The 138,762-nt window shown below is 57.4% G+C and overlaps 2 protein-coding genes and 1 long non-coding RNA gene across 4 annotated transcripts; 2 read left to right on the top strand and 1 right to left on the bottom strand.

The window, feature by feature from the left end:
* The first annotated feature begins 50,356 nt into the window (after positions 1–50,356).
* Positions 50,357–80,801, top strand: ELN (elastin). The gene is made up of 37 exons (XM_004761675.3): positions 50,357–50,631; positions 56,405–56,455; positions 57,555–57,584; positions 58,067–58,099; positions 60,185–60,214; positions 61,393–61,428; positions 61,788–61,880; positions 62,126–62,221; positions 62,306–62,374; positions 63,078–63,125; positions 63,983–64,054; positions 64,370–64,399; positions 64,913–64,984; positions 65,553–65,594; positions 65,973–66,032; positions 66,321–66,368; positions 67,707–67,796; positions 67,881–67,934; positions 68,461–68,637; positions 69,557–69,610; positions 70,161–70,277; positions 70,523–70,573; positions 70,956–71,042; positions 71,888–71,944; positions 72,815–72,910; positions 73,004–73,063; positions 73,499–73,603; positions 74,279–74,317; positions 75,719–75,772; positions 75,871–75,930; positions 76,165–76,242; positions 76,839–76,877; positions 77,069–77,122; positions 77,514–77,558; positions 77,970–77,999; positions 78,563–78,613; positions 79,784–80,801. Exons 1-37 carry the CDS (start codon positions 50,550–50,552, stop codon positions 79,825–79,827), a joined length of 2,334 nt encoding a protein of 777 aa, XP_004761732.2. The 5' UTR covers positions 50,357–50,549; the 3' UTR covers positions 79,828–80,801.
* Positions 80,802–84,208: 3,407 nt separating this feature from the next.
* LOC101686021 lies at positions 84,209–88,936 on the bottom strand. The gene is made up of 3 exons (XR_200117.3): positions 88,627–88,936; positions 87,663–87,845; positions 84,209–84,868 (listed from the first exon to the last, which is right to left on the bottom strand). It is a non-coding gene; the product is annotated as an uncharacterized LOC101686021 (long non-coding RNA).
* A 249-nt stretch (positions 88,937–89,185) lies between these two features.
* On the top strand, positions 89,186–113,925 carry LIMK1 (LIM domain kinase 1). Of its 2 annotated transcripts, XM_045074953.1 has the most exons (16): positions 89,186–89,339; positions 91,089–91,185; positions 97,239–97,377; positions 97,601–97,710; positions 98,756–98,962; positions 103,260–103,365; positions 103,456–103,622; positions 104,601–104,784; positions 105,519–105,605; positions 105,902–106,033; positions 107,405–107,464; positions 107,714–107,779; positions 110,511–110,667; positions 112,071–112,126; positions 112,362–112,519; positions 112,624–113,925. In XM_045074953.1, the coding sequence occupies exons 1-16, from the start codon at positions 89,285–89,287 to the stop codon at positions 112,784–112,786; spliced, it is 1,944 nt and encodes a 647-aa protein (XP_044930888.1). In that variant the 5' UTR covers positions 89,186–89,284; the 3' UTR covers positions 112,787–113,925. The 2 variants fall into 2 exon arrangements, with proteins under 2 accessions (XP_044930888.1, XP_044930889.1); XM_045074954.1 differs by lacking the exons at positions 89,186–89,339; positions 91,089–91,185 and adding an exon at positions 94,051–94,160.
* Positions 113,926–138,762: the final 24,837 nt, after the last annotated feature.

Raw genomic sequence — 138,762 nt, 5'->3', positions numbered from 1 at the left:
CCGCTCCCCACACCAGTAGGCCCGCGTGCCCCTCCAAAGCAGGCCCAGCCCCAGGGCCTGAGTAGGTGGGCTGGGTTCGGCCCATGGACACACAGACACGTTGAACCAGAGGCATGAGGCCTGTGAGCCTGCCTCTGGCCAAGGCCCGGCTCAGGCCCGTCATCTCAGCTCAGCTCCTGGCTGCCTTGAGGGGAGGGGGTGAGAGCCCCCTGCTGTGCACCACTACCCCCTCCCCTGGAGATAAGCTATCTGAGGTGGGAGAGGGGGCCTGGAGCACGGGCAGCGATGGCATTTTGGGAGGGAATTTCCAGATACAAGGAGAAAAGCCGAGACCCGTGCACCCAGCCACCTCCGCTGGGAAGGCCTCCAGTCACTCCCTCCCAGCACGCTCGCTCCTCTGGGTGTCTTCTCTCAGGGAGTAAAGCTGCCAGCCCCTCGCTCCCCACCAGGGTCCCAGCAGCCCAGTAATGACTGGCCACGCAGACGCCTCCCTCCCTCGCTGGAACCATTCACCTGCCCCTGCTGGAGCCCCCACAGCCCTCTGCCCCCAGGCCCGCCCTGCAAGCCCAACCCCAGCGCCCATCACTGTGGGCATGCACAAGTGGCAAAGTAAGCATGTCACCCTGAGCCTCTCGTCTCCCCTGGCTCCCTGGTGACCCCAGAGAAAGTTCTAGCTCTTCAGCCAGATGTCAAGGTCCCTGGCTTCCACGATCCCTGGGGCTCAGTCTCGCTATGTGAGACCCATGTGGCTATGTGAGACCTGGAAAGACTGGGCTCTTCAGCAGTACCCCCTCTGCCCGGGACCTGGAAAATCCTTCTGGAAAGATCTGACCAGCCATCCCACACCCATGAAGCTAGCAGCTGATCCTCCTCCTCTGGCTTGGGGGGGTTGGGCTGCTCCCTCCTGCTGCCCCACTTACAGCTGTGACCCCATTTGGCATATGGACGGTCACCCTCAGGGGCACTGATTTGGGTCTTAGCCTGTCTTCCCTGCTCATATCAAGACTCAACCCTGTTTCCTTCTCTCTGTGGTCCCGGTGACCTGCCTGGGGTCTGGCCAGGAGAAGGGACACAGGGAATGCTCATTTATGCATCCGCCCATCCAACACTACGGGGGTGATCTTTGAAGACTGGACAGCATCTTCGAGCAGGACGGCTGTGGACAGCCACGCTCAAAACCATGGGGTTGGGGCCAGCTGATGGGACCCAGGATGGGCAGAGATTGTTGGTGTCTGATGGGGGAGACCCGGCCTCTGCCTCCAGGGAGCCCTGTTCTGAGGCAGCCTGGTACATGGGAGAGCTTGGGTTTGAACTTAAGCCCTCCCTCTTCCTAGCTGTGCATTTGGGGTAAGTCACTTAACCTCTCTGAGCCTACAATGGCATATGCACCTTTGTAGGCCGTTGAGGCAGTGCTGGTAAAGCACATGGTGGATGCTTGGGGGATGGTTACTCTCCACCCCTACATTCTTTAAGGACCTTCTGGTTCAATATGGGCCCCTTGGGACCTATCTTCGCAGAATTAGGGAGCTGTGGCCCTTCTTCTGGTAGACATCAGCCTGTGTGGCCCTCTGGGAGTCATGGCCCTGCACCAGGTCTAGCTTTTCTGGTGGGCTCTGCCCTGGGAGGCGCCTGCCTGCCCCTCCACCCAGCGCCCCTGCCCTCTGCACCCCTTGGCAGGCTCTGAGGGCCAAGATGGGATGTGCCCAGCATTGCCCCTACAGCCACTGGCAGGACCAAACCTGTCATCGGGCCTGGCCCTGCGTCTGGCATCTCTCTGGCGCCACCTGGGTCCTGGCTTCCTGCAGGCGGATGTGGGCTCTTCCCCTGCACTGACAGGCCCTCCCCAGAGCTGAAGGTGCCTTGGGGCCAGGCCCACGCCCAGGGGACCTTCCCAGGATGAATACACACTTGTCGGAGAAAGGCCACATCAGCCCTCCAGTCATGGCTCCTAGGGCAGGGTGACGCCTCCCCCCTCTGACTAGGGCTTCTCAGAGAAGGGCCCTCTGTGCCCAGCTCTGATGAGACTCTGTGAGCCAAAGCTGTGTCTTCCCCCTTGGACCCGCTGGTGAGTATGGCTGGGTCCCCCGCTTCAGACTCACTCACTTCCCAGGGCAGGTCCAGGTCTCCTCCCTCATACCAGCTTCCTGGGGCAGGGCCATGACTTCTGCTCACACTGGGACAGGGGCTAGGTTGCCAGAACATTCCAGAAGCACCTGGTGGTGGGTGGAGCATGGCGAAACTCAAGGCCCTACGGACGGTCGCTTGGGTGGGGATCACATGGACAGAGAGAACAGAGGATGAGTGACGGGCCAGGTGGGCCCTCTGGCACCTCAGAATGGACTTTTGTCCTGAGGAAAGTGGGGCGCTTGTGAGGGGAGCAGAGTTGTTCTCACAGATCCTTCTGGAGGGCCACAGGGAGTGGAAACCAGGGCTGCCTGCTGGTGGGGGGGCAAGTGGGGGGGGGGGGAACAGGTCGAGGGAGGAGGAGTTGACAGGCCAGGCGGAGGCGAGAGATGGGGAGGGCAGGCCCAGCACGCTGGCTTCTGGCAGGGGCAGCCGAGGTGGGGTCCACAGCAGGCGACCCACGACGCGGGCCCTTTGGGGCCTGTATCCGCACGGAGGCCAAGGGTCAGGCAAGCGGAAGGATCCAGAATGCAGCCCCAGGAGAAGGTCTACAGTGAAGGCAGAGTCTGCCCCTGGGACAGCACGTGGAGTCGTGTGCATGAGGCTCCGTGGGGCGAGGGGGAGATTCTGGGATGCAGTCTGGGGGTGCGGGGGCTCCGAGAAGGGCCGGGAAGCGGTCTGGAAGAGAAAGACCTCTGCCTCCATTTCCTGTTCCAGAGCAGGGGCCGCCCTTGCTGCGGGGCCCTCACCCCTGACGGGGGTCGGGGGAGAGCGAAACAGGTGATACCCCACAGGCTCCGAGCGCCCCCCGCCCCCCCGGGCCCGCACTCCAGGCCTTCCCCTGGACGCCAAGCCCTTGTCCTCCTGCGGAATTTTCCAGGTGGAGATTCACCTCGAAGGCCCTCTCTGGCTCCACATACTACATCCTGTCTCCGGTCCCGGCACCCCCGACCCCCAGCAGCTCTGTGGGATCCAGGACTGAGTCCTCCCGCCGCTCCCCACCTCCCCGGAGCGCCGGGCCCTCCTCCTCCCGGGGGGCGGCCGCCGAGGAAGGAGAGAGGCCCTCCGGTGACCCCCGCGCACCTCTCCCCGGTTCCAGACACATTGGCGATTTATCTTTCTCTGTTGTTTATTGTGCGGAGGCCAGACCTCCCCGCCAAATCGGAGCTGGAGCGGCCAGCCGCGGCCCGAGACGGCCGTCCCGGCCAAGCCCGGAGCAGCCCCCCGCCCACTGTCCCCTCAGCCGCCCCCGAGCCCAGCAGGCCCCGAGCTCTGGCGGGCCGGACACTCTTTATGGAGCCCCAGGGCCCGTCTCCCCCATCGTCTGGTCTGCCCGTGTTTACAGCCTCGCTCGTGTTTGCCTCATGATTTTATTCCGGGTGACGCCCCAGTCTGGACGGGCCCCGCATGCCGTCCTGCTGAGGCCTCGCTCAGCGCCTGGGCCCTGGGCCCCCCCTCCGGGTTCCTCATCCATCACCTCCCCGGGGCCTCGCCCGCCTGCGGGGGTGCCGGGCGGGCTGGGAGCGGCGGAAGGGGGGGGCACAGCTGGCGAGCCGGGTGGGAACCTGCCTCGGAGCTGTGCCTCCGGGTGTGTCCCCAGATGTGCGAGCACACGCGAGTGTGTGTGCTGGGGTTTGCGTTCATGGGTATGCGTGCATGTGTGCACACGCGTCGGGGGTTTGGGGGGGGCTGATGTGCAAGCAGGTGTACACACACACACACACACACGCAGAGCCCATCCAGAGCCCAACTCAGGCCCGTGGAAGACCATGGACCCCTAGACCGGGCTTCCAGGCCAGCTGTTTCCTTCACAGGTGTGTGACCTTGGCCTCATTGGCCCCGAACTTTTCTCTGGGGGCCCAAAGCTGTGTTGATACCAGCCTCACGGCATGCCTCTGGGCATCTAGAAGGACTGTGCCCAGCTCTCCCTACAGCCCCACGGCCTGTCTGTCCCTCTGTCCCTCCGTCCCTCAGCTACATCATAAATCTCTGGGTCCCTCCCAGAGAAATGCACCCGTACCCATACAGGTAAAACTTGGCAAGCCCCCTGAAGTCCCTCTGTGGAATCTTCTTCTTTTTTTTTTTTTAAGATTTTATTTATTTATTTGACAGAGATCACAAGTAGGCAGAGAGGCAGGCAGAGAAAGAGGGGAAAGCAGGCTCCCTGCTGAGCAGAGAGCCGGATGTGGGGCTCGATCCCAGGACCCTGAGATCATGACCTGAGCTGAAGGCAGAGGCTTTAACCCACTGAGCCAACCAGGGGCCCCTCCGTGGTATCTTTTGATTAAAAACCTCTGTGGGGGGAGGGCTGCCTGAGCGGCTCGGTCGGGGCTCAGGTCATGCATGATCTCAGGGTCCTGGGATCGAGCCCCGCCTTGGGCTCCCTGCTCAGCGGGGAGTCTGCTTCTCCCTCTCCCTCTGCTTGTGCTCTCTCTCTTTCAAATAATTAACCAAAATCTTTCAAAGAAATAAAAAAATAAGTAAAAACCTTTGTGGGGCTGGATAGAAAAATCCTCAGGGGCCTAGAGTTTTCCATAGTAAATATGAGAGCGGTGGCAGTCACCATGATGTCCCTAGAGGACTCAAAGCTGCCAGTCAGGCCTGTCTCTTCTGTCTGCCCAGAACCAAATCCCGGGGCTGTTCTCAGACACCTTGGTACGGCGGGTAACCTGAGGTCACACCTTGACTCTGGATTGTTTGGTGACCCAAGCTGGTGTCCCAACTCTAGACATCGGGGGGCCGGAGGGCTCATGCCGCAGAGTGGCCCTGGGCTGAGGTCCTCCACCGGGCCCCCCAGCAGGCTGAGGTGGCTGGGGAAGACCACAGCTGGAGGGGATCGCAAATCCCCGGGCCAGGGAGAGCGAGTGTGGAGGAGGAGGTGGGCCTTTGGTGGAGGCGGGTGATGCGCAAGATGGCGGGGGCTTTCTTGATCTGGCTCCTTCTTTATGGTGTGCTGACAGCCGGGCTGTGCCGTATGACACTTCCCAAACAGTCTCATCCATCGGGGCTAGACCTCCAGAGGCCCACAGGGGAACTCCGATGACCACCGTCTGAGTCTTCAAACAACGGACCTAGATAGTCCTTGAAGACATCTGTGTCCCGGCCACCTGCCTAGGCCTCCTGTCCCCAGCATTTCGGCCTCTGATTCCCCTGGGGCTTCTCTTGGCACCAGGCCCAGGGTTCTGGAGACTGGGAACCACCCGGGGACCTCTGGGGCTGGCCGAAGAGCTGATGGGTGGGGTGGTTGTGACGGAGGAACGGGTGGCTCAGGGATGCCCGGGGGAGGGAAAGATTCATTCCACAGAGATGGAACCCCAAGGAAGCTGTCCTCTCCTGGGCCTTTTGACCCTGGTAACCCGTCTCCTCTAACCTGGGTGGGTTACCCCCACCCCCAGGACCCTCAGGCTGCCTTGGCTTTCTCCTGTCGCATGCCAGCCAACGGCATCTAAGCAACTGAGCCAGCGTCTTCCCCAGACTATTCTGGGAGATCCAGGGAGGCTCGGAGGCTCCTGAGACTATCAGGAAACCATCCCCCTCTTCAAAGCAGCTGATCCCCAAGAGGCAGGCTGGGGGGCTGAGGTGGGGGGGTTGGTTCCAGACAGCCAAGCTCCTCGCTCCTCCGTGCGGCAAAGTCTGGGCTTCAGGGAATCTCCATCCAGCGTGCACACACGTGTGTGCCCGCGTACTTACAGCCTCACGGACCGTCCGGAGTCTACAGCGGGAGCGAGACGCGCTCCATGACCTCAAAGCAGGTCAGGCAACTACATTTGGGAGTCCACGGTCTCTGCCAAGGACGGGCCTGCAGCCCACCATCCGCACACAGAGGCCAATATTCCTCTGTGATTGTGTGTCTTTCGGAGAACAGAGCACTGGGTGGGGATCTGGAGGCCTTGGGAGAGCCCACAGAAGTGCCCAGAGATGCATTTATGTTCCTCCAAATGACGCTGTAACAAAGCACCCTGAAGAACGAGGCAGAGTTTCACGGGTATTAAATCACGGTCCTGGGAACTGTGCAATGAATCCTCATTTATCATCTTTCCCGTGCACTAGAAACTTCCGTGTCTCAGACCGGCACCCACCCCAACCCCCACCGCTCGGGCTCAACCAGACACTCATAAATCTGTTTTGCTGTTCCCCACGAGCTGCCTGGGAAAAGGCCCCATTTTATTCGTCTGCTCCTCTGTCCAAACTTTCAACGCCTTCGACATTTTATGGTTTCACGTTATTGACTTGGCCTCCTGGGTCCCCTGTGGTAGGCGGCTGTCAGAGAGAGCATCGAGAGGCTCGGGGTGACCTCAGGTTCACCCCCTCGCCTGGCCGGAGCAGGGAGGACCGCATGAAAGCCTTGCAGTTGCCTACGGCCCGAGCTCCTGGGGGAACACAGACCCTCGCCAGGCCTTCCCCTCTGTGCCCTGACTCGGGTCCCGAACCCTGCCTCGAACTGAGGTCCTGGACCCAGCTTCCTCCAGAAGCTGCCTTGCCCAAACCTGAGCTTCTGCTTCCTTCTCCTCCTCCCCTCTCCAACCCCATCTCTACCTTTACCCAAGGGCCTCCTTCCCATCCCCAAGGGAACAGACACGAGGTCACTGTGCCAAGAAGCAAAATGTCTGGGTGGAGGGGAGGGTGTGTAGATGTAATGCCTGTGGCCATTCCTTCCCCAGGCTCCGTTGGTGCCACTGAGGACACAGAGAAAGGCCAGGCTGATTTTCAGCTGGTACGTTCTGGGGAGGTGGTACAGGTTGTTAAATATTTTGACTGATGTCTTGAATGAATGTCTTTAACCTCAAGGAACCCAACCAGGAGGAAACAGGTAACTAGATAATTGTGATTCCAGTGGCCAGCAGTATTCAGCATGATGTGGGGGCTCAGAAGCATCATCTGCCCCTGTCTAAGGCTCCTGGGGGATGGGGCAATGTCAAAGTTAGTCCCTGAAAGTCCCACAAGAAACACCAGGAGTTTATGGTGACAGAGGGTCTGGGGTGAGGGGGTAGGGGACTGGTGTGCTTCCAGGCAGAAGGAACAGCGTGTGCAAGACCCCCAGGAGCAAGAGAGAAACATTTGATGTTGGAGAAATGGCTTTTGGTGCTCGTGGAATAAGGAGATAGGGGCTGGAAGGGTCGGCTAGGGTCAGCTGTGAGCCAAGGCACCTACAAAGCTGGGATAGAAAAGTTGGTTTGCCTTCCAGGAGACAGTTCAGGCAAGGGAGTGACATGGTAAGGTTTAAATATTGGCCAAACCATCCTACGATGAGGAGAGTAGATTGGAGGACTAAGACCCCTACCTCACACCATACACAAAATGAACTCAAAATCACAGACCTACCTGTAATTGCTAAAACCACAAAACTTCTGGAAGAAAACATAGGGGGAAAAATCCTAATTACTTTAGGTTGGCAACTATTTCTGAAATACAGTATAAAAAGCACAAATAATAAAAGAAAAAATCAATAAACTAGACTTTGCTTAAAAACTGTAGCTTTTCTACTTTTCTAGCTTTTCTACACTACTAGGAAAATGATAAAGGCAAGGCACAGACTGGAATGCTTATATAACCTATCCAACAAAGGACTTGAATCCAGAATGTCTGAAGACATTTTACAATTCAGTATTAAGAAGACAAACAACCCAACTTAAAAATGGGCAAAAACTGGGGCCCACAATCATGACTGGTGGAACGTAAGATGAAACAACTTTGGGAATCAATGTGGCAGTTCCATAAAATGCTAGACGTAACACGCATCACATGACCCAACCATCCCGCCACTAGGTATTTCCCAAGAGAAATGAAAGCATCTATCCACATATATAAAAATGATACATGAATATTCAGTGTCCCAAATGTCCATCAATAGGTGAATGTATAAATGAATAGAGGTATAATCCTGTGGTAGGATATGGCCTGGCAATAAAAGGAATTGATTATTGACACATGCTACAATAGGGATACATCTCAAAATAATCATTCTGAATGAAAGTAGTCAGATCAAAAAAAGAGTATATGAAATTCTAGAAAATGCAAACGAATCTATAGTGAGTTGTTTGGAGATGTGGTGGAGGCTGGAGGGCAGGAGGAAGCTTTTGGGTGGATGTGTTCATTATCTTAAATATGATGCTGATTCCATTCATGTATATATAAATCAAAACATCAAATTATGCAGATTTGTATACATGCTGTTAATGTCTGTCAATTGAACCTTAATAAGGCCGTAAAAAATAAACATGAAAATTACAGCAAGTGACCAAGGAGACATGGGCAATGTTCAAACCATGTCAAGGAGATTAAATACAAGATTACTGATTCAGTCACTCACTCCCATTCCCACTCACCCTTTGCTAAATTGTAAGTCCTATAAAGGCAGAAATGAAGGTTGCCCTGCTCACCCCCATGATCAGCTCATTGTAGGTACAGGCCAGAAAAAGGTAGATTGTCTCAGGAGGAATGCAGACAGTACTTGGCCAGCCCTGAGGATGTCAGAAGTGAGGGAAGTTGAGGGACCAAAAGTAATGCCTGTGTTTCTAGCTCAAGTAAATGCTGCTGGTGTGTGAGTTTGGAGAGGAGAGAAAGGTGACCTCAGACTTGTGAATGCTGAGTTTGTGGTGCCCAATCGTGTAAAGACAGACACACTGGGGTGAAGGATTTGGATATTACCAGTGGATCTCAATGTTTCTTTCTTTCTTTTTTTTTTTTTAAGAATTTATTTATTTTCCAGAGAGAGAAAGAGCACAAGCAGGGAGAGAAGAAGGCAGAGGGAGAGGGAGAAGCAGACTCCCCGCTGAGCAGGGATCCCAAAATGGGAATCAATCCCTGGACCCTGGGATCATGACCCAAGCTGAAGGCAGACACTCAACCAACTGAGCCAACCAGGCATCCTGATGTCAATGTTTCTTAATGGTTTAGAATGAAAACTGGAAAGTTTCAAAAGATACTCAATCCTGGGTCCCACTTGTAGACCAATAAACTCTCAGGATTCTGCCCGGCACTGGAATTTTCCTAAAGTTCTGAGGGGATTCTACTCTGCAGTCTGAGTGGATAACTCTGACCATATGGTGGTTAAAGTCATGGGAGGAGACAAGCTCCCCAGATGAGGATGTGGGAGAATGAGACAGAAGAGGACCTGGGGCTGAACCTCAAGGATCCCTGACTTCAAGGGATAGAAGAGGGCGAGTAGCAAGAGATGGGAGTAGCTGGAGAAGGAGCAACTGGAGAAGGAACTGCTGGAAAGATAAGAAAATCAAGAGTGCAAGTCACAGAACAGGGAAAAGGGGTTCATGGAATGGGAGATTGAAACTTGTATCAGATGTTGTGGCAACATGGAGCAAAAGGCAGGAAGAAAAGGTCTATTATTTATCAACAAAAAGGTCATTGGTGAACCGGGAAAGAGCTATGTTGGTGGAAGGTGTGTGACAGAGCCAAACTGGAGAAGGGGATTACGGAAGACAGCAGGTGGAAAGAGTGAACTCTAAAATAGATTTACTTTGAGGTAGAGAGCTGGAAGGAGAATATGGAGTTAAGGGAAGGTCAGAGCGGAACAGGCGGGGGGGACACTTGAGTATATTCAATTGCTGGTAAAAAGGTATCAAATGGAATGGAATCGAATCTAGAAATACACCTTGCCTATATACTCACTAGATTTATGACAGAAGCACAGAGGCAATTCAATGATAAAAGGAAGATCTCGCCAATAAATTCTGCTGGAACACCCAGATATAGGTATGGGGGTAGAGAGAAGAACCTTGAGCCCTACCTCACACCACACACACAGATTAGTTAAAGATGGATTATAGACTTAAATATGAAAGTAAAAACAGTAAAGAAGTTGTAGGAGAATATCTTTATGATTCTGGGGCAGGCAAAAATGTATTAAACATGATGTAAAAAGTGCTGGTCATAAAAGAAAAAATTATATGTTGGCCTTCTTAAAATTTTAAAACTTCTATTCATCAAAAATCACCAGTAAAGGCAAAATCAATCCATGATGATGCAAAATAGATCAGGGGTTGCTGACTTACTGGGAAAGGGCATGAGGGAACTTTCTGGAATAATGGAAATATTCTGTATCCTGATGGAGTGGAGGTTATATGAGGGGGTTACATTTTTCCTTTTTTTATTTTAGATTATTTCTTTTCTATTGAAATATATTTGATATAACATTGTGTAAATTTAAGATACACAGCATGCTGATTTGATACACTTATATAGTGTAATACGATTGCCTTTATATTGATAGTTAACGCTTCTATCATACCACATAATTAGCATTTCTTTTGTGGCTGGAATAATTAAATCTAGTCTGTTAGGAAGTTTGATGATTATAATACAAAATTGCTGCCTATATTCACTATACAGCACATTAAACTTCCAGGACTTGTCTACTAGCTGCAAGTTCGTAATGCATGCATTTTTCAAAACAAAGATTAAATTGTATACTTAAGTTCTATACATTTAATTGTCCTTAAGTTATATCTTAATATAAGAAGATAGAAAAGAAGGAAAGTGAAAAGGCACGCTATAGACCAAGAGAAGATATTTATTATATATATATATGATTAAGAACTTGTATCCAAATATATAAAGTATTCTCACAAATCAAAAAGGAGAAAAAGACCCTATTTCTAAAATGGGCAAAAAACTTGAACAGGCACTTCACAAAAATATCTCAGTGATTCATAAATACATGGGGAGGTGCTCAACATCATTACTTAGCCCAGAAATGCAAAGTAAAACCACAAGAAGACACTGTGCCCCCCCCACACACACCCAGAATGGCTAAAATGTGAAAGACTGACCATTCCAAGTGTTGGCAGGATATGGAGAAATTTTGTACTTTCAGACACTACTGGGGGGTGGTCAGAGTTGACAAGGAGTCACTGAGTATGTCACTGCTGCTCTTCTAGGCCTGGGTATCCTCAGTTTCCCACAAGACATAACTGGGGAATGGCTGCCTGAAACCACACAAATGTAAGCCTCATTTGGCTTACATCCCTCCTGCCCACCCCCCTCTCTTTCCATTTCCACCCCATGGGCCCCTGGCACCTGAGACCACAGCACACCGCCCTGGGCCATCTTTATCAAAACCCTGGCTCGCAGGGCAGAGAGCAGAGGCTCACCCCTCCTCTGACAGCGGGGGTGGCTTTCTCTCCTGCAGCCTGGGCCTCCTCTCCACTAGCCTATCTCCTCTCTGCTGCTTGGTGCCGGCAAACTCCTCACCGCCTTCTGGCCCACCTCCACCCCCTCTGCTGGTCACCTGCGGTTTCGCCAGTCACCGCTGGTACCCTTCAGTAGCCCACTGCCTACAGGCTAAAACTTGAGCTGGGCTCGGCATTCAAGACCTCTGTGGCCCACTCCATTTTACAGCCCGTTAGACCAGATGTGAACATAGGGGACCTTTCAGGCAGGCCAGAGTAAGGCTACGGAAGGCCCACAGCCCTGTCCAGGGGGAAGAGAGATCGGGCAAGGCTTGGACACAGTAGGGAGGGGAGGGGAGGTAGCTGCAGAGATGCCCCATCTGGCCCAAACGGTGACCCACGTGACCAGCAGCAGGTGGGGAGGGGGCAGGCCTGGCCAACCGCCGGTAGGCACATCTGACTTCCCTGAGGAAGGCGGAGCCGACACGGGTGGTTCCTGGGCCAGGAAGTGGGAGTTCAGCATGGACTTTTGTCCTGGTAGGGAAGGTGAGTCAGAAGCTTGGACCTGCAGACCAGGGTGTGCAGCGGGTGAAGGGAGAGGCAAAGCCTGGGCCCCTGAGAGACATCATCCGACTTGGTGTGGGAGGGGGACATCTCAGGGCTAAAGGGCCAAGTTCCCAGCTCTGAGGGCAGGGTGAGGGAGGTGTTGGGGGCAAACCTCATTCGTTAAGCAACTGCCGGGCACCAGGGACCTGCACGGCGCTGCTTATTAGGAGGGGCTTGGAAGGGGTTGGGACTGCACCCGAAGGGGTTAAAGGGGTGCAGAAAGGGGTGGGGATGGGGGCAAGGAACCAAGGAGGGGTGCTGAGGCCCAGCATGGCAGATGTGGGGAGCCGTGATCCGCCCGCCCCAGGCCTGGAGGGGCCCCAGAAGGGGAGGTGTTACTGGAGTGCAGAGAGGGCTGGGACCAGGCAGTGGGACCTTCACTCCAGGACCCAAGAGCCGAGAGACACGACTGCTAGCAGAGCTGCCACCAGGCCTGAAGAGAGCCTGGGGATAGCACCCCAACTTCCCTTCCCCGCCCCCCGAGTACCTCATATGCATTGCTGGTCTCATCAACCTTCACGTGGTGATTTTTTTTTTTTTTTGTCTATTTTATGGAGGAGGAAAGTGGAGGTCAACAGCGGGGGGCCTGCCCCCCAGCCACTGCACAGTTAGTACGTGGCCAGGGCAGAGGCCTGGCACCTTGACCTTAGCGCTCGGGGCAGGCTGCCTCTGTCCTGAGACAGAGGACAGAGAAGGCAGCCCGGGGTGGTGGGAACCTGGGGCTCACCACCAAGCAAGGTGGCTCCCGTAGGATGGTGACTTTAGCACCCTCCTGCCTCTGAGCCGGGGCCCTCGGCCACGTCCGGCCCCCTTCTGGTGGCTCCCCTCGAGGCCGGGCCCAGACGCTGGCCCTTCCCGTGGCCCGCGCGGACGGACCAGGTGTCTCCCGTGAGCCCACAGCTGTAGCTAAGTGGCTTCCTGGCACGGACTTAGGGCAGCCCCCTCGAGCAGCACTGACCTCTTCAAGGTGCCTGCCATATCCGTCTGCCGAGATCAGGTGTGTTTAGCATCAAATCTGAGACGCGGCCCCTGCTCGGTGACTTTTGGGGTAGCCCCAGGGCTCCTCGGGGCAGACACAGTGCCAGCCGGGGGTGGGAGGGGGGTGCTCTGGGCCCTGGTGGAGGGAGCTGATGGGTCTCACCCCGTGTGTTCCTGACGTGCCACACATGCAGGGCCTCTCAGTGTCCCGGGCACCTGTGCTCCAGCCTCTCTGGCTGGCTGGTGGCATCGGGTCCCCCCCCACCTCTGGCTCCTGGACTCAGCTCCGGACAAGTCCCAGATCTCAGAATGTTTCTGCTTCTCCTTGCAGTGTGTTCCACCGATGCCTGTGTCTCAACCACCATCCAAGGCTCCGAACCTGGTTACCGTGGCCACCAGCGCGGGGAACGATCGCACGGGTCCGACCAGTATGGTTCCAGGATCAGCGCCACCTCCCAAGCTGAGTGATTCTGGGCAAGTCACTCTACCCTGCCCGGGGTTCAGTCTTCTTTGAGGAGAGCTAAGTACACGCTAGGGCCTCCTGCGGGACCCCCTAAGATGTATGGGCCGTTGCGAGCCTGGTCTGCTCTTCCCCAGCTGTCCTTGGCTGGCCCCATGTTTCCTGCAGTTTTGTCAGAACAAAAGGCAAATACAGACAAGGTGGAGATCAGGAAAGTCTCCTTGGAGCGACATTGGAGCTGGCAGTGAGGCCCGATGGGGGCGTCGCGCGTCGAAGGAGGTTGAGGAACGAGCGTTCCAGACGGAGGCACCCGCGTGCGGAAGAGGGGAGGTGTGTTAGCAAACAGACATCGTGGCTCTTAGTGGTCAGAGCAGAAGAGGCATGGAGGAGGGTGACCGGAAGTCGGCTAGGAAAGTAGGGACCTGAGGACCAGGGAGTCAGAGGCTGGGTGAGACTCGGCGGGCCGGGCAGATCACTCTGGAAGCCGGGAGCGGGCAGCTAGGCACAGAAGGGACCGGAAGAAGGGTCTCTCTGCATGTGGCCAGGGACCACCTGCCTCGGGTGGCCTGGGTCCCGGCCTATACCTGGGCAACTCCAGCTGCGTGGCTGGTAGAGAAGTCTGAGGAAAGAGAGGGATGGGCCTGTCTCAGCCTGGTCAGGGCCTGGGGCTGCTCAGGGGCCATCTGCAGAGGTTCTCTGAAGCCCAGGGTGAGCCTGGGGGGCGGGCCCTTGTGGGGGATCACCCCGTGCCCCGTCCGCGTCAGTCTCCAAGCTCAGGGTGGCAGCGGGCCCTCGGCCCGTTTCCCTCCACATCCCCTCTCCGAGGCAAGGAGAGGCCGGGGCTGAGTCTTGGGGGTCGCTGGTCAGGGCGGCAAAGCTCAGGATCTGTGCAGCAGGAAGCTGGGCCCCAGAGCCAGTGGGCGGGAGCCCCGTCCAGCGGACACTGGCTCTTTGTCTCCATCTCGGCAGGGGAAGGTGCCCGAGTTGGTGTCCAGCTTGGTTGGAGACCACGCTGAGTCAGCAAGCGCCAGGCTCCCATCTGGTCCTGGAGATGCCCCCAGAGTTCCAGCAAGAGGGGGCAGGATGGCTGCAGGGACAGGGGCCCGGCCCCGGGGCGTGGGGGAAGCCTGAGGAATAAACAGTTTCTCCACCACGCGGGGGCAGAGGCCCAGCGACATGGGGAGGGGGGGTCTCGGGCCAAAGCTTAGACGTGGCCGAGCCAAGGTGGCCAGCCCCCTGCTGCTCCAGACAGCTCGAGGGCCTTGGTCTGTTTGCACATGGGAGGGAGGCGTTCCCCAGCTCGCTGAGCCTCCAGATTTGAAATAATCCCAGCTCAGTGAGGGCTGGGGGCTGAGGAGGCCCGGGAGGAGGGTGGGGCCCAGGGACAGGGCCCGCGGAGGGTCCAGGAGCTCTGAGAGGGGCTTGTGTCCTGAGCCTGGGGATCCGCCGAGGCTTGGCCCAGCCTCAGCTCCCTTGGTGCCTGGCACCGGCCGAGGCCGGGGGTGCCTGGCTTCCTCCAAAGCCCTCCTTGTCGGGCAGCAGGCAGGGCGGGCCGGGGGCTGGGTGCGGCCGCTCATATCTGCTCCGTTACTTCATTCATTTTGCTCCCACTGATCCCTTGTTTATCTCACTGGGAATGCAGCCGCGGTGGAAATTGGGGCCAAGGGAAAGGCCAGAGCCCGGGGCCGCCTGCAGAGGAGCCCCAGCCTCGCTGGCCTGCCTGCCTCCCTCACCTGGGCCCCCGGGCTGAACCGTACAGGAAGGGGCCATCTCCGAGAAGCCAACCCAGAGGCCGGTGCCACCGACGGGCTGTGTGACCCGGCCGACAACGGCCGGTCTCTGGGCCTTCCTTTCTTTGTCTGAGCAGAAGGTTACTCTAAATGACCTTTGAGAACGCCGGGTGTCATGAGTAAACCGGCCCAGTGTGCCCAGCCTGTCCCTGCTCTCACCCGGGGCTCGCGCATTCCCAGGGATCACCGTGAACCCACTTTAGAGAGGAGGTGGGGGACAGGGGCTCGTCTCAGGTGGAGACAGGGACGGAGACCAGGCTAGGAGAAGACACCCCCCCCCCCAGGGCAGGGCTGCGGGGTACCAGTATCAGAAGTCGGGGCTGCCATGGGCAGGGACGTGTGCTCCCCTGGGGGCTTGGGCTAAGTAGGTCTTAATCCCCACCCCCAAGCAAACCTGTCTGTGCTGGGAAATCACCCCCTTGGGTAGGGGGCAGGCTCTATGGCTTTAAGCAGATGGGTCTGAGTCTTTGTCCTTAGTCAGGGATGTCCAAGGACACCCCAACCCTGCCAGGATGAGGCTCCCAGGCGGAAACCGAGGCCCAGAGAAGCTGATGGCGTGGCCCAGGGCACACAGCGGGGCGTGGCGCAGCTGGGATCCGACCCCAGCCTGTCTGACCTAGAAGCTTGCCCACTCTCTGTCCAGCCCGTGGCTGCTCGGGGCCCCCAGCGGGGCTCCGAACCCGAGAGAGCAGGCATTCGGGCCTGATACGAGGCCCAGAGCCTCTGCGGCCTCTTGCCTTCTCCCCAGTGACTCGGTGTTCCCGTCTGTAAAGTGGGATGGGTCGGTCCGACTCTGGGCTGCTGTCTGCCCTCATCCTGGAGCCTTCAGGAGGAATGAGGTCATATTTGTCTGGGGGCTGGAGCGTCTTGGAAGCAGAAAGCTCGGCAAAGACAAGGGCCCATTGTCCCCCCTCCCGCGGCCCCTGCCAGCTCCCGCCCTAGTCACCAGACAAGGCCAGCCCTGCCTGCAGGCCCCAGAGACCACCACGTGCCAACAGGGGCTGACTCAGTGCCCCCTCCTTTCCCATTAACTGGCATTGCCTGGAATCCCACCATCAAAACCGTGCCGGGGTGCCCCAGAAGGGAGGGCAGGAGACGAAGGGACCGCCCTGGGGTCCCCGCTTGGGGAGGTCACAGTCGGGGCTTCACGAGTGGGCTTAGGTGAGGGGTCCCGTGGTAATTACTAATAAAAAGAGCAAAACGTATGTGTTTGCTTTTCAGCAGCCATGGTTTGAGGCTCTCGCAAGCTTCAGTGAAGGTTGTGAGCGTCCCTGAGGGGAGGCACTGATGTCACTGCCCCCTTGCACAGAGGTGGACCACTGGCCCTCGGCCACCCAGCTCACGACTGGTACACGTAGATGGAAGAGGTGGAATTCGGATTCAAGTCTGAGTGGTTCTCGAGAATTCCACAGAGACGCTCCGGGACGCGCAGGTGAGGGCCAGACCGGGGGGGGGGGGGTGGCAGAGAAGGGGCAAGTCCGGATCCTGGAGTTCACAGTAGACGGGGCGTCCCGACAGAGGTGTGGGTGCCTCGCCCCTGAGCCCACAGACCAGGCCTCGGTCCTTCAGGGCTGCGGAATGGAGAGTCCTTTGCTGCTAGGGACCCCCAGCCTCTGTCACTGCCAAGGGCGGGGGGGGGGTGGTGAGAGATGCTCCAGCAATTATAGCGTTTTGAGACACCTAATGGGGCCACACATAGGCAGGGCTGTTTCTGGGCAGAAGACATCCCTCTTCCTGGCCTTCCTGCTGCTCCGAGGCCCACGGAGCCCGGTCAGCAAGGAGCCAGGCAAAGACAGATCACAGCTCAAGTTGGACGCGTCTGAAAGGAAACTCTCGATTTCCTCCCCAACCTGCTCCGCCTCGTGTCTTCCCCGTCTCGGGAAATGGCACCATCGTCCGCCTCGTTGCCGGGGCCAGAAGACTGGGCGGCATCTTTGCATTTTCTGGCTTCTCACCACCCACATGGCCCCATTGCCAAGACCTGTCCATTCTACCTCCAAAATAAATCCCAAATCCACTTCCCTCTGGTCCCACCACCACCAGTGTGCCCAAGGCACTGCCTGCTCTCCCCGGACAACTCTGCCAGCCTCCTGTCTGTCCCCTCCAGCCCGCCGCCCCCTAGGAACCAGGGGAAGGGTTCCTTCCTATTGTGTTTGGATCCAAACTGACCCCTCCCATGACTGCGCGGTCCCTTGAGACCTGGCATGACCTTGTCATCTCTCCTCTGTCTTTCTCTGCCAACCCCCTAAGGTCTCCCCAAGTCCGTTCCCTCACAGCCCCTTTGTAGGAATTTTCCCTGACTTCTAAGTTTGTGGTTACGCTCTGTCTATCCAACCAGCTAGGACTCGTGAGAGCAGTGCCCTGCCCGCCTTGCCCACCGCCATCCCCACCCCACCGCGTACAGCGCTCGGATCTCGGGTGGGTGAGTTAGAAACTGGAATAGTAGCAGGGCCGCCCTGTTCGAGAACAGTCCTCTCTCGTAACGAATGCAATCGCATCCCCATCCAAAGACGACTCAACGCTCAAGGCTCCCCATTTTTCAGCTGCAGAAACGGGGGCTCAGAAGCTAGAATCAGTCCCCCGGCATGTCACAACCAGAGTAGGGCAGGGCCGGGTTCGGAGCCCAGGTCGGTCAGATCTGAGGTCTGACCTAAGCAGTCTGCTGTCTCTCCGTCCCGCGCTGTGATCTATGTCGTTCCTGTAGTCCCCTCCAGTCTGAGAAGTCCTCCGTGGAAAGATCCGCCACTGTTTGATGGCCCCTTAAGACAGGTCAAAACTGGGACGCCTGGGTGGCTCAGTTGGTTAAGCAGCTGCCTTCGGCTCAGGTCATGATCCCAGCGTCCTGGGATCAAGTCCCACATCGGGCTCCTTGCTCAGCGGGGAGCCTGCTTCTCCCTCTGACTCTGCCTCTGCCTGCCATTCTGTCTGCCTGTGCTCACTCCCCCCCCCCGATAAATAAATAAAATCTTAAAAAATAAAAAAAGGCTTTAAAAAAAAAAAAGACAGGTCAAAACTGACAATTAAACCATCCCAGTTTCAAAGATGCAAAACCAAGACCACAAGGGGCTTTGCGGGGGATAAATCTGAAAATACGGTGTTTTAGGGAACAAAACCCGTTCTGCCCTAAGCACCCAAGGGAAAATTAATAGACGGATTTCTCAGCGGTGCTGAGGATTGTTCTCTGCCCACCGGGGAGCACAAAGGAGCCCTGCCTTGGGCCCCCGGAGACTTCAAGGTCAAGCAAGGACAATTCACCAACAAATGTGCTGGACGGTGTGGCAGGGGGCAGGGGGAGGCCCCGGTGGGACAGCCGGCCCCCACCGAATGGAGGAGGGGGCATCTAAGGCAGACACCGGAGGAGGGGCAGAGGGTCAGCGAGGCGAGAGGGGGTGGGCCGCGGCGTCCCCCACGAAGGGCTGGAGGACACCTTCCCTTGTGGGAGGCGGCACGTGGCTTTGCGTGGCTGGAGTCGCCCCCGGGGTGAATGGTGGGAGATGGTCCTCCCTGGGGCTGCTGGAAATGAGGCTTCAAATCCTGCAGGACAGGGAGCCCGTGAAGTCAGCCGACCGCGGGTGGACAACGGCAACGTTGGGGTGAGACGATGGGGAGCTTGAAGGCAGCGGGGAGGTCTGGGAACGGCCGGGGACACGCTGTCCGCTCGCGCTCGGGTGCGACGGTGCCAAGGGCCCGACTCACACGTTCGCTCTGGGGCCCCCCTTGGCGTGGCCAGGCTCGCTGGTGAGCGGCACGGAGAGAACTGGAGGGAGTGGGGGGCATGGGGGGGGCTGCCCTCCCGGCGGGCCTGGGAATGTCGGGGCCGGCTGAGAGCCCGTCGGGGGCCGGTGAAAGACCTATTTACCATGACAGATGGGGGCCCGTCAGCCACGCCAATGAGGCCGGATGGAGAGCCAGGGAACGCACTATAAATGTCTTGGCCGCTGACCAGCCCAAGAATGTAAATGGTGGCGTCGAACAAGCGGGAGAAAATGTTCGGTTCAGACAGGATGGGGTTTCTGTGTGTTTTAAAAACACGCTCTCCCCTCCCCGAAGACCTCAGGTCGGGCAGCCATCGGGCCGGGTGCCCGAGAACCGGCTACTTGTCCAGTGGGGGGCTGGAGGGAGCGAGGGCTCGCGAAATCCCAGTCTCGGGGCAACTCCCTGGAGAAGTCAGTGTGTGTGAAGCCCAGAAAAAAACCTGAACCTCTCTTGCAGCTTTGTCCCTGGTCAGAGGGGTCCCTGGGGGAGGGAGTGTGCTAACCCAGCGAGGGGACACACAGCCCAGACACGGGGCGGGGGTGCCATGGGCGATCAGAGCCATCTCGCCAACACCGGGCTGCTCCCAGAGTCCTCTGTCCTCTTGCGGGCATGCTGGACAGGTTGTCATGTGCTGGGGGACCCTCAGAGGTGCCCAGGGAGCCTTGGGTCCTCCCTACCTGAACACCATTTGTTAATCTCGAGCCACGTTGACACTTCCCTCCGTTCCCTTTTCCATGGGGCAGCACGAGTTTGCAGGACGGCAAGCCCTTGGAGCAGCCCAGAAACCCTCCAGCCAGTCCCGGGGGTGATGTGCACACATTGAGGGTCCGGATGGGAGACCGGGGCTGGCAGGTGGGATCGAGTGACTACAGGGGAGCCAGGCCTGCAGGAAACCTCAGACAGCAGGAAGGGGACCTTTCTGAGGCCCTGCTCTGTGCGCCTGGGAGGTGTACTGAATTGGGAAGGAGGCACTGTCCCCGGGGAAGGGAGAGGCAAACCACATACACACGGAGTAGGGGGAGAAGGGGGGCCCAGACAGAGTCGAGTCAAGCATGTTCTCGGCTCCGGCCCAAAGCAGCCCATCTGAAGGGGCCAGGCTAAGGGGATAGGTCAGGGAGCACGCTGGGCTATTCAAGGGAGTTGGGAGGGATTGACTCATTTGGGAAATATTTGTTGAGGGCCTACTAGGTGCCAGGCACTGCCAGGTGCTGTCCTCAGTTCTATCTGGAGTCGCCAGGCACCGAGGCATGGGGGTCTGTCTGGCCTGCCGGAGAAGGGGGTCATACGGGCATGGAGACGGGACCGCAGTCTAGAACTCAAGAGCCCTAGCTCTAGAACTCAAGTTCTAGGGGTCCAGTTCTGGGGCAGGGAGGCAAGCCCAGGCAGATGTTTGGAGTTGGGGCTGGACCAACTGGAGGGGAGGGAGGGGCAGTGCAGGGCTTGGTGGGTAAGCAGACCCCGGAAGTGCAAAGTGGAGGCATGATAGGACCCTGGGCCCTTGCCTGGAACCTGTCACTCATTCTTCGGGGCTCCTGGATGGGGCTCAGAGCAGGTACAGATGCCCTATACTGCTTGGGCTGGAGAGGAGTCCAGGCTTGGGGAATGGGAGTGGGGAAGAAGAAGCTGGAGCAGAGTCGTGGGGTAAGCAGTCTCCCACTCTGGGCCAGTGGACTGGTCAGTGGGGTCTGGCAGGGCCCACAGCTGCCAACTATGGAGTGAGGTGACCACCCAGAGGGTCCCCGACAGATGGAGCCCTGGCTTGCGCCCCGGGATGGGCTCCATCTTCCCATTGGGTCTCCAAGGGCCTATGTGTATGAAGACATCTCAAAGCAGTTCCCCAAGGGTGCACTTTTGTGGGAGATCAATGGGGTGGCAAAGCCAAGAGAAGATACGTCTACGGAAGGAAGTCCAAGGGTATATGATTGCAAACCGGGGCTCTGGTATAGAACCAAGGGTGCAAGCGTGCCTTGACATTGGGACCTCTGTGGGCATTCAAGGGCTTCCCGGGGATTCCAGACCCCTTCAACTTGGCAGTAGCGTGTTGGTGTATATTTCTAGGTCTTCAAAGATGATTTATACCGCTAGTCCCTGCAGCTCTGTGCCCTGTGATCACGCCGGGGGGACGGCCCCTTCCCTCCACACCGCCCATCCCTGAGCCAAGAAGATTCCTCTTTTTCCTCGTGATTTCTTCTATTGCTTGGAAACGTATAAACCACTTGGGAAGTTTAAGAAAAGTGAAGGAAGTTAAGAAAAATTTATAAATGCTTTTCCAGAAGGTAAGAAAGACTGCAATGTTTCCTACCAGCTACTGTAGAATTTTATTACTTACTTATGTAAGTTTTAACTCTGTCATCTGCCTGGAGATCATTTTAGTGTTGAATATATAACGTGTTAGCTAATTTCCTCGGACCCCAAATTGCTGTCCCTCCAATTCATTTTATAATTCAGTTTATAAATGCTTTACCAAGTCTTGCATTTTTATATATAATTGGTTCTTATATAAAATTGCTGCTTTGTATTTTGTTCCAATGGTGCATATTTCTGACCTTACTCCAGTACCACACTGTTAAATTATTGTTCTTTTAGAACATGTTTTATGGAAGGCTTTATAGCATAGTAGCTAAGACCATAGTCTTTGAAGTTGAACTCACTGGGATATATATACAGGAGCTTTGCTACTTAATGAATGTGTGACCTTGGGCAAACTACCTCACGCTTCCTCATCTGTAAAATGGGGTATTAGGAGTTCTATAAAGAACGTCTCCCTCTCACATTCAGAGCAAACCAAGAGATAGCTACAGGAATCCATCGGACAGAGATTAAACATTAACCTAATTACTGAGGACAGCTGTCCACTGCCACCACTTAACTCCCCTCTGTATTAGAGAGCCTAGCCATTGCAACAAGGCAAGAAAAAGATATAAAAAGAATAATGATTAGAAAATCAAGCCAAGGGCACCTGGGTGGCTCAGTTGGTTGAGTATCTGACTCTTGATTGCAGCTTGGGTCTTGATCTTGGGGTTGTGAGTTCCAGCCCTGTGTTGGGCTCCATGCTGGGTAGGGAGCCTACTTTTAAAAAGGGGGGGGGGGATCAGGCCCCAAAGCAAAGTCTCAGTGGACATCCTTACCCTTTATCCCTGACTTAGATACACTTGGACCCCACTCATTGGTAGCACTGGACCCCCCCAAGTCCTCCCTCTACCCGCCAGACAGAACTTTCCCCTATAAAGTTACTACAGAGCACAGGAGAAAGGACCAGGCCTGGAGGAGGAGAAACAAGGGAGAAGAGAGAGGACAGAAACTCTTCTGGCTGCGGTCCCTTCACGTAGGAATTTGAGGTGGGGATGGTAGTGGAGAGAGGCCCCCAGGGGCTGTGGTCACATGCCTGGGAGGCACTCAGCACAGTGTCCGACACACAGTGGACGGTAAGAGCTGTTCTTATTCCCAACATGCATAGCATCCTGTTCTGTTTCATTTCTCTTCCTGTCTTAGACTTCTTAAAATTAAAAAAAAAAAAATTCACTTATATTTTTCCAGATGAAAATAGGATCCTTTGGTGGTGGTGTAAGATCAAAGGCTTCTTCTTAACGTTAGCCTGGCCCACCCCCACCATTTCAATACGTGCTACATCCATGTGTAAGTGATCCTGGGTGGGGGGATTGGTTCAGGTACAGCACTGAGGTGGGCAGTAGGAAGAGGAAGGGGTGGGGAGGTTAGTGGGTTTGGGGAATGTGAGTCCAATGGAAGAATCCGGTCGAGAGAGTCCAAAGTGGGGGTTGTGAGCACGTGGTGGAGGAGGCTCTGAAGAGCCAGGTGGGCTCCCAGGTGTGGAGGGCCAGGTGGGCTCCCAGGTGCGGAGGGCCAGGTGGGCTCCCAGGGGTAAAGATGGGAGCCCAGGAAGTGAAGGTCAAAGCCAAGGGACTTGTAACCTTCTGGGAGCTGAGAACATATCCCAAGTTCAGAGTCCTGGTCCAGGATTCAGCTCTGCCACTGACCACTGTAGGTCTCAGATCCCCTTTATCAAACAAAGTCCGTCTCCATGTCATGGTGCTGCAAATGTCTCCCCTGATTAAGGGGCATCCCCACAGCCCCCCAACCTATTCTTTCTCTCCCCAGACATCCAGCCCTGCTTCCCCATTTCCCATTACCCTACTTGAGCCTTGCTGTCTTCTTGGTCTCTGAGGGTCCTCTGTCCCTCTCTTTAACTCATTTATTCTAAAAATGGTTTGGAGGGACCACCACATGCCTGGGCTCAGGAAAACCAGTTGGGGGGGCGTCACCCAGACATGGTCTCTGCTCCTGGTGGGGTGGGGGGGGACTTCCAAATTTGAAGTCAGAGAGCCAGGAAATGATAACTAACATGACCTGTGCTCCTCTGGTCCCCATGGCAGCCCAGCAGGGGACCCCAGACCAGCCCTGGGAAGGAGGGGAAGGCTTCCTGGTGGAGGTGAGGTCTGCACTGAGCTGACGGTTGAGCAGACATGAACCAGTCATGCTGCCGGCTGCAGGGGGACGAGGCAGAGAGGACTCCAGGGAGAGGAACACAAGGTACTCGCATGTGGGTCCGGGATGGCTGGCACTGAGTTGGAACAAGAGAGCCCAAGGAGATCGCTGCAGGGGAGCGGAAAGTTAGTGGTGGGTGTAGGCAAGTGACATGATAAGACTGGCATTTTTAACAGGTCGGGCTGGATTAGAAGAGGCAGGCGTGGATGAGGGTAGCGTCAGAAAGCTGTCCTTGGAGATCGGACGGAAATCAGACGGCAGCTCGGGGGGGGGAGAGTGCAGGGGTAATGGGCAAGGGATGCAATGCAAGTGGGGAGGGGTGGGTGAGGTGCGGGCATGGGTGGAGTTAGCTGGGGTGCCAATGGAGTAGAAATCCAGATGTGGCGAGAGGTCCTGCGGGTGCGGGGGGGCCAGGCCTGGGACGGTGAGGAAGAGGGACGTGTGGAAATGACTCGGGTTTGACCAACAGGGGTCGCTGAGCCAGAGCACTGCAGAGGGAGTAGTTTGGGGGGAAGAAGAGGCATCTGGGTTTGGACAGTGGAGACCAAGGGGTTAGAGGTGGACATCCAGGCAGAGACGACCCCGTCCTTCTGGACCAAGGAGGGAAGAGTTGGGGTCCTAGAAGCCTGGTAGGACAAGGTGTTGCCAGTGCCGCTGGGCTCCGTGGGGTCTCCACTGACCTGGGTGGGGACCACTTGGGCTCCTGGTGGGAATGGGAAGCCGATGAGTGAGGGAGGTGAGGAGCGGAGACAATTGTGCAGACAGCTTTCTGGAGAGTGGCCGGGGCAGGGAGGCGAGAGATGAGACGGCCAGAGGCGTGAGCGGGGCTCTGGGAGGGTGCCCTTCTTTTGACGGCGAGACTTTTAAATGCCAATGATAGTTGGTGGTCGGAGGAGGACAGGGGATGGCTGGCCAGACGCTTGGAGAGGTGAGGCTGATGACAGTCCCATAGAGTTAGTCCCAGGCTGGTTCTGAGGACGAAGGCTCTGAGTCTGGGGCCGGACAGGGAGGCATGAACGGTTTCTGCGGGAGAGCTCAGCGACAGAAGAAAGGCCAGTCAGCCCGGGGCTCCCGTCAGAGGTCACTGGGCCAGGTCTAAGTCTGGAGTTAGGATCAAGATTCAGTCTGGGGACAGAGAGGGCTCTGTCCAGAGTGGAGAGCTGATGGTTAAAACAAGGTCAGAACCTCGCACCCGGAGCTCAGAGTTCAGGCTGAGAACAGCTGAGGTCAAAGGGGAGCTCTCCTAGGTGCTCAGATCCAGGTGTCTGACCTGGCCCGGCTCCCACCCAAGAGCCCTCCACCCTTAAGGACAAGCCCAGCTCAGACCCCGCACTTCCTCTGGGCCAGACGGGCCCCCCAGCCCAACCCACCCTCCCCACAGCTGGGCACGAGCCGAGTCGTGCCCCGCCCAGTCCAGGGTGAGAATTCCGGCCACACGTCTCTGTGATGTGGTCACGTTGGAAAAATGTTAATCAAATATTCTCCTCCGTGTTTCCTTTCTTTCCCAGGCTGGATTCCTAGAAGACGGGGATTTATGGTGTGAGAGCTCCAGCCCCCGCAAACCCACAGCCAAGGTCAACAGCACGAGGCGGGCAGCCCTGCCAAGCGAGGAGGGGAGCAAGGACTTTGAGAGCTGGTTGCACAGAAAACCAAAGTACATGCATTGAAAAAAAAAAAAAAAAAATCCCTTCTCTCCCTCATGTTCCCAAACCAGGGGCTTAAACAAAAGTCCCCCAGACTGGCCCGGACAAGGCCCCTTGTCTGGAAAGAGCGAACCTTCTTGGAGACAAACTTCTGAAGCTACCCGGGGGTGGGGGGGGGAGTGCTCCCCAAGGGTCCGTGGAGAGCCTGAAAGGGGTCCTGTTGCTAGACCCAGCCACAGCAGCCCCCTTGTGGCTTCGGGAGGGTGGTGAGCAGGCTACCCATGGTGCCCCATCCTTCTAGCTAACCAAGGACAGCTGAAATGGACAGAGGAGCCCTGGGCCCTTCGCAAAACACCCCCCCCCAACATGGGAGCCTGATTTGCGCAGTGTCCCGTCCGCCTTCTGGAGGCGGGGGTCTTGATGACCAAGGCACAGTGAATGCCCAGCAGCCCAGGGGCCAGGGCTTCCTGTCACAAGCCTAGAGCATTGAGTCTCTGGCAGGGGAGAATAAGCTTATCCCAGCCTCCCCGGGAGGAGAGCAGGGGCCTGGAGACCACCTTGAGTCAAACCCCAGTGACCTGGTGCTGGGATGACAGCCTCCACCTTGATCGTGAACCCGGGCAGGTGCAACAGAACGTCCGCCGGTTATCCGCGCTTCTGACGTTTCTAGCCCCACGGAGTGTCGGGCACCTGGGAAAGTAAAACAAGGCAGCCTCCTGCCCTGAGAAGCACCTCCGAGTGGGGAGCACCGACATGGAGACAGATGATGACCATCACTTGAGGGGCTGTGGGTCCCCCCAAGAGGGACGGAGCGCCCCAGGATACAGGGAAGGACATGGGTCAGAGAAAGTTCCTGAAGGAGGTGCCCCCAGGGGTGGCTGGAGTTCATCAGACAGACACCCAGTAGGAGGGGGGCCTGGAGGGAACATTCCAGCTAAGTCCACAGCATGTGCAAAGGCCCAGAATGTTTATACCTTGGTAAGACTTTTCATATAAATAAATTCTCAAATCCAGAAAAACAAAAAGGCTTCTGGCAAACCTTGTGTCTCGGTTTCTTGCTCAGAAAACGAAGCCCTGCTCTGCCCAGTCCAGGGACCAGCAGAGAGTGTCCACTAACACAGCCCGCAGGTCCCCACCCTGTGCTTCCCGCAAGGGGTCAATCTTTCAGTCCCCACCTGACCCTGCCTGCTTCCTCCCCACCGTCCCCTTCAGGCCCAATTAATTACCACTTCACCCTGTGTGCCCGCCGTGTGCCATGAGTCAAGACGGGATGGGAGATGCTCCTTGGGGGCCCAGGGTCTTGCCAGAGCCTCTGATCCCTGGGTGACTGGAGCAGAGGGAGTCCAAAGCTCCAGTGTCTGTGCTATTTTTAAATCTTTTTTTGGCCTTCAAGCACAGAGGATGGATGGATTGATCGATGGATTGATTTTTTTCAATTGAAGAATAATAGGAAAAAAGGATATTGCATTAGTTCAGGTGTACAATGCCATCATTGGTGCATGCGTTACGGAACGGTCACCGTGATAAGTCAGCACTCAACATCGTCACCCTTCTAGTAACCATCTTCCCTGTGCCCCAGGGGCTTCACGGACCTGTTCCTTTCAGCCCTGCTTATTTATGGGAGTGGAATTGGGCTAGGGGCTACCTGTTTCTTTCTTATTTTTTTCCAGCCATGCTCTGGTTTTAGGTTCCGACAACCTAGTCTTATCCTCCACCGAGCTTGTGGCTTCGCATGTGACCATCACGTGGCACCCCAGGGTGGGTGTGGCCACGCTTTGCACCCACGCCCCAGCGATGGACACCTACCTGGAGAGGTGTTCCTGCCCACATCCTGCCTGCACTGGCCAGTTCCTACCTCGGCACAGCCAGGCGGCCTGATAGGGGATCAGCAGTATCTTATTATCGTTTTTTAATTTGCATTTCTCTGATTTTAAGTGAGTTTGAGTCACTCCTTCTGTACTCTGGTTGTTTCCATTTCCTCTTCTGCAAATCGCCAGTTCATACCCTTAGCCCATTTTTCTATAGGGGGTGCCGTCTTTCTCTCCTCGCTCTGTGGGCATCCATGTATATACTAGGACCGCAGTCCCTTGTTGCTTAAGAGGCACAGATCTGGGCGCCTGGGTGGCTCAGTGGGTTATGCCGCTGCCTTCGGCTCAGGTCATGATCTCAGGGTCCTGAGATCGAGTCCTGAGTCGGGCTCTCTGCTTGGCGGGGAGCCTGCTTCCCTCTCTCTCTCTCTCTCTGCCTGCCTCTCTGCCTACTGTGATCTCTGTCAAATAAATAAATAAAATCTTTAAAAAAAAAAAAAAAGGCACAGATCTCCTCCTGCTCTCATCTGTCCTTCGCTGAACCAAGGTCCTGAATTCCAGCTGGATATTTTTGAGGCACTTGATGAGCTTACTCTACAATATATGGAAAAATATAGCCGACTTCGAAAAATAGAACCAAGAGGGGACGCCTTGCCCGGCCTGCTGGGAACACAGACCACGAAGCCGTGGGAAGGCAGGAAAGCAATGGGGTCTGGGCTCAAGAACATCCAGATGGGCGGCAGAGCAGATCAGCAAGTTCAAAGAGAGTCAAACGCCGCACCACGGGTCCACGGAGAAAGGTTGGAGCGGTTAGCGGGACTGAAGGAATGGGCTCGCTCCATGGAGAAAAAATACCACTGGATCCCTGCCTACTGTCTCCCAAAAAGATGTCTCCAAAGGGAGTCAAGCCAGACCAAAATATGAAAAGCAAGACTCTGATTTGCTAGAATAAACTGTTGGAGAATATCTTGGTCGCGCAGGAGTGGAAGGACTTCTTGAAACCAAACCCCACATGCATACACCGTCAGGCAAATCTGGAGGGCCTGCGGCCTTATCCAGAGGAAGTGGCATTTCCTCCCGGATGCCAGCCTCGGCCCTGCCCACCTGGTGAGTCATGGGCGCTCTCGAGGCTGGCAGCCCGGCCCGCCCTTCCCGTCGGTCCCCAGGAGGGAGCAGCGTGCGACACCCGCCTTATCTCGCCCCCGCCCGCAGCCCTGCAGACGTGAGGTCAGGGCTGAGATGCAAAGAGGGTGGGAAGCCAGAGACAGTGGAGGGGTCGTGGAGGGGTCAGGGAGAGGTCAGGGGTCGCTGGCAAAGCCGCCGCCACCCAGGCGATGCAGACCCCTTGAAGGACGCCGGCCAGCCACCAGGCCTGGGGGACGTGAAAGGCTCAGGTCGCCAGGAGGGGGCAGGGGCTAGGGGACGGGGACACGTGTGACATCCTAATGGTCCTCACTTGAGATCTCCAGTGTGGGAATCTATCTGTACCCACCACCCCGCTGCTCCTCCCAGAATCCTCTGGTTTTTTCCAAAGGTCCTTTGCAGCCAGACCTTCCAGCCAAGACACAGCCAGCCTGAGACGCCATTGAGAGAACCGGCTGGGATGGGTCTGCTCTCCCCGGGCCACTGGTCTCCCTGGGGTGCGCTGGGTATCTGTGCCTCACCCCTTTGACCCAAGGGTTGATCCTTTGACCAACCATGGGCCACCCAACACTGGCACCAGCCCTTGTCCCTAAGCCGCCCGAGTCTAGAGTGGGACGAGTGTCCCTCAATGGCAGGACAAGTGTGTGTCTGGATGCCTGGGGCCAAGCTGTGCACGTGTGCCCACGTGTATCTGTGATCGTGCATGTGCAAATGTCCAACCACCTGTCCCCCTTGCCTTGTCCCTGAGTCTATACCAGCTGAGCCAAATGCTCTTTCCCAGAAGGTCCCCAATAACTGGGACAACCGTCCTCAGCCCGCCTTTGGGCATCCCAACCAGCGCTGGGCAACGTTCTGCCAGTCAGTCCGCTAGTTGATAAATAATTATCTGTCTGGGGGTGCACAGGGGGGCCCTGAAGGGCTTACAGCCTGGTCTGTCTCCTTTTACCCGCTGGCCGCGATGGGAGGGGACGCCCATCTGGGGGTCTCTGTCCAGGCTGAGCAGGGCAAGGGGCACCGGCGGTGTCGTCCAGACGCTCTCCACCCCACCCGCAGCACTGAACCCGACAGCACGGGAGAGAAAACATTCGTCAGATTGTCCCAAACACACTGCTGCTCCCGTCAGAACAATCTGTAGACACACACATACACATTCGTACTTAAACACACGTGTATTGTAAAACACTACGACTCCTTTCGAACAAATGTGTTCCATTTGTGAAAATTCACGTTTGTCGGGGGGCGCCCCGGCAGCCTACGGAACTTGGCCAGGCTCCTCCCGCGCCCCTCAAAAGCTGCGGCTACCCTCTTCCCAGTTTCTGCTTTCCCAGCCCAGAGATGCCCTCTCTGACTTCTCCCACCAGAGACGACTCTGGCTGTTTCTGAACTGGATGGAAATAGAATCTTCTAGAACGCCCGCTTTGATGTCTGAGATCCGGCAAAGCTGCCGCACGGAGCGGTCCACACACGGGTCTTTGACGTCCTCGTCTGAGGCGGTCACCAGCCTGCCCCAACCTCCTTCCGCCCTCACCCCAGCCGCGTCCTCCGGAGCCCACCGCTGGGAAGAACAACCTAGAAGATCATTTCAGAAAACAAATGCCTCAGGTCCACTACAGCTGTGGTCCTCCCAGAGACCATGGCGGCCTCAGGAGCATCTGCCAGGCTCCCAGACGGACGCCTTTGATGCTGGGTCACTGGGAAACAGAGACCAGAGAGATGGGCCCCAAGCTGTGCTTGGCCCTTTCTAGAAACGGCCGGTAGGAAAGCAACGTAGGTGCAGGTGCAGGGGACAAGCCGTCCCGTTCGGACCCGGTCAAGAGGAGCCTTCTGAGCCACGGTCCTGTCGGAGGCGGCCCTTCAGGCCTTGGGCCAGCCGAGCTGGTGTGTGTGGGGACCGCCGGGCATGGCAGGAGACCCAAACCATCCCGCTTTCCAAGAAGGGACACCTCTTCCTCTGCCCACTCCCTTCTCAAGCCCTGAGCCCGTGTGGCGACACAGAGGTGGGCCAGATACCCCGTGCAGATGTCCTGCTTCTCCTTCAAGGCCCAGATCAACTGACATCTCCTTGGTGAAACCATCTGGACCCTCTTTCCAGACCCCTCCTGGACCCTCCAGCCCCCTTCTCAGTATCGCTGGTGTGACGTTCTGCACATAGCGGGCAACGATCCGAGGGTCAATTCGGGATGCAAATCTGATCGTGCCGCAGCCCCCTCCCCTGCTATGACCCTTCCATGGCTCCCCACTGACCTCGGTGGAGACGGTCGAACTCCTCCATCTGGCAGTCCATGCCTGGCAGGACCCGGTCCCCCCTGCTCTCAAGGTCACCACCCCAAACCGAGCCTAGCCTGCTATGTCTTGCTTCTCTGCTTTCTGAACTGTGGTGATCCCGATGGCAATGCCCCCTCTCTCCCTTTGAACTAGCAAACTTCTCTTTGTCCTTGAAATCAGGGCTAGAAGGTCCTCTCCCCCAGGAAGCCTTCTCGGACTGCCCAGGCAGGGTCAGTGCCTCCTCGGGGCTCCCACAGCCCCCTGCTCACCCTGGAGGATCCCCATTCCTCCATGACAAGAGTCTGCTTGCTGGACTCGGACTCAGGCTCTGCTTGGTTCATCTCCATACCTGGGGCCCGGCACACAGTCGGCGTTTGTTGAATTCATGCGCGAATGTACCCAGTTTACGGAAGGGACGTGAGGCCTCGAAGAGCGGTAAACCTGGCTCTACTTCACGTGGAGTCTAGACACAGTCCTGTGAGTTTCTAAGAGGGCTGGGTTCCAGCCTCCTGAAAGGGGCAAGTAGGACCCCACCCTAGGTCAGGCCCCCTGCAGGAAGCGACAGGCTTGACCACCGCACCCTCTGGAAGCCGGGAAACAGGGCGGCCATGGGACCAGTCTTTGGTGATCTCTGGGGATGCTTCCTGAAAACCAGGTCACCCAGGACACCCTCCCTGCAAAGCCAGAGCTCCTGCGTAGGGCCGCTCGCCTCCGGGCCCCTCTCTGTTTCCCCGGCTGGGTGGAACTCAGGGCGGGGCAGGTAGCACCAGGAGGGTGTGGTGGGAGCAGGGAGGCGTCGGAGAGACAGGCCTGATTTACGAGGCAGGCAGAGATGGGGCCACTTGGCAAGGTGGGCCTGCACGACAGACCCTTGTAGATAAGAGCCCAGAAGTATGTGAGCGATGTAAACCGTAGTGGGGGGGCTCCCCGGTTGCCCCGTACCAGCCAGAGATGCCGAGACCGGGGCAGGACGGGGCAGCCATCTTGGACGGAAGGAAGCATCAGGACCTTCCCCACCCGACGGCCTGAACCCCTCTTTCTTCCCCACGGCCACCTCCACGCCACTGCTCAGACCTTCCCCATCCCTCACACTCAGACTCTGTATCATCACCGAACCCTGCCCACCTCTGCATCCTCTCTCAAGGCAAACCTGCTCCAGAACTTTCCCTGACTTCAGGCTCTTCTTCCTCACTGCTCCCAGACCAGGTTAGTCTCTGGTCTCCCCTCCCTCGTGGCCCTGCATAGCCCTTCTCAAGCTCTGCCTTCCCGACCTTCCACACTTCTCGGGGGGTGCCCACACTTCCTGATGCCTTGGGGGCCTTGGCACCCATGATGACTTAGCTCTACAATCTTGCTCCATGCTCAGCTGCTGGCATACTCCTATTCAACCTTCAAAACCCATCTTGTAAGGTCCTTTCTTACAGAGTCATCACCGCCGCTCAAAAGTAGAGGAATGGTGGTCTTCGGCTCCCACAGACCCCCAGCATCATCCCAGCACTCTTACCAGAGTGCATCTCCACTGACAAGTCTTCTCTAGGGTAGGTGCCTCCCGTGTGCCCTCTCTGGCTCCCCAACTCCTACCTTGGGCTGTCCAGGGCTCAGAATCTCCAAGGTCAAGGCCAGAGGCCCCCTCCTTTTGTGAAGAGGCCCTGCCCTGGGACCTGCCATGGGCCCTCCACCACAAGCCCCTCCCCTGCCCACTCTCCATCAGCCCCCCCAACCCAGCCCTGGCCCATCGGCCTCCACCCTGCACACAGTGGTCATGTGAAGGGAACCCCAGGGACCGCTGAGACAGGGGGAGCCTGAGGCTAGAGGCGGGGGCGGGGGTGCATAATATCCAAGCCCAACTCCAACAGTGGTCGAGCCCAAGCTGGTTGACTCCCTTAAATGGCTCTGTGTCCAGAACAGATTGGAGGACACATGCCCGGCCCTCATATAGGGCACGGGACCTACCACTGGGGGCCTGGGCAGGACACAGGAACAAGGGAAAGTCACTGTGGGCAAGGTCAAGGGCCGCACCTGTCACCTGCTCAGAGCTGAAGGTACACACAGGCAGGGGTATACCAGGTGTCCACAAGGGGCAGGGAGGGGTACCAGCTGTGCGCCCTTGGAGGGGGGGGAGAGAAGCAGCCCGTCAGCCGTACGCACGAGACCGGTGTCTGCCGACGGCACGCACAGCCGCTGCACGCGTGTGCCAATGGCACGGCCGCCCGCCAGCACATCCAACCCAGATTTCCTTGGCCGTGGGCACAACCAGGGGACCCATGTCTGCAGACAGGACTGCACTGTGCCGAGGCAGCCCCCACCCCCGCCGCTGCCCCTGCAGACAGCCACGACCCCTCCTCACTGCCCTCCCACAGGAATGCATGATTTTGGACGGAGACTGTGTCATCCAAGAAACATTCCTTGTTTTCCTTGGTGTGTGCTCTGGGAACGTGGCGGGAATGCTGTCCACACTGCCGTCCACATACTTGGGCGGCTGCCGGAACGCTGGGCCGCCTGGGCCAGCCGTGTCCTCAGTCCAAAGGGGCCCCAGGCCCTGGAAGGTCACCCTTCTCCATCACCTGCCCGGAGGCCTGGTGGGAATATCTCTGGGGTTGGGATCAGGCTCCAGGAGGGGGCATTTTGCACCTTCCCACACCTAGGAGCGGCTTGGCCAAGCACTGCCTTTGAGTCTGGGAGACCAGTTTCCCTACTAGGCACGCACATTGACTCTGGGCAAGCCGTGCACTTCTGAGAGCCTCAGTTTTACCCTCCACACAATGGGCTCCCTGGGGGCCTTCCAACACCAAAGCGTCTAGAGTTAGAAACGTTGGGTCTTGACCTGGACAGCTCATACCAACAGCATAGGAAGGGCCCCCCGGTATCCCCACGCCCACACCGCATGGCGGGGTCACAGCCTGTGTTCCTGCCGACTCCTTGCTTGCAAGAGCTTCCTCCTTCCTCCTGCTTTGAGCCCGGAAGCTAGCTACGGGGCCTGGGACGCCCCCTCTGTCCGCTCCCCAGCTGCTGCTTCCCCTTCAACCCTCTCTCCTCTCACCTTGGTCCCTGGCCGGGGGCTGCAGGTGACCGATAGAGGTGGGGGCTGGGGGGAGTGCTGTCTGCATTCTTCCTCTCTCCTGTGGGGAACCCAGGTCTGGCCCTCCAGTGGTTCTGGAACATTCTGGGGGGGGGGGGCAGTGTGCTTCCCTGGTCCCCCAGAGCAGCTGGGGAGTCAGTGACCCAGCAGAAGGGCAGCAGCCGACCCTCCCTCTGCAAGGCCTCCCGCCAAGGCAGCAGGGTTTTTTGTCCCTGGGCCCAGGCACGAGGTTGGCCTACCCTGAGCCCCCCGTCTTGAACGTGCGGGCCACGGAGTCCCCAGAGGGGGCAGCCCTGAGGGCCACCTGGGGACCCACGACCGCACCGCCAGGCTGGTCACCTGCTTCGCGGGAGTTAACAACAGAGCTTCAACTTCTGCTTTCAATTTGGACGTGGTGGACAGAGCTTGAGGATTTTCATGTTTGCGTAGACGTTTCTGGGCTAGGGCCCGCGGCCGGGGCTGAGGACCCATCGATGACTTCAGGGAAAGAGGCACCAGCCGCCCTGTCTGGAAGGCCACATCAGAACAGCAGACCTGGGGTTGTCCTGGCCCACGGCTTAGCCGGGTGTCAGCATCCAAAATGTAGTGAAACCAAACCCCTCTTTCCACCAGCAGAACAGCTGAGGCCCGCTGGGGGAAGGTGCTCGCCCGGGGCCCGCAGGACACCTGCCTCTCGGCTCTCGGCTTTCGTCCAGGCGGCTTCTGAGATGACAACTCTCAAGTGAAGCAGCGGGGAGGGGCCCCGTCGGACACCCGGGTTGCGATGGGCCCCCCGCCCCTGTGCCCCACGGGGGCACAGGCGTATGTCTGTGTGAGGGTCATCGAGGCTATGCCTTCGGAGGCCTCGCCCCTCTGACTGGCATCCCAGTTTGGGGGATTTCGAGACCATGAATCTGCGAGACGAGGACCTCTGAAGACCTAGCGCACCTGTCCCCCAGCCCAGGGCCTCGGCTGGGACCCCCAGAGCTAAGAACAAAGCTGGAGGTGAGCAGGGCCTCCGTGAGCCTTTGGAGCCCTTGAGCTGCCAGGCCCGGCCTTCCTGCCTGCCCCCGGCCCCGCCAGCATTTGCCTTGGCCTGCCTCTCCCCCAGCCCAGCGCAGAACCGAGTGCCTGGAGTTGGTCACATCCGGCCCAGCCGTCTAAACAGGCCTGAGGCCCCAGAGCTTGCCGGGCCCAAGGGGAGCCCAAAATAACATCTGAGTCAGCGTCCATGCAGACATCCCCCCGCCCCGGCCTGAGCCTACAGGGAGGGGCCGAGAGGAGGCCCAGACAGAGGACCAGGCCAGGTCGGGCGGCCACCTGCTCTGGTGGGGCCCGGCCAGGGACAGGCACAGCCCAGAGGGCAATGAGAGCACGAAGGTCAAGAGAGAGGGGCTGGGGAGTGGGGACGGGAGGGCTGGCCTCGAAGGGGCTCCTGTCCAAGGGAGACACAGGCGGTGGCCGTCCAGGGCATCGATGTCACACCACTAGGGCCCTGGGGGGTGGGCAGGAGGAAGACGTCAACCCAGCCCAAGGTCAAGCCCAAGGGCCTTTCCCAGAGGCAGTAAGTTCTGAAGGGTGGATTGCTTCTGGGCAGGACAGGAAAGGGAGAAACGCACAGTAACTGGGAGGGAGAGGCAGGCACAGGAGCCCAGGCCAGGAGGAAAGCCCGAATCCTTAGACTCAGGCCTGAGCAAGGTGGGCACCTCGGAGGCCCACGGCAGCTGCTGGAATCTGCCCCTCACCTCAGGGTCCGTAGCATGGCCAGGCTGTCCGTCCTGTATTACCCAGGCTAGGCACAGAGGTGGCCCCACAAAAGGGACTCTCTGCCCAGAGCCATCCATAACCTCCTCCCCAATACTTCGGGTGGCCCCCACCCCAGGAAACTCAGAGGAGCTGAGATACTTAGTCTGGGGCAGGGCTCAGCCGGCAGCAGGGAGAGGAGCTAGGCAGCTGTCACCCAGGGTCCAGTCTGGCCCTGGGCTGGGGGAGAGAGCGCTCCAGGCCCTGGGACCTAGGACTGTTGGAGCCCGCAGGCAGGAAGCACATGGCCATGGCTTCTTCCCGAAGATGGTCCTCGAGCAAGCTGGCCCAAGCAGTGCTGTGTCCCCACATCCCCGGGTGGGTGGCTCGCACCCGTCCCCTCACATCACAGCCCTGGGCAGCTGGGAGGTCGCGGCGCCCCTGATCTCCAGGCTGGGGCGGGAGGCGGATACCTGAGTCCCTGCTGGCCTGCGGCTTAATCCCCAGCTTTCCTGAGGACGGCTCTGCTGTTCTTGGCCAAGGGCCTCCACTGAGCCTGGCACGGCCCTGGCTTGGCCCTCACCAGCGAGTGAGGGCTTGGCCGGGGCCCAGCCGGGGCCGTGGACATGATGGAAACACAGAACATGGGGCCCAGGAGGGCAGCGGAGACCGAGCCGGGCTCCGGTCAGCGGCCCCACAGCAGGTTGGGGCTCGCCTCCTGGGGCCCCTCTGGTCCAACGGAGGCCACCGTGGCTTTCTCCCAGCTTAGCTGGTCCAGAAACAGCAGAATTTTGTGCCCCTTTATGCCTCTGAAACAAATTAAGGCTTTCCCAGAGGGAAAACCACCAGAAGATTGAGAGTGAAATCCGGGCCCTCCTCCCGCCTTCCCTCCCGTGACAGGCCTTGTCTCCGCTATGTTCCCGGCTCCGTGCCGAGCTCTGGGCAGGGGGCACTGAGATGAAGCTCCAGAGGAAACCCAGAGACCCCGGCTTCTTATACTAGCCCTGAGCCAGTGATCCGCGGGGAGGGGGGGTGGCTACAGAGCAAGCGTGGCCCCTGGCTCCTCACCCCAGGCCCCTCTGATGGGTGGGGAGCCTGAGGCTCGGGGTGGGCGGCTCACGCAGGGGCAAACAGCTCGAAGTGGGACAGTGGGGACTTGAACCTGAAACCCGCAAGCCCAGAACCTTGGCTATTGACTACCCTGTGAGTGAGGAAGAGAATTGACTACTCTATGAGTGGGGAAAAGAGAGAGGATATTTGTGCCTGTCTATGTTCGCATCCCCCTGTGTGTGTGTGTGTGTGTGTGTGTGTGTGTCACAGCTGGAGAAGGGTGGAAAATCCTGGGGCCCGCTCAGGGTGAGAAAGGCAGGACAACAGGGCAGGACCAGCAGGCTTGCCATGGAACAGTGCTCAAGTAGTCCCCAAGGGCTCTTCTAGACACCCCAGAGCCCCCCTGGTCTGTTTAAAGGGTTTTCACACCCTTTGGCTCATAGGTGTGAGCTCATAGGTCTTGCTTGCAGATCTACTTCCTGAAAGTCACCTGCAGAGACATAGTTCAACAGGGGGGGGAACCCCAGTTAGCTGCCAAGTTCCATTCTTGAGAAGTTGTGCTGTGATCCCACCCCAAGGACCGGGGCTGGAGGAGGAGGAGGTAAGCACACGGCCATCACGCAAAGTCCCCGACGGGCTTGTTCTCGGTACTGAATACTGGCGTCGAGAAAAACGTAGGGAACTCAGCCCACCCCAGGGTAGGCAGGCCATCATGCTCTCCATGCCCAGTGTGGGGTCTGGAACACAGCATGTGTTCTATCACTATTTGCTGATGGAAGAATCAGGGCCCCTCTGTTGAGCGGATCGGGCCAGCGCTTCCAACCTGGACCTCCAAATTAACCGCTGAATGCCCTCGAAGGCATCCTTGAAACTCTACTTTGGATTCATCCTCATGGGGACTCAGACTAGATCAGAGACATTCAAGGCACGACCCCCCACCCCCACCCCCAGTGCTTCCTTCCGGGCGGATGTTTCCAAGCAACTGGATGGTTCCCATTAGCTAAACCAGGATCCTTCTTAATTTTCAGGCCACCGCCACCAGGCAGTTGTCATGATTGCTGATGGAACCTATTTGCCATTCTGGGGGCAGGGGGGAGACACAAGCTCCTCTAGCTTTGAATTTATGGACAAGGGAAGAGAAGTGACCTGGAAGTTTCCAGATGGTGGGGTGGGTTTACAGAGGAGTGAGGAAAGATCTAGATCTTAGAGAGGAGTGGGGAAAGATCTAGTAAGAAGGTTCCCTGGAGATTCCATCTGGGGACCCCCGGAACTGTGTAAATGGATAAGCTTGTCCCACACCCAATGGGAAAAGCAGTACATATGGAGAGGGGATGGGGGACCCCACTTGCTGCCTGAATCCTGACAGAAGTTGGAACAAGCTCTCATTCCAAAAACCACAGGCAGCTCAGAGTTTTTATTAATTCCAGGACCTGGAGGAAGAGGTAGGGCCAGGGAAAGAGGCAGGGCATCTGGTGACCCAGGAGGGAAGGAGTTTTCCCAGATGCCTGGGCCACCAAGCTTGGGGAGGGGGTGAATGGGCAGGCTGAAACCTTGGTTCTCTGAGATTTAAAATGCTCTTGGGTAGCATTAAAAGTTAAAGGTAAAACTATAAAGCTTCTAAAAGACAACCTAGGAGAATAGCTTCATGACCTTCAGGTAGGCAAAGATTTCCTAAACAGGATAGAAAAAAGCACTAACCACTAGAGAAAGGGTTGATAAATTTGATTTCACCAAAATTTAAGAACTTCTGTTCACCAAAAGACCACATTAAAAGAAAGGCAAGCCACAGAGTGGGAGAAGGTCTTTCAAATACATATAACCAACCATGGACTCGTATCAGCATATATAAAGAACATCTAAAACTCAATAGGAAAATAGTAAAAAACCCAATTTTCAAAAATGGACAAGACTCGAACAGACACTTCAGAAAAAAGGACGCACAAATGTCCAAAAGGCAAATGAGAAAGCATTCACCATCGTTACTCATCAGGGAAGTGAAAGCTAAGATCACAAAGAGATAGCCTTATATACCCAACAAAATGGCTAAAATGTAAAGACTCGACAATTCTAAGTGTTGCCAGGATAAAGGCCCATTGGAACTCAGACACTGCTGGTGGGAATACAAAAAGGTACAACCACTTTTTCTTCCCTTTTTTTAGGTTTTTTTTTTTTTTTAGATTTTATTTTTAAGTAATCTTTATACCTTATATGAGGCTCAAACTCACAACCCTAAGATCAAGAGTCACATGCTCCTCCGACTGAGTTAGCCAGACTCCCCCGCACAACCACTGTTTGGCTTTCTGGAAGTTCTAAAAAATTACCCATATAATTCCCATATAATTACCATGAAACTCAGCAATTACACTCCTAGCTCTAGACCCGTGAGAAATGAGGACATACACCCACAAAATACAGGAATAGCTTTAGCAACATTATTCATAATACCAAAAAAAAAAAAAAAAGGAAAAAGAAAAAGAAAAGAAACAACCCAAGTGTTCATTAACATTAGAACGGGTAAATAAATTGTGGTATATTCACAAGATGAAACACTACCAGCAATGAAAAAGAATGCACTATGTCTACACAGAGCAAAACGGGTAAATCTGACAGACATCATATGAGCAAAGGAAACCAGACATCAAAGCACAGGCCGTGGCATTCCATTCGTTTGAAGTTTGTATGAGTTTCCTGGGGTTGTTATAACAAATGGCCACCAATGGGGAGTCTTCCAACAGAAGTGCATTCTCTCACAGTGCTGGAGCCAGAAGGCCAAGATCAAGGTGGTAGAAGCTTGCAACCCTCCTGAAGGCTCCAGGGAAGAACGCTTGCTCGCCTCTCCCTAGCTTCTGAGGGTCGCTGGCCATCCTTGCTGTTCCTTGGCTCGTGGATGATCCACTCTGATCTCTGCCTCTGTCTTCACGCCTGTGCTCCTCCCTGTGTGTCCGCCCGTCCCCACGTCTTCACGTGGCCATCTCCTCCCTGTGTCTCTATGTCCCTCTGTCTTCAGATGGCCTTCTTCTGAAGACACCACCACACTAATCCAGTATGACCTCATCTAGATTATATCTGCAAAGGCTATATTTCCAAATAAGGTTGCATTCACAGGCACCAGGGATTAGGACATGAACATATCTTTTGGGGGACACGACTCAACCCACTGCCAAGTCCAAGAACAGGCAAAGCTAGTCTGTGGTGACAGACATTAGCTGAGCGGTGTTCTCCAGCGGGTACCGTCTGGAAGGGGCACAGAGTCCCCGCTGGGCTGGAAAAGTTCTAGATGTGGATGAGGGGGTTGTTGGTCTGGTATGTAGACAGGTGAAAACCCATCAAGTTGCCCCCTTAAGCTTTGTGTACTTCTCGTGTGCTGTTCTCACTTGGAAATTCTCTTGTGGAGGGGCACCTGGGTGTCTCTGTTGGTTGAGCGTCTGCTTCAGCTCCGGTCATAATCCCGGGGTCCTAGAGTCGAGCCCCACTCGGGCTCTCTGCACAGGATACACTACTTAATGCAAACCTGGGGACTTTAAAGTCTTGGGCCCTGCACAGGTGATGTCCCCGGAGGCAGAGAAAGACACAGGCAGTAACATGCAGAGACTGGCAGGAGAAACAGAGACACACACGGAGAGACACAGACTGAGAGACAGAAAGAGACAGACAGCAGGAGACATCATCCGTTTACTTACCCTCCTGCTCTAAGTATGTGTTCTCGTTCGGGTCACAATGGGTCCTGGGGACACAGCGGAGTCGGGACATAGCCCCATCCCCCAAGGAGTTCCTGGCTGTGACAAGAAATTCTAGACATCCAGAGGGAGTGGGGCCAGGCTTTAAGGCAGGTCAGCCCCCTCTTCCCCAAGGAGCTGTTCGACCCCCCCCTCTCCCCACCTCCCTCAAGAATCCAGAGATGGGATGCAATGGGCCAGCCTGGAGAAAGCGCAGACTGGGCAGGGGGTGGGAGCGACCCCAGTGCAAAGGGCCGACTCCAGGACAGGTGCACTGGCTCCTCTCCAACCCCACGCTTCCTCCCCCTCCCTCCCAGGCCTCGCTCTGTCTGAGGACAGGGGCTGTGGAGAGATGCTGAGCTTGGAACGAGGTTCAAATCCCGTCTGCGGGACCCTGGGCAACTCGCTTAACCTCTCTGGGCCTCCGTTTGCCCTTTCGAACGTGGGAGGAGGGTGTTCCAAAATATAGGTCAGGTATGGTGAGGCCCACAGATCGGGAGATGATCGCCATTGAAAAGGTAGGTCTCCCCCGATCCCAGGAGAAAGGGGCATGCCTTACAGGGAGCCAGCGGGGCTGGCCAGCAGGCAGTGGGGAACGAACGGGGGCCAGAGGCTTTGCTGTGGTTGCCCTGGAAAGGAGCAGGTGAGGCTAGATCAGCAGGCCTAAGATTGGCTACTTTGAATAACTTCAGTGGGCTTTTGGGTGTAGAGAGTGTCCCTAACAGTCTGATGCCTGGCCAAGGGGTGATTAGGGCAGGTGAATAAGGGCCTGAAGCGGAAGAGCCCCCTAAAGCTGGTAGTTGAGGTGTGGGCTCCGGACTGGTTGGTTTTATCCATGAAAGCAGCCCCTGGAGAAGATATATATATACATATATATATGTATATATATATATATGTAAGATATATATATATATCTCATATATATGTATATATATATATGATTAATACTAGGGAATTACAGCACCTCCTCCATTTATCTGGAGATTAAGCCAGTTAGGGCACGGAACTCCCACCAGGGTTCCTGATAGTTGTGCAGGAGCTCAGTATAGGCTAGACTCCCAAGCCATGGCTCACCTCCTCCAGGAAGCCTTCCTAGACTGGCACCACTTCTGCCTGACCTCCTCCTGCTGGGCCTCCCCTAATCGCGCTCAGATGCCTTTTTCCTTTGTCACGAGCCCTCCCACACATGGTTCTGGGTGGCCAGAGGTCTCACCAGTCTGGGCTGGCAGATGTTGAATCCACTGAGCCCCCACAGGTGTCCCCAAAAAAAAGATTTTTAAAGAAGTGAATGGAGGGCGCCTGGGTGGCTCAGTGGGTTAAGCCTCTGCCTTCAGCTCAGGTCATGGTCTCAGGGTCCTGGGATCGAGCCCTGCATCGGGCTCTCTGCTCAGTGGAGAGCCTGCTTCCCCCCCTTCTCTCTGCCTGCCTCTCTGCCTGCTTGTGATCTCTGTCAAATAAATAAATGAAATTTAAAAAATGAAGAAGAAGAAGAAGAAAAAGTGAATGGAAACAATCCTACTGGCCTCCTGGATACTCAGCCCATCCGGTGGCACACTGTGACTTGGACAGATCCTCCGGAGAAAGAAGTCACAGAAGGTAAGGGATATTGGGTCCTTATAGGGCGTCTCAAATATTGTTTCAAGAGGACCCAGAGCTCCTCAAGCCCAGGCAAGAATCAGAACCGGAGGGTCTGCTTGTGGGAGTGAGGGAAGGAATCGGAGCGTCCAGAGGGCTTATGTTCCAGAATGTTCCCTCGCTGGAAAGGAGACTACAGTCTTGACAGAGGCGGTCAGGTCAACACGAAGTCATCAAGGGGAGCTGGTGCCCTTCAAAGAGGTGGAGATGAAGACACAGACGTACACAGAGCGGAGACCACGAGAGCACGCAGGGAGAAGGCGGCCATCCCGTCTGCAAGCCAAGGGGCTGGGGGGCCTTGGGCGAACCCAACCATTTAAGACACAAGGCTGATGAGGCTGCAGGAGGGACACTGAAGGCATTCACCTCAGACTGGAAGCTTCCAGAACAACGAGACAATAAATTCCTATGGTTGGGCACCCCCGCCACCCCGATCTGCGGTCCTTTTGCTGTGGCCGCCCGTGGCTGACTAGTACGCCCCCTGGAAACCTTCTTTCCAGAACCAGAAGCTGTGGTTGGAAGACACAGGTGACCTTCACACAGAGGGGCCTGATGGTCAAGGTCCGGTCAGCGGCTCTCACGCTGGAAGGTGCTTACCCATCCGCTGACGGGCTCGGGATAGCAGGAATCGCGGGGTCCCACGCCAGTGTCCCGAGTCAGCGGATTTGGGGCGGGGCCTGGAATCTGCTCACAGGTCTGTTCTCCTGCGGTGTTGGCGGCGCTGGCAGGGACCACCCCTGGGCAACCAGTGTTTCTCACGCTCATTAAACTCGGAGGACCGCTGGCCCGACAGCTGGGGCCCCTGTGGGAGAGTCACCAGCAGCGGGTGAACCATGGGTCTGGTTCAGTGTTTCTTAAGCAATTCGGTGCATCAGCAGCTCCTGGGAAGACCCCCTCCTTGTTCTACACCAGGGACTCTGGTCTGGAATATGGCCCCGGGCAGTGAGACTTGTTTCAAGACACCCCCATGGCTTCTAACGCACAGCCAGAGCGGACCAGAAGGCACGACAATGGCGGGCGCACGCGCCATCGCGTAACTCAGACCGAAGTTGTTAAGACTTAGGGCTGATCGCGTGGCAAGGGGGGCATCGGCTTCTTTTCCATTCCATCCGCTTCCCTCCATTTCCAAATGCTGTCCCTGCCCCCAACTAAACCAATTTCACACCGATAGGTCACAGCCTACAACTTGAAAAGCGCTGGGAGAGCGTGAAGGCTGAGCTGGAAGGGCCACCATGCTCCCAGGGGCAGTTCCTGGCGGGCTTCACGCAGGGCGGGACAGCTGGGACTGTGTTTCCGGAAGCTCCCCGCCGGCCAGGCAGGCAAGCAGGCAGCCCGTGGGTGGGCCGAAGGGGAGAGGCCAGGGCCTTCAGCCTTCCTGCTTTTGCAACCACCCCCCAGAACGCCTCTCCCTTGGAGAGAAGGGAACAGGTTCAAATCTGGTATCACCTCCTCCAGGAAGCCTTCCTGATTACATCCCCTTTTCCCAGGATAGCAGGTGCTGATGCCCTGCCGGTCCCCGCTCCCAAGCAAGGCCAAGGCCTGGCCAAAGCCGGCAGCTCAGGAATGTGGAGACCAGAAGCAACGAGGGAGTAGATAACCCAGGCCCGGCGGGAGCCCCTGGCCCGGCCTCACATGCCTCCCACCCTGCATCCTGGCAGCTGCCCTGCCCGCCCCGTGGGACCCGCCTGGCGCCGCAGAGATCAGGCCCGCTGAGGGTTCCGGGCATGGGTGGAGGGGGTCTGCCCAAGGCAGGGAGTGGCCAGACGTGGCGTAGGGATGGAGACCAGCAAAACCCAGGAGGAAGAGAGCTTCCCACCCAGCAGCGTTCCTAGCTCAGGCTCTTGGAAGGGCTCCTGGGCACGATGGGCTGGAGGAGGTGAGGCGATCAGGGCGTGCAGGAGAGAGCACGGCCATGAGCCAGGCAGAGGGAGCGCGGACGGGGCAGGGGGAGCATGGATAGCTCTGCCCACCAGCTCCCAGAGCCAGCGTGGGAACAACTGGGGTGCCCAGCCCCGGGAAGGGAGGACCAGGGAGCGTACTTTGGGGAGCTTCGCTTTGGGGAGCGTACCTCCCAGCTCGGGCCATCACCCTATCAGAGAGTGACTGGAAGGGTGAAATGCCCCAGAGGCCTCCACTCCAGGCCATAATGCTAGTGGGTGAGCTCTCGTACCCCCAAAACACTCACTCTGCTCCCCTGGGTAGCAGGATAATGAACAGAGCCATGAACACCTGTGTGGGTCCCTCCTGTATCCCGACCCTCCCATGGCTCCCCAGGCTACAAGTCAAACCAGGCAGAAAGCTGCCTTCTCTTTGAGTGCATATACAAGACAGGAAAGGTTTCTCCACCCGGGGGGATGGGAGAGCTCCCCGTGGGTCCGGAAGGAGATCACCGCTCGCCAGCATCCCCAGAGAGGGCCTGGGCCTGGGACCCCCAGCCTCATCACAGACCCAGGGTACAGAAAGGCACAGAGGCTCCAATAAAAGTCGGAGAGGCCAGGGGCCCCCCCGGGGTTTTGGTTAGGGACAGGACAGAGAGAACCGGTGACTGGGCTGGAATGGGCTGCCGCCCCTGACAGGGGCTCCGCAGTCCAGTTACACAGATCAACATCAGATACAAAGAGTGCTCTTTCTGGCGGTCCGAGTCTGTAGACAGGGGTCCTAACCCCTGTGTTTATACTTGGGATAATAATATCCCCAATCATAAATGGAGATGTGCTTTGTAAACTGTCAAGTGTCAAACAAACGAAAGGCGTGTTCTGGGTCCCTGGGGAGAGGGGGGCCTGCAGAGTCTGCCCGGCTAGCCATGTTCCCCCCCACCCGCCCCCCAGACGGCAGCAGACAGTTCGGGAGGAGATATGGAAACAGCACGGAGCAGAACAGCACGGCCTGTCCGGGACACCTACCCCCCGGCTCGCACCGGCCAAGGACCCAGACTGACAAATGACTCAGATGCAAAAAAACACCCAGGCCTGGGCAGAGGCGAGGCGTTGCACAGAGACTGCAGGACCAGAGACCAGGAGCTGGAGAATTGGGGCATGCGGGGGCCGGTGCTCGTGAGAGGGGAGCTTCCCCCGGCCCTCCCCTCTCTCCCTCTAGCCTCGGTCATCTGCTTTGGTCACCGAAACGGTGTCGTGGACCCCATCTTGCATCGGCACACGGGCTGTCTACCTGGTGCGGACAGACAGGAGTTTTCAATCTTAAAGGCTTAGGGGAAGCGCCCTGGCTCCGTGTTTCTGGGGCTTAATGACCCGTTGATGTCACCGTTATTGGGTATTGCTAGGTGATCTGCCCAAGGTCATGATGACCGCCGCCACCCCCCTCCACCCCGGCACCCCCAAGCTCCTCCTGGGATCCCAGCTGCCGCCCCAGCTCCCCCAAAACTGCCTCCAAGTACCGCCTGTTCCTCCCTCGGGCCAGTCCCACGTGACGAAGCAGCCCAGACCCGCAGCCTCCCATCAAGCGGCTTTTCACGGCGGAACTTTTACCTCCAGCGAAGTCTGACATCTGTCCGCTTGGCAAGTTCCTCCCCTCTCCTGGCCCGGGCTCAGAGAGGTCCCCAGCTGCCTCTGGGCAGGGACGAGCCCCAGAAGGCCTCTCTCATTTTCCGGCCAAAGCGTTGGCTCTGGGTGCCGGCGCGGTACGCCCCCACCCTACCCCCCGGCCTCGCCACCCCCCCCACACTGCCGTGGGCAGTCAGTCACCTGCTCTGGTTGGGTCACCAGCATGAGGTAGGGCCTCTCCCCTGGGGCTGCCTGTCCTTTTTGGGCTCCGGACCTCCCCCGACCCCACGTCTGGCCCCACCGGCCCTCCAGGAAGTCCCTTCCTCCCGGCCCCTCTCCCTCACCCTCCCGCTGTCCTGCCTATAATCTTATTAGTGGGAGCTCCTCCTCACCAGTCCCCTCATGACCTTCCCCTGCGCTGTCCACTCCAGGGGCCACTGGCCACAAGGGTCTACTGAGCACACCAAAGGCCACCAGCTGAAATCGCGATGTGCTCAGTTGGTGGTCTTTATTTATGGGTTTTGTGTGTGTGTGTGTGTGTGTGTGTTTTTAATGTAACCAACATATATCCATAGTATTAGCTTCAGGACCACAACATGATAACTAGATACTGGCATATATTGTGATCGGATTAACATCCGCCCCCAGATACGCTGACAACCTTTTCTGTCCTGATGAGAACTTTCAAGATCGGCCCTCTTAGCCGCTTCCAAGTCCGCCATCCGGCGTGGTTCACGGCCGTGACCGAGCCGTACGTGACGTCACCAGGGCTCATCTGTCTTAGGGCTGGAAGTTTGTGCCTTCTGACCTCTTCCCCCACATTACCCCACCTCTGGCAACTACCCATCCGTCCGCCCCACACCGTAATCTGTGAGTTTGGGTTTTTTTATTGATTTGGATTTCACATGGAAGTGAGGTTGTACCGTATTTGTCTTTCTCTGTGTGACTTAGTTCACTGGGCATAATGAGGATTCCTTTCCTTTTTAGGGGTGAGTAACACTCCATTATGATGTTCCTTTGTCCGTTCCCCGTTGGTGGCTACTTAACACGCTTCTCAGTCTAGCAATTGTAAATCATCCTGCAATGAACATGGGGTGCGGATGTCTTTTTCAAAGTAGAATTTTTGTTTCCTTCAGACCGATACCCAGGGGCAGAATTATTGGATCCTACGGTATTTGTTGCCTAGGCCAGTTTTAAGACTCAGTACCAAAAAAAAAAACAAAAAACAAAACGTAGAACATCTCCATATCTTTTATATCAATTCCCTGTTCATTTTTTTTTTAATTTTATTTATTTATTTGACAGAGAGAAATCACAAGTAGGCAGAGAGGCAGGCAGAGAGAGAGAGAGGAGGAAGCAGGCTCTCCGCTGAGCAGAGAGCCCGATGCGGGACTCGATCCCAGGACCCTGAGATCATGACCTGAGCCGAAGGCAGCGGCTTAACCCACTGAGCCACCCAGGCGCCCCTCAATTCCCTGTTCAAATGATAATATTTTAGGGGCTCCTGGGTGGCTCGGTGGGTTAAGCCTCTGCTTTCAGCTCAGGTCATGATCTCGGGGTCCTGGGATCGAGTCCCGCATCGGGCTCTCTGCTCAGCAGGGAGCCTGCTTCCTCCTCTCTCTCTGCCTGCCTCTCTGCCTACTTGTGATCTCTCTCTCTCTCTCTCTGTCAAATAAATAAATAAAATCTCTAAAAAAAAAACAAATGATAATATTTTAAATATAATCAGTTAAATATAACGTATGATTAGAATTCATTTTACTTACATTTTCTTTATTTTACGGGGCTATTGGAAAATTTTTTGAATCAGAGGAAGGGCAGGGTCTGGCTTTATGTCTGCAGCTGGGTCTCTCCGATGCGGGAACGGGCACGTCGCCCAGCCTTGCTGCTGATTCTCTCTACAAGCGTCGACACTCGGACCCACACCCGCAACCAGCGTTCTGTTCCTTCCGAAACCTCAGTTGGGGCCATCTGAAAAACTCATGCTCTTGCTACCAGTGTAACCTTGACTTTATTTCCTACAGGACTGTCCCTTACTCACACGGAGGGGGAGGTGACTGACAGCAGAGGGCCCCATGCGCGGGGACGGAGCCCAGCACGGATCCCGGGTCCGATGGACAGCAGGCTCTTCCCAATCTAGCCCTGAAGCAAGTGTTTGTCTCTCTCCCACTCTCTCTGGTTCCAGACCCCACGCAGAGAGCGCATCCTGTACCCAACCAATAAAAGGACCATGTGTAGACGGAGGGAAAGCAGAAGCCGCACCCAGACTCCGGGGGGTCCACTCACACCAGCAGCCCCTACCCACCCCCCATCTCCCAGAAGGCACAAGTGTGCTATTATCGCTTATCATCCAATGATGACACGGGAGACAGAACTGGGTCTATCCTCAAACTACCTACAGCGATGGCCAGGGCAGAGGGTCTAAGATAAAATGCCAAGCCCAGCCACAAAGGTTCCCACCAACGCCCCTCAGAGAGGGTCTGGGGACAGGGATGCCAAGAGCACAGGAATGCAGGGACAGAAGCTGAGACTAGGGACCCTTGCCAACGTCCGGCCCTCCGGGACAAGTCTGGGAGCCGGGGAGGAGCTCCCCCAGCTAGAAGGGAGACCAGCCAAAAGGAAGGAGAGCGTCAGAGCCCCTGCGCTGGGTCATACAGGGCCTTGAAGGCCATACTCAGAAGCCTGGACTCTATCTGGAAGGCAAGAGAGGGCTTCCAGGCAAAGCAATAAGGCACTCAGAGCCGTGCAAGGAGGCAGCGCTGTCCTTTCTAAACAGGTGCTCCTGGAGGACTTGGGGGGACGGAGACGGCCTGTCAGTGACGCACCTGGTTGCCCAGCAGGCAGGGAGGCTTGTGGGTGACCACAGAGAAGCCAGGCTCGCCCAGCCCGGGATGCGCCCCGCGGCCATCCGTGGGCGGTTCCACCTTCCCGGCCTCGTTTAACCTACGCAGCTATGCAGGGAGGTGGGCGTAGAGCAACTGAGGACGGCCAGGTTTCTGGAATGCACGAGGGAATGAATGATCGAGTGTTGGCTAATAACTGTAATGCCTGGTCCTTAACTCTGTACTGAGGGCGCTGGGCTAAATTGTACTGAAGAATCAGCTCAGTGGGTGAGTTCTGAACTAAAGCCCCTCCCGCCGTGTGCAGACTCTAGGCTGAGTGTCCCTGGAGCTGCTGCCGTGAGCTCGGGGCGCTAAAAAGAAGGGAGTCCTGGGTGGGGGTGGGACACAGGGCCCCAGCCGTGCGGGGAGAGGTCTGGCCCAGCAGCCCCGAGTCTCTCCCTGCCAGCGCCCCCTCCACACCTCTCCCAGGTCCCCGGGTAGCAAGAAAGCTCTCCTTCTGGCTCCGGCCTCTCTCCCGGTCCTGGAATTAATAAAGACTCTGAGCAGACTGCGGTTTGCATTTCTGAAAGCCGGTTCCTGCCCACGTCACTGCCCTGAGAGAAGTGGGGCCCAGCTCCTCCCCAGCACCCCCTCCGCTCCCCCTTCCCAGGAGGGGGCAGGCGCACAGATGCACCCCTACCCCGCCGGCCTCCCCTCCCCACACGCAGGCTCGCCCTAGGCGCTGAGCCGCCGGACCCCGTCCCTGAGCAGCCCCAAGCCCCTACCAACAAAGACCATCTCGGGCTCATAACCTCTATCCGCTGCCCCAAAGTCCCCCCAAAGAACACACGCTGGAAACAAGAGCCGTGCATGTCCTGGACGCCTGTTTCAAGCCTGTTCTCGTCACGTGCCCACCCCCCTTCCAAACTGCCGCTGCTGCCTGAGGCCAGAGGAAGAGGCAGGTTTGGCCCCGGGGTCCCCAGGGGGTCCCGCAGAGAGCTGGCCTTACAGTTACACCAAACACGGGAGCAGTCCTTGCAGGACGAGCGGAAGCCACAGCGTGACTGCTGGTACTGAGACCCAACAAGGAGGGAGCACTTTGGGTCCGGCAGGTGCGGTGCAGGAATATAGGACCATATTTTATTTATCTCCGCAGTCACCCTCCTAGGCAGGGATATTTATCGGCCCCTGACGTGGGATGAAACGGAAGCTCTGTGAGGAGCTTACCCCAGTAGAAAGCGCTAGAGCTAGAATTTAATGCTAGGTTCGCCGGAGCCCAGTGCATGGCCTTGCCACTAGACCTCCAGGTGGCCGCGGGGCTCCCGGCTGCAGGAGGGGTGCTTTAGCCCCCTTGCTCAGACCTGCGGTTGTGTCTCCCCCGGGGCTCTCTCCATCTGGAGGCAGGGAAAAGCTCACAGAGACTTTTTCCCTGTTGGAGGCTCTGACGAAGGCAAGTATCCATCTCCCGCCCCAGTCCTCTGGCTCCCGAATTTCTTCTCCCACTTTCGGGGTCTGGGGAGGCATGACCCTCTCCTATCCTATCCGACCCCAGAAAAATCCCCAGGGTCCTCATGGTGTCTCAGGCAGGCTGGGACCTCCGGAGTCCTTCTGGAGATGCGGGTCCCCGCTGTTTCAGCGCAGGGCCGCCCCCTCCTGGCCACCAGCGGAATGTCAGGCCCCCGGGGCGTTCTCCTGGGCCGGAGTCTGGTCCTGGTGCTAGCGGTGCTCGGCCCCCTGAGACAGATGGGGGCTGGGTGATAAAGGTGGTTGAGCCACTTCTCAGTCCAGGTGAGGTCCCCAACCCCTGGGTCCCCCGTAGAGTACCTGGGGATCCGGCCTGAACTTCACCAGACACTGTGGTCTGCACGGGCCTGCGTGTGGGACTGTGACCTTGATCCATGACAGATGGAATCTCTGTGGTGTGTCAGGGGATCCCACATGTCCCCCAGATGCTCCAGGGGACAACGCCAACATGGCCTTAATTCCCAGGCATTCCCCTGGTGCAGCCCCTCTGCCTTTGCACTTAAGGATCCCGGACCTGCCCCGCACTCCCTCCCCAACATCAGGCAGGAGACTGTGACCTAAGTCTATAAAGAATGGAGCCCAATAGTGTATCAGGGTCTCCCTTCCTTTCCCCAGATGCCCCACGGGGCAGCGCCAACATGACCTCCCCTCAGTCTCAGCAGACATTGGCCCCAGGCCCTGGACCCCAGACCTGCCCGACACCCCACCTCCCCAGCTTCGGGCAGGGACCGTCTCTGGCCAGACCCGGGGGTGTTGGGGGAGTCTGGAGGGCCGGGTGGGGGCAGAGGCTCGGGACAGCTGGCTCGTGTCCCCACGCTGGGCCCGGGGCCCAGCCGGAGGGGCGGGGGCCTGGCCACTCGGGCCTTGGCTGGGGCCGGATTTTTGGCCGGGCTGCAGGGCCCTGCCTCCTGCTTCCTCTCCCGAGGGCTGTCCTGGCAGAGGCCCCCCTCGCACTTTCTGGCGGGAACAGGGCCAACAGTGAGAGAACAGCAGGAGAGAGATGGGGGGGACTGTGTGTGTGTGTGTGTGTGTGTGTGTGCGCGCGTGCGTGCGCGTGTGAGTGTGTTTTAAGGAAAAAAGCCCACAGTCCAGTCCCGTCAGACCCAGCCTGGGAGGCTTGTGAGCCGGGCCTTTCGTAACTGCCCCCTCCCCGCGGCCCCCTCCCCCAGGCCCCCTCCCCGCGGCCCCTCCCCCAGGCCACCCCCTTCTCCCGCCCGCCCTCCTTCCCTCTCCGAGGCAGCAATTACGCTTTGGGGATAAAACGAGGCGCAGAGAGCGGGCTGGGGCATTCCTCCCCGAGATGGCAGGTCTGAGAGCTGCAACCCTGCGGCCCGGAGTCCTCCTGCTCCTGCTGGCCATCGCCCACCCCTCGAAGCCTGGAGGTAGGCCTCACCCTGCTCCCGGGGATGCCGGCAGCCCTGGGGGGGACCGCCCAGCCAGGTGGTCGTGCTGACAGACCAGAGGGCGCCCTTCACCCCGCCGTCCTCCAGGGGTTCCCAGGCGGGAGCCCCCTCGGCCACTGGATCCTTGGAACCGCCCCTCCCGAGAGCCAGCCCGTGCTGAGGAGGAACCTGTCACAAGACTCGGGATGGTCCCAACCGAGTCCTGGTTCTGCCGCCCCAACGGGGCTGAGGACCCCTGCTCTGTCCGGGGTGCTGTCCCAGTGGGGGGAGGGGGGACTCCTGAGCACGCCGGGGAGGAGCCGGTGGGGGTCCCGTTGGGTCGTTGGGCACCGGCAGTTTGCACACCTGTGGATCCAGTAGGTGCGCACATGTGCCCCGGGGAGGCGGGGGACCTGGGCTGGAGGCCAGCTCTGCCGCTGTGAGCTGTGTGACCTCAACAGGTTCCTTGACCCCCGGGGAAGTCAGGACACCTGTCTGAGGAAGGTCAGAGTTCAGTGGATTATGGGGCTGTGGGTTGCAAAGCCGCTGCTGTGGTCTGTCCCTGGGGAGGAGGCGGGGGGCATCCCAGCATGTGTGTGAGTGTGTGCACGTGCACAGGAACGAGTGTGTGGCACGCGATCGCACAGGTGAGCATGTATGTGTATGCCCAGGTGTGTCATCAGACAGGAGAGGGGGAATGTCTGTTCACAGGTTCATCCCTGAGCAGGTGTAAGTGTGCGTGTGTGCGTGCGGGTGTTGGGGCGGGAGTTGTAAGGTATGCTATAGTGTTGTTAGCGTGTGCACAAGTCTGCCACCCGACAGGCATGTGCACCTGGGAAACGCGCTCTCCGGGTGTGGATGGTCACTGTGCACACGTGTGCGTGTGTGTGCGTGTGCACGGTCCAGAGCACGAATGAGGATTGGGGAAACCGGGGAAGGTGTTCATCCTCTGGCAGAGAGAGAGGGTGGCCACTGGCAGAGGCTCGGGGCAGTCCCGGACCGTCTGGCATGCTCTCTGCCGCAGGGGACAAGGGTACCCCGCCATGGGGCTGCTACGCACCTCAAGGGCCCCCAGGAGTGGCCCCCCCGGGGTCCCCGAAGGTGTTCGTGGCCATGGAAAGAGAGGGGTGCAGATACCTGAGCCATTTGGTGGGGTAGCCTGGGTGGGGTCAGCTTTCTGGGGGCGTCCCCCTTGCCGTAAGAACCAGACCTTCGGTGCGGGGGACAGCATGGGGGGCCCAGTGGGGGCAGGGCCATGCCGGGGGGTGCTGGAGTTAGGGGCTGGACAACTGCAAGGTTTCCGTGGGACAGCCTAGCTGGGCAGGACCGCTGGGCGCAGAGGGTCCAGCACGGGGGGTTCAGCTCCCGGACCTGGAGGAGGGGCAGGGGGACTCGCACACCATCAGGTGGGTCCAGCAGGGGGATGGAGACAAGCCCCAGAGGACAAGCCACCCCAGGGCCCCCCGTAAAAGCAGCAGCTCTAGGCCTTCCTGAACCTCCTCTCCGCTCCCCGAGGTGTGACCCCTGAGCACCTGCCTCCCCAGAGCATGACAATTCAACCCCTTCAAAAATCCCGGGAGTCGAGAATATTATCCTCTTTTGCAAATAGGGAAATAGAGGCTGAAACGGGCTAAGGCAGTCGGGGGGTGGGGGGCGAGCCCCAGCCAGTTCTCTGCAAAAAAATGAGGGGCGGGGGCCGGGTACCAGGCTGCCTCCGGGGAGGAGCACGCCCAGGGATGAGTCTTCCAGAGTGGGCACGCCCTTGAGCAGAACGCACCCCTTGCTTGTGTCCTCGGTGACACTGCTAACCTTCCCCTGTCCTTGTTTGTTTTTTTTTTTTTTTTTGCAAGCGTTAAGTCTCAGCTCGGTCCCTGGTGGTAGAGCAACTGGGTCCCAGTATGGGGTGTGGGAATCCATGACATCTGTTGGGGTTTTTGCCCAGAGCCTCCGAGAGAAGTTAGGGTTAGATCAGGGGGCGGAGTGGGAGGGGCCGTCTACCTACACACACACACACACACACACACACACACACAGCCTCCTGCCCAGCTCTCCTGGGGAGCCAGCTCCCCCACGCCTGCCCCCACCCACCAAGAGGCTCCCATGGGTTCCCCACCTCCAAAATATTCTATATCCTAGGGGGCTCCGCCCCAGAAATGTTACCAGCCTTTTCTTTTCCTGATTCCGGAACTAAGGATGATTTGGAACTGAGATTGCGGACCCTGGCTGCCGGCTGGAGTTAACCGGGGGGGCTTTAAACAGCGCTGATACCAGGGTCCCACCCAAGAATTCCTGCTTTATTTGGTCCGAGGAGGGCACTGGATTGTAGAGGTTTTGTAAACACTGCCCAGGTAACTCAGATGAGCCTCCGGGGCAGATGGCCTGCTGTTTGGGGGGGGGGGGGGGCTAATCCCGCTCTCCAAGTTGGCTGGGGCCGGAGGCTGAAAGACAGCCGTGCCCAGGGGGAGGGAGAGGACAGTCACCCACTAGAGGACAGATTGTTTTCGAAAAGCCCTTGGCAGCCTTTCTCCAGGCAAACAATAAACAGCTTCGTGAGGTCTTATCTGCTCCCCCCGCCAATCCCCTGGACTGAGGCTTGGCAGAGTCCCTTGCCAAGGCCTCCTGGTCCTATGCTCATTCCCAAACGGCCTTCTCCACGTCTTTGAACCTGAAGCCCAGGGCCCAGACGGAAGGCCCTGCGTCCCTGCGTGGGACCGGGGTCCACTGTGAGTCCCGGGCCAGGCGCCTCATCTCACCGGCCGTAAAATGAGGAGAGACATCCCTGCCCTACTTATCTCCTAGGCCCAGGGGGAGACTCCTGCCAAAGTCGCATCAAATAAGGGGACTGTGGGAATGTGAATTTCTGAGACGATTCATCTTCTGATTCAGAATGTGTTTACTTGGACCGACTGACTCTTACAATTAGTGCATATTTTTATGGTTTAACTTTCCCTCTCGCTACTCACACCATGTTTTGTCTCCTGGGTGGAGCGCGCATGGGTGATGGAGGAAGCAGATAGGACTGCAGGTCCCCGGGGGTGTCCGGAAGGGTTCTGGGAAATCCAGGAAGGCTTCATAGCAGAAGCGGCATTCGAGTCAGACCTTGAAAGAAAGGGCCATGAGAGGCCGTCTGTGGATGAGAGATGAGGCTGGGTCTCTGCGGCTCTGGAGAGACGGAGGGGCTGCTTCTATCTCAGCAGAAAGAAGACGTCTCCGCAGGTGGAGACGGTTGGGGGTGACTTCCCCGTCACCGGAGGCATGCAAGCAGGAGCCCAGGGCGATGTTTGCGGAAGGAGTTTCTGCCCGGGCCAGAAGACTGTTGTGATCTCTGAGAGTCTAGGAGGCAAGAGAGACGAGTTCCACCATGGGCTAGCCTGCAAAACAAGCCAAACCCACATAAAACAAGACAAGCGTGCTCCAAGCCAACGGCTTTGGGCCCGCCGAGCAGTGAGAACCACAGGCTCAGAGAAGGCAGGAGGGGAAGAATTTGAGATCAGTCTCGGAGGAAGGGCAGGACTTGGGTCGCAGAGAGGCGCTCCTGGCGGGAGGCACGGCTCTGGCCAAGGAGTGGAGGAGGGAGATGACCGGCTGGGGTGTGGAGTCTGCCCTTCTGGAGGCCCTTGACGGACGACAGCCTTAATCTGTTCTCAGCTCTCCTGCACTTGGCGAGAGGAGGGGGGGCTGGGATCCTTCGGCCCTGCCCCCCCTTCTCCCTTAGCTCCGTGTGGAACAGGGAGCAAAATATCCCTAGCTCCCCCAGGCCGGCATGGTTCAGGCTCAGAGTTTAGCAATCGCTGTTGGGATCTGAATCATGGGGGGGCTGGGGGGGCCCGGGGCAGGCCAGGACGGCTGCAGAGAGAGAGGCAGGTCTGGGGAGAGAGCAGGTGGACCAGCAGCCGCCAATGGGCGTGGGGAGCAGAACCTCGACAGAGGAAGTCGGGGTTCAGCCAAGCCCCAAGGTGGGGGGCCCCCAGGCTGGTTGGGGACAGAACAGGTTGGACCCCGACCCATAGGCAATATCCTTGACCCCTCTCCAACTCATTCACCGGCTGGTTTATTGACTATCTGCTGGACACCTCCCCCAGGCCGTGCACTGCTTAGCAAAGCATGGACAGAGACTCACCTCCTTTTTAGGGGGGGGGGCGGTGATCACTGTATGCTAGAGCAAGGGCAGGAGGTCCCTCCCTTGAACCCTTTGACACCTTGCGACAGCCTTGCAAAGCCGAGGTTATCAGTCCCCCATTGCTTACAAGGAAACTGGGGCTCTGAGGGGTTAAGTGACTTGTGCAAGGTCCCGCAGATGCTAAGAAGTGGCACGGCCAGGATTAGAGGCCAGACGGGCGTGTCCCGAGCCCCTGGCTCCGAGCCCCCCCACACAGCAGCCTGCCAGGAGCCAGAGAGCAGAGAGAGGTGGGGAGAGAGTGCTGTTGTCCTCGGGAGGGAGAGGGGAGGAGGCTGAGAGCCGAAGCAGAGAGAGACCCGGACTACAATGGGGCAAGGCACGAGACACACTCAGAGCTGGAGGCCCGGGACCAAGGGAGGCATCAAAGGCCCAAGGCAGGCTGTGTGCGAGGTCGGCAGCAGAGGACAGTGTCCAAGCGCTCCTCCCCAGCGGGCCCAGCCCCCGGAGGCTGCTGCCCTGCCACTCTGCGTCCCCCAAGGCTCAGACCTGATTGCTTGCACAGTCCAGGTCTGGGTGACAGGCCCCGGGGGGCCTGTGGCGCCGGAGTGACAAAGTACTGGGCTTTGGCACGGGGTAACCATGACCGCTTGGCACTCCCAGCCCTGCTGGGCTGTTTCTGCGGTTAACAGGGCCATGGGGCCAGCAGGCCCAGCTGTGGCAGGCCACGGAGACCAGACATCTGTCATAAGGTCTCCAGACACACCGCAGGGCTGCCCGACCCTGTCCCCCAACCCCACCCACGCCCCTGTCGGCAGGGTGGTCCCGGGGCCCTGGCCGGAGTACTGGCAGGGCTGCTGGTTAAGGCTGGGGCCGGCCCAGCAGCACGGCGTTCCCCCGCGAGAGCCATGCGGGTCCATGGGGAATGAACTCGTGATCTCGGCCGGGCAGACCGCCCCTGGACTGGCCAGTGAATTAGATTTTCCTTAGGAAACTATTCACTTTGGTCATTCATGGTGTCCCCCTCTGGGCCCCGGCACGTCCTAAGACAGCGCTGCGTCCGACAGCCAGAACCCCACCCAGCCGTCGCTGCCCAGTGGCCGAGGACGCTGACCTCACGCCATCCTATCAGTGTGGGAATGGCTGTGTTTGTGTTCCCTGAAGCCACACTTCCTTACTGCTCGCTGTCACAGCCCGGCCGGCCCTCCCACAGCCACGGGCCGGGCCGGGCTCACGCCGCTCGGGGCTGCAGAGAACGGGCCACCCAGCGGAAGGTTCCCGGCCCCAGTCCCCTGCCCGGCCCTCTCCGGGGAACGGGGAGAGAAGCAGGTAACACAGTGCCCACCATCCTGCTCAGAGCGGTGGTCTGGGTTTGAATCCAGACTCCGTCTCTTCCCACCTGTGTGTCCCCGGGCACCCTTCTTCACCTCTCTGAGCCGGATTTTACATCCATTGAAACAAAGGTAGTAGTAATCTCTGCCCTTCCAACCTCATGGGGCCATCTTGAGGAGCGTGAATGAGAAAAGGCTTTATGATCATCAGTTGCTTGGCCGACATTCTTTGCAGAGACACAGCAGTCTACAGTCCTCTGCCCTCGGCTTCATTAGGGTTCCCCTAAGTTCTGGCTGATGGAGGACTCTACTTACTTACTTCCAGGGGTTCCGGGGGCTGTTCCTGGTGGAGTTCCTGGAGGCGTGTTTTACCCAGGTAAGGTACACAAAACTTCCATGCACCCAGGTAAGGTAGATTGTGACCAGATCATAAGAGCTGCGCCCCGTGGCAACGCAGACAGGAAGGACACGGGCGCGCCTCCCGCCGCAGACCCGTGAGCCACTCTAAAAGTCGTCTGCGTGACACTTCTACAAGGACTCGAGCATAAATTCTCTGAGATGGAAGACAGCATTTGCTTGCAAGGCTGTACGGAAGTGGACATCTTTATCCTGCCCCCCTCAAATCATGAACCCCACTCTTGAGAATCCGTTCAAAGAAAATAATTCAGAGGTAGAGAAAAAGAGAGATCCCGTACAAGGTTTATCAGAGGGTTATTTGCAAAGGCATAAACCAAAAATCCCCCCCTGACTGGAAGGTGTGATTGAGTCAAATCTGTTCTAATTAATATACGGCTACTGAAAAATATAGCAGTGCCCTACCTGCTCAACCGGACAGCACAGTGCTTTTCCGGCTGCTAACAATATAAAGGCAGGGACCACGTGCAACTGGAGACTGGGAACACCCCGGAAAGATAAGGGGGAGAATGGTGTGGCTCTGGCATGGGGTGGGGGAGCGGCACGTTTTCTTTTAATTTAAGAAAGAAAAAAAAGCATCATGCTTTGAAGTAGACTGATAAATCAAAAGTAATATTTTCAATACTTAGAAAGTATTGGAGGGGCACTTCCAGAGAGGGGGACCCCAGGACGAGCAGGAGGAGGTGCCCATAGAGGGCGTGGAAGCCCCGCCCCATCCTCCAAACCTTGCCCCCGCCCCCCCCCCGTGCCCCACCCCGCCCCTCTTCCATCTGGCCTTTTCCTGGGTTACATCCTTTCATAATAAACAGATGATCTAGGGAGGAAAAAGAAAGAAAAAAGCATCTGAGGGTTCAGGACTGAGGGCAGCTGCCGGGTCAGTCTCAGACACAAAGAGGCACCGGGCTGTTGGCCCAATGGGGAAACTGAGGCTCACGGAGGTTAAGGGTGGCCCAAAGTCACGCAGCTAAGCAGTGAGGAACTTGACCATGGATCCGTGGGCAGCTTTCTGGCAGAGACACTGATGGTTCTATCTCTCCCCCCACCTCTCTCTCTCAACACAGGTGCTGGTCTCGGAGGTCTGGGAGGAGGAGGTAAGCTCAGAATCCGAACTTGGTTTCTCGCCCATGGGGTCCAGCTGTCACTGGGGTCCCCCGGGCTCAGAACCCCAGAAAGCCTAGACATCCCTCAGTCTATGGACAGTGTCCAGATGGGAGAGACTTGCCAGAACCCACTGGCCTCCCGAATCGCTCCCCCAGCCTCTTTCCCTGGTAGCCTCCTTTGCCCCGGGTTTGGACCCTCCACAATACCCCTGCAAGGTCTTCCGGGGCTGGGAAACGGAGTCTGAGACAGTAGAAACCGTAAGTCAGGGCTGAGACTTCCCGCCCACACATCCAGACCCCGGGCTCCCGGCAGCTCCCTGGCTGAACGGGAGCACCGTCCCCATGAGCTCTTCTAGGACCTGGGGAGTGAGATACCCACCCCCTCCCCCGCCCCTGCATTGCCCCAGAGAGAGAAATAGTAGAAAAATCTCGGCCTGGGTCTCCTCATTCACTCCCATCTCTCCGCTTTGCAGCTCTGGGGGCTGGAGGCAAACCACCCAAGACTGGTAAGACCTGAGGGCCCCCCGGGGAAGGGGAGGGCAGGGCAGGGCAGGGCCTCCAAAGTTGTGAATCCAGGGAGGGAAGCAACAGGCCAGAGGAGGGAGGGGGTGTTGAGCAGCAGCTATACTCTGGCTGGGGCTGGGCCCCAGGACCTCTAGGAGTAGGAGGCTGGATGTCTTCCATCCAGGGTGGGGAGGGTCTGGGGTCTACCCTGCAAATACCCATGAGCCCAGCTTCCTGGAGAGCCCCCTTGGCACAGGGTTGCAGCAACAGCCCCCAGTGCCGGGGGTGGGGGTTGGAGGGCGGGGGAAGCAGGGCCAGACCTTCCAGTGACCACCAAGCCCATGAATGTCACTCTGGTGCTGACCCCGATGGTGGGCTCCAGACCCCGCCTGGATGGTCCCCTGATCCCAGACCAAGCTTTCTCCAACTTCTAGACATCTCTGACCTCAATGACCATCGGAGCCCTTATCCCAGCCCCAGGCTGAACCCTGACCCAAAACCGAGGCCTGGACTTAACCCCAGCCCAAACCCAGATGCTGGGCCCAGATGAGCTCCCCTGCCGACCAGGCAGGCCTCTTCCAGCTGTGTCTAGACCTTGGAGGTTTCCAGTAAGAAGATCTGGCTCCATCTGTCCAGGCTTCTGCCCATGGGGCCCGGATCTGCCACTGAGGTCCCCCATCAGCTCCAAAAAACACACCCCCCAGGAAAGGGGGAGGGTAGGTCCCTCTGGGAAACACTGGCAGATAAGGAGCAGGTGGAGGAAATGGTCCAGATTGATGGCCCCATCGGCGTGAGATGCTGCACATGTAGGCTTGGCCAGCCCCTCCACCCCACCCCCTGCTCCGCGTCTTCCCGGCTCTGAAGCCAGAGGCTCCAGGACACTTTGGAAATGCGACGGCTCTTACGAAATCTCAGCGTTCGATGGTCCAAGTCCAGATGAGTCCACAAGACCCAAATCCCACTTCTCCACAAGCCCATCTGGGTTGTGAAACTCCAGGGCTGGGCCAGGCGAGCGCGAGAGAGAAGACAGCAGGAGTCCTGGGCCAGGGCTCTTCTGGGGTCTGTAGGGGTCTGCGAGGCCAGGAGCCTTGGGGCCTCACTGCTGGGTCTGCCAACACCTGCACCCCATCTTCCTGGAGGGGCGAGCCGTCCTCACAGGGTCCCCGAGGGCAGGGAGGCGACGGAGGTGCAGAAGTAGGACTCTGCTTAGCCGGGAGAGCCCGCTAAGGACTTTACTTCGTGGGGGTCGAGACTGCAAAGCAGGGGGGTGCGGTGAGTGGACCCCGCCGGCAGCAGGAGAACCCGTGGCAGGTGGCGATAAAGCACCAGAGGGGAGACCGGGACCAGGACACAGGCCCACAGAGGACAATCAGGGATGAGAGCTAAATGGAGGTGTTCACGGGTAAAAGACTTAGTGTAGACATCCAAAAATACTGCAGGCTCGGGTAGTAGCAGTAGACCACAAGGGAAGTCAGAACATGACCTTCTGACGGCGAGGGCCCGAGATCGTCCCCTCTCAGCCTCAACACCCTGGGCCATAAAGGCCCAGCTCTGGTCACAGCGCCCACCTCCCTGCCCCTCCCCGAGCAGCTGCACCGGGCCTGGCCTCAGGGACGTCCGGGCCTGCCCAGGCAGGATGAAACGGGGCACAGACGGCGCGTGTCGTGCTTGGGAACAATTCATCCCTTGACAAGTCGAGGGTGGGTGGGCTGGCAGCCGCTCCACGCGGGCGTCCGTGGGCCGGGCCTGCCTGGACTCTCGGTTGGGGGGGCCCGGGCAGCTGGGAGCGGCACCACCCACACCCGCCGGCACCAGCTGGGGGGCCAGCTGCCGGCCGGGCAGGACCAGGGGGAGCTGGGGGACACCCACTGGGTGCCCTGGCAGGTGGCACGCACTATGTGGTTTCTGCTCCCCAGCCCTCGGGTCCCGGGGAAGTCGGGGACCTGCTGGCCATTCTGCAGGTGGGGATACTGTGAAGTGACTCTTCCCTGGGCTCTGGGACTCCGGGAAGAGAGAGGGTTCCGGGGGCCGGGCCCCTGGGCTCCCCCCGGCTAGACTGAGCTCCTCACCTCTCTTCTCCTTTCCAGGGGCTGGACTCCTGGGGGCGTTCGGGCCAGGTGAGTCCCCGGGGAGGAGGGCGAGCAGGGGCGGGACTGGTCATGCGGGAGGTGACCCCGGGAGCAGACAGCTGGCGGGGGAGCATGGGAAAAGGGCAGAGCAGAAGGACGGCCTGCCCACCCCACCAGCCCCAGCTTCTTCCCACTTCCTGTTGGGCCCCTAGCTTCTCTTCCCAGCCCTTCTGTGGGCAGGAAAGGCCTGAGCCTGTTGCCTGCCCTCTTGGAGCTCAGGAAATGGGCTTGGCCTGAGAGCCTCTGGCAGCACCGAGGAAGGGCAGGGCCTTCGGTGTTAAGGAAACACAGACCCAGCTGGGCACATACTGCACCTGCCTGATAGGGCGAGGGGCGGTGCTTAGAGACCCACCTTTCAGAGGGGCCGGCTGAGTTCCAGACCCGCTCAGACAAGGGAGAGACAGGATGGGAAGGGGAACCACACCCAGGGAAAGCCAGGTAGACCCTCTGGGGCTCAGCCTTCCCCCCCATGCCTGGGGCCTGTCCCCAGAGAAGCCTGCCCCTGGGCTGCGGACTGGAGCTCGCAGGAAGGGATTCTCACAGAATTGGAAACAAACCTGGCTCGGGGGTGAACTCCAACCTGATTGCCCCCTCGGTCCCGGCCAAAGCCGTGGAAGGAATGTCTTCTGGAGGGGGAGAAGGAGCAATTGGGCCCAGATGTGGGAAGGAGAGAGCCAGAGGGACCCGTCCGGCTTCTCATAAACATTTTAGCGTCCGTCTGCAAGCGAGGAGACTCCTGGACAGCAGGACAGGCTGGACAGACATACAGATGGTGGGAGAGGGAAGGGGGTTCCAGATAGAGGGGAGGAGGGGCGAGCTGAGCCTGGGGACCCCTATGAGGAAGTAGCCCAGGCCTGGGGGGAGGGGTGTTGATAGTAAGACCCCTGCTGGGCACCCCCTTTTGCTGACAGGCCTAGGGGAAGCAAGGTTTGGCTTGGGGGGTGTGAAGGGGCGTGGGTCAATGCTCTACATGGCAACTAGTGGCAGGTCCCTATTTTATCAGGATCGAACCCTCAGTACCACCTGCTGGAGTCCAGCTTGGCTGTGGGCACCGCACACGGTCCTGCTTGGTTCCTAATCCCCCTCCCCCCCCAAGACCCTTCCCAGGCCCAAGAGCGACGCCAGCCTCTCCTCTCCTCACCGGCTTGGTCTCCTTCTTCCCGCAGGTGCTGGTGGGCTCGCAGGCGCTGGCCTGGGGGCAGGTTAGTGCGGACATCCGGGCAGCATGCCCGTCGAGGGGCCAGAGGCCAAGCCCAGGGCATCTGTTTGGTGGGGAGGGCAGCTGGGGTTCAGAGATGGGGGGTGCCGGGCCTGTCCTGGGCGCTAGCGTGGGCGTGATGTTGGAGCAGCTGTCCAGGGTCTGAGCAGGTCACAGCTGGGTCCGGGGCCGAGAGCTGCAGAGAAGCCCCAGGGACCATCTCATTGCTCTCCATCCCCAAACCTGGCCCGGGGAAGCGGGGGTCGCTGCTGGGCATGGAAGCCACCTGAAAGGCGCCTCCAGGGAGGGACAGGGCCCAGCGGGGCTGGGGCTCAGAGCTTCACCTGGTCCTCTGCTCGGCAGGACTCGGGGCCTTTCCCGCAGGCACCTTCCCGGGGGCTCTGGTGCCCGGCGGAGCGGCGGGAGCTGCTGCGGCCTATAAGGCAGCCAAGGCTGGTGAGTGTCACCCCCGGGGACAGGCCGTAAGCCCGATGGCCTCTGTGAGCTCCCAGCTTTGCCGAGACCCTTTCCCGGGAGGCAGGCGGGCGGGCAGAATCCTCAGCCCCGATCCATCCAGCCTCGGGGAGGCCACCAGCCGGGGCCAGACCTTAGTATGGGGCCTTCAGCTGGCGGCCCAGGGCCCTCCTGCCTCCCGCCGTTCCTTGCGTGACCCCTGGCCTCTCCCACTCCCCACTCTGCAGGGGCTGGGCTGGGCGGTGTCGGCGGCCTCGGTGGTGTTGGTGGTGTCGGTGGTGTCGGTGGCGTGGGTGGCGTCGGCGGCTTAGGAGTGTCTACAGGTATGGTGGGTAGAGCGGGCTTGCCCTGTGGAAGGCCATAAGCCCGGGCGGACCCCACTCTGATGTGCCCCCATCCCGTGCCAGGCGCGGTGGTGCCCGGGGCTGGAGCCGGGGTCGGAGTCGGAGCCGGAGCAAAGCCCGGGAAAGTGCCTGGTCAGTGCGTAGTCCGGGGGAGGGGGGGGGGGACTGGAGAGGGCCGGGCGGGGCGGGGAGGGGAGAGGTGCCCCCTCTGCAACAGACCAACGGGAAAGGAGAGGTCAGGCAGCAGCGGGCAGGGAAGCCAGCCAGGTCCCATGCATGGTAACCTGGCAGAAATGCCGGAGAAGGGCCCTGGCCTACCCTCCAGGCCCTTCTTCCAGATCTTAGACCAGAAAGGGACCTCAGAGGCTCGCTCTGTGGCAGGCACTCAAGCGCCAGATGGGCGCAGGGTGGGGGACAGGCAGGGCGGAAAGGCCCGTGGCCGTCCCGGCAGAGCTGGGCTGAGCCCAGGCCACGCTGACCCCCCCATCTGGTGCTTGCTCCCCTGCACCCAAGCCCTTGAGGAAGTGACTTCAGGTTGAACAAAAGGCTGCCTGAGTCCACACAGCAGGGAGGAACATCTGGAAGCTGTTAGCCCCGAGGTGGGCCGAGCCAGCCATGTAAACAGGCTCCAGGAGACAAGATAAATCCACACAAGAGAGCAGGGCTTGCAGATGACTTCCGAAACGCGTCAGAGACCTGCGGCCACTGCGCTTGGGTCTCTGGCGACATTCCCTGGGCCCCAGGGCAGCTGGGGTCTGGGAGCCCCGGAGCCGCTCCGGAGAGACGGGCCCGGGAAACCTCTGCTCGCAGCTCAGACCTCTTCTCTCGGCCACAGGTGTGGGGCTGCCCGGCGTCTACCCAGGCGGAGTGCTCCCAGGCACAGGTGAGGGCCTGAAGAAGGAGCGGACCCGAGGGCAAGGAAAGAAGCCCCCGGCAACCTCCCTGGTGGCCCGTGACCTCCCCAGCCGGGCCCTGACAGGCTCTGTCCCCCTAAGCATCAAAGCTCAGACCAACGGACAGAAGATGACCAGAGTCGTCTTTCCCCGCAGAGGCTAGCCAGCTTCACCCCTGTCCCCAGCCCAAACCCAGACCGTCGTCACAGCCCAGGAAGGGCCCCCTCCCCCCGCCCTGCCCGGGGACACAGCAAGTCCCAGGGTAGCCAGCTCTTTCCTAAAAGCTCTGAGTCACCAGGGGGCCCGCCCAGCACATCTGCCCTGCAGGAGACCCCCTCTGAGCTGCCCTCTAGTCCTCCTTCCCCTGCCAGGGCCTGGCCACCCCACCCGGCATGTGACCTCCTGAATTCCCCCAAAAGCCCAGAATCGGCCCGCTCGGAGGGATTTCCTGACAAGAGTGTCTGTCCCCACCCCCCACCCCACTGTCCCCCTGGCTGAGGTAGCCCAGCCCCAGTGGAGACAGGATGGGGGGGAAGGAGCGACCCTCCTGCCTTCTCCGGGGACGGTGAGCCGGTGAGCAACGTGGTTACAAATTACCTCCAGTTTAGCGAGAAGGCCAACTGAGGCACAGGCTCGAGTGGCGAGGACGTGGGATTAAAACTCAGGGCTTCTGACCTTGGGTCAGACAGGGACCCACGGCCACACGGCCCCCCACCCCCACCCCGTGAGCCGTGCCCCTGGCTGATAGTCAGTACAGAAGCTCAGCTCGGCGACCCCGGGGCAGGTTGGGGACCCGCAAGGCCTGTCTTCCCACACGTCACTGCCAGTTCCCTGCTTTGCTCCACAGGAGCTCGGTTCCCGGGTGTCGGGGTGCTCCCTGGGGTTCCCACTGGAACTGGAGTCAAGGCCAAGGCCCCAGGTACGCGGCCAGCGGGCTGGGAGCCCAGGGCGGGAATCTCCACACTCCTGCAGGCCCCCTGTGGCCCTGGGTGGGGGTGGGGATGGGGACTCGGGGCTCAGGGCCCTCCGGGTGTGTGCCTCTGGGGCTCCAGCCCGGGTGTAGCCGGCCGAGATGGGCAGCACCCCTCTCAGAAACCCCCAGTGTAAGCCGGGAGGTCCAGGCAGATGGGGCCATGCTCCCGTCGGCCTGCCCCCCAACAGCTGCCATTTATGGGTCCCTTGGCGCCAGGGGCCCGTGGGGGTGGGGCTGAGCTGATGGCTCCTGTCCCTGCAGGTGGAGGCGGAGCTTTTGCTGGAATCCCAGGTGAGGCAGAGTGGGATGTCCCCCCCCCAACATCCCCTCCCACCTCTGGCGGGTGGGCAGGCCCATAGAGTAGCCAGCCAGGCAGGGAGGGTCCCTTGCCCTGGGAGGGGCTGGGCACCCGACATCCCAGCAAGGCCTCCCGGCTTCCCTCATGCCTACCCGCCCCAGGCCTTGGACTGGCTTCAGCACGATGTAGCCTCCATCACAGGCGCTTCCCCAACCCCAACCCCTCCGTCTGTGCCGCAGCCAAATGAGCCCAGAAATCCCACCCGTCTGTGCCAGATGCCGTGAGAGCTGCAGGCCCGGACGGTGGCCGAGCCCCAGGGCGGGGGGGGGGGGGGGAGTGACCTAGGGCACTGAGGAGGGCCAGGCTGACCGGTGACAAAGAGGCAGGAAGACAGGCTAGGTTCCGGAGCTCCCTCGGCGCGGGACGTGGATCGTGAGGCCGACGAGCCCCGCGGGGCTGCTGGCCCCCTCGGCCGGGACCTGAGCTCGCTTTCCTTGTTCCCACAGGAGTCGGACCCTTTGGGGGCCAGCAGCCTGGCGTCCCACTGGGGTACCCCATCAAGGCACCCAAGCTGCCAGGTGAGTCAGAAGGAGGCCTCGGGACGCACCACTCCCCGGGCTTCCCTGCTGAGAATCCAACGTGTGGGGGGACACCTTGGTCACCCACTCGTGTCTCTGTGAGGCGGAGGGGAAGGGGGTGGGTAAGACACCTGAGTATGGACGCCCACATCCGGTCGCCAGCAAGGGAGGCCATCCTGCAGGAGCCGGCCTCCTCCACATGCACAATTGCAGAGATCCGTAGCCCCAGTGGGAAACCACAGATGTTGATGGCAAGACCCCTCTGATGTCAGCCCCCTGCCCCTGCCACCAGTTCCCGTCCGTCGGGAGGCTGATAAGAAAGAGACTCGGATTCTAGGGCCATGGCAGGTCGTGGATTTGTAGGGAGAGGGGCTTGCCCTCAGCCCCTGGAGCAGGGGTGCTCTCTCCCTCCTCCACCCAGGGCCTCTGCCCTCCTGAGAGCCTCTGAGAGCGGCTTGGGAAGGTTCTCAGGCCTCAGTACCTGGGAGGCAGGGCCGCCTACCCAGAATAGGGCTGTCTCTTGCCAAGGAGCAGAGCAGCCCCTGAGGCCGCCCTGCCCTCTCTTCAGGTGGCTATGGACTGCCCTACAGCACTGGGAAACTGCCCTTTGGTGAGTGAGCACCCCACGAGGGGATGGGCTTTTCTAGCTCTTTCCAGCGGCAGTGGCCTGGCAACGGGAGCACCCAGCCGGGGATGGGGTGGAGGCTGGAAAGGGGATCCCATAGAACTTGGACTCAGACAGCCTGGTTCTCGACCCTGGCCCTCACATTTAGTCCCAGGCCTTGGGCAAACCAGTTTCTTCATCTGTAAACTGGGAACAAGTACCCCACACCCATTTGTGTTTGTTTTCACGCTGGCTGGGAGTGAAAGGGTAGAGACTCTGGGCAGCCTGACCCCTGAAGGGCAGGGCCAGGGGGCCGGGGGGCTGGGGGTGGACAGCCACAGTGAGGTCGGCCCAGCGGCCCACTGAGACTCTTCTATTTCGCAGGCTACGGGCCGGGAGGAGTGGCTGGTGCTGCAGGCAAGGCTGGGTACCCGACGGGGACAGGTAAGGACACCCTCAGCCAACTCTCAGCCCAAGGGGCACCAATCTCCCAGGCTCCAGAGCCCCGGGGGGCTGGCCAGGGTCTCTCTAGGATGCAGGCCAGCCCACCTTGCATCCAGACCTCAGTCTGGAGGACGATCTTGGGCGAGGGCAGCTCCCTCCGCTCTGTTGCTAGGAAGCCCCTCACCCAGCATCTTTTGCGAAAGGGTCGGCTCTCGTGGGGCTGGAGCAGGTGGGCCCTGGAAGTGCATGAACACAGTTTTCAGCGTCTCTCTCCTTCCCCTGCCCTAGGAGTTGGCTCCCAGGCTGCAGCGGCAGCAGCTAAAGCAGCAAAGTTCGGTGAGTGAGTGAGTGAGTGAGTGAGTGCACCTGCCAGCCCCGCCCCCAGCCCCCAGCCTCTCCTTCCCGGTTATCACTGAGAGCCTGCCCTGTGGAGAACTAACCAAGGCAGCCCTTTGCCACCCCCACTTATCTAATGCTTTCAATACTACCCACTCCTCCATCTGTCCATCTATTCACTCTATCTTCCATCCTTCTCTCCAACCATCCCTATCCATCCTCATCCATCTGCCCGTCCATCATCCGTCCGTCCGTCCATCCATCCATCCATCCGTCCGTCCATCCATCCGTCCATCCATCCATCCATCAGTCCATCCATTTCAGAGACCAGGGTCAAATAAGAGCTCTGCTAGAAAAGGCAGGCACTGTGGTGGGAGTCGAGAAAAGGGAGACATTATTTCTACATGGGGGAAATCAAGACGGTTTCTCAGAGAAGATGACATTTGATTCTGGAGTTTGCCAAGTGGTTAAACTAGGAAGGAGAAGTCCAGGCAGAGGGGAATGGGTACTGTGGTGGTTAGAAGGATAATTCTAGGTGGTACCTATGAGTATTTAAACCATGTAATTGTTCAGTATCAATGTCGCGTGTATTACAAAACTTCTATCCCGCTCCTCAAGCCCACGACCCCTTGGCAGACGTGGCGTGGCCTTCCCCATGCCTGTGTGGTGGGCAGAGTGAGCATCCATGCCCCCCCCAGGTCACCCCCCAGTTCAGAATCACATTACTGGGTTTGAGAGCCTTGCCTTCCCCTCCAGTCCCAGGAGAGCCCCTCCTGTACCCTGATGGGACAAAGGACGTCTCCCCACCTGCCCAAGGAGGCAAAAGTGAAGGGAGATCAGCAAGCTGGAGGCCCGCTCCGTGCAGGCCCTGCAGGCCCTCCCTCTAGGCCCCCAAGGCTGGAGGGGATGGCTGGAATGTGGGACCAGGAGAGTGGGGTGACAAGGGGCTGCCAGAGCCAGGCAGCCAGGCGCTGCCTGGCGGATTACAAACTTGGCCGAGTGTTCGGAACACAGGGAGGGGAAGCCTTGAACATTCCTACAGGGGCCCCTCTGGCCCGGGGAGCGGCCGCTTGTGGTTTCTCAGTATGTGGCAGTGATTAGAATGGGATTTGTCTGAAAACATACGAGTCCCTTAATGAGCGTGTTGAAATGGACACTTTGGGGGTGAGTCAAGGAACAGTGGGGTGGGGGCCTCCTCAAGCAGGCCCAGCCGGAGATGCCTGGGCCGCATTCCCAGAGGAGATTGTGCTGGTTACAATCCCAGCATCCAAGCCGCCTTCCTGCACGGCCTCCGGAAGGGCCCTGGGAGCCACATGTTCACGGCCCCCTTCCTACCAGGTGCCGGAGGAGCCGGGGTTCTCCCTGGTGTTGGAGGCGGCGGCATTCCCGGTGGGCCCGGCGCAATTCCTGGGATCGGAGGCATCGCAGGTGGGCATCTGTCCAGCCGGGGCTGGGGGCGTTTTGGAGAGGGCCCCAGGAAAAGGGTCTCACCCTCTGCGCCTGTCTCTCCAGGGGTGGGGACTCCAGCTGCTGCAGCCAAGGCCGCCGCGAAAGCAGCTAAGTACGGTGAGTGCCCCGTGGGATGGCCAGCCCAGACCCCGTGCCCTCAGCCGCCAACCACAGGGGCCTTGGACAGCCAAGTCCTACAAGGCTGGGCCTCTGTCCATCTCTGGCAGCCTCTATCCCCATCTCCCCAAACATGCAATGTTCCTACCTCCCTGCCTTTGCCCATACTGGCCACTCTTTCTGGAAGACCGTTGTTCTCCACGGATTGGCCCAGCTCGGGGGTGGGGATGTCCCATGGAGCACCTGGCTTCTCCCCTCCTACCCTAACCCCACCGCCGCTGCACCCACTGCCTGGGGGCCCAGTGGAGAGACTGGACTTTGCTTTAGACCTAGATGTTGGTCTTCCCATGCTCAGATCCAAACCCTCAGAGCTCCGGGCAGGTTCCAGCAGACCTCCCTACCTCTCGGATGGGTGGGATCCTTCCCTGGGACCTGCCACTCCCACAGCTCCCAGAGCTGTGCCCTTGGAGGCCCTCTGAGGTTCTCCCAGGGTCCAGACCAGGAGAATAACCCTCTCCTTCCACAGGAGCTGCTGGAGGCGTGGTGCCCGGTGGGCCAGGCTTTGGCCAAGTAGGCGTCCCAGGAGTCGGAGTCCCAGGTGTTGGGGTCCCTGGTGTTGGGGTCCCTGGTGTTGGAGTTCCAGGTGTTGGAGTTCCAGGTGTTGGAGTCCCAGGTGTTGGAGTCCCAGGTGTGGGTGTACCAGGTGAGCTGGGCTGTGCGTGTGCACGCGTGGGCACACACATGTAAGAGAGAACTATTGAAACCCTTGATATGACTTTTGGATTGTCCCCTAATACCTCACCCAACTATCCTCTTCTCTTCACATCCTCAGCCATGCCTCGTCTTCTCTTCCTTGGGCTATAACGATCTCCTGACTAGTCCCTGCCAGTGTCGAGTTTTCTAATTCATCTTTTGGCTATCAGTGTGTAGTCCCAGCTCTTAGCTGAATAGGTGCTCAGTAATGGTGGGTGGACGGATGGATGGATGGATGATAGCGAGATGGATGGATGGATGGATGGATGGACGGATGGATGGATGTTTGGATGGATGGATGGATGGATGATGGTGAGATGGACAACTGAGTATGTCTGTGAATGGCCATGTAGATGAGTAGACAAGCTGCTGGATGGGGGAGTGTGTAAATGAAAAGACAACTAGAAGGAGAGACGTGGAGAGATGAATGCAGAGATGGACAGACAGATGGAAAGGCAGGTAGGGCACTAGATAAGTGGTGAGAATGACGGATGGGTAGATGAATGTGTGGGTGGAGGGGTGGATGATGGAAGGAAAAGCCCAGGGGTAGATGAGTAAATGAGCAGATGGGTGTGCAGAAGGCAAATGCAAAATGAACCATTGGATATCTAGATGAATGGATAGGTAGGCAGAGGAGTGGCGAATTGGATGGGTGAGTGGGTGCGTGGATGGACAGACACTTACGTTGGTTGAGTGGGTGGATCGAAGTCCAAGGATAGACAAACAAAGGGACAGACCAAATGGGTAAATCAATGGGTAGATGAATGGATGGTTAAGTAGGCAGATGGACGGATGAGTCGAGGGGGATATGCGTTGGTGAATGGACAGGTAGGCCCTTGTGTCATCTGTGTCCCCCTTGGTCTCTCCAGGGGCTGTGTCACCAGCTGCAGCCGCTAAAGCAGCCGCCAAAGCAGCCAAATACGGTGAGTCCTGTGCTGATAGCTCTGCCCCATCCTGTTCTGGCCAGAGAAGGGGAGTGACTTGGTCAGGGTCACACAGCAAGTCACTGGCTGAGCTGGGACCTGGAACTGGTGGGCCCCCATACAATATCTCCTCCGGGTGTCTCCTACCATGAGGCCACAGGGCTGAGTAATGGGAGAGTCCCAGTCCGGCATTCCCAGTGGAGACAGCGTCCCTGACCCTCCCTGCCCTAATCGGGGCCCTCTCAGAGGAGCCTAAGCCTGCTTAAGGATATGGGACCTTCCCACAGTCTCTCCAAGGCCAACGATGGGGCCCTTCCCCAAGTGCTCAGAGAAGAGAGGGGTTGGAGAGCGCTGGGGTGGGGGGGGGTGTCAGTAAAGACTCCCTTCAGGGGCGCCTGTGTTCTATGGTTTCTGGTCCTTCACGAACCAGACTTGGGGGAGACCTGCCTCCTCTTTTCCAGCTGACCGGCATCCCCCCACGCCCCACCCCGACCCCTCCCCAGCCCCTCTTACTGAGATGCCTTTCCACCTGATTCTCTCCCCCCTGCAGGGGCCAGAGCCGGAGTGGGAGTTGGAGGCATTCCCACTTTCGGGGTTGGTGCTGGGGGCTTTCCTGGTTACGGTGTAGGAGCTGGAGCCGGAGGGGTTCCTGGAGCCCCGCTTACCCGTAAGCCTGAATTCCCCATGGAGACACTGGGAGAAGGCTTTTCTTTTGTAGGGCTATGGGGGGAAGGGTGCAGGGGAGCACAGGCTGGGGTTCAGAGCGCTCAGGGAGGAGCTGGGGGGGGGGGCGCAGGGAGGGGCTCCAGCACCTTTGGGTAAGAGCTCTGTAAGCCCAGCCCTCCCCTCCCCAGAGATCCAGGGGGGTTTCTGAAGGGCTCGCTCTCTCTCTGCTTCCCCCAACATCTGCAGCTCAAGCAGCAGCAGCTGCCCAGGCAGCCGCGGCCAAGGCAGCCAAGTATGGTAAGTGCCCCAGCCCTGTCTGTCCCCACGCCAAGGCCAGTGACCTCTGCTCCTCCCCAGCCCTGCTCCCCCAGGGGGCCCAGGCCCCAAGCTCAGAGCCCTCCGCCAGCGCCAGCGTGAGGACAAAGCCACCTTGCCCTCGGGCCTTTGCTTCCCTCTCTGTCCGGGTCAAGGTCGGGGGTCCCTGGCTCCATCTTCCAAAGCCACTCTGAACCCTTCTGCTCTCTTCAGTCACCCGGCACTGCAATTACTGGGGTCCTGCTCATCACCCCCAGCCCCAACCAGCAAGTCCTCGCCGACCTTCTGTTCCCCGCACCGCCTCCGCCCTTCGCGGAGGAGCCCGCGATTCTAGGGACAGAACTGATGTCCCTCTTTCCTCCAGGTGCTGGAGGCGCCGGAGCCTTGGGAGGGCTGGTGCCGGGGGTCGGAGACGGAGTGGCAGGTGTCCCAGGCACGGGAGGGGTGCCAGGTGAGCGGCGTCGCCAACCCCGAGACGGGTTTGTCTCGTCTCGTGGAAGGATCCCTGGCGTTGCCCAGGTCAAGTGCATCCTTCTGCAGACTTGACAAGAGAATGGGGAGGAGAGCGAGCAAACTCCCCTGCTGGGAACGAAGACCGTCCAAGGGAGCCTAGCTTGCTGGGGAGGCTCAGGAGCCAGCCGGCATCCAGCTCGGCGGTGAAACTCCTTTACTCCAGTGTGGCCTTTCTGGTCCCAGACCAGGTGGGAGGGCCTGCCTGGGCCACCCTTTGGCTCTCCTGGGTTCATTCTCCCCCACCAGTCAGAGGCCAAAGGGAAGAGAGAAAGTCACGCAGAGATAAGTTACAGACCCCCTGTTTGTCCCCACCCGATGTCTCTTCGGCATGCCTTCTTCCTGGGAGAAAAATGTTCCTTTTGAGGTTCCCCACCACCACCAAAACGAACCATTTCCTCCAGTTTGGGATACAAGCAGTCTTAGGATTTTTTTTTTTTTTTAACAAACACAACGTTTCACAGAAAGCTGCACAAGACTTCTAGAGGCTTAGGGAGAGGGTCTGGGCTTCTCCCCATCAGCGCTGGGCTCCCCTCTGCCACAGCCAGAGCCCAACGTCACAGTGCCCAGGTTGGCTGGGGGGCCAGCTTCAGGGCAGCTCTGGCCGCCAGGCTGGCTGGCTGTGCTTCCCTCTCTGTCTACAGTCGAAGGAGACAGCGTGGGGAGGGTCTTCTAGGGCAGGGGACACTTCCCTACAGGGGATCTTTCCAGAATAGGGGACGGGGAAGGCGATGTGGAGCGGGGTGTCGGGGACTGTCCCCTGACCCCTACTCTTCATCTCTCTAGGAGCAGGGACCCCAGCCGCGGCAGCTGCCAAAGCCGCCGCCAAAGCCGCCCAGTTTGGTAAGTGTCCCCCCAACCCCCCGATTCCACCCCCAGCCCCCATTCTGGAGCCTTGCCCCCAGCTCCAGCCCAGATCTGGCTGGGGCCTGCCTGCCTCTGGACCTCAGGCTGGGCTCCCCGGACTCCCAGCCTCCTGGAGGACCTCTTGCCCCCTGCTGAAGCTCTCTCCATCTCTTGCTACCTCCAAAACCCACCCTGGCAACCCCAGGCACCCACACCTTCCTTAATATAGCAAGCCACAGCAGCTCCACTTTACAGATTCCCACCATACGCCAGCCTCTGGGCCAGAAAGTGGCAGGTGGGGGGATCCCTGTGCCTTAGCCTTAGGAACCTGCAGACATCAAGGTTCTGATCACAAAGTCTAGCACTGTCTAGGCCAGAGAACACCTTGACTGCTGGTCTGCTGACCCCCAAACTCATGTATGGCAAATGACCCCTTTTTGGCCAAGCTACTCTGTGCAGAGGCAACCCTTACACACATGCTATGGAGTTGGTACCCCCAGTCCCATTTTCCAGATGTGCAAACTGAGAGTCTGGGAGCTTGAGTCATGCCCCACATTTGCTCGGCTCAATGGCAGCTAAGCTGAGCTTTGAACACGGGTCTACCCGCCTCGCGGAGCTCCCTTTACTGTGTAACTGCCTCCGCCACCCTCAGAAGCCCCCAAGGGGTCCTTGTCCCCCAGAGGTTAAGAGCTCCTGGTCCTGTATGTGCCTCCTTGCAGGGATGAGGCCGCTGAGGCCCCCGGAGGGAAAGTAATGTGGCCGTCACACATCACTTGTCCGGGCTGGGACAAGAGCCTGCGGCTCTTTCTGTCGGTTTCCGTCCTTGGTCATGACCTGGTTATGAACGATCTCTTCTTACTCTTGCAGGGCTAGGCCCCGGGGTCGGCGTGGATCCTGGTGTGGGTCCCGGCGTGGGACCCGGCGTCGGTCCCGGCATTGGTATTGGCCCCGGCGGTGTTGCAGGTGAGCTGCCCGAGTGAGCGGGCCTGAGGGGCCTCCAAATCCTCCCTGGGTGCTGTCCCTGACCCTGAACTCCCTCCCTCCCTCTCCCTGCAGGAGCAGGGACCCCCGCTGCAGCCAAAGCCGCTGCTAAGGCAGCCGCCAAAGCCCAGTACCGTGAGTACCGAGCCTGAGGGGCGCCCTCCCCACCCTCCACGATACACAGCCTCATCGGGTCCCAGACCAGCCACCAGAGGGCTCAGAAGCACAGATGGGGCACGAGGGAGACCTGGGTTCAAGTCCTGGGTCCCACTCTAACCAGGCGACCTCCGAGTTCCGTCCCTGTCCTCCAGTGTGACACATGGGGTGTCCACAACCACTGTGTAGCCTAGAATGCCAGCCTGGGAGGGGCTGGACCTGGTAGTCAGTGGGCGTTTTAGGAAGACCATTCTTGGTGGCGCTATAGAGGGCAGGATCAGTGGCAGGAGGCCCCTACTTGTGTCTGGGTCGCCCCGCGGGGGGCTGACTCAGCTCCCCAGGCAGGACTCGCCATGCTCCCTGCGCATGCTCCCTGACTGCTGGGCCCCCTCCACCACTGCCCATGTCCCCCAGGGGCTGCAGCCGGACTTCCTGCCGGCGTTCCTGGCTTTGGGGTTGGAGCCGGCGTTCCCGGATTCGGAGTTGGTGCTGGTGTTCCCGGGTTTGGAGCTGGTGCAGGTGAGGAGCCTTTGAGCCTAGGCAGAAACTGCCCCCTGAGCTCAGAGGAGGGGGACCCCTGTTCCTGCCCGCACATCCCAAGCAGCCTCACCCGGGGCCTTGTAGTGAATCCCCCACTAGGTTCTCCTGAGCCATCAGAGATGACCGGGTAACAGACGGGTGGCAGGCTGGGCAAAGGGGGCCCCAGGCCGCTAGATTGCAGAGTTTCTGCCCACTCAGTTAGACGAGTGACAAGGGTTCCAAACAGAAAAGTAACCCACTACCCCAGAAAGGAGGGTGGAGGTCCGTGGGGTCAGTGGGCCTGAGGGGGCCGGTCTGGCTGCCCTCCAGGAGCATGCTATGGTAAGGGGGCCACTAGGACCTCCGGGTCTTCACCTCCTGCCTGCTCCGCATCCAGCCTCAGGCAGATCGCACTGTGCCTGGAGGAGAAGGAAAGGGCGGACAGAAGGAGGAGACATGGTTCAGCCTTCAACCAGCCCCAGACCAGGCTGTTAGATACCAGAGCTCTCTACCTGGCACGGTGAGCTCCTGGCTGGGGCGCCACGGTTTCAGAGCCTTGAGAGGAGCGAGGAAGGCTGAGGAAGTCAGGGAGGGCTCCCTAGAGGAGGCAGAACGCCCAGGCCCAGATCTCGGCTGCTGACCGGCTCCCTTTTCCTTTTGTCTCTTTTCCCCCAGTCCCTGGAACCCTGGCTGCAGCTAAAGCAGCCAAATACGGTGAGTGCACTCCCCAACGGGCCCTGTGGTTTGCTTGCTGCCCGCCCTGGCCCTGACCAACCCATCTCCCCTCCGTGGGGCTGCGGCCCAGTGCCCAGAGCCCACAGCACAGGGCTAGGAGGGTCAGGGTAGGGAAAGGCAGTTTCTAGGACACATTAATGATGGTTTAGTAGACCTGGTTCCTGCCCGCTAAATACCTATCATGCCCCCAGCTCTGGGACAACTCAAAATGCCCCTCACATTTCCAACACCCATGGTGGCAGCTCCTTGAGGAGGACCGTGGTCCCTAAGGCCCTCCTGGCCCCTGACAGTTTCATGGGACCCAAGACCAGGGGCCAGGGCCCAGGCCTGCCTCCCCAGCAGAGCTGGGACACCTCGCCTAGGCCCTCGGCCTCCCGCCCGCCTTGCTGTTAGCACAGCAGCAAGCCTCCGGCAGCTGGGACCTTCAGCAGCGAGCCCGGAGGACGTGGCAAGCCCCGCCTGGACAGCCAGACCCACGCTGTCTGTGGCCCCAGCATTCCTGGCCTCCGAGAAGCCGGCCCAGGACCCCTGCCAGGGAACCGCCAACCAGCCCTGGCAAGCCCGCTTGGGGCCAGTTTCCACCTCGGAAAATCCCGGCTTCCTCAGCCCCCACCCCCCACGGGCCTGGTGACCCATAGGCCCCTCTTCTGTTCCCGGCCGGCGGCTGGCTTGTCTGAGTCTAACAGACGTTGCCAGGGAAACAAAGCAGTTGAGAGCACCGGCTCCCAAGCCACATGTTGCCGGTGGAAACGCGAGGACATTGCTTAACCTCTGGTGTGCCTCAATTTTCTCATCTGCAAAATGGGGATGCTAAGGGTCCCTCCCTTCCCTGCTGTAGCGAATGAGAAGCAGGCAACTCTGTGCAAAGCACAGAGACCGGTGAACGTTGCATCAGGTGTTAGCCGTGACCACACCCGGCAGCTCAGCCCTAGGAGGTGGTTCAGAACTCAGAGTGTGTGCACTGGGTGTGGGGGGTCTCCCTTGGCTCCCCTAGATTCCCGCAGCAGGAGCAGAGCAAGGACCTCCAGCTCTGCGGCTCAGAGAGGTGACAGCTAGGAGAGGAGAAAGCAGAATTCGAACACAGGGCTGTCAGAACCTGAGACTAGCTTCACCCCTCAGCAGCTCGTGGCCGCCAGTGGGTCCCAGCACTAACTGGCTGGGAAGGAGAAGAAATGGGCAGGCCAAGGCTCGGGGGCGGGGGGGCAGGCCTTGCCCAGTTGGGCAGGACAGAGCTGGGACTCAGACCCAAGTGTCTGTCCTATGCCCCTTCCCACTGGGTCACATGGCTTTGGCCACCTGTCTGCTTGCCTAGCGTCGCTGGGCCAGGGAGCCCCCATCCTAAAGAAATTGGGGTACCAACTTCCCACTTTCTCTCCGCAGGAGCTGGAGGGGCCGGGGCTCTCGGAGGAGCAGGTGTCCCAGGCGGTGTGGCAGGTGAGTCGAAAGCCCAGGACAGGCTGGGCAGGGAGGAAGACAGACCAGTAGAGAGTCCCCTTCCCCCCCCCAACCCTGAGCTCCTTCTGTGTCCCCAGGAGTCGGACCTGCGGCCTCAGCCGCTGCTGCCAAAGCTGCCGCCAAAGCCGCCCAGTATGGTGAGCACTGGTTGGGGTGCGGCCGCCCAGCCCCTTGGGCTTCGTTGGGGAGGGGGGCTTCTGACCGTGCCTGGTGCCCTCAGGGGTATCATCTCCCCAGAACTCAGGCCACACCCTGGCCCCACTAGGCCCTGGGAGCTCAGGTTCTACCTGGGTCCCGGGAGGAGCCCCCAACCGTCTGACAGGCAGACCTGCCATTCCCACCCCTAGTTTAACACACAGCTCTCTCCACAGGCCTCGGGGGAGCCGGAGCCCTGGGAGCCGGGGGGCTCGGAGCCGGAGGAGCCATCCCAGGGGTTGGGGGCTTTGGAGGTGAGGAACTGCTATGGAATCAGAGGGTGCAGGGGGCACGTGTGTGTGTGTGTGTGTGTGTGTGTGTGTGAGAGAGAGAGAGAGAGAGAGAGAGAGAGAGACTGAGATTTCTTCCTACCTGCCACACCAGCCCCAGCCTTTGAAGGACTTTCCGCAAGCGGCCGCTGGGGCCACCTGGTGCAGCCGCGCGCCCCCTCCTGTCTGTCTCCTGCCTCAGCCCACCCACCTGCTTTAAGCGGGAGTTCATTGGGATGATGGTGGCTGTGCCCATTTTCCGGAGGAGAACAGCAAATCCAGCAGGGAAATGTGTTTCCTCGAAGTCTCTGCCACCGCCTGGGGCGGGGGGCGCTCGTGTTGACGTGTCACTCTTTGGTGGGTTGTCATGGTGTCCCCCCTGCCTAAATTGGCCCAAATCTCATCCCCGTGCTCCAGACTGGACACGGGGGAAGAACTCACTAAAGTGCGCACTGGGTGTGGGGGGGGTGACGGGTAGATGAGGGACGGTGGCAGGTGACGAGTGGGTGAGCAGGCCAGGAGGGGACGTGGCTCTGGGAGCGGGGAGCAGTTCCTGAGCCCTCTGCCCCGTGTCTCCCCAGGTGTGTCCCCAGCCGCAGCTGCTAAAGCAGCCAAATATGGTGAGTTTCCTCCGCGGCCTCCCTCTGCCCAGGCAGCTGCTTCTGCCCGTCCGCGCCCCAGGTCCCACTCAGTCCTGCTCACAGGAGCCCTGAAGGCCTGTGCAGGACGTCCCTGTCCCCAGAACCAGAGGGGGATGCTCAGGGCCCCTTCAGCTGTGCCTCGTCCGAGCCCCCGTCCACCCTCTTCTCAGGTGCCGCTGGCCTTGGAGGTGTCCTGGGAGCCACCAGGCCATTCCAAGTTGGAGGTAGGGGCCACCTCTCTTCAAGAACCTCTGCTCTGCCCGGGTCTGGAGGAGGCCCGTCTGGCTAGCAGGGGGGGTAGGCTCCTGGAACCATAGCCAGCACAAGGACACGAGCGAGAGGGCGGAAGGGACAGTCCAGAAAAGGGACCATTGTGCCCCAGGAAAGGCGCAGCAGACCTCAGGCCAGCGGGCACACCGTGGGCGACAGACACCTGGCTGATGAGCTGGGGATATGGGCGCCCCCCCCCCACCAGGATGCCAGGCAGACACAAGGCTTGTAAGGAAAGCTGATCTGCCAGCCAGGCGCACGTGGCAGGGAGGAGGTGGTCCTGGGCAGGAGGCCAGGGGAGGGAAGCAGGGCCTGCCCCACGCCAACCCCGAGCTCCTCCCGCAGGAGTTGCAGCAAGACCCGGCTTCGGACTGTCCCCTATTTTCCCAGGTACACCCGGGCTCCCTGTCCCCCACCCGCCCCCGGGCTGCAGCCCCGTCCTCCCCAACCCCTGCTTCATCTGAGATCAGAGTCAGGCCCCGGGGAGCGGGGGCGGGGGGCGGGTGTTGGCCCATGACCTCCCTTACACAAGCTGGGTCTCCCCTCCTTCCCCTCCCGCTCCCCTGCAAAGCCAGGGAGCATCAGCTTTTCCAAAGCTCCACGCTCCAGATGCGGCAGCCTGAGACTCAGACAGTGCCAGGGGCTCGCCCAGGGTCATGCAAGGAGTGAGGCCGAGCCCAGGGCTCCTGACACCCAGGCCCAGAACTCGGCTGCCCCCAGGGTGGGGAGGGGGGCCCCCTGGGGAGGCTGGGCGGGCTCCCCAGAGCAGACTCACTCACAGCCCCTCTCCTTGTCCCGCAGGTGGCGCAGCTGGGGGCCTGGGCATTGGTGGTGAGTCAGAGCACTGAGCTATTTTCATGGGGGGATGGGAGGGGTTAGGGGCTACTGTGGCAGCTGTGACCGTGGCCACGGCCCCCCGGGGCTGGCTCTCTGATGTCAAGGAAATGCAGCCATGGGATATAGGGCTGGGGACAAGGAGCCCATTCCTGGGGCTCCCAGCCCAGCATGTGATGGGACACCAGGAGACAGAGACCTGGGCCGGCCAGGTCTCTGGTGTAACTGGAGAGCCTGAGGGCCCCACAGAAAAGGAAAGGAAATACGTAAGGTGACCAGGGAGGCCAAAGCCTCAGGCATATTAGGTGGGGCAGTTTGTATGGTCCAGGGTCTGGCTGGGGGGCGGGGGGGAGCCCTCCTAGCTGCTCAGACCTCCACGGGCAGGATACCCTCCACAAGGAGCACAGCATTGTTCCAGCTGGGTGAGACCGAAGGCCAGGCTGCGGGCAGGAAGGTGTTCAGAACCTTCTGTGACGGCTGGAGGCCCGGTACATGGTGGGGGTTCGGGGAGACGCAGCAAAGCCCGGCCCCCTTCCCAACCCCTACCCTTACCTCCACAGGCAAACCTCCCAAGCCCTATGGAGGGGCCCTGGGAGCCCTGGGATACCAAGGTGAGTAGAGACCCAGCCCCTGGGAGAGGGCAGTGCAGGGAGGGGGTCAGACAGAGACAGAGGGCTGGGGGGGGTCCATCAGCCTGGGAGAGAGGAGCGACATTTGGACTAGGCCTAGCGGGGAGGGAGTGGGGAGGTCGGGGAGCAGCCGGAGGCCTCATTCCCATTCCTGTGTCTACCTCTGACACAGACACCCAGAGCTACTAGTGGGCCTGGGACCCTCCTGGCTCGCCCTGCGCCAGCCCGGGCAGTTTCTCCATCCCGGGCAGCTCACCCCACCCCCACCAGGAGGAGCCAAGGGAAAGAGAAGGGAGGAACAGAAGAGAGAGAGGGTTCAGGGGACCACGGACCCCTACAGTCAGGGGATTTCAGGGGTGGGTGGGGACCCAAGGTGCCCCCAGCCAGGCAGTGTGGGCAGAAGCCACCCCAGGCCCAGACAGAGCCCCACCCTGGCTCCAAGATGCAGACGTGCCTCTGGGAATTGGTGGGGGGCAGGTAATGGTCACCACCCCCCAAGGAACCTCCCCACAGTGCTCAAAGGAGACCCAAAGAGGCCCAGCTCCCTCCTGGTCTGCTCAGGAGAGGCAGAGGCAAGGGCAGCCTGACCCTCTCCGGGATACGCACCTCTCCGTCGGGGCATGGCTTGTTGCCTGTGGCCCAATCCCACCAGTTTCCAGCCCCCTCTCCCCCCCGGAACCCCTTCACTGGGAGAAGCCTGTCCCGGCCCCACTCGGCGGCTCACTGCCACCAGGTGGCGGTAAGCAGCTGCATTGGTTCCATCAGGCGCCGAAGGACTCCAGGTCCTACAGCGGTGCCCTGACGGCTTAGAACAAGGCTTGCCAATCAGGGTGCTTGCTGAAGGCTTCCCAAACGCAGTGGACTCAGAATATAGAGACCTTGTCCGAGCCAGGCCCCTTCCCCTCCCTGAGCCTTGATTACCACCATCCCGTGGGCCCTGCTCCCACCCCCCTGCCTGATTAGGAATTAGGGCAGCGCGATGGCTCAGAGCTGGGCAGGAGGTTGTGGCCAGGCTTCTCATGGCTTCGGGGCCTTTGTTCCCCACCGCGTTGATGTGGGTCCAAGAAGAGTCTGGAGCTGGTCTGAGTTGGGCAGGGGCTTGAGCAGACCCTGGGAGGGGTCAGACCGTCATGGGTGCCTCTTCTCGCCCAGCTGGGGCCTGCCTGGGGAAATCCTGTGGCCGGAAGAGAAAGTGAGCGTCCCAGGACCCCTGACTCACGACCTCATCAACGTTGGTGCTACTGCTTGGTGGAGAATGTAAACCCCTTATGACCCCTTCCCCCTGCCCCCCCGTCGCCCCTCCCCAGTCCCCACCCCAGGAGGGGGACAGGCCAGGCTGGGTGGCCTTGGAAATCCACAAAGCGAGGAAACAAGAGTGGTGGCCAAGCGGGACCCAGGAGCCCCCCCTCCCCCGACTTCAGAGGCCAGGGGTGGGTGGGCTTAGCCCCCTGCCCCCACCCCTTCCTACCCAGGAGCTCCCCCTCCATACACTCTCCATCTCCAGGGGAACTTGGTGCTACGCGCTGGTGCTCTCATCTTCCTGGGGGGAGGGAGGAGGGAAGGGCAGCCCCTTGGGAACCCCCTCCCTGGGGCTCCTCTGAAGATGGTGCAGACACTCCCTGGGCAGTCCCACCTCCCCCCTGCCCATCAGGAACCCCCATCCCCCACCCCGGCTGTGGTCCAGTTGGTACCCAAGCACCTAAAGGCTCAAGCTGGATTCGGTCATACCACCTCTCAGCCCCCAGTCCCTGACTTACTCCCCAAGTCTGGGACACCTGCGGATGAAAAGACACCCCCCCCAACATTGGGAACAACCCTCTTGCTCTTGTGGAATTCATCCAGCCATCTGTCCATCCGTCCATCCGTCCTGGTCCCCAGCTGACCGCCCAGCACCGCTACCTGGCTGGGGGGCCCCCACCATCAGCCTGTTTAACCAGTCCAGACGGCCTGTGCCCCTCCTCCACCCCCCTCCACACACCCCTACGATGGGGCCTGAGTACCCAGGGTTCGAGGAGCATGCCAGTTGGGGCGGCAGGAATCTCCTCCCCGACCTGGGTCCCCCCCATGCAGTACTGTATCCCCCGTCCCTCCCTCGGACCCTTGTTTTGGGAGCCCGTCTCTTTGTGTCTCGCTGTGATAGATCAATAAATATTTTATTTTTTGTCCTGGATACTTGGGGATGATTTTTGATTGTTGATGTTCTCCTGGTTTTATTTTCGTGGTTAATTGAAAAAAAAAAAAAAATTTTTTTTTCTTCTGATCTGGGGAGCTATATTCCCCAGTAGAAGATTAATTTTAATCACTTTGGTATAACTCTGGATGAAATACATATTTTTTTTCTTTGAAATACGAAAAGAGAATTAACTGCTTGAGAAAAGACTAATAAATGAAAACCTTCAGAAGGAAACTGTTGTGGTCTACTTTGTCCTCTCTCATCTGCCCCGGGGTGGGAATGGGAACTTCTGTTCGTCAAGGTGTATTTGCAGGGACGGGGGGGGGGGGGGGGGGCTATTTATCAAAATCACCTGCCCTCCGATTCCGGCCCCTGGGTGTACCAACCCCTCCCCCAAGTTCTGCTTGCCCTTTACCAAGGAAAGCCCCTTGGCAGGGCCAAACCCATCCAAGTGGGTCTCCCAGCCAGCCACGCCTTCCCCAGACCTAGCCCTTGGGCCCTAGACCTTGAGCACAGAGCCTGGCAGGTGGTCTCCAGATGCTGACCGCAGAGCTGAAGGGGTGGACCAGACCAAACCCTTGGCCTTGGTGCACAGCCACGTGCAGAGGGGAGAAATGGCCCCACTGAAGCGAACCAGAAGACCTCCCTGTGAGACATCCCCGGGAAGGAAGCACTGTTCACCTACCCGGCCCTGCTTCGGTTCTTTTGGGAGCCTCGGAGGCCCTCCTTCCCAAGCCCCTTCCCCTCCCCTCGGGGCCAGAAATCCACGGGGCCTGAGCCCAGGCTCACCTGGAGCCCACGACTCCCCTTTATTTTTATTTTTTAAAGATTTTATTTATTCATTTGACAGAGAGAGAAATCACAAGTAGGCAGAGAGGCAGAGAGAGAGAAGCAGGAAAGCAGGCTCCCAGCTGAGCAGAGAGCCCGATGCGGGGCTCGATCCCAGGACCCAGGGATCAGGACCTGAGCCGAAGGCAGCGGCTTTAACCCACTGAGCCACCCAGGCACCCCCACGACTCCCCCTTCAGAGGGCGCCCTGGGGGCCAGATTCTAGACTCCCCTCCCCCAACCACCAATTCCACTTCCAGGGCCCATGTGGCGTCACGCCTGCATCCGACCGACCTCTGGAGAGCCAACCCGATGGCCCCCGTGGGAGCCCCCCTAACGCAGCAGGCTGCAGAGGGAGCTGTTGGTTGGGAGTGTGGGTATCTGTGCCTTTGCCTGCAAAGACCCACGCGGTGCCAGGAGGGGCTGGGATGGAAAGAGAAGCAGGCGGGCTGATGCTCTGGGAGCAAATCCCAAAGCACAGCGGAGCGGAAAAAGCCATTTCTCCCGGGGGCTCCTCCTTAGCCATCTCTCCACGTAGCAGCCAAAACAAACCCTTCCAAACCCAAGTCAACTCAAGTCAAGGCATCAGGGCCAGAGCCAGAGGCCTTCCCGCAGCCTCGGAGCCCCCACCTGAGTCGCACCAGCTGTTCTGAGCACGCCGCCCGCTCCCCAGCCCTCTGCCAGGCCAGGCCCTCTCGCTTTGCCTGGCAGGGAGGAGGCCTCCCCCCTACGGGTCAGCATCTGCCGTCTCCCCCTGCCTGGAGCGCCCTTCCCTCTGCCTAGCAACGTGCTTGGCTCCCCGGCTGCCTCCAGTGACTCCAATGTCACCTTCTCAGCCTCCCTGTCTCAGATGACAAACTGTCCCCTCCTCCCTCACCTGTCCCCGCCTGCTTTCTCTCCAGAGCGCCCACCACCACGTGACACGGGACAGTCTCCCCTCTTTGTCCCTCATCCATCCGCGCTCCATCCCAGACTATAAATTCCCCTGAGGCTTAAACACTGTCTGAAGAACAAAAATCCTTACACGCCTCGGCTTTCCTCGGTTATACGCTCTGGTAGAAAGATGGCCCGTGACTGTGTTGGGCTGATGAGAGCCTCAAAGACACCGGCTCCCCTACCCTGTGAATATTACTGTGTTCATCTGCTCAGGGGGCCACAGCCAAGCACCCCAGACCGAGGGTCTTCAACAACGGAAATCCATTTTCTCACAGTTCTGGAGACCAGAACTCCAAGATCAAGGTATGGACAGGCTTGGTTTCTTCAGAGACCCCCCTCCTCGGCCTGTTCCCCCTGTGTCTCCCCACGGTGGCCTCCGATCCGTATCTGTTCCTAATCTCCTCGGTTCTTTTAAGTCAGGCTGGACCAGAGCCCATTCCGATGACCTCATTTTAACCTAATTGTCTCGTTAAAGGCTCTCTCTCCAAACGCAGTCACGATCCGAGGTACTGGGGGGGAGGACTTCAACATGCGAAGTTTGCAGAGCTGTAAGTCAGCCCTGACAGTTACCTTACGTGGGAAAGCAGTCTTCGCAGGTGTGATTCAGCGAAGGCTCGTGGGATGCGGGAGATTTTCCCGGTTGGCCCTAAATGCCACCGGCAAGTATCCTCGTAACCATCGGGACAGACTGTATGCCAACAAATTGGGACAACCCAGAAGAAATGGATACACTCCTAGAAACACGCAACAGAGCGAGACTGAATCGTGAAGAAACAGAAAATCTGAAAAGATGACTAACAAGGAGATTGAATCAATAACCAAAATTCTCCCAACCAAAAAAAAAAAAAAAATCTCCCAACAAAGAAAAGCCCGGACCAGATGGCTTCTCTGGTAAATTTCTTTTTTTTTTTAAAGATTTTATTTACTTATTTTTGCGAGAGACAATGAGAGCACAAGCAGGGGGAGTGGCAGAGGCAGAGGGAGAAGCAGACTCCCTGCTGAGCAGGGAACCTGATGAGGGGCTCCATCCCGGGACCCTGGGATCATGACCCAAGCTGAAGGCAGACCATGATTCTGGCTCCCGCCGCCCCCGCCACCGGCCACCACTATGAGATCCAGGAGCAGCAGGTCCTATCCGGCCCCCAGTAAACAGCCCTGCTGGCCTCAGACCTGACTACAGTCCCTAAAACGGCCCCGACTTGGCTCCAGCCCCACTGTACCATGGCCTGGAAGCAGGCCTGCCCACCCAAGGACCAGCCAGCATCACAAGGGAAGCACATTCAGGGACCCAGCAGAAGCCCCGCCCACCACTTGGTGCCTGGCCAGCCAACCTTGGACCCCTCTGTGGGCCCAACAGATGAGCCCAGCTCCAGCCCCACTATAACACAATCCCCAAGACAGGCCCATAAATCCAGGGAACGGGCAGGGGAAGGTCTTGAGCTATTAAAATGAGTCTGCAAAGCCTGTAAATAAATTTTTTTTTAAAGATTTTATTTATTTATTTGACAGACAGAAATCACAAGTAGGCAGAGAGGCAGGCAGAGAGAGAGGAGGGGGGAAGCAGGCTCCCCGCTGAGCAGAGAGCCCGATGCGGGGCTCCATCCCGGGACCCTGAGATCATGACCTGAGCCGAAGGCAGAGGCTCTAACACACTGAGCCACCCAAGCGCCCCTAAATAAAATCTTAAAAAAAAAAATTGAGTCTGAAGGTGCATCCTTCAGGGCCCGCACACCCACGCAAGGCTCCACACATCACCAAGAATCAGGTAAACACAACAGTGCCAAAGGGAACTAATGAAACTCCAGTGACCAGCTCCGAAGAAATGTAGAGCCTTGAGCGCCCTGGCAGAGAATGCAAAGTAATTGTCTCCGAGAAGCCCGGGGAACCATGAGAGGACACGGATATGCAACTCAACAAGATCAGGAACAGAACAAAATTCGAAGCTTAACAAACAGGGGCACCCCGGGGAGAGGGGACCCAGTCAGTGAAGCACCTGACTCTTGATTTCAGCTCAGGTCACCATCTTGGGGTCCTGGGATCGAGCCCCACATCAGCCTCCACACTGGGCGTGGAGCCTGTTTAAGTTTCTCTCTCTCTCTTCCCCTCTCCCCTGGTCACGTGCACGTGCGAGCTAGCACTCTCTTGATCTGTCTCAAAAACAAAAAAAGGGGGTTTAAGGTTGGGGGTTCCTGGGTGGCTCTCTTGGTTGGGTGTCGGGTTCTTGATCTTGGCTCAGGTCGTGATCTCAGGGTCATGAGTTCGGGTCCCGTGCTGGAGCTCTGTGCTAGGCGTGGAGCCTACTTAATAGAAAAAATGATTAAGATGGTAAATTTATATTATGTGCTTTTAAGTGCAGTTTTAAAAAGGAGAAGCTTAGGGGTACCTGGGTGGCTCAGAGGATTGGGCCTCTGCCTTCGGCTCAGGTCGTGGTCTCGGGGTCCTGAGATCAAGTCCCGCATCGGGCTCTCTGCTCAGTGGGGAACCTGCTTCCCCCTCTCTCTTTCTGCCTACCTCTCTGTCTACTTGTGATCATCTCTCCCTCTGTGTCAAATAAATAAATAAAATCTTTGAAATAAGAAAAAGAAAAAAAAAAAAAGAAGAAGCTTGAAGAGGAAAGGCACTGATTCTCCTCTAGAGTTTCCAGAAGGCGCTTTCCTTTGACTTGGGCTCAAACTGATTTCAGACTTCTGGTCTCCAGAACAGGGAGCGAATTAATTTCTGTAGTTTCTTGATTTGCCCCCCCACCCCACACACACACTCACTTAAACCGAGTTTGTGGTAATTTTCTAGAGCAGCCCCCAGAAAACAGTCGATAAAAGATTCCCTCCAGGGGCGCCTGGGTGGCTCAGTGGGTTAAGCCGCTGCCTTCGGCTGAGGTCATGATCTCAGGGTCCTGGGATCGAGTCCCGCATCGGGCTCTCTGCTCAGCAGGGAGCCTGCTTCCTTCTCTCTCTCTCTGCCTGCCTCTCTGCCTACTTGTGATCTCTCTCTGTCAAATAAATAAATAAAATCTTTATAAAAAAAAAAAAAAAAGATTCCCTCCAATGTCAGGGAAATCAGCTCCACCAGGATTAAAAGCCAGGATAGGGGCACCTGGTTGGCTTAGTGGGAAGAGTTGTGAGTTCACGTTCAACGCTGGGAGTAGAGATTACTAAAAAAATAGATAAATAGACTTTGGGGGACGCCTGGGTGGCTCACTCAGTTAAGCATTTGCCTTCGGCTCGGGTCGTGATCTCAGGGTCCTGGGATCAAGGCCCACAGAGGGCTCCCTGCTCAGCAGGGAGTCTGCTTCTCCCTCTCCCTTTCACTCCTGCTCTCTCTGTCTCTCTCTCTCTCTCAAATAAATAAAATCTTTTAAAAATAAATAAATAAACTTAAAAAAATTTTTTTTTAATTAGAAAGAAATAAAAGCCGGGGAAGGAGATAGGGAGTGACGGAGAATGTTAAGTCATTGGGATGGGTGAGGACACCCGACCTCCAGTCAAAGAGCCAGTGATGAGCACAGGCTTGGGACGTTGGAACAGCAGAGGAGGCCCACGATGGTTAACAAAAGTGAGCAAAGAGAGAAGAAATAAAAGCAAAGAACTAGCCAGGGGCTAAGTCCTGTAAAGATCGAAGTAGGGCTTTGGGTTTAAAAGCAAGAAAATGTCACGCTTTGACCCATGTGTTCAGAAGCTCCGAAGGTCATTAGGAGGACGTGACCCGGGATTACTGCCCGGTGCACCCGGCTAGACCAGGGAGGAGGGAGAAGTGGTGGAATTCTGAATATATGCTGTGCAGAAAGGCAGCAGAATGTGCCCACGGAACAGACACAAGGGGCAGAGGCAGAGAATGAGAGAAGTCAAGGCCACCGGCAAGTTTGGGCCTGAACCACGAGAGGATGGTATGTCATCGACAGAAATGAGGAACCGCTGCGAACGGCAGCCCCGGGCACCCATGAAGAGCTCTGGCCTGGACACATTAAGCGTGAGGTGCCCATGTGCCATCCAAGTGGAGGCGCCGAGGAGACATTTGGGTGCTCAGGTCTCGCAGTTCAAAGACGGGGCAGGCGAGTCACCAAGCGACGTGTCTGGGTGAGGTCACCCAGAGTGGGCGAGAAGGGGGCAGACTGCGTCTGACCACAGGGATCCTGTGGTGCCAACTCTTTTTGTCCCAAGGCTAGGACAGCTCAGGCGTAGGCCCCTGCCTGGGTGACAGTCTTGGGCTCATCCTGTGACAGCGTCCTTATCCCCCACGGAGCTTCTTGCTTGTCACAAGCTTGTGTTTCTCGCCAGACACCAACTTAGCAAGTTTGGACAAATCCAATTCAGTGACCTGGAGTAAATGAGCCTTTTCCCCCAGGGCTCTTGACCCATCACGAAAATTTTTATCGTGAACCCCATCAGTAAAATATTTTTTTTTTAGTTTTTAAAAGATTTTTATTTATGTATTTGACAGAGACAGAGATCACAAGTAGGCAGAGGCAGGGGGGGTGGTGGCGGGGAGCAGGCTCACTGCTGAGCAGAGGGCCTGATGCGGGGCTCGATCCCAGGACCCTGAGATCATGACCTGAGCCAAAGGCAGAGGCTTTAACCCACTGAGCCACCCAGGTGCCCTTCCCATCAGTAAGATTTTTTTTTTTTTAAGATTTTATTTATTTATTTGACAGAGAGAGATCACAAGTAGGCAGAAAGGCAGGCAGAGAGAGAGGAAGGGAAGCAGGCTCCCTGCTGAGCAGAGAGCCCGATGCGGGACTCGATCCCAGGACACTGAGATCATGACCTGAGCCGAAGGCAGCGGCTTAACCCACTGAGCCACCCAGGCGCCCCAGTAAGATATTTTTGAGCAAACGTCATATATATGGCAAACAGACTCCTAAAACTTAATGGACCCAAGCCGGGGCTCTCAATTTGCTCCCCACCCCACACACGTACTCTTTCTCACTTGTAAGTCACAGACGTACTCGACCACACGAATAAAACACGGTCATCCCATCACCGCGCAAAAACGGAGTTCACAAAGAGTCCTCCAAAGATGAAAAACAGTACTTGAACGATAGTATTATTTAAAAATACAAAACTCATTTTTTTGTCCTAAAAAAAAAAGACGTAATACCTTATACAAGCGACTGAACATGTCCGATCTGAGGATCCAGTCCCTGGTTCTGCTGGGAGCGGGGGCTGACAAGCAGTTCCTACCAGGGACAGATGCTCCGTCTTTTTTGTTGGTCTTACAGGACCAGCATTGTCTTCCATTTCGGATTTCTTTTCAGGAATCTTTGGCAGCCACAGGTCCGTTCTGTGAAGGTTAGTTTTGTTAAAACTTGACAAAATCGCCCAGCTAAGTCGGCACAGGCGCAGGGTCCCTCCAGGTCCACTCTGTGCCCCCCTCCAGCCCGCACAATGGCCCGCTCGGGAAGCCATCTGACCAAGACAGAGCAAGGGCACCGACACCAATATAAATATTAAGTATTTTTAAAGCCCAGCTTCTTTCTTATCAGAAATTAAAATTCTAATATTCTCTTCCCTCCCCCAGGTAACTGTTTTTTGCATCCAGGGCTGAGGGCCCCTGCCTAGCCAGCACTGGCTGCTGGCCCTGGCTAGAGGAGCCTACACACTTGTGATTATGTAGAACCCAAGTGGGGGCAGCTCTAGATAATTCTTGTTCACTGGGCGCCCCTGGGCACGGTGCTCAGCCTCTCTGCTCACCACTTCTCTGCAAGGGAAAGAAGTGGGGGAGGAGTCTAAAGGGAGAAAGGGTCACTCCTCCCCAGGTCCAGCATTCTAGGATTCTTCACTTCCAGGCAGAATGGTTCATCTCTTCAGTGCTAGCCCGGGGACCCGTGCTTTGGGGACAGCGCAATTCCTCTGGCCATTTCAAAGCTGTGCCTCCTCCTGCACCCTGGGCAGGGCTGGAGCTCCAAGTCTGCAACACTGGGGAGAGCAGACCCCTGAGCACATCTGTCACTGCCCCCCAGGGGTCCACTCCTCCCCAGAGCGTCCTCCTTCAGCTCCCTGCCTAGCCGGTGAGGGCCTGAGACGTGGGCCATGGCCTTCCCCCCGCCGGGGCCTGACCTCACCGCAGGGGTCAGAGAGGGAGAGGACGTGAGAGGCGCCCCTCCTCAAGGCGGCCACCACGGTCCTTCCTCAGGGTCCACACCGCCTCCTCCAGCGCCGGTCTGGGCTCCTGGTCATCAGCTGACTTAAGTCACAGGGGCCCCCCGCGGGGAAACTGAGGCCCCCCCGTCCGGGCCTCCGCATCCTCCTAGGCTGCCGCACCCGCACCCGAGCACGCTTCCCCTCCGAGGCCGCAGTTTTGCGCTTACGAGGCCCCGCCTCGCGGCGCCCAGCGGGGACTTGGCGCTCCGGCGGAGATGAATGAAAGGGCGGGGCGGGGCGCCGCCGGGGGCGCGGGGCGGGGCCGCGCAGGGCAGTTCGGCCGCTCGCCCGCGCCCCGCCCCGCCCCCGTGCCGCAGCTCCAGGCCCCGCCCCGGCCCGCCCCTCCGCTCGGTCCCCAGGCCGCCGCGGCGCGGAGCCGGTGCCCGAGCCGGTGTCCGAGAGGCGGCGGCGGCGGCGGCGCCGGGAGCCCCGAGCCCACCCCGGCCCGGCCCGCGCTCTCCGCCTCCGCCTCCCGGGCCGGCGGCGGCGGCGGCGGCGGCGGCTGCGGCTGCGGGCGAGCTCGCGGGGCCCGGGCCGCCCCCAGCCCCAGCCCGCCGGGCCCCGCCCCCCGCCGAGTGCATGAGGTTGACGCTACTTTGTTGCACCTGGAGGGAAGAACGTATGGGAGAGGAAGGTGCGCGGGGCGCGGGGCGCGGGCCGGGAGGGGCGCCCATCGGGGCCGAGCGGGCGGGGGCGTCGCGCCGGGGCAGCCGGGGCCCGGGGGGTGGGGGGAGCGGGCGGCCGGGAGGGGGCCGGGTCCTGCGGCCGCGGAGGCCGGGTCTGCCGCGAGGCCGCGCCCCTGCCTTCTCTGGGCTGAGTTCGCCCTTCCCGAGCCCTCCGGCCCCTCCCTGACTCGCTCCCACCCCGTTTCCCCCCGCTCGGCCCGGGCTGGGCCCCTCCTCCCTTTCATCCCCGCCTCCCCCTCCCCCGACCGACGACCACCCGGGAGGAGTCCCAGGCGCTGCCGGGCCGGCCCCGGCCTCCCTCCGCGTGCTCTGCCCACCCGGGTACTCGCACTGGGGCCACCCCCTTATCCTGTCTCTAAGCCAGCGGGGAAGAAAGGGGCTGGGAAAGCCGCAGCCCTGGGTCTGTGCCGCCCGCCCAGCTCCTTGACCTTGAGATGGGGGTGGGGGCTACGTGCCAAGCCTCAGTTTCCCCGTCTTTACGATTGGGGGCTGGGTACTTGGCCCCCGGTACTGGTGGTTGGGGCCGGGTTGAGAAGCCTCCTCCAGGGAGCCGTGGGCGGCGGTATCCCGGGGCCTCCACCCCCTCTCCCTGCACCAAACCCAGTGCCTGCCATCCGTCGTGGCTGGGAAGATGAGTCTCATCCTAGTCTCCTCTTCAGCCCCTTTCCCCTTCCTGGGGCCCAAGGATTGGCTTGCCCGACAGTTAGGGAATGAAGACCTCTGAGACTCCCTCCCTGGTGTCCCCTAGGGGTTTCCCCAGCAGCCATCACAGAGGCTCACTGGTCCAATCCAGGTCCCATTGATGCCAACTCCTCCAGCCCTGCCCTTCCCTAGGGCTCCTGCCAGCCGTCCCCAGGCCCTTGAAGGCCTGCTTGGAGCAAGAGCCCTTCTCACTGTCACCCCTCCCTACCTTTTGGTCCCTGCATCCTCACGGAGGGCCAGGCTGTGGCCTGGGAGCCTGGCTGTATGACAGGCCTGCCCCCTCCAGGACTCGGTCTCCCCATCTGTACAATGGGGACGAGTAGGTTTGGGGGGGGGGGTCCTCCAGGACCCACCCAGCTCCAAGGATACCAGGCCCTAGAATGACTAAGCACACCTAATGGCCGGCTTGAAGAGGCACCAGGCGTCCCCAAAGCAGGTGTCTGCGAGTGCCCAGCTCTAAAGCCCCAGGCCCTCAGAGGCCAAGGCACAGCTGAAACTCAGATGAGGCCAGCACCTCTGGGCTTCCTGCCTTTCTCCTCTTATAGGGGCTTCAGCTCTGGATACACCGTCCCAGCCCTGTCCAGTCCCTGCCCTTTTGAAGCTTCCTCTTTCTGGACAGCCAGGGGAGGAAAGAGGCCATGACAGGAGTGTCGCCTGCTGCCTTATCTCTAAATGCTGCCTCTTGCTTTCTCCGCTTTGACCTTGCTAAACAGGAGTCGCGGCAGGAGAACGCTGTTGCTGGAGAGTGGACATCCTGTCCTCCTCTTCAGTTGACAAATAGGGAAACTGAGGCCCGCAGAGGCCTAGCAAGTTAGCCAAGGTCTCAGTGAGACTCTCAGACCCGCGTCCTTTCTCCTTCTGCTAGGCACAGCATCTGGGTGCTCTGTGTACGTGCAGGAGAAGGTGCCGGGTCCCCGTGGGGTGGGCCGGGCAGGCCGGACCTGCACCAGACCACGCCTCCCAAGAGGGGCTGCTGACTGCCTGTGTCCTTGCAGGAAGTGAGCTGCCCGTGTGTGCGAGCTGCGGCCAAAGGATCTATGACGGCCAGTACCTCCAGGCCCTGAGTGCTGACTGGCACGCAGACTGCTTCAGGTAAGCCAGGCTGATGGGGGTGGGGGTGCCCCGAGCAAGGCCTGCCAGCAACCAGAGGCTGGCTCAGCGGTCCGGGAGACCTGGCTAGTCCCTCTGGCACCGTTTCCACCTGTGACTTTTAGCAAGTCTGTGGCCTCAGTTTCCCCACCTGTAAAATGAGGCATGGGGTCCCCAGGGGCCTTTCTGTTTTGTCATCCTAGATCTCTTAGGAGAGGAGAAGGGAGGCCTGCATATCCCCCCGTATTACTGAGGCCTTCTGGCACCTAGGCAGGGGGAGGCCATGGAAGGCCGTGTGCCCCTGCCTATGGGGTGTTCACACTCCAGAGGAGGGAGGATACAACCCAGGCTGGTTGTGAACAGGCACAGCCCAATAAGACCAGCCCCTTCCTCCAGGAAGCAGCTCCAAGCGTCAGAGAACAAGGTCAGGGCTGTGGCCAAGCACTGGGGACCCAAACGTAGCCCAGCCCCCCAGCAGGACCATCCTGAGAGGCAGGTGCAGGGGATAGCCTTAGGGTTAGCCCTAGGGCCGGAACCGGGGTCTCGAGACATGAGACATGCTGCGCGGGGAAGTATGGCAGGAAACAGTTCCAGGCGTTACGGCTCCCGGCAGGGGTTGGAGGGTGACAGGACAGGGCCAGTCGGTGAAGAGCAGGGTTGGGGTGGGAAGGCATCCACCGCCCGCTTCAGGGGTTTATTTCCGCGGGCAGGAACCTCGGACAAGTTTGGTCTATTTGTTTTTTCTTTAAGAACAACGTCCAACATTTTCTGCAACTTAGCAAGGGCCTGGCATCCTTCTAAGGACTTTGTCTAATCAGATACTGTGTTGTCTCCGTTACTGGGGACACAGACGTTAATTCTCTCGACCAGTCACACAGCCAGCGATGATTCTGGCTGATGAGGCCAGAGGGGAGGCAGGCACAGGGCCCAGGGCTCCCGATCAGGGGTTCACAAAGGGGCCTTTGGGGACAAAGAGGGCTCTGGATAGCTGGAGAAAGCCACACGCACAGAGACAGAAATGGGAAGAGCTCATCTGGTTTGGAAAAGAGCGAGCGGGGGAGGAAGGTTGGGATCAGCCTGTGGCAGGACCTCAAGGCCAAGATAAGGCCCTTCCAAGGGCACGAGGGCGTCAGCCGAGGGTTTGCAGAAAGCAGGGGAGGGACGTGGGCGGAAGTGCTAGTGAAAAATGCCATCCCAGTGGGCAGATGGCGGTGACTTGGCAGGGAAGGGACTTCACAGTATTTCAGGGATCTCAGCTCATAAGGCCTGACCTAGGACAGCGACGACAAATGAAGAGAGGGGACAGTTCCCGCGAGCGACCACATTAGCCACTGTTTATCGGGTGTTTTTGACTTTACCCTTGACCCCGAACACCCCAGGTTTGAACTGCGCCGGTCTGCTTCCACGCAGATTTCTCTGCCGTTTGATACCGGAGGTGTCTTCTCTCCGTGATTTTCTTAGTAACGTTTTCTCCAGCTTGCTTTGCTGTAAGAATACGGTAGGTGCTCCGTATAACACAGGAAACCCGTGTTCATTGACTGTTGATGTTACGGGGCAGGCTTCCGGGCACCAGCAGGCCGAGAGCAGTGAAGTTTGGGGGAGTTGAAAGTTACTCATGGGTTTGTGGCTGTGCGGGCATTGGTGCCCCTAACTCTGGCATCGTTCGAGGGCCAGCTGGATGGCTTGAAGCCCTCACCATCCCCCTGTGAGGTACCATGACTTGTGCATTTACACACGACCACAGGGTAGAGCCTGTGTCGGCCTCGCCCCAAGTCACTGCAGAGGTGAAGAGGGGAGGGGCTCAGGAATGGGGACTGGGAATAGCAGGGGAGCATCTGAAGCCGCCTGGGCTTTTGCCCTGGGCGCTGGGGAGCGTGGCGCTCCTTCAGCTCCCTGGGAACCACGGCATCAGCATTCTCGCCTCCACACGTGCTCCTGGCCCAGTGGTCTGCGCTTCTCCCAACGGCCCCCAGACCTGAGCCAGGCCAGTGGTGTCCCCACCGCCGTGACAGTTAGGAAGCTCTGTCCGAGAGGAGTCACCGCGTGCCCAAGTCCCAAGGCCACCCGGCAGCTGGGCTCTGGACTCTTCTTGCTTTGTCCCTAGGAGCCTCTCGGGACCATGACGCGGGGCTGCCACCAGCTCCCGGGCCCCGAGTTCCTTGCCGTGGGAGAGTTGCACAGGCCCATCGCCTGCCTCTGGCATTAGCACAGGGGGTCACTGTCACCACAGGGCCCACTCCTTTCTCCGTTCTAGCTGTCCCACTTCCTGTGGGCCCCACCTCCCAGGAGGTCACGGCCAGACGGAGTGGTCCAAGCGTTGCTCAGGTCCAGCTGCTGGCCGGAAAGAGTCCGTCCCAGAAGCCAGCAGCCCTCCGGCCCTGGGGCCCCGCCGTAGCTCCGGTGACATCTCGGAGGCTGGGTGGGCTGCGCCCCCGGCGAGTAGGGGTGAGCACGCAGCAGGCACGCAGTTCAGAGCCCGGGCCAGGGTGCGGTCTCCCCCTCTCCGGGGAACCTTTCAGGCAGGGAGGACAGACCATTCGTGGAAGTCGACCTCTGTCCCCTTGGGAGCAACACCGGAAGAAGCAGCTGCTTTGGGGCTTGTCCCTGTCCCCAGGGAGTCCCAAGCATCCCTTGGTCCAGCCAGAGGCTAAGGGGCCTGAAGGGCAGTCTCCGAGGTGCACAGGGCTGAGGGCGGAGTGGGGGGCCCCGCCTCCCTGCCTGCACCAGCAGAAGGCCCCCCAACGGCTTCCTGTTGTGGGCCTGGACCAAGTCCTCCTCAGCCTCCTCAGCAGCAGCCCTGCAGCCTCCTCCCCCACCATGTGGCCGCTCTGGCCCCACCCTCTGACCCTCTGCGGCCTCCAATCCTGAGGGCCTAGAGTAGGATGGGGAAGCAGCTGGCTGGGCCCACCCCCCCACGCTGCACCCCTGTGGCAAGGGATGCTGGCCCTGAGAAGAAGCCGCTTCCTCAGAGGAGCCAAGTAAGTGCAAATCCCCCTGCCCAACCCAGCCCACACCTCAGGCTGGGTGCCTGGTCTGAGGGCCCCCTGGGGCCAGAGGCCGCCCTGTGGGGCAGACCTACCTGGGAGCGGGCAGCTCCGGGGGCAGGAGAACTGAAACTCCTTGGTCACTGTTGGCCGCCTGTTGGGGGAGGCAGGCTGGCAGCTGTTGAGCCTTCCTCTGGCCCTTTGGTCCGGTCTCCCCGTGAGGCTGGTCCTCGGACTGTTTTTTTCTTCACCCCTGGTGTCCGGGGATGTGGCCCTGGCTGGAGGGCATCCCTGGGAGGAATGGACCTGTGCCTGCCTGCCCTCCAGCAGTTCCTCTGTCCGGCCCAGGGCCTTCTCTGCGGCCCGCAGTGCCTGGTGCTCCCCCCTGACATCCCTGCTGGAGGCAGCAGCAGGGGTGGGGTGCCCTTAAGAGCCCCCCCATTCCCTGCTCTGGCTGGTGGCCAGATACTAGTCTGAGAGGTGAAGAGATGGACAGGGCCAGGGGCTCCTCTGTGCCTTCCACATGCAGAGGTCCACTGAGGCCCTGAGTGCCGGCCCCAAGCTGCTCCCCTGTCTGAGGTGGAGACCCCCTCCGCAGGGGCAGTCTGGGATGCTCGGGGCGGACCCTCTCCAGGTTCAGTGTTCTGCAGGAACCACTTCTGTTCTCTCTGGGTCCAGCATTTGTGGACTTCTGGCATGGGACCTCAGAGAGCCCTTGGGGTGATGGCAGAGAGTGGGGGTGCCGGCCAGGGCTGGTGATGGAGGCTGCATGGGGGGCACTCCAGCCAGGTGACTGACTGAGTGGACTTCAAGGAAGTGGTGACCAGGGAGCCAAATGGGCTCCCAGTCCTTGGGGGAGTCAGCGCCCCATCTTCCGGGGCGACTACAGTGAGGAATGTTAGTGCGGGTGTGTAGGAGCTGGCCGGCTGGAGAGGAACATTCTCCTCCCCCAGAGGAAGGCAGCTGCCGGGAGCCCCCACCAGGCCACCCACCAGAGGCAGGCGGGGCCCTGCTTCCTGCAGCCCGGCAGCCCGCAGTGAGGGGGAGACTAATGTGGTGACATTGCTGTGACGCGCCGAGTGTCTAGCCGGTGGAAGGGCAAAGTGAATCACTTCGCGGATGGCACAGGGCGCGCGGGCGGTGGGGGAGCCTCGCCAAGGTCACGGTGCGGGGCGCGCGCCTGCCTCTTCGCGGAGCCGGCTTCTCGGCTGCGCACCTTCTCGCCAGGCTGGGGGCCCCTGAGGGCGTGCACTGGGGATCCCCCTCCTCCTGGACGGCCTCCTTCCAGGCCCCGAGCCTTCCGTGCCCCTTCGCCCACCCCGCGGTGAGATGCGCCCCCTAAGGGCGCCGGGGCCCCGGGGCCGGGTGTGCGGGGGCAGGAAGGGCTGGGGATGACGTCATGGCTCCCGGCCAGCGCTGCTTCCGCTGCCTCCTCTCTCGTCCCAGGGCGGTCTCCGGAGGCCTTCCCTCCCCCACTCCCACCTTTCCTAGGGGAGCTCATTGGATGCCCCCCCTTCCTGGGTGCACCCCCACCCGGGTGCTTCTGCACCCAGGCGCTTTGTGCCTTCTCCTCCTCGACCCTCAGCCCCGGGGCTGTGGTCCCCCAGCCCCTCCCCTCAGGCTCCCAGACAATGGGGAACTGGCTGGATCCTCTTAAAGGGACAGTGTCCCACCATTACTCTGGGTTGCCGCCCTCTCCCCCCTCTTCATCTGCCATTGCTAAAGAGCATCAGTGAGTGAGGTCACGCCATCAGGGGGCTGGCCACAGAGACTGACGGTTCTTTGCCCCGCCGGGGACCGGGCGGTCTCACTCAGGTCCCCGTCTTTCCTCCCCTCCTCTCTCCTGGATTGTTCCCTTACTGGGACTGAGCTCTGAGCCTGGTCCCCTGTCCCTGCATGACCTTGGCACATGACCCAGCATGCTTAGAGGGCAGTGGAGGAGCCTGACAGATTGTCTACTCACTGCAGACTCTGACCCAGACGTACCTGAGCAGCCAGGACCCTCCGTCAGGCTCTCCAAAACCCAGCATGGCTCCTGGCTCTTGGGACATCATGTATTTCTGCAGTTGCTTGTCCTGACTTAGCTGAGCCCCTGGTCCCCATCCAGTTCACTTGGGTGGAAGGAAGCCAGGCATGTAGGTCCAGTTCCTGGCCTGTGGGATAACACAGGGAAGGAAGCAGAAAGCTTTCTCATTTCTCCCCAGGTCCTTTAAGGAGCCCCAGCTGGGCCTGTCCTGTATCCCCTCCTGGCAAAGCAGGAGGTCCCAGCCTTGATGACTGCACATCTGGGTGTCATACCTACGGTGTGACTGCTCCTCTGAGGGCGGGGGCCGGCGCTGGAGTCCTGGTTGAGCAGGGTTGAGCTGGCCCAGGCTGTGCCCCCTTCTTGGGACCTCAGCACCCAAGTGCTGGATAAGATCTAGGAATCAGGGAGCTCCTCTGTCTTCAGTGATGCTGGCTGGGGTCTGCCAAGCTACATTCTTGCCTTATATCATAGTGGAACAGGGAGGAGCTTTGCTTGGGGTTGTGGCACCCATCCCATGACCTTCAGCCATCTTGAGCCTCCAGAATTCATCTGCCTCATGGTGGCCAGTGTGGATTAAGTACATTGAGCCCAGACAGTGGGCAGGTGCGGGCTTTTGGTAGTTCTCCACAGCTCCCCCCAGGTCACGGCCATCCGCATCAGCCCTACCCGAGTCCCGGGTGCCCAGGTTCCATTTCCCCCTCCACCGGACTGGTGAGCACAAGAGCAAGTCGTTTGCCTTCCCTGGGCCATCTCCTTTGCATGACGAGGGACAGGAGCTCAGAAGTGAAGAGCACTTCTCACCCTGGGGCTGGCAGGTTGGCCAGGTGATCTGGTGCTCTGGAGGCAGAATGGCCATGGGTGGTTGTGCAGGCTGTGCACTGCACAGAGGCTTCTGGCTGAAGCCATCCCAGACTCCACCTGCTGAGCCCTGGGCCCCAGCACACGCTGTTTCTGCCCAAGGAAGGTGGCCCTTTTTCTCATTCTTACAGGGGCACCTGCTGTTGGGGAAAGGGGCCAGACTGAGTCCCTGTGCCTCTTCCCCCCAGGTGTTGTGAGTGCAGTGCCCCCCTTTCACACCAGTACTATGAGAAGGATGGGCAGCTCTTCTGCAAGAGAGACTACTGGGCCCGCTATGGAGAGTCCTGCCATGGGTGCTCAGAGCACATCACCAAGGGACTGGTCATGGTAAGCGCCCTCTCTGGTTCGCCTTTTCGCTGGTTCGGACTCTGCCCACCCCCCCCCCCCGGCCCTCTGAGCCCCTTGGTCTATCTGTGTGTCTCTGGAACCAGCATCCGAGAGCCAGCCAGTCGGGCCCCCAAAGTTGGCTCAGGGCTGTCCTTCCAAGGGGAGGAGCCGGAGGGGCGAAAGGGGCTGCTGAGCTGGGTTGTCTCCGCCACCCCCCTGCCAGGTGGCCGGGGAGCTGAAATACCACCCCGAGTGCTTCATCTGCCTCACGTGCGGGACCTTCATCGGTGACGGGGACACCTACACACTCGTGGAGCACTCCAAGCTGTACTGGTGAGTGCCCAGGCCCCCTCCAAGCCCGGGGTGCTCGTTCTGAGCCTCCTGCGCCAGCATCCTTTTCCTCCCCGCGTGGGGCAGGTGTGAGGACAAGTTCGGAAGTCACCGAGAGGACGCGGGAGTCACAGGGAGGTCGCGCCCCCCCCCCCAGAAACCCGCTCTTCCACATCACGGGGGTGCAGTTCTGGTACGCACCCCACAAGCTCGGCCCAGCCCACAATGACCCCGAGTTCAAGGGTTTTGATCAAGGCTGCAGATCCTCCTGTATGAGGACCAGCCAGCAGAAGCGACACAAAGAGCAGAGTTGGAGGGGTCCCCAAATGTGGAGTTTCCATGCGTCCCCTGCACCTCGGAATCAGGACGTGTGACGCCCCCACATGCCTTGACATCACCAGAGTTTTTATTGGGGTCTCATTATGGAGGCACCATTGGTTGAGTCATTGGGCACGTGATCGAGCTTTACTCTTCCACTGCCCACCCTTGCTGCCGCCTCCAAGGTCGGGCTGGGTCCCAGGCCCACCATCTAGTCACGTGGTTGGTTTTTTCCTGGTGACTGCCCCCCACCCTGAGTCATCTGTTAACACAAGCTCAGGTATGGGCTGAGGGACACTTACATTCCAAAGATTCAGAGCCTCTTTCCCAGGAACCAGGACAGAGACCAGACCAATTCTTTATTCGATGGTGCTGATCAAGCTGGATTCCCCGGGCAGCATGGCTCAGTCCCAAATGGGCTTTTAATGACTTCCTCCTGAACTGGATTCATCCCCTGGCCTTTTCCTGGCCGGCTCACAAGCATGACAGTGGTAGACGAGCCCAGAATGACCGAGGGGGCAGGGACTGGGCTGGACATGCTCAGTTCCTGCTCCGGGCCTATGGGGCAGTTACGACCCTCCGGCCCCTCCTGCCCTGGGGAGCCGGAGGTGGGCAGGAGAGAAGAGCCTGGGGCGCGGGTAGAGCCTGGGGCGCCAGCGGTGATGCTGGTAGCGGCCTCACACCCTTTTCTTCCCCCTCCTTGGGTCCCTGCCATCCGTGGCCCTCGCAGTGGGCACTGCTACTACCAGACCGTGGTGACCCCCGTCATCGAGCAGATCCTGCCCGACTCCCCCGGCTCCCGCCTGCCCCACACGGTTACCCTCGTGTCCATCCCGGCCTCGGCTCATGGCAGACGTGGCCTGTCCGTCTCCATCGACCCCCCCCACGGCCCGCCGGGCTGCAGCACGGAGCACTCCCACACCGTCCGGGTCCAGGGGTGAGTCCGGCTTTGCCCGTGGGTGCTCTGGGTGGAGGGGGGCGGGCGGGCTCCAGGGCTGGGAAGCATTTGGGCCACACAGAACCCAGCTCTGACAACCTGGTATGCCACATCCTTGGTCCACTCATTCCTTTAAAAACCACGACCAGCGTTAGATAAAATATTTTAAAACTTCTTTAGTCCGTGTGTCACCCAACAAGAAAGGGGAGTAACCAAGTCAAGGATAATGGATACAGGGAGTCCGGGACAGACAGCAGAACCCCCGAAGACGGCCATGCCCTGAGGCCCAATTGAAATTGAGGCAACTGAAGCTTCAGTTTTTAAGTCCTTTCATGGCTGGGCCTCTGGAAGCCCTGACCGGCTCCAGAAAGCCAGTCCCATTAGACAACTCCTCCTCCATTAAGCTGAGATCCCAGAGGGCTCTCCGGGTATGGATGAATGAGAGACAGACCACACCTTCCATCAGTCCCCCACTCCCAGAACCGAAAGATAAACTGATTGGAGCCTGAATGGAAGGGGAGGGGGAAATCTCCTCCCAGAATTCATGAACTTGGGTTTGCAAACCAAATTCGGAGGCCTGGATGGCTCAGAAACTCCCAAGTCGCCAGGGTACAAGTTTCAAGTGCTTCCCCGCTAGCAGTGTTTCCAGTCCCTGAAAGAATCAGATGCAGGTCCTTTCACTGAGTTTCCTGAGCTAAGTGTCCCAAGGAAGATGAGCAGTTCCGCGAAGAATCACTGAACGCATACGGAGGCGGGGCCTGTGAGGAACAGCCAGCCGAAACACAGGAAGGAGAACCAGACCTACAGAACCTCCAGGGACCGGGACGATTGGACACAATACAACATCAGTACGTTCCGTGTGCTGTAATCAGTAAGAGAGATTTGGAAGAAATGAGCAAAGAGCGAATAAATTCCAAGTAAATGGAAAAGAATCAAACAGAACCCCTAGGAACGAAATAATGGAAACCTCAATGCAAGGTTTTTAACGATGGGGTAGGGCTTTAAGCTACTGAAGGGAGAGGCAGAGACCAACAGGATGAAAGCTGCGAAAGAGAGGTTAGGACCCGTGGAGGACAGAGGTTAGGACATAGGGAAGCCATTTGGGGTTCCAGGAGAAGCACGAGACGGTAGGAAGGAGGTGGTGTTTGAAGATACAGTGGCTGAGAACATCCTAGAACTATACCAATCCACGAACCTCCAGCCCAGTAAATCCCAAGCAGAACAAAAAGAAATCCAGCCGTGGGTCACGCCATCCCGTGGAACTACTGCGCCTGAGGTGAAAGAGAAGTCCTTAAAAGTGGCCACAGAGCCTGGGTGGCTCAGTCGGTTGAGCGTCTGAGTCTGGATTTCCACTCAGGTCATGATTTCAGGGTCATGAGATGGAGCCGCACAGCGGGCTCCGTGTTGGATGCGGAGGTTTCCTGAGTCTCTCCCTCCCTCTCGCCCTGCTCACAAGCACTCTCTCTCAAAAAACATAAAAAATAGACATCTTCGAAGAGGGGCCACTGATTTCTCCACAGAGAGTGGGGAAGCTGGAAAGAAGCAGAAGGATGTGTTCGGTGCCCTGAGCCAAGAATGACCATCAGCCCAAGATTCTGTCCTCGGTGAAAGTAGTCTTCAAGAAGGGGGGAGAAGAAACGTATTCGGGCCGACAGGATTCAGGGAACCAAGATCAGCGATGGGCAGGTGGTCCCTAACCAGGGTTCTAAAGGATGTGGAAAAGGTGTGAAACGCAAGAAGGCAGATAAAGGAGCCAGCAGAGTTGGCCAGCCTGCTGTGTGACGCCAAGCAGCCCCCTGCCCTCTCTGGGCTTTGTACAGAGAGGCAGTTGGACACCTTGGAGCCTTCTAAGATGTCTCCTGGGCGTTGATGGACTCCTTGAGAAGTCACTAGTGGGCCTGGGAGCCAAGTGCCAGCTTCTGTGGCACCACCGCGAGGCATGGGTCAGGAGGGGGGAGGTGCTGGGTGCAGGATGCAAACGGTCTTAACCTTGCCTCTGCCTGTCCCCCCCCCCCCCGCCTCGCGCCCCATGAACGCCAGCCAGGCCAGCAGCTGCCTCGTCTACAGCAGCGGGCAGACAGACTGGTGAGAGAGCTGGGGGAACCCCCAGACCAGCTGGTCTCTGGAAGCCAGGCAGGATTTTAGGAACAGAAAGCCAAGGAACGGCACTCCTCCTGCCTCCCTCGCCGGCGGAGCCTCCGCCAGCCCAGCCGGCAGGCAGCTGCTTTCCCGGCAGTTTCGGCCCAGACCACCACGCCCCTCGGAGGAGCCGCCCTGCCTGCCCAGAGGCTGCTGAGCGGATTTACGTGTTTGTTTTAAGCCCGCCCCCGTGGACCACTTCGCTTTTTGTCCGGCAGCATCGGAAGGAGAGTTCTGCATCTGTGCCCCAGCAGGAGATCAGGGGGAGGCAGGGAGGCTGGGGGATACACTTCGAAGACCGCATCCACAAGAAGACTGTATCGACGAAATAGACTCCCTTCCGAGTTTTTATCTGGAAATTTTCAAATTTACGGGATGTTCACTAATGGAACTTTTTGGCAGGGGGGCACATTTAGGGTATGCGTTTCTTTCTACATATGCGTATGTGTACATTGGACTGATTTATATTTACACATACACATACGTACGCGTTACTGTTAGAAAATTTACTAAGTGGCTCGAGATTCCGTTCCAAGCTCTACTGGCCCTTCTGCCCCCACCAGACACCTGACATGGTTCTACAAACAAGGGCGCTCTCCTGCCTAATTACCAATCGTGTCTCATCGCACAGTTACGACGCTAAAGAAATTGAGCACCGACGTGATACTTGGATCCACTGGCCAGCCCACGTTCATGTTTTACTGGTTTTCTCAACACCCTTAGGGCCACTTCCCTCCACCCAGCCTCCAGCCCAAGACCATACATGGCGCTGAACCCGCGTGTCCCTTTCCATCTCTGAATCTGTGACAGTCCTCAGCTTTTCGTCGTCCTCCGTGAGCTGGACATTTACAAAGAGGACGGGCCAGCGGTTAAGCAGAACTCCCTCCATCCAGGTCTGGCTGACTTGGTGCTCTGACCACTTCGTCAGACTCAGGTTATGGGTTTTGACCTGATGCCGCGTCGTGATGCCGTGTCCTTCCTGCGGCCGCCGACCTGACCCACGAAGTCAGTAAAGCCCGCCGTTGATTCCTCGGTCAGAAGTACAGTCCTCTGCTATCCAGGATATTTTTTTTCCCTTTGAAACATCATCAATAAGTCATTTGTGAGATTTGAGTCTGTAAACCTCCTGCCCCCAGCAGCCTTTCCCCAGATGGTCTGGGCACCCGTGCAGGATTCTTGGCTGTCTCGCTTACTCCGGCGATGGCTACACCGCGGTGGTCCCCAAGTTTCTTCTTCCTCTCCCACGAATGACTTGGCTTTCCAGGGTAAGGGAGAGCTTCTCCCCCGTGTGAGACTATACCCTTGATGATGGAGAACTTGAACGAACCTTTTTCTTTTTGAGAGAGCGAGCACATACATGTGCACAAGGAGGGGGCGGGGGCCGAGGCAGGGAGAGAATCCCAAGCAGGCTCCACGCTCAGCACGGAGCCGACGCAGGACTCGATCTCACAACCCTGAGATGATCCGTGACCTGCGCGGAAACCGAGTCGGACGCTTAACCAAGTGCTCCACCCAGCCACCCCCTTAGGAACCTTTGTCCCTCAAGTCCCCGGTCTCCTTTCCGTCCCACTGCCGGCCCCTTCCCCATCTCGGCGCAGAGACCGTGAACGTCCCTTAAAAAAGCTTGCGTGGAGACAAGGTAGCCGAGGGGTTCAGAGAAGCAGATAAATGTGGCAAACTGGCCGTTCCCCAGGTCCAAGCGTGGGTGCTGTCCTGCCTCCAGCCCGCGGCTGTGGCTCAGGGTGGGCTCCCGGCCCCTCCCTCTGAGTCTGCGGGAGGAGAAGCCTCTGCTTCATCTCGAGGGGCCGGTTTGGGACTCAGGAAGCCGATGGTTCCAGACCCGCAGGGGACTCCTCCTGGGGCACTCGTCTGCCTGAAACGCACCAGACAGTTGGAAGGATCCGTCTGAGCCTCCAGGACTAGAGCAGCAAATCCCACTTCTCTCCGCTTTCACAGCCACAGCCGACAACCGGCGTCGGTGACAGAATTCTTTCCCCCAAACCAGAACTGCCGATCTAGACCGCTGCCATCGGTCAGGCATGCCACAGAGAAAGTCGCTTCCTCCTCACCCCGGTCTGATCCCCTCCGCCTTGGTTTCCCATCAGGGCTCCGGGGGACAGGCAGGCAGGGGTCTGACCACTCCTCTCTCTACCCCCAGGGTGGACCCAGGCTGCATGAGCCCGGACGTAAAGAATTCCATCCACGTCGGAGACCGGATCCTGGAAATCAATGGCACGCCCATCCGGAATGTGCCCCTGGATGAGGTGCGGGTCCCGGGTCCCGGGTCCCGGGAGCAGGGTCGGGGCTCCTCCCCCGCCTCGGACTCAACCCATCTGCCCACCCGCTCTCCCCAGATTGACCTGCTGATCCAGGAAACCAGCCGCCTGCTGCAGCTCACCCTCGAGCACGACCCCCACGACACACTGGGCCATGGGCCAGGGCCTGAGCCCAGCCCCCTGAGCTCCCCAACTCCCACTCCCAGTGGGGAGGTGGGCAGCTCTACGCGGCAGAAGCCTGTCCTGTAAGTCAGCCCTGTGCCATGTAACTGGAAACCAGGTCTCGGGGGATGGGGCCTGGTCCCTGCTCTCGAGGCTCCCCTAGTCTGGTGGCCGAGTGTGCCTTGCAGAAAAGCAGGCCAGTCGGGGGTGCAGAAGGCTAAGACAGGAGAAGGGTCATGAGAGGTGGGAGAGGGGCACAGCTGCCCCGGCTGGGGGTTACGGAGTGCTCCGGGGGGGACCAGCACCCTGGCTTCAGGGAGGATAGACAGGTAGCTCAGGACAGTGGGAGCATCGAATGTCTTTGGGAGTGTTCTAGAGACGCGCTGGTTCCCTGCGCACCAGGTGCCCGAGCCCAGAGATGGCTCACAGGGCCATGGCAGGGGCCCAGGCAGGCGGTGCAGGAGCCCCAAACTCTCAAAGGGAGGGGGAGCACGAGGAAGAAACCCAAAGGCAGCCTGGGTCCTCACAGCACACACCGTGAGGCCTGCTCAGGACTCCGGGCAAAGATTTTGGGGGAAGGGGCACCTCCTGGGGAAATCGCACGTACTCTGAGAGTGGTGGTGGGGAAGGGCTGTGGTTCCGGCTTGTCTGAGTTTGCCTGGAGGCCTCGCTGGGCCGGGGAGCCACTCACACGGCAGGGCTACAGCACCCGGCCAGGCTATCTGGCTCCACACCCCAGGGCCTGGCGCCCGAATGCTGGGAGATGAAGCCCCTGACCTCCGGTCCCCCGGCAGAGAAGGCCGAGGGCAGACGGTGCTGCAGAGGCACCTGCAGGATAGCAGGCCTAGGACAGGGCCCTGGGTACCGGGTCAGGATGGGGTGAGGACCGTACGACCACCCAGGGGGGCCGCCCCGTGCCACGCTCTCCCGCACTAGGGTGGGGGTGCTGACTGCGTGCAGTGCACGGGCGTGGATGGGAGCGTGGCAGGCAGGAGGGGTCAGGGCTGAGGCCTGGTGCCTGTGTGCCCCGGGAACACTGAGCCCCGCGTGCACCTTCCCAGGAGGAGCTACAGCATCGACAGGTCTCCCGGAGCCGGCTCCCTGAGCTCCCCGGCCTCCCAGCGCAAGGACCTGGGGCGCTCCGAGTCCCTGCGCGTGGTCTGCCGGCCACACCGCATCTTCCGGCCGTCGGACCTCATCCACGGGGAGGTGCTGGGCAAGGGCTGCTTTGGCCAGGCCATCAAGGTACGGGGTGCACCTGTGCGGGGATGGGGGCGGTCCCGGTGAGACCTGTCCGTCCTGCCTCCAGGAACGCACAGTGGAAGGGGCACCCAGCTTCCAGACTCCCTGGCCCATACTCTCATCCGGCCGGGCTTCCCTGAGCTGGTTAGCAGGACGGGGGGACCCACTTCAGGGAGACCCAGAACTGTATGTGGAGGACATGGTTGGAAGATGGGGGGAGGGATCCAGAAGGGTCCTTCCGGGGCCCTGCACCGAGCCTGAGGCCAGCCTCAACTGCTTACCCCTTCCCACAGTCCCCCAGGAGAAACCCTTGGCTCTGATGTCCCCTGACTATGACAGGGCTGGAAGGTTCAGGATCCTGCAGAAGGTGCCCTGTGCCTGGTCCCCATCCCGGGGGACGGGAGTCCCTGGTAGAGCCGCCAGTTGACCTCCCAGCGGAGCCGAGGAAAGAGGGCTGGGCTCTGGGTCGGGCGGTGCTGGACCTGAACCCCAGCCACCCGCTTTCCCTCCTGCTGGGTGACCTCGGGCTCTCAGGAAGCCTCATCCGTGAGGCGGTCGATAAGTCCCGCCCCTCGGGGGTTGGGGACATCCCCTGAAATGCCCATGAAAAGCTTCAAGCCGGGTGTGTCCGTCTCCCCTGCAGTTTTGGGGAGCAGCTGGGCCTCCTGCACGGTGAGCAGAGAGCAGAGCCTCTGTCTGCCGGTGCTGAGTCTCTGTGCCTCGGTGTCCCCACACAGGTGACACACCGGGAGACGGGCGAGGTGATGGTGATGAAGGAGCTGATCAGGTTCGACGAAGAGACCCAGAGGACATTCCTCAAGGAGGTCGGCAAGCGGACCCGCCCCGCCCTTCCCCAGACTTCTCTGTCGAGGGGGCGGCACGGGGTTCCGGGAGGATGAGACACTCAAGCCACAGGCTGGAAGAAGAGAAAGTGTCTCCCCTGGAGAATGAGGCGGGCAGGGGCATCGCTGGGGGGTGGGTGCGGCCCTCGCAGACCTCACGGGGACCAGACGGGTGGGGACTCTTCCACCTCCGGGACCGGTGGGGGCCTCTGGAGGGGCAGCCGGGGGAGAGGGACCGGGGCAGAGCCCCAGGCCTAGCCTATCTCTCCCACCACCAGGTGAAGGTCATGAGATGCCTGGAGCACCCCAACGTGCTCAAGTTCATCGGGGTGCTCTATAAGGACAAGAGGCTCAACTTCATCACCGAGTACATCAAGGGCGGCACTCTCCGGGGCATCATCAAGAGCATGGTGAGCGTCCAGATCCTGCCCGCTCCCCGCCCCACCCCCGCCACCAGCACCCCGGGCCCTGGGCGGGCGGCTGCTCTCTGGGCCCCCCAGCCCCTTCAGTGATTCTGAATCAGACAGGGAGACGGGGAACCGCCCACTCCCACCTAAAGCAGAGGTCCGGAGTGGGCAGCAGCTCCTCCGAGCGGACACACAGGCTGTTTTGGGGTGGCCATCCTGTGGACCCCCGGCTTGACCCCACCCGGGCCCTGGGTAGCCGGACCCAGCCTTACCTGTCTGGGCTGGGGGTGGAACCCCTCAGGAGAGGCACCTTTGTGCGGTCCCCATGGGGGGGCTTTTATACTGTTTACTATGTTCTGCGAAATTCGGAACTTTCTTTAAGGGCTTGAAGAAAAACTGCAAATCCAAACTGAAAACAGATTTAGGGAGGAGCCGGCAGCACCCCGGTGCTCGCGGATGGCGCCCCGCCTTGGTGTCCCCCCCCCCCCACCACCACCGAGACCGAGCGGTCCTGCTCCCCGGATGCCTCCCCCTCCTCAGGCTGGGTCCCTGCAGGCCAGGCCCCTAACAGGTGCACCTTCCTGGAAAGGGTGCTCTGGTCAAGTTCAGTTTGGAAATGCCGAGCTACACCCTCTGGGCCTTCCTCACTGCACACCCGTCTTTGATATGCTTCAGTGTCCTCACCCCTCAAAGCAAGGTCCCCGGCAGTGGGGAGAACCAAGCATTTCCCCGGAGGATCTGAGCCCAGAGCCCTGTTCGCTGGTGCCCCGTAGGCATTCTCATTGGGCACGTCTGTCTGCCCTTACAGGAAAGCAGGTTCGGATTTTCGAAAAACCTGAAAGAACAGGATTGTGTTGAAGATAGAAGATGGTGTTTTTTTTTTTTCCTCCAAAGAGAGGGGTCAGGAGTCATAGAGGAATATTCCCCGCTTTGTGTTTGAAATCCCATAGTGGAGAATGATGTGGGTTTTTTTGTTGTTGTTTGTTTTGGTTTTTTTTTTTTTTTTTTTTAAGATTTTATTTATGTATTTGACAGAGAGACATCACAAGTAGGCAGAGAGGCAGGCAGGGTGGTGGGAAGCAGGCTCCCCGCTGAGCAGCGAGCCCGATGCGGGGCTCGATCCCAGGACCCCGAGATCATGACCTGAGCTGAAGGCAGAGGCTTCATCCACTGAGCCACCCGGCGCCCCGAGAATGATGTTTTCGAGTTTTCCAGACACACCCCTTCGATGCGGACAGACGTGGGTGCCAGAGAGTGGGGAGGGGGGCGGTCACGGGACTCGCCGGGACGCTCGCTGCCCTGGCTGATCTCTCTCACCCGACCGTCCGCCGCCGTGGCCCCGTTGCCCAGCCTGGCCCTTCTCTTCCCCCACAGGACAGCCAGTACCCGTGGAGTCAGAGGGTGAGCTTTGCCAAAGACATCGCTTCAGGGATGGTGAGTAGGCTCGGGGGGGGGGGCTGGTGAGCTGACCCCACTTGTACCAAAACTCTGTCCCACTAACCTAACTCTTTACTGGAAAGTCAGAGGCAGAAGCTGTCAGAAAGCTCTGAGAGCAAGCAGAGGGCGTCAGCGGGGGGACGGGAGGAGCACCCCTCCCTCGTCTGAGTGGGGGGAGCCAGGGCCGGGCTGGGCTGAGCTCCCTGGGCATAGCGGCCCCCTGACCTCCGTGCCCCCTGCCCCCAGGCCTACCTTCACTCCATGAATATCATCCACCGGGACCTCAACTCCCACAACTGCCTGGTCCGAGAGGTGAGCAGCCTGGGTCCCGGGGAGGGAGGACACCCCCCCCCCCGCCGCCACCCCGCACACTCCTGGCCTCGGGAGGCCTTGCAGGGACGGCGATCCTGGCTTGCCTCCTCCACGCCTCCTCTGGCTCACGGGGAAGCAGTGCCAGGCCGCCGCCAGACCCGGCGCGGCCATCTGCTTGGACCGTGGCTCCCGGTTGTTGGGAGGCTCTGATAAACGGATAAAGGAAAAAGTGATGGGTAACCCGTGACGGCTCGTGAGCACGGCTGTCGCCAACACAGCCCACGGCACAGCGACTGGGCCTGCTGCACGCAACGCCAACAACCCCGGATCTGGAGGGAGGCCTGGGTGTGTGGGTGGGCGTGGTCAAGGCCGGCTTCCCAGAGGCTGGGGGGTGGGGGGCACGCACTGAAGTCAGGAAGTGGGGGTTGCGGAGGGGCTGCGAGCCCAGGGTCTGAGAGGGGATGGAAGGGACCATAGGCCTATGGAAGGGACCATAGGCCCCATAGCGGGGGGTGACCGACCATGCCCAGCTAGAGACGGGGCTCCCTCGTTTCCTGGGGGAACCATAGCCTGGATGTGGCTGAAACGCACTCGCAGGGTTCAGGAAGCAAAACGTCCCAAAACCAGGTGCTGACAAGGTGGGCTCCTCCTGGAGACTCTGGGGGAGGATCTGTCCCGTGCTTCTCTCCCGGCTCCGGAGGCTGCTGGCACTCCTTGGCCGGCAGCCACATCATTGCAGCCTCTGCCAGAGACTGACTTCTCACGGTGTGTCCTCTTCGTACAAAGACAGCAGGCCCTGGATTTAGGGACCCCCTCCCCACCGATCTAGTATAATCTCATCTGAACTGGTAGCATCTGCAGAAGTCCCGTGTCCAAACACAGTCGATCTGAGGTTCTAAGTGGACATAAATTTGGAGAAGGAAACTCTTCATCCCACTAGGCAGGTTGAGATCCAGGTGTGGAGGAGGCAGTTTCTCCAGGCAGGTGTTTGCTGAATGAACTCAGCACAAGAAGGGTTTCAGGCACCGGCAGTATGACATTGGGGAAGCGATGAGCTGGTTGCCGTAGAGTCCGTGCGGTTGGGGGGCAGGGGCGGTTGTCTCAGCCCACTGGGAATTTCCTGGAGGCTCTGGGGCCACCTGCACTTGGAAAGTGGCAGAAAGCAGAGCACCGAGGTAGGCGGGGCTGTATCCACGGGACTCACACTGCCCCTGCTGGTGATGAGCGTCACTGCAGGGCTGAGCCCCTGTGGCCTGCAGGGCCTGGAGAGGGTGACCGACACCCGCAGCAGGGGGCATCCCTTGAGGATGAGGATCCCTTGAGGATGAGGAGTTGTGAGCTCCCCGCCCGCCATCCCCAGAATCCATCTCTGCACAAAGCAGAACTTCTGCCCACCATCTGGGGCCTCTGAGGATCCACTGGTCACCCTTGGCTGGTCAGCCTTCGCTGTTTCCCACTGCAGGGTCTGGGCGGCTGCTGTATCATTAGTCCCTGGGGGGCCCCTCAAAAGTGGAGGCCTGCACAGAGGGATGGGGCTGGAAGGAGCCCTTGAACGATCCTGGCGGACCCTGCCTGTGCTCAGCCCCTCCCTTGCTTGCTGTCCTTGTACAGTGTCCTCTAGGCAGCTGTCCGCATTCGTGTCACTCCTAGAGGCGACACAGAGTCCTTCTCTTAAGAGTTAGCCTGGTCCTGGGGCGCCTGGGTAGCTCAGTAGGTTAAAGCCTCTGCCTTCGGCTCAGGTCACGGTCCCCGGGTTCTGGGATCAAGCCCCGCATCCGTCTCTCTGCTCAGCGGGGAGCCTGCTTCCCCCTCTCTCTCTGCCTGCCTCTCCGCCTACTTGTGATCTCTCTGTGTCAAATAAATAAATAGAATCTTTAAAAAAAAAAAAAAAAGAGCCTGGTTCTAAGCCCCCCCTGGCCGGGGCCGCGGCCTCCCACTCTGGGCCCACTCCTCAGTGTCCGGGCACCATGGCCAATCCTGGTGCTGGCACAGAGGGTCCGTTAGAGGACCTCCCCAGCGCCCTGACTTGTCACCGGTGCCCTGGGGTGCCCCCCAGCCCTTCAGGGGGGCCCTTCCCTGGTTTTCCATCTTTTTTTTTTTTTTAAGATTTTATTTATTTGACAAAGAAAGAGATCACAAGCAGGTAGAGAGGCAGGCGGTGGGGGTCAGGGGGAAGCAGGCTCCCCACTGAGCAGGGAGCCCGATGCCGGGCTCAGTCCCAGGACCCTGGGATCATGACCCGAGCGGAAGGCAGAGGCCCATCAACTGAGCCATCCAGGCGCCCCCTGATTTTCCATCCTGCGGGGTAGACACAGCAGTCAGCATCTCCACTCCGCAGGGTTCGGGGCGTACAGGGGCTTCCTGCAAACCTCAAACAGTGGAGCTGACCGGCTGGATGGCCTCGGGCAGCTTTCTTAACCTCTCTGGGCCTGAGTAATAGCCTGTGTGAAGTCGGTGTGAAAATAACCTCCCCAGATTGCTGGAGGGAGGAGTAAGAGACAAAGCTATCCCTGGCAGAGCAGAGCACCTGGGTCTTGAAGGGGAGCCACCACCGTCCCCATGCAGCCCGGCGGCCCTGGCACCCTGACGGGGCGGGCACAGTACTCCCAGGCCCCCAGGAGTCCGGGGCATGTCCTCGGAGCCGGCGGCGGACCGGTCCCCACCGGGCGTGGGGTGGGCTGGTGGTGCCGGGAGCCTGTCCCAGCGTGGCCCTGCTTCCTCATCACCCTAGAACAAGAACGTGGTGGTGGCCGACTTCGGGCTGGCCCGGCTCATGGTGGAAGAGAAGACCCAGCCCGCGGACCTGCGAAGCCTCAAGAAGCCAGACCGCAAGAAGCGATACACGGTGGTGGGTAACCCATACTGGATGGCGCCCGAGATGATCAACGGTGAGTGGGCGCCCCCCCCCCCAGTCCCCGGCCTCCGCTTCCTCCCCTCGGCTCCCTCCTCGCCTCCTGCGACCCGTTCCCTGTCCCACTGTAACAGATCGCCCCCCGCGTGGCTTGGAGACCAAGTTACCACTAGTCCCGGGAGTGGGAAGTCCACGTCGGTCTCGGGTGTCAGCTGGGCCGGGTTCCTTCTGGAGGCTCGAGGGGAGAACCCCTTTCCCTTCTGGCCTGTACAGGCTGCCTCCGTCCCTTGGCCCGAAAGGCCCCTTCACCGACAAAAGCTAGGACCCTGGCCCCTTCTCTGACCTCTGTCCGTTGTCAGGTCTCCTTCCTTGCCTGCGTCCCTCATAAGGAACGTGGTTGTACCGTCCTCTGTCCACGCCCAGATCCTGAGCTTAATCAAATGAGCATGTCCCACGCAAGGCGACATCTCCACGGGGCCCAGGGAGTAGGTGGTGGGGCCCCTCTCCTGCTCCATTTCTTTTTGGTCAGGCCCATCACCCAGTGCCCCATGTGTGGCCTCACGGCGTGCTATAAAGTCCCCACGCGGGCAGGTGCACACACGGGGTCGGGATGGCCAGGGGATGGGGCCCCTCAGCGCAGCACCACCCACGTCCCGGCCCGCTGGCAGCCTGCAAGACGGGGCTCGCTCCCTGCTTTTAAGGGGGTCTCTGAGCATCCGCTGAGGAGCTGAGGCTTGTAAACTAGTGAGAATCGGACATGGGGGAGCGGCTGTACGGGTCGTTAATGTCGCGCGGTAGACAGTCGCACGCCGCACGTCACAGCTGAAGAACCCAAGCCTCAGAGAGCCTGTGCCCGTCCCCGGGGCTGCCGTCAACAGACTTCCACCAGCTGGCCGGCTTAAACAACAGAAATGAATTCTCTCATAGTTCTGGAAACCCAAAGTCGGAAATTCAGGAGAGCCGTGGGCCCTCCAGGGATCTGAGGGGAGAACCCACTCCCGGCTGCCGGGGGCTGTCTCGGGCTTGTGGCCCCCGCCGCCTCTCCTGTCTCCTCTTCCTCCTAAGACCCTCATAACGGTGCTTAGAGCCCACCCAGATAACCCAGGATTCTCTCGTTTCCAGGTCCTTAGCAATCATATGGTCAAAGACCTTATTTCTAAGAGAGCAGGGGTCACCCGTCCCGGGGGTGTGACATGGATATATTTCGAGGCCACCATGTGGTCCATGACTTGCCTAAAGTCACAGCTGGTCAGTGGTCAAGCCCTGCCCAGGGCTCTCATTCTCATCCCCCAAAGGTTTGCGCAGACCTGGTAGGGTTGGGGGGGTAAGGGGGCAGAGCCTAAGCCCTGGTCCTGTGGACACCGCTAGCGTCCCCTCCTGGCCCCGGCCACCTGGTCCCTGAGCCAGCCTCGCCTGCTGACAGCCGGTCTCTCCACCCAGGCCGCAGCTACGATGAGAAGGTGGACGTGTTTTCCTTTGGAATCGTCCTGTGCGAGGTAGGTCCGGGGGGCGGGCGACAGTCGGCATCAGGCTTGGTGGCTCCGGTCCACCCCCGACACTCCCGGGGCCCGGGCTGGAAGTCTGCAGGAGCCGCCCACAGCAGCTGTACCCCTGGGGGAGTGTGGTGGCCTGGCACCTGCTCCCAGCCACCGGGGCACCCCCTCCACCCCCACCCTGCCCCGGCCAAGCCCTCCACTACCCTGGGTAACTGCTGGGCCTTGCGCTGGACAGATCATTGGGCGGGTGAACGCAGACCCCGACTACCTGCCCCGCACCATGGACTTCGGCCTCAATGTGCGAGGCTTCCTGGACCGTTACTGCCCCCCGAACTGCCCGCCGAGCTTCTTCCCCATCACCGTGCGCTGCTGCGATCTGGACCCTGAGAAGAGGTCAGTGTAGCCTGGGCTCCCCAGGGAGGGGCAGCCCTAGGGGTGGGCCCCGTCCCCTCCGGGGCAGAACCCAACACCCCCTGCCCCCGCCTGTGCCCCCTCAGGCCTTCCTTCGGGAAGCTGGAGCAGTGGCTGGAGACCCTCCGCATGCACCTGGCCGGTCACCTGCCGCTGGGCCCGCAGCTGGAGCAGCTGGACAAGGGCTTCTGGGAGACCTACCGGCGCGGCGAGAGCGGACTGCCTGCGCACCCCGAGGTCCCCGACTGAGCCCGGCCCACCCAGCCGCCCCCATCCCCACCGCCGGCACCGCTGCTTCTCTGCGGGTCCTGGCGGGGTGCGGAGCCCCCAGACTCCTCCCTGGCGCCGGGCCCTGCCTTGCCTTCTCCTCCCCTGCGGGCCGAGGCCCCGGAGCTGGCCTGGCTGCGCGCACACACAGTCACCTCGCCCTGCCTTACCTCCGCCGCGGTGGGGCCGCCCCCTCTCGCTTCTCCTTGCATGAGCCGGAGGGCCCGCGTGAGTCCAGCCCCATCCTGCACCCTTCCGCGCTCCCCCCAGCCGTCCTGTGCACCCCCACCCGTCTGCAGCGCCTCTGAGGCTGGACTGGTAGACGCCTCCCACCGCCCGGATAGGCAGGGGAGGGCGCGGAGTGAGGGAGAGGCCCCGCGGCTGGGGTGCGTCGCCCCCGGGGGTGTCTCGTAGCCGGAGGTATCCATATTTACTCAAACCCCCGAAGGCGGAGAGGTCTGCCCCTGCAGGATGGAAACCCCCGGTCGCTCAGCCGCAGGCCTCTCTTGGCTTTGGGTCTCTTCGTGTCTTTCTTGAAGCCACTTTAGTGAGAAGCAGGTACCAGGCCTCAGGGTGAAGGGAAGGTCCGCGGGGGACAGGGGAGTCGGGGCCCCGGGTCAGAGCTGCTGGGCGGAGCCCCAGAGGGACGCTGGGCAGAGCGGACGAGGCAGGTGTCCACCAGCATCCCCGCCCCCGCAGTTCATCTCAGTACCCCCCCCCCGGGGGGGGCTTCTCCCCAGGTGTCTCCCTCCCCCCATCCCCCTCCCCCGCCGTGGCCCTCTGTCCTCTGGGTTCTTTCTGTGTAATCTATTTTTTAAGAAGAATTTGTATTATTTTTTCATACGGCCGTAGCAGCTGCTGTCGGGGGGGGGGCTTGGGGTTTTATTTTTCTGGCGGGCGGGGGTGGGGGGGCCATTTTGTCACTTCGCCTCGGTTGAGCATCTAGGAAGTATTAAAACTGTGAAGCCTTCTCAGTGCACTTTGAACCTGGAAAACAATCCCAACAGGCCCATGGCATTACGAGGCCAGGACAGGGGACACGTCCCCTCCGTCCGGGAACCGTGATGTCTAAGGAACACGCATCCAGACTCAGAACAATAAAATAAATTCCATACTCCCCACGCGGATTCCCCGTCGCCGTGTGTGTCTGGGGCCCCGAGGAACCGGGAACGAGTAGCACTTTGTGACAGAAGCCCCGAGGGAAGACCAAAGAGGAACGCGGGTGGGGACAGCTGGCAGGGCGGGAGTGGGGGGCAGGGGCGGCCCCCCCAAAATGGAAAGTTCTCCAAAGCTGGGTTTGGGAGCCGGGAGGACGAGGTACCAGGGAATGTATTGCTTTCACGGACTAAGAAATGTTCTTCCTACGACATTAAGGGGTTCAGTCAGGAAAGGTCACCAGCTCTTTCACATGGAGAGGCTTTCGATAGAAGGCTGCCGTGGCCCTGGCGGGGGCATTTAGGAAAAGAAGGGGTTACTTTAGCTATCTGCTGTTGCTGTATCAAATCACCCCTTAAACTCAGCAGCTCCAAAAAATTGGGGAGCAGCTTGGGTCGGTGGTTTAGGCCTGGGGTCTCTTCCTGAGGTTGTGCTCGCATACTGTCTTGGCTGCAGCCCTCTAAGGACGTGATGGGAGCTGGAGGGTCCCCACTCAAGGACCCTTGGGGCTTCCACACATGGCGGCAAGCTGATGCCAGCTGCTGACCCGAGGCCTCGGTGCCCATCTGGGCCTCTCCACCGGGCTCCTGGAGCATCCCGAGAGCCGAGCAGAAGCGGTGCTGCCTTTCATGACCCCATCTCAGAAGTCACAACATTCCTTCCACCATATTCCGCTGGTCACGTGGGCCACCCTGATTCCCTGTAGGAGCGGACGACACAAGGCCACCAGAAGAGATCAGTGGGGGTCTTGGAAGCTGGCTAGGACCTTGGAGAGACCCTGGGAGACCAGTGCTCGGATTTTTAAAGTTCTTATTTTGAGGGACACCAGGGTGGCTCAGTCGCTTAAGCGTCTGCCTTCGGCTCAGGTTACAATCCCAGAATCCTGGGATCCAGCCGGCGCAGCAGGCTCCCTCCTCAGCAGGGACTCTGCTTCTCCCTCTGTCCCTCTCCCCTACTTGTGTGTATGTGCTCCCTCTCTCTCTCTCTCAAAGAGAGAGAGCAGGGGAGGGGTAAGGGTAGGGAGAATCTTAAGCAGGCTCCACACTCAGCATGGAGCTTAAGGCGGGACTCGATCTCACGACCCTGAGATCATGACCCCAGCCAAAATCAAGTGAGATGCTTAACCGACTGAGCCACCCAGGTGCCCCTGCAGTGCTTGGATCTTTGATGGGTGCTGGGGGGAAAGGCTGAATTCAAAGCAGTTGATGCTGGAACTTCTAAGAAGGTGGGTGTAAAAACAGTCATCCCGGGGGCCAAAATCGGCCAAGGCTGACTAGCGCCGGAGAGCTCAAGAAAGACCCTTCCTTTGTTTCAGTTCCAGGTCTCCCCCAGCTGGCCCCTATTAGCAGGTGGCCCTTAACAGGAAGCCAGCTGCCAGGGAAGCCTGGGAAATGTAGTTTTCCGAGGTCCAGCAACAGCATCACAGAAAGTGGAGTGGGTCTGGGGCTGAAACAGTAACCAGCACAGTCCACCCTTTGGCTGGTGGTCACCCGTACACACCTTTCTACTGTACTGGATTTCCATACGAGTCTAACAACTTCTTGCTTCCCCCTATCAGGGAGTGAGGATCCTTTGTGCACACACTGTTCTCTTCCTAAAAGGGAGGGACAAACAGCATGCCGGAGTCACCATATCCACCCCTTGGATTCCCCTGGAGTGCCGTGCAACTTAAATCACGAAGTTCCCCATCTTCACCAATACGTTCACATCAGATAACGGAAGGGAGGGGCAGTTAGCTCATGGTCACGCAAGCAACGAAGGAAATATCCAGAGCTGCTGTGGTCCTCACTAACAAAACCGGTTCTGATGTCATAATTGATTTTTTAACACTTAGAAGGAGAGACAATTCACACGCAAGTCAACTACTTATAAAGTTGTTTCTGATGTCTTCACAGAGCTGTGCGACCATCACCACAGTTTGATTTTAGAACATTTTCATCACAGTCTTGATAGTGTCCTTTGATGCACAGAAGTGTTAAATATTGATGAGATAGACGTGTGGCTTAAAAGACACAATCAAAACTCACCAAAGAAGAAACAGTAAATGTGACCGCTCATTTATTTACTGAATGAACTGAATTTATAGTTCAGGACACTCAGAAAAACAAAACTTCAGGCCCCCGAAGGGGTCATTGGCAAATTTAAAGGAGGAAAGGCACCAAACCTACACAAGTTCTTCCAGAAAACAGAAGAGCAGGGAGCACTCTTGAATTCATCTTAGGAGCTCAGAATGGCCCTGACACAAAATCCGATACAGTATAGGAAGAGAACAATTTCACACCAATAGCATTCAGGGATAAAATAAGCAAAAATCTTCGGCAAAGTATCAGCAAGTAGAATCGAGAACGTCTAAAAACAATATACTCCAACTTTATGCTCCCAGCTTGACGCTGGGAATATACTCACAGTCCAGTAGTCAAGGCTTGCAAAAAACGCAGCCAGACGCCACTTCACACTCACCAGGATGGCAGTACTCTTTTAAAAGAGAAAGAAAATGAGTGTGGAAGAGGATGTGGAGAAACTGGAACCCATGCTGATGTGAATATGAAACAACACTGCTGGGGCGCCTGGGTGCCTCAGTGGGTTAAGCCTCTGCCTTCGGCTCAGGTCATGATCCCAGGGTTCTGGGATCGAGCCCCACATTGGGCTCTCTGCTCAGCGGGGAGCCTGCTTCCCTTCCTCTCTCTCTGCCTACCTGTGATCTCTCTCTGTCAAATAAATAAATAAAATCTTAAAAAAAAAACTGTCAAAAGAAAAAAAACTGAAAATGATTAAGGATAAAGAGCATTTGCATAGTAATAAAACAGCTGACTAACCACCAGGTTTGTCTAGTCTAATCATGTGCGCCCCTACCGGCGCCTGGGAGGCACAGTCGGTTAAGCGACTGACTCCCGGTTTACCTCAGGGTCATGAGATCGAGCCCCACAACCAGCTCTGCGCCCCAACACGGGCACTGGGCTCTGCTTCCCCACATCAGGCTCCACACTGAGCACAGAGTCTGCTTACGGCTTCTCTCTCCCTCTCCCCCTGTGCCCCACTTCAAATAAATAAATCTTGGGGGAAAAAATGTGTACACACCTAAAAACGTTTTGAAATACGTGAAGTGAAAACTAGAACTGAAAGGAAAAATCGACATCACATCCACTTTCCAGCCATGTGAAGCAGAACCTTTGAATGGGTCCTGCCGCCTAGTCAAGGCCTCAGCTGACTGGGGACCCCGGCCAGTCTCTTCTTGACTGCAAGTTCGGGAGAGACCCAGAGCCAGAACCTTCTAGATCAGCCACTCCTGAATTCCAGGCCCCGAGAAACTGGGAGAGAGATGTATTTATTATTATTTTGAGCCACTAAACTCTAGAGTCATTTGTTTCACAGCTGCAGATAGTTGACAGAGCCAGCACAAAACCCGTCTGGTTCTTTGACCTTGACTTGAGCTGAGAACTTAAAGCCCCAAGCTAAACCTTTTCTTCCAGGTTTTCCTTACCCATTTGTTTCCACAGCACGTTGGGTTATCTAACTGGGTTATCTAATTCATTGGGTAATTAGATTATCTCTTCTCTTGCTGGTCTCTCTCTGCCAGCAGATACCAGAATCCCATTTAAATTAGCCAGATGCTCTGAGTTCAAGGTCGAAAATCTAACCAAGTGCATTTCACAGTCCCACCTGTGAAGGTCCGTTTCTCTTTCCTGCGGGCTTCCTTCTAACTTCTGACAACGGGAAGCACCAAAGGGACCCTGGAAAAAGGACCAAGAGGAGAAAGACCTTCCTTCCGGTCTTCCGGGGGTGTCTGTATTTCTCCAACAACGGCAGGCAACCACTTGGCTTCTGTCCCCATCCATGTGCAGAATGCACAGCCCAAGCTGCCCGGGGCTCTCTCTTCAGGGTCCAGCGCCAGCTGCAGGACCCACCACCTCCACCGTAGTCTGGGCACCCAGCAAGGGCATCCTTTCCATAGGGTTCTGAACACCACTCAGAGCTCTTAGCCCTGGTAAATTACAAGTTTTGGTTTCCCTAATCGTCACTGGCCCCTGATGGCTATAGTACTGGGTACCAGGAGAGGGGGCTGGAGTATGTGCTGGATACATTAATGAATAAAATAATGTGTGATTGAGGGGCATCTGGGTGGCTCAGCGGGTTAAGCCTCTGCCTTCGGCTCAGGTCATGATCCCAGGACCCTGGGATCGAGCCCCGTGTCAGGCTCTCTGCTCAACAGGGAGCCTGCTTCCCCCGCCCCTCCCCTGCCTACTTGTGATCTCTCGCTCTGTGTCAAATAAGTAAATAAAACCTTTTAAAAAAATAAATAATAATGTGTAATTGAACTTGCAAGATTTGGAGGACCCTCAGCTGCCATCTTACCTTCAGGCTGGAGAGCTGAATTACTCCTTCAGTAATTACATTTAGTAATTACATCATTCAACTTTCAGTCTCCGCCATCCTTAACCTCTGGCCACTCCATCAAACAACCCGTCAACCCCCTTCTGCTTCCACTTCTTAGGACTGGACATGGAACTGAGGCTCAGACTTCACCGCCCTCTGTGTGAGTAAGAAATTCAACAGATTCAGAGGTTTATTAGATTCAACAGAAATTCAACAGATTCAGAGGTTTATTTCAACAGATTCAGAGGTAAGGCCAGGAAAAAAGCGCCAAGGACCCTTTCCTGAATTAAAAAAAGAATCTTATTTATATTTCTTAAATACACCAAAAGTATACAGGCATTAAATTAACCATCATTACAAGGGCAACAAATTATTAAATAACTAGAATGCCGGCTTTGGGGGGTTACTGAATAGAGTTCACAGAATACAGCAAAAAACCCTGAAGTCTGCTTGTCTTATAAGACTCCTTTGAGGGGCGCCTGGGTGGCTCCGTCGTTAAACATCTGCCTTGGGCTCAGGTCATGATCCCAGGGACCTGGGATGGAGCCCTGCATCGGACGCCCAAACCTGCAGGAACCCTACTTCTCCCTCTCCCACTCCCCCGATTCTGTTCCCTCTCTTGCAGTATCTCTGTCCAATAAATAAATAAAATCTTAAAAAAAAAAAGACTCAAATAAATAGATAAAATTTTAAAAAAAAGACTCATTCGAACAAATTATACAAAATCCTACATTCGCGTACTCTCCGTAGTAGTACAGAAATGGCATTAGCACAGAAATGATACTTCTGTGAATGCTCTCAAGTTACCGCTCTATTAGAAACCACTTCATAATACTCAGTGTCTGCATTTGTGCAGCTGAAAGGCAACAGCACATATTCTATACTAAGATTTTGTTTCAGGATTTTTTATTTTGAAGATGTGATTCGAGAGAATGAGCAGGGTGGGGAGCAGGCTCCCCGCTGAGCAGGGAGCCCGATGCGGGGCTCGATCCTGGAACTCCAGGACCATGACCTGAGCCGAAGCCAGTCATTTAACCCACTGAACCACCCAGGAGCCCTGAAGTCTTTTTATTTTAATATTTTATTTATTTGAGAGAGAGACAGAGGTAGAAAGCACAAGCAGGGGAGGGACAGAGGGAGAAGGAGAAGCAGATCCCTCACTGAGTGCGGAGCCCCACATGGGGCTCGATTCCAGGACCCTGATATCATGACCTGAGCCAAAGCCAGACTAAGTCACTCAGGTGCCCCCAAAGACAATCTTTTAAGTGGACAAAACTTAGGGCGCCTGGGTGGCTCAGTGGGTTAAGCCTCTGCCTTCAGCTCAGGCCCTGGTCTCAGAGTCCTGGGATGGAGCCCCGCATCGGGCTCTCTGCTCAGCCGGAGGCCTGCTTCCTCCTCTCTCTCTGCCTGCCTCTCTGCCTGCTTGTGATCTCTGTCTGTCAAATAAATAAGTAAAATCTTTAGAAAAAGAAGAAGAAGAAGAAGAAGGCGGCTTTGTGGCCACGATTACTTCAAAACGCCACTGCATTCAGATAATCCGACATATCATGCTTTAGCAATGACGGAAGTGTGATTTTTGACACACGGCAATTTTATAAAAGTTAGGCAAATCTAAAATGCTAAAAGATGGGAACAACTGTTCCTCTATGGAAGCTTAGAGCACAGCGAGGTGTAAGTAATGGTTTTCAAGGGACATAATCAGCCTGTGATAACAGCATTCTACGTCGGAGAGACTTTTTGGAAGCACAAATCTATTTTTTTTTTTTTTTAAAAGATTTTATTTATTTATTTGACAGAGAGAAATCACAAGTAGATGGAGAGGCAGGCAGAGAGAGAGAGGGAAGCAGGCTCTCTGCTGAGCAGAGAGCCCGATGCGGGACTCGATCCCAGGACTCTGAGATCATGACCCGAGCCGAAGGCAGCGGCTTAACCCACTGAGCCACCCAGGCGCCCCTGGAAGCACAAATCTAAAGAGGGTAATTCCTTCTCCAAATGACAAAATTTTGCCAAATGCATACGATCCTGTTGGTTCTTTGTAATCCAGTAAAACTAGGTTGCAATTGTTGGACTTCTGTATCACCTCAGTGACCATTTCGACTACAAAAACAACCGTTTAAGCGTAAAGTCAAATCACTGTCTTTCCGGCAGTTTATCGCAGAGCTGGTTGTTTTATACAAATTACTATAGTTTTTAAATTTATGCAATTTCCTTCTTTCAGATTTCATTACACCTTGTTAACTGCTGAGCTTACAGAGCCCGGCAGTTACATAGCTATAAAATGTGCTGATTCCTGCCCAGGTTGGCCCAAACCACTCATGAAAGTCTTTAAACTTTTACTTTAAGAACCTCAAACTTGCCAATAACAAATTACCTTTTTCAAATCTTGTTAGACTTCCATAAATAGGGCGCCTGGGTGGCTCAGAGGGTTAAGCCTCTGCCTTCGGCTCAGGTCATGATCTCAGGGTCCTGGGATCAAGTCCCGCATGGGGCTCTCTGCTCAGCAGGGAGCCTGCTTCCTCCTCTCTCTCTCTCTCTGCCTACTTGTGATCTCTGTCTGTCAAATAAATAAATAAAATCTTTAAAAAAAAAAAAAGAAAGAAAAAAAAGACTTCCATAAATAGGGGAACCCTCAAAATACAGATGATCACGTATGTAATTTTTTTTTTTTTGTGAAACAACATAATCTATTCCAATTCAGATATCATTGGCTTGGGTGCCTGGGTGGCTCAGTGGGTTAAAGCCTCTGCCTTGGGCTCAGGTCGTGATCCCAGGGTCCTGGGATCGAGCCCCACATTGGACTCTCTGCTCGGCAGGGAGCCTGCTTCCTCCTCTCTCTCTGCCAGCCTCTTTGCCTACTTGAGATCTCTGTCTATCAAATAAATAAATACAATATTTTTAAAAATTTTAGTTTTTAATTTTATGTGTAAGCAATCCCTGCCCCTAACATGGGGCTCCAACTCACAACCCCGAGACCAAGGTCACTTGCTCCACCCACTGAGCCAGCCAGGGCCCCCTGGTGTTTTTTTTAAACTGATGATGTGATGAATTAGGTTAGTATTTTTTCAATGTTAAAAGCCTTGCATTCTTAAAAAAAAAAAAAAAAAAACTTGCATTCTTGGAACAGCCTAGTTTTGCTCTAACGTCCTCATTTTTATGCATGCAGTTGGATTCTGTTGGTGGAGATTTTTTTACTATGCCCATAATTCAGAAGAAGATGGTCCTCTGCCTTTGTCCTGTGGTCTTAGCTTTGTTTTGCACTGAGCTTATACTGACCTCATAGAATCCGTGTGTACGGTTCCTTTTCCTTTTATCTTTCTATTTTCTGGAAGCATTTGTATTACGCTTCTGTGTAATACCTCCAACATTTAACAGAAGTCATCCCTAAAGCTGTTGTGTTGTCATTTTCGGAAGACTTAAAATACCGTTCAAGAAGAAGGCAGTGAACTAGAAACAGTTCCTCCCTTTAAAGTGTATTTTCGGGGCGCCTGGGTGGCTCAGTGGGTTAAAGCCTCTGCCTTCGGCTCAGGTCATGATCCCAGCGTCCTGGGATCGAGCCCTGCATCGGGCTCTCTGCTCAGACAGCCTGCTCCCCCGCCCCTCTGCCTACTTGTGATTTCTGTCAAATAAATAAATGAAATCTTTAAAAAATATATTAAAAAATAAACTCTTAGGGCATCTGGGTGGCTCCATCAATTAAGCGTCTGTCTTGCAGTTCTGAAAAACCAAAATCAGTATCTCTTTTTTTATATTCTCTGCATGATGAGTGACATTCCTACTTCCTTTCATTCTTTAAACACGTGTTCCTTTGGTTCTTTGAACACAGTTGTAAAGCCGACTTAAAATCTTTGTCTACTAAGTCTAGCATCTGGACCCCCCTCTGACGGTTCCTGGCCTTTCTGCTGGGTTCGGGCTACTCTCCTGTTTCTCTGCGTGTCCCGCACACCGGGGTCCTTGTATCAGCCCCGCCGTGTGTTAGCTGTGTGACCTAGAGCAAGTTACTTGACCTCTCTGAGCCTCGTTTTTCCCAAATGCGAGCTAGAATGTCCTCTGTGGGACAGATTCAATGAGATCTGTCTCGGGGCGCCTGGGTGGCTCAGTCCGCTGAGCGTTTGACTCTGGATTATATGCTGGAGGCTTCCGTATTCCCCTGTGGCTATCTTGTGCCCTAGATCCCCTTCTCAAAATTGTGTCGAGTCATTTGCTTGCCCCAAACGGCGCTGCAGCCTTAGGTGGCCATGACATTGGCCTTCGCCCATTTGCTTGCCGCTAATTGATATTATTTTCAACACTGCCTCTCACCATGAGTTGTTTCTGCAGAGCTCCAAATCAGGTCAGCCCCTCCAGCGGAAGTGAGGCTGCCAGTTTTCATGGCCACCGTGTCCTGGCCTTTGGGGGCAGGGGGTGGGTGGGAAACGGGAGTCACCTGGAGATAAAAAGTCACAGATGCCACCGTTATGAAGGAGACTCTCGAGTTTTTGTCGAATAAATGCCTTCCAAATTGCTGTCTGCCTTGGTTAACTTCCAGGATCCCGAAATGATTGCTTTTGATCATTTTGCCAGTTTTTCCCACTGCTTTTTTGAGCCAAGACCTTCACCAGGGTCTTGCCTGGGTCACCTGCTCTCCTTGTCCCTCATTCCTTTCTTACAATACTCCAAACAGAAGTTTCTTCTTCCTCAACTTCGCAGTTAACAATTCTTTCAGAAAGGGTCTGTGGGAGAGAAAATCTTTTTTTATACATTTTGTTCTTCTGCATATTTCTACTGCAGAAATCTACACGCACCATCTTTCACCGTGTTCAGGATTCACAGTGTTTCCTCGTTTCTCGAGAAATCAGGACCCAACCGCTGCAGAAAAGTCTTTAGTCATTCCGTCTTCAGATGTTACCTCTGCCTCGTTCTGCGGATCGTACAATTTCTGGAAATTCTATTAGACGTTGAATATTCGGATCCCGCTGTCTGCGTCTCCTAACGTCTTTTTCATATTTCTTTCATCATTTCAGCTTTCTACAGTCCTTGGAATCTTATCACAGCTCACCCATCCTCTCTTCCGCGGGATGTGATCTGTGATCTGCTTCGACGTCTACACTTTTCATTGTTAGAAACTCTGGCTCTTTGTCAAATGGGGGGGGGGGGGGGGCGGCATTTATGGTGTTTGTTTTCTTAGGGTTTGGGTTTCCTATTTGATGACCATAATCAACATCAACATATTGAATTTTATGCTCCCTTTCCTGTTGTATAATCTCAAGATTGGGGCAGGGTGGGGGGCGCCTGGGTGGCTCAGTGGGTTAAAGCCTCTGCCTTCGGCTCAGGTCAAGATCCCAGAGTCCTGGGATCGAGCCCCACATCGAGCTCTCTGCTTGGCAGGGAGCCTGCTTCCTCCTCTCTCTCTCTCTCTCTGCTTGCCTCTCTGCCTACTTGTGATCTCTGTAAAATGAATAAATAAAATTAAAAAAAAAAAAAAAGATTGGGGCAGGGGCTCTGATTGTCCTAATTGTTGTGCCTCTGAGTCTCACATGTGGAAAATTATCCCCTCAAGGCTCTGATATTTCTTTTTTTAAAAATTTTTTATTTAGGATGCCTGGGTGGCTCAGTGGGTTAAGCCGCTGCCTTCAGCTCAGGTCATGATCTCAGGGTCCTGGGATTGAGTCCCGCATCAGGCTCTCTGCTCAGCGGGGAGCCTGCTTCCCCCTCTCTGCCTGCTTTTCTGCCTACTTGGGATCTCTCTCTGTCAAATAAATAATAAAATCTTTTTTAAAAAGTTTAAAAAAAATTTTTTTTATTGAAAGTCAATTAATTAACATATTGTGTATTATTCGTTTTGGAGGTAGAGGTCAGTGACTGGCCAGTTGCAAACAACGCCCAGGGCTGATCGCATCACGTGACCTCCTCAGGGCCCATCCCTCCAACCACCTCCCCTTCCGCAACCCTCGGTTTGTTTCCTAGAGCTGAGAGTCTCTCACAATTTTCTCCCTCTCTGATTTGGGGTTTTTTTTTATCTTTTTTTTTTTTAATTTTTTTAAAGATTTTACTTACTGATTTGACACACAGAGATTGCAAGTAGGCAGAGATGCAAGCGGGGTGGAGGGGGCAGGGGGCGGAGAAGCAGGCCCCCTGCTGAGCAGAGAGCCTGAGGCAGGGCTCGATCCCTGAGCCGAAGGCAGAGGCTTTAATCCACTGAGCCACCCAGACGCTCCTGATTTTGTATTATTTTAACGCTCAACCAACTGAACCACCCAGGAGCCCCTACAATTTCCATTTTAAATGGGTCCAAGTTGCCATAGCCAAAAAAAGCCCCCATACTTACATACATGTGTGTTTATGTATGTGATGCGTTTATCTGTACACACACACACACACACACACACACAAATGAGCATCCTGTACTTTTTTCCTAGCAACCCTAGTGCAGGCAGGGTCTCCGCTCCCGGCTCTCCTGGTTACTGACCTTCAGGGACCCCTAAGGCAATCACCAACATTATCAACCCGTGGGCCATCATCTACCGTGCTTCGTCCCCTCTTTGTTCCTAGACTCCTGGGATTTCTCTGTCCTGGGAGCTCAGCTGTGCATTTAAAATAAAATTTTCAAAATTTCATGAAACCTTTCAAAGAGTTTCACTAGCAGAGTTTTCTGCTTATCTGAGCCTGCCAAATCAGAGACATATGGGGAGGATTTTCGGGAGAACAAGCTTCGTAGCCCCTCTTGGCCTGCCAGAATTCTGATACAGCCTGCTAGGGAATACGCCAAAATCTGGGGGGAGCTGGAGCCAGAAATAGGGTGGAGGGGGGCATCGTTCCTGTGTAACTTGAAAGCAACACACAAGATTCTGGATTCAATTCCCAGCGTCTCAGATCTTTGTATCCCCAACGCCCAGTGCAGTTTACTGGCCCTCAGGAGATACTGGATGAGTGTGTGTTGAATGAACGAAGGCCCGACACTGGGGCCGACACCTTGCGGCCGGCATAAGGCCCATGGTGCAGGTCTGATCTGATACGCCATCAAACCAGGTAGTGCCTGACCGCCCAGCACATAGTAACTGCTCAGTAAAAGGCCATTTTCCCTTCCCCTAAAACAGGAAGAAGGGGCTCCCCATGGCCCCATGGGCTGAGCAGGCTCAGGCCAGACGCATCCCAGGGTGTGGACAGCCTGCATTCCAGCCTTAGTCCCAGGCTCTGACCATCTCGATGGAGCTCAAGTGGGAACCGTGTGGGTTGGCCTAGATTCCATTCTGTGGATTGGGACCCACAAGTGCCTGAAGAATGGGTCAGTCTGCCTGGAGGACAGGAGGCCCCGGCGCTGCCCCAGGGACCTCTATTAGGCCCCACCTGTTTATCTGTTGAGGGTGTGGCACAGATTGAGAACGATTAGGAACACCTAGAAGGACTGTCAGAAGGCCAGGGCCTCTTCTGCGCCTTAAAGGCTTGGCTGTCCTTCCCCACGCCTCCTGCCTCCCCCATCCGGTCCCCAGCCGCTCAGGCTCTTTCCGGATCCTCGGATCCTCATACTCTCTCCCTAAGGGCTCCTCCTCTGGGAGGGCCACTCTCCCCACGGCCTCAGGCTCCCTCTCCAGGTCTCCAGCCAGGACACCACTTCTTCCCCTTCCTGACCTCCTCCTGTGATTCCAGCTCCGGAGTCTCCTCCCCGCCCATCCGGGGCCCACGCAGACACGAGGACCCGTGGACTCCACCCTCCCCTTCCCGAATCTGCTTAGTCACCGAGTCTCCTGGCTGGAGGCCGCCGCCTCAGGATGCCTCTGCCTCGGGATGCCTCTGCCGTCAGGCCTCCCCATCACCACCTAAGGTCGGCCCCAGCACCCCCCTCCCCCGGACTGTCACACCTCCTCACTCCCCCAGGGATGGTGGCCCCAGAACCTGACCATGGCTTCAATCTGGCTTTGTCTGCTTCCAATAGGGTTTTGCTTTTTTTTTTTTTTTTTTAAGATTTTATTCATTTATTTGACTCAGAGAGAGAGAGATCACAAGTAGGCAGAGAGGCGGTGGGGTGGGGGAGAAGCAGGCTCCCTGCCAAGCAGAGAGCCCGATGCGGGGTTCGTGCGGGGTTCAATCCCAGGACTCTGAGATCATGACCTGGGCTGAAGGCAGCGGCTTAACCCACTGAGCCACCCAGGTGCCCCTTGCTTCTCCTTTTAAAAATGAGCCGCTACAAACTAGACGATTCTCATACAAAGAAAGAATCCCAGATGCTCTTGAGAAGTTCTCTGGACCCACGTGCATTTTGCCCCCTTGGAGGGACGATCGGAGCTCCCCCAGGGGCAGCTGTTCCCTACCAAGGGGACTCCTATCTCCCCTGATGGTCCCAGACCCCCCCCCCAGGCTGCCTGGCCCCTCAAGGCACTTGAGACCAAGGCTCCGTCCTCCGGCCCATCAGCACCCTCACTGCTCCCACTGACATGCCGGGCTGTGCCATGGCTTCCAGGCCCCTGCAGACAAAATCAGCCTCCTTAACCTGGCACTCAAGGCCCTTCCTCATTCCACCCAGGCCCCCTCTCTGGCCTCACCCCAGTACTTCTGAAACCTTCCCAGATCCCAGAAATCCCAAGCCCTCCCCAGTGTCCCCGAGCCATTCTGATTATCAACTGGGCTTTTGGTTCTCCTTAGTTTACAAACGACCATAGGCCACAGGGAATAATACACTCAGGGAATTGGAATGCTGTCTCAGGCTCCCTGCTCAGTGGGGAGCCCGCCACTCCTCCTGCTGCACTCTCCGTCAAATAAATAAATAAAATCTTTAAAATACACACACAAAAAAACAAAAAAAAACATAACTCTGGGGCACCTGGCTGCTCATTCTGTAGAGCATGTGACTCTTGATCTTGGGGTTGTAAGTTTGAGCCCCATGTTGGGTGTGGAGATTACTTAAAAAAAAATAAAATAAAATCTTGGGGCGCCTGGGTGGCTCCGTGGGTTAAAGCCTCTGCCTTCGGCTCAGGTCATGGTCTCCGGGTCCTGAGATGGAGCCCCCGCATCGGGCTCTCTGCTCAGCCAGGGAGCCTGCTCCCCCACCCCTGCCTGCCTCTCTGCCTACTTGCTGTCTCTATCTGTTAAATAAATAAATAAAATCTTTAAAAAATAAAATAAATAAAATCTTAAAAAAACAAAACTACAATCCCATTATCAGACTCGAGAGAATTAACGGTAACTCCCAGTATTCTCCGGTATCTAGTCCCTAGTTAAAGTTTCCCCAGTTGTCTCAGAAAAGTAGTTTCTGGCTGTTTTGTCTTGTCGGTCACGGAAGGAGCCAGTCAAAGCTCGGGGGCTACTTTGCCTGCTGGGTCTTTAGCATTCTCTGTTACTCTGAAACACGGCCCCCACCAATCTTTTTCTCCCTTTTTCTAAAGATTTTATTTACTTATTTGTCGGACAGAGAGAGAGGGAGAGCACAAGCAGGGGGAGAAGCAGGCTCCCAACTGGGCAAGAAGCCCAATGCGGAGCTTCATCCCAGGACCCTGGGATCGTGACTTAACCGAAGGCAGATGCTTAACTACTGAGCAACCCAGGCACGCCCTCCCACCCCTGCCAGTATTCTTGATTCCTATTCCATGTCTGTTGGAATACCTCCAGTGACGGGGATCTCACTACCTAACATGGCAGCACCTCCACTGTCAGACAGCTGTGGTCACTGTCCAGTCGTTAAGACCCTCTTGTCTCTTATGGCTATTATGTAAGTCCGGTCCTATCAGGTTACCTCTCTGCAGCCAGGGGAGCTTCCCGACTCCTGGCTGAAACTCCCCAGGTCTTGCTCCTTTTACATAGAGGACGAGGTCTCCAGACCTCTCACCGCACTTGGAATGAGCAGCATTTTATTTCTCTCCCTCTAACGCTGCACTGCTCCCGGCTGATATAGCTCTCTGCCCAGAAGCACGCACTTGCCTTGACTTGGCCTTCATTTAAGTCCAGCTTTTGTGGTTTCTAGCAATGGAAACCAACTCAGACTGGCTTCAGAGAAACGCAGCAAAGCACAGATCAAATCCAGTGGCTCACCAAGGCGTTCCCGCTGAGCAACCCCAGGGAGGGAGGGTTTGCCTCCCTGCAAACGGGCATCTGTCACAAGGAATGCGACCGATTGACCTGCTGGCTCGCATGCACGCCAATCCGGACGGATCGCTGTCCCCAGGTAGCCCAGGCGTGGATCCTATGTCCTCGCTGACGGGGGGTGGCTGGGTGCGGGCATGAGAAACCACAATGGTGGCATCTGCCTTCCCGCCTCCCAGAACCACCCTCCAGGTGCGCGCAAGTTCCATCTCAGCCCGGTCTAGAGCCACGTGTCCTGCAATGCTACCAGGTTTTTAGAAAATTCATTTCTTCAGCACGCAGGAGAGGCCCATTGCCTGCGATCTGGGGAGCTGGGTGGGATAGAAATGAACCCCATGGGGCCCTTCGTCTGGATGACCCACAGCACAGTCGGGGAGGCGGCCATGCCGAGAGACCGTGATGAGGAAATCAGGGCTGTGAGGGGCTCCCTGGAGGAGGCGGCATGTGCAGGGAGCCTAGAAAAGGGGTAGGTGGGTGTCTGGTGGGCACGTGGGAGCAACAGGGACAGAGAGGGAGGAGCGTTCTGGGAAGCGGGAACAGCACAGGCAAAGGCATGGAGGTGAGCAAGGACTTGGGAGTATACAGCACCAGAGGAGGACTTAGTGGGGGGCACAGGCTGGGGATGGGGCTGCTCGGGAAGGCAGGACCCTATGGCGACTTCCAACCAGCACGGTGACACCTGTGGCCCCAGGATCGCCAAGCTCCCTGGCTTCTACAACACAACTGGCCATCCAGCACCTGGGCCAGGGGACTCAGGAAGCCCAGTGTCTTCCCCGCAAGGGCCAAGGGCCGCTGAGGTCTCCAGGAGGGCTTCCAGTTAGCAAAAATCGCACCTCAGATAAACCTCTCTGGTGGCGACAAGGTCACGGAGCTCGGGGGAGGGGCTCCACCCCGACCTCGGCCCCATCGCCCCTCCCCTGACTTGCTGCTTCAGCCGCTCTCTCCGTGGAACCTCCCCACTGTCCGGTACCTCTCAGGACCCCGCCCCTCAACAGCCTGCCACCTCTCCCTTCCCTCGGCCTCCACTCTAGAAAAACAAATGTAGGATAAAAACCACGTTTGGCGGTGCTCGGAGCGGGGCAGCTTCTGCACGAGCCTGCCCAATTCTGCGTGTTCCACCCCTCCGCTCGCTCTTCTCTGAGCCAGTCCCAAGAGGAACAAAAGCAAAAGTCACCCCCATGCCCCTGGATATGGAAACGGTCCGCCTTTCAAGTAATCGTCCAACACCTACTTGTTGAGGAGCGGACGGTGTTCCCGGTAGGGCCTTTTCCACTCGGTTCTCCATTGGGTCAGCGCTGCACGGCTGTTGGAGGGACCTGGCAAGAGCATCAGTGTCCTTCCCACGCCTGGCGCCCAGAAACGTGCTGCCCTCGAATCGAAATCTTTGATCGGTCAGTCCGAATATTCTTGGAAAGGCGAAGTTGGCCTTTATTTCCAAGCTGAGGGCTTCTGCGGGTCCCCCCCCCCCACCTGCCTCCCCGGGGTCCTTGCCCTCCCCAGGGGGCTGGGTCTCCCTGACACCTTGCTAAGTAAGGGAGTCGCATTTCCAAAGGTAGGCCAGAGGAGGTGGCAGCATCCCAGCCCAAAACACCTGCCCTGAGCCGTGTCACTTCTGTGTAGGGAGGTGGTAGGAACGGAGGCTACTGTCTGTGATGCCCGTGATGCCCAGGGACCAGGCTCCAGCTCCAGCCCTGCGCCTTTGATTTCGAAGCTTGGGGCGGGGGGTTTTTACAGTGGTCCATTCTTCTGTTAGGGGCTCACAGACCCCCATTAAGGCTCCATTATTCTCACTTTTACTGCCACGCAGCCTTGTCCGCAGGTGGCCGTGGTTTGCCCAGGCTTAAGTGCCTTCCTGTGCCCAGAGAGCCTGCAGAGAATGGGCAAGATCAGCCCCGGGCTCCAGGCACTTGCTGTCCATTGACAGGTCAAAAGAAATGCTGAGGGGCCCCTGGGTGGCTCAGTGGGTTAAAGCCTCTGCCTGCAGCTCAGGTCATGATCCCAGGGTCCTGGGATCGAGCCACACATGCACATCGGGCTCTCTGCTCAGCAGGGAGCCTGCTTCCCCCTCTCTCTCTGCCTGCCTCTCTGCCTACTTGTGATCTCTGTCTGTCAAATAAATAAATACAATCTTTAAAAAAACAAAAACAAAAGCAAAAAAAAAAAAAAATCCTCAGGTCCTTCTTGAAGGAAGGGTGTTCCTGGCGTTGAGGGACAGCAGTTGCCCTGGGGAAGAGGGCGGCCTGGAACCCAGGGTGTGGGGGAGACGAACCTTGCTGTCTACTCAGGGATGAGGTGTGAATTTTGTCCACTGTGCACATAAAATGTCCTTCCATGAACGTTTTATGTACTTGAGCATATACAGATCTACACACACACTTACCTATCAGAAGAGTATGAGAGTCCAGAGAGTTTGGGGAGTACAGAAATTTGAGATCGGTTTGAAAGAGAATGGGGCACTGGAAGGGCCTATTCAGCCAGCGCAGCCCCACCCGGTTGAACTGCGGTTCTTGCTGTAAAGCTTAAATTGACCTTGCCCCTCCTCCCAGGGGAACTTATTTAAAAGCAAGTCCAGGAAACCAGTCCCAGGTAACAAAGTCCAAGTACAAGGGTGGGTCAGGCCAGGTGGAGGTATTCAATGGGGGGGGGGATATTGTCTCCTAGCTACCAAGGAGTATGGGCCCCGCCCTTTGGGAGCCTTTTGGCACCAATCCTAACCAAGGTGTGATAGGCTGGTTCAAATGTCTACTAGGGTCAATTGTAATTCAGTTGGTCGCCTAGCATCACTGTGGAGTTTCCTGTGTGTGCTACAATCTCATTGGCCACCTGTGTGTGGCCAGGCCCAACCACGTGGCCTTTGCTCTATAAAAGTTAGTCTGGGGGGGGGGTGCTCCACCTGGGTGGCTCAGTGGGTTAAGCCGCTGCCTTCAGCTCAGGTCATGATCTCAGAGTCCCGCATCGCATCGGGCTCTCTGCTCAGCAGGGAGCCTGCTTCCTCCTCTCTCTCTGCCTGCTTCTCTGCCTACTTGTGATCTCCGTCTGTCAAATAAATAAATAAAATCTTTAAAAAAAAAAAAAAGTTAGTCTGGGAAGCAGGGAGGGGTTGTCCTCTCTGGAGGGGCGCCCCCAACCGGTATGTTTGACGGGTCGGTCTGATTCCTGATGCTTGGCACGAAATAAAGCTTTGCTTGACCTTCGCTTTTTATCAGTCTCGCTCCTTTAATCATGGACCCATTATTGGGGTACCCAATTTGGGGGGACCCAAGAGGGACACCTGGGTGGCTCAGTGGGTTGAGCGTCTGCCTTCAGCTCAGGTCATGATCCCAGGGTCCTGGGATGGAGCCCACATCGGGCTCCTTGCTCAGCGGCAAGCCTGCTTCTTCCTGTCCCTCTGCTGCTCCCCCTTCTTGTGCTCTCTCTCAAAAAAATAAATCTTAAGAATGAAAATGCGCCCATTGAGAAAGTCGGGGAGGGGGGTGGTGGTGACAGGGACAGCTAGGAAGGAGGAATGGCACAGGTACAGACACACAGGCTGGGGAAAGCGGGATGTGTCTACGGGATCCTGAGCCCTGTAAGGCTGTCACTGAGGCCCTCTGGGGAGCTCAAGCCCTTTGGGTGGGCAGCCCTGGCAGGGGAGGAGCCCTCCAGGGAAATCCTGAGGGTCAGAAAGGGCTTAGGACAGAAGGGGTGGGGGGTGGTGAAGAAAGCAAGCCAAGGCTTCAAGGGACAAAAGGGTTCCCATTGGGGACCTGACTGTCACTTAAGGAAACTGCCCTCAACAGATAAACAGGTGGGGCCTAATAGAGGTCCCTGGGGCACCCCCTCAGGCCTGTCCTCCAGGCAGACTGACCCATTCTTCAGGCACTTGCTCATCAAATCCACAGCATGGAATCTAGGCCAACCCACACGATTCCCACTTGAGCTCCTTCAAGATGGTCAGAGCCGGGGACCAAGGCTGGAATGCAGGCTATCCACACCCTGGGATTCATCTGGCCTGAGCCTGCCCAGCCCCTGGGCCCTCGGGGAGCACCTCTTTCCTTCCCAAGAATATGCTGCCCGGTACGGGAGCCACTAGCTACCTGTCACTACTTAGACTTCAGTGTCCATTAATGAAAATTAAATACCAGTTCCACAACCACATTATTCGGACACAGCCACAAGTGCTCTGTGAAGACCCCCTCAGGTGTTTCTGATTTTGCATATCAAAGCGACCTGGAATTTTTCTCATCACCCACTCCTTGAAATGGTCAACGAGACAGAAACTATTTCAAATGCACAGCTGCGATGGCATAAAAGAAAGAGAAATCCCCAGATGCCGGAAACAAGAGGGCCCTGTCCCCAGCAGCTGACAGCTAATGAGCTCATCCTGCTTCTGCCCTGTGCTGAGGAAAGGGTGGGCGGCAGGGGCTGGGCCATAGAGCCCAGGTGGGGACAGGAGACAGCCCTGGGACACACCCAAGGCCAGAGGGGGTCCTGAGACCTCTGAGAAGTGAACCAGGGACCTTGAGAAAATGTGCCCATCTACAGGGAGGTGACAAGCACGCTTTGTCTGTTTCACCCCGAGAATCCACAACTCCCAGCCCAGCATCATGTGGTTGGAGATGTCAATGTACCAGACTCAGACGGTCCAGAAAGTCCCAGGCCAAACACTGACATAAATACTGGGCCTAGTCTGGTGATACTCCCGGGGCATAAGCGAAGGAAGCCATGCTCCATTCGATCCAGGCCACAACACATTTTATTGGAGGCAAGGATCATTAAGAACCTGTTACCCTGGGGCTCAGTGGGTTAAGCCTCTGCCTTCTGCTCAGGTCATGATCCCAGAGTCCTGGGATTGAGCCCGAATCGGGCTCTCTGCTCGGCAGGGAGCCTGATTCCCTCTCTCTCTCTCTCTGCCTGCCTCTCTGCCTACCTGTGATCTCTCTCTGTCAAATAAATAAATAAAATCTTTAAAGAAAAATAGCTAAACTCAAAACTAGCAAGCTGGGAGACATGTCTGCAGAACAGATTTTCTATGCCCAGAATGCACAGAGAGCTAAAATGAGGGGAAGTTAGAAGGCATCAAAGAGAGAATAACAGAAGTGAACACAGCTCTAGGAGGATCCTCCAAGGAGAAAGAAAGAACAGGGGAAGGGCAAGGTTTAAAGACTAACAAAGTCTACATGTTCAAAACTAACAAAAGGTATTTTAAAGATTTTTAAGATTCAAGAAGTGAAAACCCTACCCATGCTTAGAAATGGTAAGTCTTCATTTAGAAACCATTACAGTGAATGCACAGAACAAAAGCAAAAATGGAAAAAAAGAAGTTTAAAGCTACTAGAGGGGGGTCAAAATGTTGATTATCTGACCATAATAAGAGAGCAGAAGGCAAGCGGAGGACGGCTAACACCCCAAAACCACCTCCAGCCCCCCCACTCCCTGCACCCCAGACTCCTGGATGTGGGATCTATGTGACATTCCTCCAGGAAACTCACAACTGTCTTTCTCTAAGCCATTTGAGAGAGAGCGAACACAAACCAGGGGAGAGGGAGAAGCTGACTTCCTGCTTAGGTGGGGCTCGATCCCAGGACCTGGAGATTGTGACCATGACCTAAGCCAAGGCAGAACCATCTTGAGCTACCCAGCCGCCCCTCCAGGCTGTCTTAATGTTAATGCTTTGCCAGAGGGAAAAACAACCTTAGCTTGACAATAGCAAGGCCTCCAGTAGCCTGAGGGTCTCCTTTAGCAGATGAAAGGCCTTTTTCTTTACCTCCCCTCCCCAAACTCCCAAGTGTATGATCAGCTATTCCTCATAACCCCAGTGCGGCTCTTTCCTGCCCAAGGGTCTTGACTCTGTGCCTTAAATAAAATGACCTTTTTGCATCACAGACAATTCTAGATTTTGTTCTCGGCCATGGGCATGGAACCTCACCAACATTCCAAAACTACATCAGGAAGACCGACAGCAGAGGGGCACCTTCTGGCTGGCTCAGACAGAGGAGTGGGCGACTCCTGATCCGCAGGGTCTGAGTTTGAGCTAACTTAAAACATAAAGAGTTCTAGGGCCCTTCTCTTGTTTGGGATTAACATTAGGCTTTGTGGAATCAAAACTGCATCCTGGGTGGCTCAGTGGGTTAAGGCCTCTGCCTTTGGCTCAGGTCATGATCCCGGGGTCCTGGGATCAAGCCCCGCATCTGGCTCTCTGCTCAGCGGGGAGCCTGCTTCCCCCTCTCTGCCTGCCTCTGCCTACTTGTGATCTCTGTCTGTCAAATAGATAAAAATCTTTTTAAAAAATGCGTGCTGGGTACTGCATGACAACCTCTAAAACAGTTGAAATAGAATTATAAGAAAGGTTGGAAGAAGGAATAAAAGATATTGACCAACTTAATACAAGGACATAAATAATTTAAATACATCAGTCATCACAATAAATGGAAATGGACTAACTTGCCAATTCTCGGGTATAGTGATTATATCTATTAGTAATATGTAACCATCGACTACTTGCAAGAGTCTCACCTAAAAATACAAAGATTCAGAAAAGCTAAATGTAAGGAGATGAGGGGAAAACAGACAGGGCAAAAGAAAGCTGGTATGCAGGTGTGTCTGACACATTAGTATGGACATATTCAAGCTGACTGTAAGGCAAAAACAGAACAAAACAAAACACTAGTAGGAAAAAGGAGGGTCAGGATTTGATGTTAAAAGGATCAGACGACCAAGATGATAAAAGAATTTAAACTTGGATGCCCACAATAACAGTCTCCAAATAAGCACTGCAAAAACTTACAGACTTACTTACGAAAATAAATTTGGCAAATCCACAATCACAGGGAAAGACATTAAAATCCCCCCCTCACCAGCTGAGAGCTAGGTCAAGCAGACAAAAATCAGTGTCGATGAAGATTTAAAGGACCTTCATAGGGGCACCTGGCCGGCTCAGCAGGAAGAGCGTGTGATCCTTGATCTCAGGATCTTGGGTTTGAGCCTGATATTGAGTGTAAAGATTACTCACAAAACAAAATAAAATAAAAAATATTGAGGCACCTGGGTGGCTCAGTTAAGCATCTGATTTCGGCTCAGGTCATAATCTCTGGGTCTTAGGACAGAGTCTGGCCACTGGGCATGCAGGGGGGTGTGGTCTGCATTCAGAAGGGGGTCTGCTGCTCCCTTTCACCCTCCCTATGCTTATGCTCTCAATTTCCCTCCCCCTTTCTCTAATAAATAAAATATTTAAAAATCTAAAAAAAAAAAAAAAAAAGAAAAGGAAATAGAGCTCCAAATGTGATAATTAAAGAATACATATGGACTCTTTTCAAAAACTGACCACATGCTAAGTTAGAAACAAGTCTTAATAAATACCCCAAAATTGGGCGCTTGGGTGGCTCAGTGGGTTAGGCCGCTGCCTCCGGCTCGGGTCATGATCTCAGGGTCCTGGGATCGAGCTCCGCATCGGGCTCTCTGCTCAGCGGGGAGCCTGCTTCCTCTCTCTCTCTCTCTGCCTGCCTCTCTACCTGCTTGTGATCTCTGTCTGTCAAATAAATAAATAAAATCTTTAAAAATAAATAAATAAATACCCCAAAATTACCATCATGCATAGCATATTCTCTGGCTATATTACAATATAGTGAAAAATCAGGGAGACAAAACATAAGCAAATCCCCAGGCATTCAAAACTTGAAAATACACTTCTCAGTATTTACTAGTCAAAGAAGGGAAAACACCCTATAACAAAACTGGGCGGATATGGCTACTGGAATACTTAGGGCAAAATTTATAACCTTAAATGCGTATGTTAGAAATAAAGACCAAAAGTCAGTGAGCTGGGCAGTCAACTCAGGAAGTGGGGGGCAGGGGGGAATGACAAAACAAAAATCCCAAAAAAGAATAAAAGAAACAATAAAATCGAGAACAAAGAAAAGAGCGGTCTCCAACGCAAAACTGGTTCTTTTAAAACCCTAATAAATCCTCAGGCGAAAGACATAAAAAGAGACCGTGCAGAAATACAAACTATGGGGAGGAAATAGGATGTTGTACTATGAACCAATTCAGGATGGTAAATTTTAAATCTCACATGGAATAGGTAATATGTCTTTTTTTTTTTTTCATTTAAATTAAGCCAACTTATAGTACATCATTAGTTTCAGATGGATTAGGCAATATGCCTTAAAAATGTAACTTACCGGGTGCCTGGGTGGCTCAGTGGGTTAAGCCTCTGCCTTTAGCTCAGGTCATGATCTCAGGGACCAGGGATGGAGCCCCAGGGCTCTCTGCTCAGCCGGGAGCCTGCTTCCCTTCCTCTCTCTCTGCCTGCCTCTCTGCCTGCTTGTGATCTCTGTCAAATAAATAATAAAATCTTCTTTAAAAAATAAATAAATAATAAAACAGACATAAATTGGACAGGATTAAAATTTACCAGATTGACACAATTAAAAAAAATAAAAATAAATTAAAAAAAAAACCACCCATAGAATAGGAGAATTCCGCAAACCCTATGTCTGATAAAGGTCTTGTATCTAGACTATATAATATACTCTCACAATTCAATAATAATAAGATAACCCAATTTAAAAATGGGCAAAGGACCTGAAAACATATTTCTCTAAATAAGATCTATAAACAGCTAATAAGCACATGCAAATATGTTCGCAGCCATCAGGGAAATGCACATTGAAACCCAACAAGATAGCACTTCGGATTCACGAGATGGTTATAACCAAAAACGCAGTTAACAACCAGTGTCGGAGAGGCCGGGGAGACACAGGACCCCTTACACGCTGCTGGTGGGAACGTAAGATAGCGCAGCCCCTTAGGAAAACTCTGGAAATTCCTCAAAAAGTTAAACACGGGCGCCTGGGTGGCTTAGTGGGTTAAAGCCTCTGTCTTTGGCATCTGGGCTCTCTGCTCAGCAGGGAGCCTGCTTCCTCCTCTCTCTCTGCCTGCCTCTCTGCCTACTTGTGAACTCTGTCTGTCAAATAAATAAATAAAATCTTAAAAAAAAAAAGTTAAACACAGAATTCCCCAAGTGTCTAGCGTTTCCACTTCTAGGTGCATACCCACAAGAAGGGAAAATGTGTCTACACAAAGATGTGTACACAAATGCTCACACATTGTTTCTAAGTGACCAAAAATGGAAACAACTCCCATGTGCATCAGCTGAGGAACAGAGAAATTAAATGGGGTCTACTTAATGAGATTTTTATTTGGCAATGAAAAGAAGGATAACACGCCACAGGTTGGAGGAACCCTGAAAACATCATGCTGAGTGACAGAAGGCAAGTCCCACAGGACCACGTATTCTAGGACTCCTTTTACACGGATGTCCAAAGGGCGCAAACCTGTAAAGATAAAAGGTGGACTGGTTGGGTCCCAGCTCAGGGATTGGGGATTTGGAAATTAAGACTAAGGGGAGCACTGCCCATTCTTTCAGGTAATGAAAATGTTCTGGGGCACCTGGGTGGCTCAATGGGTTAAGCCGCTGCCTTCAGCTCAGGTCATGATCTCAGGGTCCTGGGATCGAGCCCCGCATCGGGCTCTCTGCTCAGCAGGGAGCCTGCTTCCTCCTCTCTCTCTGCCTGCCTCTCTGCCTACTTGTGATCTCTGTCTGTCAAATAAATAAATAAATAATCTTTAAAAAAATAAAATAAAATAAAACAAAATTGTGTTGATGGTTGTACAATTCTCTGATACTGAGAACCACTGTATCGTATACCTTAATGGGTGGATGGTATGGTACATGAATTATATCTCAATAAAATTGTCAAAAATAACTCTAACAGAGCCCATGAGTGGTGCTACCATCGAATCCCAGGGTCCTTGGGTCCATGAAGGCACAGCGGCTGCAGCAGCTCTTTGCGACGCCACCCAAGTTGACGGACCGGAGGAAATAGGATGATGAAGAAAGGCTTTTAATCTGATTTTCATCGGATTCCTGTCTCCGTAGAAGCAACCAGTATTTATTGAGCATCCTCTATGTGATGAGCCCTGCTGCAGGTGGTGAGACTTTATCAGCAAGCGCAAAACACAAGCTCCCTCCCTGCTCTCAGGACAGACAGACCTTAAATATGAAAACAACAGATGGTATCTTCGGTGAGATGGGAATTGAGGCATGCTGCTATTTCAAGTGGAGGGGCTAGGGAGGGCTTCCCTGAGCAGAAGCCTAAAGGAAGGGAAGGTGGGTGCCTTGTGGGTATTAGGGGAACAGCAGATGCAGAGGCTTGAAGTTTGGGGCATTACACGTACAGACCAAAGAAACCAGTGAGGCTGGGCAGAGAGCTCTAGGGGAGACAGGGAGGGCCTGGCTCCTATTCAGGACAGGAGGACAGGAGCTGAGACAGTGGTACGCCTTGATTTCAGTTTTCCAAGAAACACTGTAGCTGCTCCCTGGCAAACAGACCAGACCG

Source organism: Mustela putorius, unplaced genomic scaffold (assembly GCF_011764305.1).
Source record: "Mustela putorius furo isolate JIRA1106 unplaced genomic scaffold, ASM1176430v1.1 tig00000139_pilon_pilon_pilon, whole genome shotgun sequence".
NCBI classification, from domain to species: domain Eukaryota; kingdom Metazoa; phylum Chordata; class Mammalia; order Carnivora; family Mustelidae; genus Mustela; species Mustela putorius.
Note: the sequence above shows the minus strand (reverse complement) of the source record. Positions and strands in the feature narration are given on the sequence as shown.

Excerpts from the sequence above, each read along its gene's own strand:
- ELN (XM_004761675.3), top strand. The coding sequence starts at position 50,550 with ATGGCAGGTCTGAGAGCTGCAACCCTGCGGCCCGGAGTCCTCCTGCTC. Across the intron at positions 61,881-62,125 it reads CTATAAGGCAGCCAAGGCTG|GGGCTGGGCTGGGCGGTGTC; the intron begins GTGAGTGTCACC and ends CCCACTCTGCAG. Across the intron at positions 67,935-68,460 it reads CGCGAAAGCAGCTAAGTACG|GAGCTGCTGGAGGCGTGGTG; the intron begins GTGAGTGCCCCG and ends CTCCTTCCACAG.
- LIMK1 (XM_045074953.1), top strand. The coding sequence starts at position 89,285 with ATGAGGTTGACGCTACTTTGTTGCACCTGGAGGGAAGAACGTATGGGA. Across the intron at positions 103,623-104,600 it reads ACGCGGCAGAAGCCTGTCCT|GAGGAGCTACAGCATCGACA; the intron begins GTAAGTCAGCCC and ends GCACCTTCCCAG. Across the intron at positions 112,127-112,361 it reads TTGGAATCGTCCTGTGCGAG|ATCATTGGGCGGGTGAACGC; the intron begins GTAGGTCCGGGG and ends TGCGCTGGACAG.